The following is a 144,179-nucleotide window of genomic DNA, read 5'->3' as shown; positions in this document are numbered from 1 at the left end:
AGGTGATTATTAAAATCATGCTTATGAACATTTTAATGCTTCATGCAGATAAATAATCAAAAAAAATTGTAATTACTTTACATTTTTAGATATACATAAAACAATATAATAAATACTATTAATTTAGTTGTATAAAAGAAAAAAGACAGAAACAGAAAAAGGAAAAGTTGTATTTTTTTTTGGAAAAAAAATCAATGAAAGTAATTTCCATGCTAAGAATATTAATAGATATAAATATTCAGGTTGAATTTATTCTTATCAAATTTTTTCTAAAATAACAGATACTATTGAGAAAATGTGCGCGCAATTGAACAGCGGTAATATGTTTCTACAAAAAATCTCATAAATGTGAAAGCACATTGTCGCAAAGTAGAAAAATTTAAAAATGTTCAACCTTCTCTTCTATCAATAAATATCGAAGATGATCAAGACGATTAATTTTGCAATGCCGTTCACAAATGAATACTGCTACTTATATTTTATTAATAAAATAAAAACAATGTCTCAATATAGATATTTATGCACAAACCATTTCTTGTTTTCATTATAACATCGACTCTCTGAATCTTTAAGACGACGAGCTGTGTCTTTCTCATAGCGCATGATCGTCAATACTGTATGAATGGATAAGGAAGTGCTAATAACAGTACAAATAATTATCGGCCCGTAATTGTACAACTGATTCGCCACACCAATTAAAATAAAAATAAAGCATTTTAAAATATGTCACATATTGCAAGTATATACAAAACATGCTTTCATTTTTAATATAAAGTTGTAAGATAGGTTAATCATAATTAAATGTATTGTTAGTAGAATTATGTTAACACTGATATACACTTACTACTAAACCAACATGTAGAAGCCTCAAATCTCGGTCGAATTATGTTTTTCGGCACGCTGGGAACGAAATCCATGATGATACATATAATAGTGAGAATGAAAGGAATTCCTCAAGCAATGATGAAATATAGAAGCTTTTTCCTATTTTGTTGTTCCGGTTTTTGTATTAACGAGCGAAAATTTCTGCAATGAGCGGTTTACAATTTAGATTTAATCAGTAGTAAATGAAAAATATGGATGCAAATGTACATTAAAAAAATGAGTTAGATTAAAATCTATTTTATTCATTGACCTTGACCTTGACATATGTTGTCAAGGTTATGACAGTAACTTGAATAACGTACAAACGTTTTTAGCCATTGCTCGTGACTTATTAAAAAATATTAATAATTAGAAACATCGATGCCATCGTCTAAATTTGTTTGCATAAATTTTATCAGTTATATACGTAAATTGTATTACGTATTTAAGTAAACATAATTGAAGGCGAGGCTTTACTCTTCCCTCTGCACTCCTGAAGAAAATTGACCAAATTCAATCCATTTTTAGAGGTGAAGAATTGAAAATTCAACTTTCTCAGAATGGGTTGGATTACGTTAATTTTTCCGAGATGAGAATACAAAGGAATGGACGCAATTCCTCCCCCATCTTCGCGTTTGATTTTTTACACGTAAATAAATAAATGTATTAAAATTCGCTTTTACTTAATGTATATAATGTCAAAAAATCATGTTCTATTTTCTATTAAACTTTTTTTATTAATAATTTTTTAATAAACAACGACCTAGAAACTTTCAAGCTCGTTATTCATCGTGAGTATCATAATCTTAATAAAACTTATCGAAATCAATGTCACTAGAAGGAGTCTCCAATATCCAAATCCATATTACATTTATACACTTTTTAAACAAAAAAGTATACTTATTTATAATATCAACATACATGCAAACACACACACACACACGATACAATAAAATTTTTTTTTTTAGTACAATGCATAATATAAAAGTATGTTTTAGCTATAATAAATATCTAAAAAAATTTTTTTTTAAACAAAGTAAAGAAAGATGCTAAGTCCCGCGTAAAAAATTATGCGTTAACTGTAAAAGCCTATCTCCAAAATCGTGTTATTTTACCATAAAAATATATCTTACAAGAATTAATGATATCAAAAATTTATGCTAAGTGAAAATAAAAACTTATTAAAATATTTTAATCAAAATAGTTGTTTTAATTTATTACATTATATTCTACAAAAATTATAATATCAAAATAAAAAATTATATAAAAATTAAAAACAAATAAAATGCTAAGCAAACAATATGCTAATGAAATTACAGCGCTAAGTTTTTTAATTATTATATTTTTTTATTTGTATTAATTTTTATATAATTTTTTATTTTAATATTGTAATTTTTGTAGAATACACTGTAACAAATTGAAACAACTATTTTGGTTAAAATATTTTAATAAGTTTTTATTTTCACTTATGGCGAATGCGTCAACCGTACAAATCACACTTCGTGCGCTTGCGCATTGGAGACTTGGGCGACGACGATGACCGAGACGTTTCTAACATTTCACCGTTGCATCATAATATTGAAATTCACGATGCACATAAATAACAATAAAATAAAGACACTTTTCTTATATAATTCCGACTCAAGTTATCGATTAAGCCTATTAAAAACTCAATCCGTTAAGCGGTTATATAAAAACTGAAAATATCGAATACTCTCAACTAGCCGATTAGCGTTATAAAGCGTAGTCTGCAATGAGACTCGTGTCCTTCAATAGTACAATTGCGAAATATTTCATCATACCGATCGCCGAGAGGACAGCAAACTTGAATGCTATTGTCGCACGTCTTGTATGGAATCATGTAATTTTCATTGTCATTTTTATTATTAGAATATTTTTTGTTGTCGACCTTTGTAAAGTTTGTGGAAATCTCCCTCGGCACTTGATTATGTTTCTCATGATATTTCACGTGTCATGGGAAATTTATTCTGAATCCAATCATGATCTTTGCGACCGTTATTTCTGGAATTAATACGGAATACATCCTGACCATCTTCATAAACCATGGTGAAATTTTTGTGCATATTGTATCGATTGAAAACCCTCTTGTTGCCATTTCTCTCAGTGAAATTCGCATGAAGATCATTTTTCATCATCGTATTGTTGTCTTGCTTGTTGTCAATTGTGAAATTCCGCAGAGGCTTTGTAGATGAAGCGAAGAACAAAAGTGCACAACACCAGAATTTAAAACTTTTACCGTACATTGTTAGTAATTTGTAAAATTAATTTGGTTTCTTGATAGTAACTTTTTAATATAATATCTATTGGCTGCAATAATGAATTGCGGAAATGAGAATACGTATGTTGTTTGTCTGTGATGATTTGATTGTGACAACAATGCTGTTTTCCTGAGAGACAACGAAATCAATATTAGCGAATGTACGAAGAGAAGAATTGGTGAAAAACAGACATGTTCGCGCGATGAACAGAAAGAGACTGCTATGGTCGACGAATTGTCGACGAGGCTAAAGAAGCAATCTATCTACTAATAAATCATGTAATATGGTGCTTAAAAAAATTTTATTAATAAACTTCAACAGATAGTAAGCAAATCAATTTAGCGATATCGTAAAAGATGTTTAAAAAGTTAATGTTTCAATTAAGTTTTACAATTATTAAATTTTGGAGACCATTATTTAAAATCTTTATAGAGCAAGACATTGGATAAATAATGTAGATTTGTTTTGCTTATATTAAAGATACGATCAAACAATTCATCTTTAAAATTTATTAATAAATCTAGAATTTATTTATTATTAAAAACAATTAAAATTAAATACAAATGTAAAAAAATTTTTTTCTTTCCTTATTTCACATAAATTGTTTATTAGAATAGAAGTTGACAATAAAATATTATGTAAAAGACTGGTTTCTAATTATTTATATCGCACGTCAAAGAAACCACACTACAAGTTATTTTTAGAAAATCTTCATCAAGAATATATAGTCAAATATCGATATTCTCGATAACTATAATCTTAATTTACTCGTAAAAAAATGCAAATATAATTTCAAGATATAAATATTTGAAAAACAAAAGTATTACGTAAGAGACTTGAAGTTTTTAATTGATTTTATATAAAATATTGTATACATATATGTATATATATATATATATATATAAAATTAAATTAATGTATAAAATTTTTTTTACATTTGTATTTGATTTTAATTATTATACTTTTCTCGAAACAAATTCTTTGATTACAGATAAATTTATCAAGTACGTTTTTCATATTACACATACATTATTTATAATACTAGAACAGTTTAAGCGCGCGCCATTTATTTTGTTTATGTTTATATTGTTTTGTATGATTATATTGTGTATGTTAAAATGGAGGAAAACAGCATATCTGGAACACATCATGCGCAATCCAAAGTACGAGCTGTTACAAAAAATTATACAAGGGAAAATCGAGGGAAGAAGAAGATTGAGACGTAAAAAAATGTCTTGGCTCCGGAATATAAGACAGTGGACGGGACTGGGCACAGTGGAGGAACTGATGCACGCGGCGACGAACGATGAGATAATGCGGAATGTGATCGCAAACATCCATTAGTGGATAGGCATATGCAGAAGAAGAAGATTGTGTATGTTAAAGTTAAACGTTAAAGTTTTTTTGCGCAATGCTAATTGATTGTTAAATATTTTATTTTAATATTTACGGTTGGCTTTAAAATAGCATCCTTCTTTCTTTTTCTTTCTCTCTCTCTCTCTCTCTCTCTCTCTCTCTCTCTCTCTTTCTCTCTCTTTCTCTTTCTCTTTCTTTATTTAATATTATATCCCTTCTCCTACTCTTCCATCCATCTCTTCTTTTTTCTATTAATTACACAAATATACAATACATGCATATATAATATATGTAACTTTCTTTTGTCTCTCTTTTTCTCTTTTTCGTTTTCTTTAACTTTTCTTTAATATAATTTTTCTACAAATTGTCACACAAACTGTCAAAATTTGACAGCTGCAGACGACACGCGCGAAGCAAGTCGCAATAATGCACTTGACAATGAGACTTTGAGACAACCAATCAGCATCGCGGAAAAACGATGACAATGTCAATAACATGCCTTTTTTAGAGAGGGATAAAGTAGTTTCAAGTTACACATATATACATCAATTAATGGCAGATTTTTCTTATTTTATTTATAGATACAAATTTTAAATATCGAAATGTCGATACTACTATAGTTTCTGAATACTTTCGTACATTACATCGTATTAAATAAAAGATGTTTTTAACTAACAGACATTATTCGATATTGATTTTTTTGGTACACACTGTTATTAAAATTACTTTTTCTTGGTTGTCTTTCCGAAAATGATGCTCCGATTTAGCGCAAATTTTGTAAATAGCTTCCTTTCAAACAAAAAAATATATATTAAAAAGGTTTTTTGCAACTCAAAAGTCAAGCAATTTTTCAATATTTTTTATATTTCCTATACATACATATATACATATTAACGTACAATTGCGATGACATTTATGCTGACGTATTTTTACACAGTCTTATGACTATCAGTTATATTAACAGTGCGTGTTGTTTACATCTGCGAGTTACTCTGGGTCGCAATATTGATAAATAATATAATATAAAAAATATATAATTTGCAGTGATTCATTAATTTATAAAGAAATACATGAATATGAAAAAATGTTAAAAAGCAAATTTATATTTTTTGACATTTTGAATACGAAATACTGTTTATAATGTGCAGTTTTACATGGGTTTTAAATTTTCTACACAAAATGAGAATTTAATAATATATAATATAATCCAGTATTAGAGTTTTCGGGATAAGGTTGCAGATGCAGAAAAAAAGGCGGAGCCTCTTTCTTGCCAAAGCATTTGCTACAATGTAAATAAATCAAAATCTGATATAAGAGATGTACTAAGTATACATGAAAGTCGAATTACGTATCATTAATATAATTAGCATAATTTGTAAAATTAGATAAATTTAACGAGGACAAATATACAGGGTAGCCCAAACCTATTGCAACACCTATGCTAATAACAAATTCTATAGTATTGAAATATATTTTTTAATTAGAAAACGTTTAAAGACGACTAATGGAATTGTTGAAAATTGACGCGCCCTATCAAAATTACATTTTGTAACTAAAATACATGCTATGTTGAAAATTTATAACGTAGTCTTAATAATTTTAATAATAATTTTTACGATTTTAACAATCCGATTGTTTAAACAACATTTAAAAACTACTATAGTTGCAAATAAGGTTAAATATTAAGATTTTTGTTTCTAAATACCTTCAAAAATTTGATATTGTCAGGTAATGTGGTAGGTTTGGAACATTCTGTGTATATATATATATATATATATCATTAATATAATTGTTTTCATTGTATAAACCCTTTGTCCATCCTTTCGCTTTGCAGTAGTTGATATTCATTTACAGGATAATTGTGTTCGACATGGTGATGTACATGTTCAATTGTAATAACCCTTATGTGTAAAAATTTTAAAACCATATCGGCGATTCTGACAGAAATGCTTTAATACCAATTGCATAATTGTTCTCTTACACACGAATATCATAAAAATGCCGATATCTTTCATGATTTCTAATATACACATACCAAATGCAACGTATGTCTTTGTTAAACTAATATCCTTAAACAGCGAAAATAACAATGTTGTTATTATAATCCACTCCATGGCTATTATAACAAACAACATTACAAACAGTTTTAGATACAGATTGGCCCTGCAAATAAATATAAGAATTTCGTTTATATTTTTTAAAATTATGATGTAGGTAATTATTAAAATCACCTTTATGAGCATTCTAATGCTTCATGCAGATAAATAATTTAAAAAATTGTAATTACTTTACATTTTTAAATATACATAAAATAATATAATAAATATTAATAATTTAGTTAAATGAAAAACAGTTCATAAAATAAACTTGAAGCTAAAAAAAAAGAGAGAAACAGCAGAAGAAAAAGTTGTATCTTTTTCGGGAAAAAATATTAATAAACGTAATTTTTATACTAAGAAGATTATAAGATATAAACATTCATCTTGAATTTATCTCTTTTGTTTATCATATATTTGCGAAAATTACAGATACTACTGAGAAAATATATGCGCGATTGAACAGCGGTGATATGTTTGTACAAAAAAAATCTCATAAATGTGAAAGCACATTGCTGTAAGTAGAAAAATGTTCAATTTTCTCTTGTATCGATAAATGACAAAATTATCTAAAACGATTAATTTTATAATGCCATTCACAAATAAAGACGATAGCATACATCATTATGTACAAACCATTTCTTGTTCTCATTATAACATCGGCTCTCTGAATTATTAAGAGAACGAGCTGTGTCCTTTTCATATCCCGCGATCTTGAATGCTGTATGAATGGATAAGAAAACGCTAATAACGGTACAAATAACTTTGGGCCCGTAATCGTACAACAGATACGCCGGCGTACCAACTGAAATAAAAAGTACAGCTTCTTAAATTATATCATATAATGCAAATATACACAAAACATATTATTACTTTAAATATAAATTTTCAAATGTTAATCATAATTAAATGTCAGTAGAATTATGTTAACAGTAATATACACTTACCAGGAAACCAACATGTAGTGGCATAAAATTTCGGTCGGATCATGTTTTTCGGCACGCTGGGGACAAATATCATGATGATGCAAATGATAGTGAGAATGCAGGGAATTCCCCAAGCAATGATAGAGTATAGAAACTTTTTTCTGTCTTGTTCCACATTTTTTGTTGACAAACGAAAATCTCTGCAAAGAGCAGTTTACACTTTACATTTAACAAGTAATACATAAAAAATTTTGATGGAAATGTACTTTAAAATACATATGTTTTTTATTAATATGTTTAAAAATCTGTTTTATGTAACTATGTATATTACGGATTAGTATACAGCACACTTTTCCAATGACCTTGATGCTGACATACGTTGTCAAAGTCATTATTTTAAGCAACGTATAATGTTTTAATTGTTGCTCGTTGCTTATTGAAAAAATATTAACAATTAAAAAAATTAATGCGATTATCTAAATTTGTTCGAGCATGAAGCTTATATCAGTTACATATCCATGTATGTTGTATTGTGTATTAAGTGAACCCATGACTGAGGGTGGGATTCCCGTCCTCTGCAGATTCGAAGACAATTGAACAAATCCAATCCATTTTTCAAAGGTGAAGAAAATTTAAAGTTCAATTTCCTCAGAATAGGTTCAGTTAGCTTAATTTTTTTCGGGATGGGAATACAGAGGAAAGAGTCTTTCCCCTACACGTGCATTACGCAAATTACGATGACTTTGACATATGTTGTTGGAATTTCTTTTGTTTACAACTTTTTAATAAACAATGAGCAACGGCTAAAACCTTTTGAACGTCACAACATATGTCAAGGTCATCGTAATCGGAACTGGGTCTCCTAATCTAAAATTTTACCTTTAATTTATATTATAAATCGTTTATGAAAAACATACTTGATCATTTACCTAAATGTCCACCACATATCGAAACTCATTGCACATAACCAGAAGAAACTTGCTAAATTGCTGAAATATGCGAATATACCTGCAATCATGGACAATATTTATAATAAACAATGTTTTAGAGAGTGTACGGTAAAATAAATGATAATTAGTAAATTACACATTTCTGTATATGGAAAAAAGAACTTCAATTTTCTATTAAGAATTTATAAAAATTTCTAAAAATTTATGAAGATTAACAGAAGTATACACGAATCAGTCAAACGTATACGCAAATGCATTGACTCCATTATCACATGATTTAGCTATACTGTACCGCTTGCCATAGAGATGGAATACACCACATTTTTTTTTCCGATTAGCAGTACCAGTATTTTACTTATGTAGTAGATACATATCATACTGCTGTATCTACGCAACATGAAACTATGTATATTATGCAGCTCTGGTAATATATTGTATATCAGGGATATTATCAGCATACACAACGTAGACACTATAGTGCAAATCCAGCTGAAAATGTACATTCTATCTATTACCGGTTTAATGATTGTAATGAAATAATCCTTTTCTTTTTTGACAGCTTCTTTTAAAGTCTTCGAGCAGATAACCGCATCAACCTGATCTTGATTCGAAAAGGCTAGACAATAAGATGTTGATTCGAAGAATTGGTCAAAGTAGGGAAGAAATAAAGTACCGTTTTCGAAAAAACTGTATTTGTTTAAATCAAAACTATCGTCATTAAGACTGATACGTACAATTTCGGTATTGTTTGAGCAAAGATTTTGGACAATCAGTTGAAACATTTCGTCTATTTTTTTATGTTCAGTCTGCATATTCGTCTCGTTGCAGAAACTATACACATCTGAGAAAACATATTCAGGTCCACCAGTGGTGCAATTGTTAAATAAGTCATACCGATCACCGAGAGGACAACAAAGGTTGATGCAAGTTCTATTATCGTATGTCTTGTATGAAACGGTGTAATTATTATTGTCATTTTCATTATTTGAATAATATTTATTGTTGATTTTTGTAAAGTTCGCTCGTAGCTCCCTTGGCATTTCATTACATTTCTCATAGTACACGGGAAATTTATTCTGAATCAAATCGTCATATTTAAAGTTATTATTTCTGGAATTAATATTAAACACATTCTGAACACTTTCGTAAACCATAGTGAAATTTTTGCGCCAATTATGTTTATTGAAAATTATCTCGTTGTCATTTTTTTTCGTAGCGTGAAACACGTGTCTCACCATCAAATTGTTGTCTTGTTTGTTGTCACTTGTAAAATTCCCCAGAGACTTTGTAGATAACGAAAAAAACAAAAGTGCACAACACCAAAGTCCAAAACTTTTACTATACATCGTCAATAATTTGTGAAATTAATTTGTGTTTTTGACAGTAATTTTCTAATATAATATCTAACCACTAAATTGCGAAAATGAGAATACGCATGTTGTTTGTCTGACGATTTAATTGCGACAACGATGCTTTTTTCGCAAGAAACAACAAAATTAATGCACACTAATATATGATGAGAAAAACTGACGAAAAACACACATTCGCGCGAAGAATAAGTGAAGACTGCCGTAGTCGGTCATTTGTCCATGATAATAAGGAAACAGTCTATCTACATGTATAAAAGATGAAGAACTCATGTATAAAAGATGCAGTATCAAATTAGATATGCTAACTGAATGCCTCGGAAAAAATCAATTTTATTTATAAGCTTCTACAAATAGTAGGTAAATCAATTTAGTGATATCGTAAAATATATTTAGAAAGTTAATGTTTCAATTAAAATTTATTGTATTAGATTTTAAAAAATATTATATAAAATCTTTATAAAACATGATAACGGGTAAATAATACAGATTTTTTTACCTATATTAAAGATATGGTATGATCGAAGAATTAATTTTTTTAATTTATCTAAATATTAATTAATTTTCTAATTTATATAGAATAGATCTAAAATTTATTATAAAAAACGAAATCAAATGTATAAAAAATTTACTTTTTCCTTTATTTTGCATTGATAATATCTGTTAGGTTAAGACAGATGTTGAGTCAACAGTGAAATATTATACGCAAAACCGTATGTATTACTTGGCATCAAGAAAACTACATTTAAAATTATTATTAGAAAATTTTTCAATGAAGCTATAAATTCAAATGTCAGTATTCTCGACTTAACGAGATAAATATCTAGATACATGTATGCAGTAAAAGTCATTTGTGCATATATGTAATAATGTCTCGTATGCAATGTGTCCAATAATGTTATGTGTGCCATTGTTCTTTTGTATTTTTATTTTCTATCATGTGTGCAATAGTGCTTACAGGCAATCGGGAATGTCAGCAATTAAAACTGTCGGCAAAATATTATGTGTGAACGACTGACGATCAGAAATGTAGGTAAACGGGTATATAAAAACAACACTTATATATATATATATATATATATATATATATATATATATATGTAAAAAAAGACGATAATTTGATTACGCAGAATTGTGCTGCATTTTTCTAAATTAAAACTTATATATTCTTTTTTATTAAAAATATTTATGTTGATGATTTCTATTAAATTTCTTCTTCCTGAAATATAAAACTGTTTTTTATTTTATAACTTTCATAATGCTGTATTTAATAGCTAAAAGAAAAATATATTATTAAAATATTATAAATTATTAATAAAATTTTTATTAAATTATAAAGAAATTAACAATATACAATGCTATAAAGTTTCTTCTAATTTTCCACCTGGAAAACACTTATGTTGGAATATATTATAAATACGTAAATAATTTTGATCTTGCCTCGCTTAAAAAGTTGAAAACTCATGTGGGACTATGCAGTAACAGTCACTGTTTCATACTGAACAAAATGTGAAATAAACCTCATTTAGCATGGAAAATTAAACCCATGTGAAATTATGCACTGCTAGACCTCATTCTTTTCTGAAAATATCATCTATAAATTTAGAAATTTGCGAATCTTAACAAATATATTTTTAAACAATAAATACTTTTGCTATTTTTACAGTCTTTCTTCTTACGATTTTTTGACTTAAAAATATTTGGAATGTTGTACCAAATCACTGATCTTACTTGATTTATTTGATTTATTTTCTGCATTTGATAATTTGTCAGCTTGTACATACATCACACTTTACTTGAAAGTAAAATAATGCTTTTTAAATGTATACAATGCATACAATGTTATTCCTCATTTTTCAGTACAATTTGATTAAATTTTGATTATATTAATTGGTAATTTATTTTATGAAATAAAATTAGTCGACGTTGAATTAATTATGATAATAAAAAATTAATAATTTTATTTATATTGACAATTTAAAGTATCTTTTTCTTCATATTAATTGAATTTACATTAAAAAAGCTATTATCCTTCTAGCAATGATAACATTACTTTATTTTACATATTATTCATATTTATTATAAATGGATTAAATTATTTTAACAATAAAATAATGACTATCATTGCATAGCTACACATGGGTTTTCAATTTTCTACGCGAAACAAAATCAAAGTTATTCTCAAGTAAGCTAGAGAGTGTTTATGCACATTTTATTCAATTTTTCTATCATTTGTTATCTTACGGTTTGAAATTCTCATCTCGCCTATCAGATATTCGTCGATAATTAATATTTCATAAAAGAAAAGAATCGTGGAGTCTACCGGACGTAACAGTTGTATGGCTGTTTTTTTGAAAACAATCATGCTCCGGTTTGGTTCAAATTTTGCAAATAGATTTTTTTCAAATAAAAAAAATTAATAAAATTTACTAAAAGGATCTTGTGCATTTCAAAAGTCAAGCAACTAGTAAACATTTCTCATATTTTCTATACATATTAACGTACTGTTACGTCCAGACTCGAAAAAAAAGAAAAAAAAGAGATAATGAAAGGACAGAATTTACCCTTGTCGAAACGCGTAAAACCTTAACGCTCTCGACTCGAACAAACTGTACAAGGCCGGACCTGGTCAAAGACCTCGAGGGTCTCTTTTACTAGGTCAGTAGCCCGTTCGTTCGGTGGTCCCTTTTTGGTAAAGGAAGTTAATCCCTGTTACGCGGGACGGGACCTTGTGCGATCTGGGAGTCAGGAAATGTGTTAGAAAGGATTAATAAATTTGATTAGAATTTTTAATATTTTAAATTTTTAGTCATTTATTAAGTAAACATCAAATATATATATGTATAAGATTTAAAAAATTGGCATTTTAATTAAATTAATTAATCTTATTAATTACTTAAGTGTGTGTGTGCGTGTGTGTTTGCGGGTGTTACATTAGTTCGGAGGGACGTCAGCCAGGTAAATTGGAAATGGAAAAATAAAAACGACTTGTTACCTGACTGGTATTTATACAATAATATTTAAATTCTAAAGGAAGGGGCAGGAAAAGAATTATGCTTCCTCGAAGGTAATCGTGGAAAGAGGGAATTTCTTCCAGAGAGCCTCTATCGGAACGGCGAGGGGATATCTAAGACCAGGAAGGAACCATGGGATAACGGATCCCGGCGGATTGGTTGCAAGGATGGAGTGCAATGTTGTCAAATCAACAGGACCAGGACTGATTGTATACGAGCCTTTTGGGAGGGGATGTCGGATCCTCGGGAGATTATTTATTAGATATTGGATAGGCTCTTAAGGCGGAGGACGAGGAGGTTGTTGGTGTTTAAAATTTTCGGCGTGACTCGCGTTTTCCTTCTCGAGGTCTACGCGACCTCGGCAATGTCACGAAAGGCCTCTCAAATTTCATCCGATTCCTCTTGAGAATCAAGTGAATTGCGGGGGGAAGATGAGCGTGAATCTCCCAGGACGATGGTAGAGGCTGGTGAGGGTGGACGCGGAGGGGGTTCGGAAGTAGAGCGAGTTTTGTTAGAAGGCCCCGGTAAATCAAGAGACGATAGGGAGGGTTGCTCGTGCGAGGATGATACTACTGAATGTGAAAGGGGAGGGGGGTCGATGAGGGTGCGAGGAGAAGGGTCAGGTGAGAGGGGTGGTTGCAGCTCTCTTGAATGAGGAAGGGGGGGGGGACTCTGCGTGTGTGTGATGACTGTTCGCGGAAAATTTAACCCTTTAATTCTATCTTAAGATTAGAAATATTGTTCTTAAAATTATAATTTGCTGTCGCCTGAACCAAAACTCTTCGGGCACATCGGTTCTTAAAGCGAAACGTCTACGGTTGCGGAGACGTTTTGCTTTAACTTTTAGGCGTTTCGGATAAACGGGCTCCACTATGAACCCACGCAAATGTTTCAGAAAACTTATCGTTTATTTTCGGCAAGACAGTTCTAATTAGTACAATTTATAATGTTCTTAATATAATTTAAGTTAGGAAATTATATTATTTAAAATGCATAATGTAGAGAGGAGAGAGGAAGGAGAAGGGGAAAAAAGCGGAGAGAAAAGAAGGAAAGAAAAGAAATAAATAAAAAAAAAGGAATAGCACAAAAGGAAAGAGGTAATGAATAAATTGTAATAAATAATTAAAAGACCAGAGGAAAAATGGAATTCCGGAGAAATTTGCTTCCGTAGAGAAAATTGAAGGAATTTGCAGGTTTTGCCTAATTATATTTTGTACCAGTACACGAGATATCGGTTCCGCAAAATACACAGATACCCGCAGAGAAATAGAAAGACCTTGCAAGTTCAACCTAGTTATATTTCGTACCAGTACTCGAGATACCGGTGCCGCAAAATACACAGGTACTTGCAAGAAAATAGAGAGGCTACGTGAAAATGAAGAAGATGGGAAATAAACATAAACAACGAAAAGGGGAGTTAATTATAATGACAAAGGTAAAATGAGAAGTATCTGGTCAAACAGTAATAATAAAATGAAGAACAACAAAAATAAAGAACTGTCTCACTATAATTACTATAACTGAATTTTAAATGGAGGAAGTGAAATCAACAGAATAGGTTATTTGGTCGGTACTCACTACTTATTGCGTACGCTGTTGGTTTTAAAAAGACCTCGGCAGTGGATTTAGCGGCGTCGGGTTGAATTTCACAGGTGCCCCTAGTTAGCGATAGAATTTTTCGTGTTGAATGGCACAATCACTTACAATGTTCAACACTCTTTATTGTTTTAAACTTTTAATTCGCACGCAACCACTTACAATGTTTGACGTTTTTTAGTGTTTAAATTTTTAATTCGCACTACACAGAGAGTCTGTGTTAAATATTAGGCGAATCACTCGTCGCGGAATCGGAAGTATTAATATTCGAACTTGTTAACACCCGAAGGGTTAAACGTTGAGATCGAGGATCGATTCCGCGTCTCGAAGCCGAGGTAGAAGAAAATAGTTCGTACCGTACGAGTAATAGTGATGGAGATGATGATGAATATACTGATACTGATTCTGATACCGAAAAGAACTGAAAAAACTGATGTCGCGGCGCATTGCTTCCGCATTATATACTAGGATTCTTACCTCCTCTCCATTGGACAATTGGACGAATTAGAATTTTAATTAACGCCCCCTTATGCTTAGAGGGTGTTTCCTTCGACTTCGAGTCTCAAAAATTTCTTCTCTATTAGTTCAAGAGATTTTTCCATTTGGCCAATGAGGAGTTTGGTACCGTCAGAGTCGCTTATCGCTATTTAGAAATTTATAATAAACAGCTGTCACTTTAGATGGTCCGTCAGGCGAGCTCTCTTATCAAATGCTTCTTAGGTTTTCGCCGTTTCAAATTTATGATTGCAGTTCTAAACAACTGCCTCGAGTTACGGCGACTCTGTTTTATTTAAAATTCTTTTGAAATTATAGAGCCGTTCGAATGTTTATTCTTTATTTGATTTCTAAGACTTCTTGGGTTGTCTTATTTATAGTTAGTCTCGCCTTACGGAGGTTTGTTAAAATTTTTATTATCTACGTAACGTAATATTCGTGGAGTGCGACTAAAGTGACAGCTCTCACGGTTTGATATTTCCCGTAGAGAGTTCTTAGAATCATTATCTCTGATTGTTTATACATTCTTCTCGAAAAGAAAGAATCGTGAAGTCTACCGGACGTAACAGTACAATTGCGATAACGTTTACGCTTATTTTGAGTTTAAATTTGTACAATGTTTACAGAGATATTTTATAGTATTTTATTATAAATAAAATTAAAATTTCGAGACTGATCAATGTCAAGAACTCTAATATTAAACGCATTGTATCATTAATGTTAAAAAAATTATGTTGTTTTATATAAAAATGTCTAATTGTTTAAGATTTAAAAAAAAAATGGTGCAGAGCAGTCGACATCGCAATTCAAATTAAAATATAATTCTGTTCAATTGTTTTCAGAATAAGATCAAATAAAAGCAGACGCAAAATGCATAAGATATATATATATATATTTGCATAATATTACATGTATCAAATTAGATATGCTAACTGAATGTCTCGGAAAAAATTGGATAAACTTAACATTTACGGTACACAAGGGTAAATTCCGACTATATTTTTGTTCTTTTTAATGCTGTACATTTAAAAAAAAAATGAGTTTAGACTTTGCGCTATCTAGCAAAAATACTTAAGTGACGCATCTCAAGAGTCTGCAGGTCATAGTTAGTCTGCCGCTAGCTACCGAGTAAAACATGTTTAAACATGTGTTTTGGAGTCGGAATATACCCCATGTGTACTAACTATATCGAAATATATAAGTAGTATAAATTTTCTTAAGCTTTCTAAATGTTTAGAAATTTTTTTAAAGTTTTTAAAGTTTTTCCTAAAAGTTAAAAAATTTTCTTTTCAGGTTTTATAAATAGTTTATAAATACTTTTTCCGAAAAATTATAGTTTTTTAAACTAAAAGTATATACATTTTATAATAAAAAACAAAAATTTTAATTATCTGGAATTACTGTTCATTTGCTTCAAAACATACGCATAACAAAGTAATTCGCAAGAAAGAAAGTAACAAAAATACGTCACTTTGATTCTTCTGAATAATTCAACTTTTTGCAATGCACGAAGTTATAATAATTTTTCTCGTGTACGTAATATGAAACTTCTACTTTAAGATTATATCCGATTTTTTCCTGTTACAATAACCCTATATAAGATATACAGTATAACTCTTAATGAGAAAAATGACATTTTTTCGACATTATTCCGAATGTTTACTTCTAAGTTTTCTCACATGAAAACTATAACTCCCACACCAATGAACTTTTTATGAGCGTACTCGTTAAAGTCTAAACTTTCGATTCATGTATGATTAATGTTAAAAAAATTAATTTTAAGTTACATTAATTCTAAAGTTACAGCAGAAAAACCGATCGGGATCACAAATGACCCCTGTATCGTGTGTTGTGGAATGTACAGTGTGTACTGTAAGTATTAACAGGAGCAAGTGTGTCTCAAACTTATTCCGCACCACTTATATATTAATAACAAATTCTACAGTATTGAAACACATTATTGAATTAGAAGCATTTAAAGATGATTAATCGAATTGTTGAAAATTCGCATGCTCTAGAAAAATTACATGATGTAACTAAAATAGATGCTATTATGATACTTTATACAACGCGCGTAGCTTTAATAACTTCAATAATAATTTTAATGATTTTAACAATTTAATTGAACAGCTTTGGACATCATTCAAAGACTACTATAGTCGTGAAGTTTAGATATTAAAATTTTTGTTTCCAAATAACTTCACAAATCAGTTACTATCAGGTGATGTGATAGGTTTGGGATATTCTATATACATATATAAAATTGATTTTATTGTAAAAACTCTTTGTCCATCTTTTCGCTTTGCCATAGGTTATATTTTTCCATAGAATCATTTTTTTTAACATGGTGATGTACATGTTCAATACTGTAAAAACCTCTACGTGCAAAAATTTTGAAACTATATCGGCGGTTCCGACAGAAATGTTTCAATAGCAATTGCATAACTCTTCTCTTACACACAAATAAGATGAAAATACTGATATATTTAATGGTTTTCAATATACAAATACTAAATAAGATGTACATCGTTGTTACTATAACTTTTTTGATCAGCCAAAATTCCCACATTGTCATTAGAATCCACTCTACGGCCATTATGACAAATGACATTATAAACAGTTTTAGATACAGATTGTCCCTGCAAATAAATATAACTTTTACATATTTTTAAATTATAATATAAGTGATTACTATTAGTGGTATGCAAAAGTTCGCATGGTTTACATATAGATAGCTCTGTACGCTATTTAAATAAAGATTACGGTGTATTTCAATGCCATCATGTTATGAAAGAGCCGAGTTTAACTTTTTATTTAATTAAGAAATAACTACTAAAATTGTTGAGTCTTGTACTTTTGTTTATTGTTTTATATAAACAAATAAATAAACAATAAATTAGACTAGTAAACATTGTATTTTATTGTTTTGATAATTCAAAAATGAATATTTTACGAGATATCTTGTATTTTATATCAAAATACTGCAACTTTGAAGCCTTATAACTCGAAAAGTATTTAATGAAAAAATATTTTATTATAGTGTTTTGAAAAGCTCTCGAGATAAGCTACATGAATATGCAATAATATATAGGGTGTCCCATTTAAAAATGTTCAAGGTGACCTTCATATGACCTTCAAACGACTATTCAAGGTCCAACTGATGGTGCCATTTTAAGGCCCCCTTGAAACCATACAACTTTTGTCTGAAACATTTTCTTGTAAAATGCAAAGGAACAGAAATGTTAGGGGTGATAGATTAAAATGAGTCACCCTGTATAGTAGACTATTGAAACCGTTGCAAGAGCAATTAATGAAGAAACGGCGGCATTTTGCAACGAAATGGAACAAAGAGATTTTGTTGCACGATAATGCCAAGCCCCATGGTGCACTGACGACGCGGGAAACATTAATGAAATTGCAATGGGAAATCTTGCCACACCCAGCGTACTTTCCAGATATTGTCTCGTCGGACTTCCACCTATTCTATTAGATGCAGCACAACTTATCTAATACGTAATGTTGAGGAGTGCGAAAATTCGTCGATAATTTTATTTGCCCCGAAAATAAAAACTTTTTTTTATCATTGTCTGAAAAATGGCAAAAAGTAGTAGAACATAATGGAAATTATTTTGATTAAAGATATTTTAGTGTAAGTAAAATATTAATAAATAGAATTGTATTAAAAACCATACAAACATTTGCATACATCTAATAATATTATGCTTCCGAACATTCTAATCGCTTTATAAATAATTAAAGAAATCGTAATTACATTTTCAGATATATATAAAAACAATGTTATTAATTTAGTTAAATAAAAACGTGTTAATAAAATAATAATAAACTTTAAGCTTAAAAAAAGGAGGGAGAAACAGAATAAAAAAAAGTTGTATCTTTTAAAATAAAATTTTAAGGAAAGTTTTCATGCAAAATAGTTATATAATAGATGTAAATATTCAATTTGAATATTCAATTTTCATATTATTTATATAAATAAGTATAAATATAATTATTTCTGTCCTTTTTAGCCCTTAAATTGATACGATTACAGATTTTCTATCTTATAAAAAACCTGTGATCATGTTGATTTAAGAGCTAAAATAGATAGAAATAATAATAAGAATTTATTCAAAATTTGCTAAAGTATAGTTTAAATATAGAGGAAATATTTGGTTACATAATTTTGATCAAGTATTGACTAGTCCAAAAGATATTGAATATAATTTTCTCAATTTCGTCCTATTATCCGAAATGACATATTATTTATTGTGAAAACGTGGCAACATAGCATTCAGCTGAGCCTTCTTTTGACATTTTAAATAATCTATCTTTTCATCTGAAGAAGCCTCTATGTACAAACGTGTAAGCGAGAAGCAACTAGGCCTCATATGTCAATTTGCAATTTGACCAACCTATGAAAAATTATCATGTTGCCACATTTCTTTTTTCTCGGAGAAATGACAAATTATTAAATTTATCAAAGAAATAGTTAAAAATCTTCTATATTTTGTCATTATTCACTATTATAATTTTTATTCTGATATTTTAAATTACTCTGTACAAGTAAATTCTTTTATTTTTATAATTCAAATTTTGTGCTGTAATGTTAAAATCGAGGTACCGTCAATGATAAAAGTTTCTCATTATAATTTAAGAAACATGAAAATTCTCCGAAAAAAAGCAACAGAAGTTCGAAAATACATTTCTACACTCTAGCTATGAAATAATAAGATTTTATACAATCTTTATAATAATCATAATATTAAAATATATGAGAAAAGTATATATTCGTCAATTTCGACTAGTTTTTGTTACGATTGTAGGTGCTAAACATCTTTAAGAAAATATGCGCGCTATTGAACAGCGGTGATATATTTTTACAAAAGAATCTCATAGATACGAAAGCACATTGCCGTAGAAAAATCTCAAAATATTCAATCTTCTCCTGTATCAAAAAATCTCGTAAATGATTGAAAATAATTAATTTTGCAATGTCGTTTACAAATAATGGCATATATCTTATTAACTAGGATAGAGACATTGTATCAATGTAGAGTTGTTTACGTACGAACCATTTCTCGTTTTCATTAAAACGTCGGGCCTCAGTATCTCTAAAATAACGAGCTGTGTCCTTCATATAGCCCATGATCTTCAATGCTGTATAAATGGATAAGAAAATGCTAATAACAATACAAATAATTTTGAACCCGTAATTATACAACTGATCCGCAGCACCATCTGAAATAAAAAATAAACTTTTCAAGTTATATCAAGCTTTATGTTACGAGTACCCAAAAACATATTTTTACTTTTAATATAAATTTTCGAATGAATCATAATTTAGTGATTTATCAATATAATTATGATAACAGTAATATATACTTACAACGAAACCAACACGTAGAGTTTTGAAATCTCGGTCGGATCATGTTTCTCGGCACGCTGGGAACAAATTCCATAATGATGCAAGTGATAGTAAGAATGAAGGGACTTCCCCAAGCAATGATGGAATATATAAACTTTTTCTTCTTTTGTTGATCCACTTTTCTTGCTAACGAACGAAAATTTCTGCAAAGAGAAATTTATACTTTACAATTAGGCAGTAGTAAATAAAAAAATTGGATGCAAATGCACATTAAAAAAGAATATGTTTTTGCTTAAAGTGCTTAAAAATCTGTCTGTGTATATGAAAGGTAAATATGCATATTAGAACATCCTTTTTCATTAAACTTGACTTTGACATATGTTGTCAAGAACACTTTCAGTATATAATTTGAAGCCAAGCTATCGATTAAGCTTACAAGGTAAGGTATAGAAGTTTCCCCCTCTAATTTTAATGCGCTTTGAATATGTTGTAGTCTAGATCAAAATAGGAGACACGTATTTTTTTATACGTGCCGTTAAGGGGATGAAACACCCTTTTGAAAAAAATCGGTTTTTATATTTCTAAGCAAATACCGTCGAAACGGTAAGAGATATAAAAAAATTTCCAATAAAAGTTTTATGGTTTTCATGGGCTTTAAAACTGCATAATCAGATTTTTCTAAAATGTCATATTTTTTGAAATCTTTCCTCCACCCTTTATTTTTTGAAAAATCTGATTATGCAGTTTTAAAGTACGTTAAAAACCATAAAACTTTTATATGAATTTTAGGAACTCGATCGATTAAGTTTTTTGCAAAACTTATAATCTAAGATACTCTCAAGCTGCCTACTCGCGTAAAGATACTGTGTGCGTCTTTCTTAAAACACCCGAACTCAATACAAGACACTACCCCATGTCTTCTGATATATCACAAATAAATATTTATTCTGTCGTGCTCGATTGTATTATGTAAATCCTAATTTTATATAAAAAATTTATATTATAAATAATATATAATATTTAAAACAAAATTGATATATTTACCTAAATTTCCACCACATATCAAAACTCATTATACTTAACCAGAAGGAACTTGCTAAAGAGCTGAAATAGCTGACTAAACCTGCAATGATTGAGAATATTTAAAATAAACAACATTTATATATAGAGTGTTTTCTATAAAATTAATGATAATTGGCAAATTACATGTATGAAAAAAACTTTAATTTTTTATTAAGAATTTACAAAAATTTATGAAAAATTACAAGAGTATACACACATCAGTCAAATGTATACACTGCATTAATTGCATTATCATCAAGGTTGGGAAAGTTACTTTGTAAAAGTAACTAGTTACAGTTACAGTTTTTTCATTCAGAAACTAACTAGTTACAGTTACAAGTTAAGTACCGATTTTGAAAAAAAACTCGTTACAATTACAGTTACTCAAAAAGTATATTATTATTTTACTATATTATTTTACGTATATTAAATGATAATTTTATAAAGATAAAAGATTACATCATATGCTACCTAAATACTGATAAATTTATTATTTTATATATCGTGAATTATAAAACAATATATATATAATATTAATAATAAAATATAATAAAATATAATAAAATATAATGTGTTTAAATATCCAAATATATTTTATAATCTTATAAAAAAATTAATATTAATCTTAACTTTTAATAATCCTAAGGTACTTAATAATCATATAATCATAATAAAAAATTTAAAGTTAAGACAACGTTCGTATTGTTATTGATTTTTTTCCATTTTTCTTATATTTAAATTATTACCATAGTGTATTATTTTTTTATAATGCAAAAAATTGGTCGGTAAGTCGGTAAGTAAAAATAAGCTATATAGAACGATGCTTTTAGCGCATGCTCTCAAAAAAGTAACTATTAAAATAGTTATTAGTTACCAAAAAAATATAACTAAGTTAAGTTATAGTTACTGAAAAAAAGTAATTGTAACTTCGTTACAAGTAACTCGTTACTTCCCAACTCTGATTATCATATATAATTATATGAGACTATACTATACCGCTTGCAATGCAGATGGAATACGCCAGATTTTCCCTTTTGATTAGCATTACCGATGTGTGACTTAAGTAAAAAATAAATACCATACTGCTGTATCTACGCAACATGAAACTATGTATATTATTAAACTCTGGCAGTATATAGTATACTAGGAATATTAACAGCATACATAACATGGACACTGTACCGCAAATCAAGTCTAAAATGTACATTCTATCTTTTAAGGGTTTAATGAATGTCAAGAAATAATCCTTTTCTTTTTTCACGGCTTCTGTTAAAGTCTTCGAGCAAATAATTGCATCAACCTGACCTTGATTCGAAAAGGCTAGACAAAAGGATGTTGATTTGACGAATTGGTCAAAGTAGGAAAAATATAGAGTGCCGTTTTCGAAAAAAATGTATTCGTAGTACTCAATACTATCGTCATTAAGTCTGATGGCTACAATTTCGCTACGGTTTGGGCACGGATCTTGGACAATCAGTTGAAACATTTCGTCCACTTTCTTATATTCAGTCTGCATATTCGTTTCGTTCAAGAAGTTATATACATCTGAGAAAACATATCCGGGTTCTTCAATATTGCAAGTGCCAAAAGATTCAAAACGATCACCGAGAGGACAACAAAGGTGAATGCAAGTTCTGTTGTCACATGGAACATTCTTGTACGGAACGATGTAATTTGTGTTGTCATTTTCATTATTGGAACGTTTTTTTTTGTCGTCGACATTTGTAAAGTTTTTTTCAATCTCACTCGGGATTTGGTTACGTTCCTCGTAATATTTCACATAGTGCAAGGGGGATTCCATCTGAATCGAATCATCTTTGCGACCGTTTCTTCTGGAATTAATATGAAACACATTCTGATCATCTTTATAATCCATAGTGAAATTTTTGCGCAAATCGTATTGATTGAAAATTGTCTCGTTGCCATTCTTCTCGCTGGTATTCGCATCAAGATCATTTTTCATCATCGTATTGTTGTCTTGCTGGTTGACAATTGTGAAATTCCGCAGAGGCTTTGTAGATGAAGCGAAAAACAGAAGTGCACAACACCAAAGTCCAAAACTTTTACCGTACATCGTCAATAATTTATAAAATTAATTTATTTTTTTTAACAGTAATTTTATAATATCTAATGGTTGCAATAATGAATTGCGAATTGCGAAAATGAGAATACGCATGTCGTTTGCGATAATTTAATTGCGACAACGATGTTCTTTTTCCAAGAAACAACGAAATTAATGCACGCGAACATATGGCGAGAAGAACTGGCGAAAAACACACATGTTCACGCGATTAATAGGAAGAGACTGCCGTGGTCGACGAATCGTCGGTGATGATAAAGAAGTAATCTACCTACTAATAAGTCATGTATACAGGATGCTTAAAAAAGTGTTATTATTTAACTTCTACAAATAGTAGGCGAATCCATTAGCGATATTGTAAAAGATATTTAGAAAGTTAATATGTTAATTGATTAAATATTATGTAAAATTTTTATAGAGCAAGACAACGGTAAATAGTAAAGATTTTTTTATATCTATATTAAAGATATTTATTTCTAAAATTTATCTAAAATAGATTTAAAATCTATTTATTGTTAAAGATAAATTGCAAATCAAATGCAAATTTAAAAAAAATTTACTTCTTTCTTTATTTTGCATTGATAACATGTCTATGAAGATGGAAGTTTACAATTAATTATGATGGAAAAAAACCGGTTTGTAGTTATTTACATCACACGTCATGGGAATCACTTTCGAAATTATTATTAGAAAATCTTCAAGAAGGATATAGAGTCGATATTCTTAACTTATAATTTTAATTTACTTGTAAAAAAATGTATGCTTTTATTATATTTATAAATATGTGGAGAACAAAAATGTTACGTAAGAGATTTAAAGTTTTTAGTTGATTTTATACACAAGCAAAAAAAATGCGGATTTAAATACATGTGTGTGTATTATAATAAAACGTAAAAATAATTACATATAAATTTTATAAATCTCTGCTTCGAGATCCTCTCCAATTATAAAACTGCAAAAGATGTTCAAGACAACGTTCAAGACAATGATCGCAAACAATCAATGAAAGTTCCAACATAAAGTTAATTCCAAAGTTAAGAATAAAAATATAAATATCTTTGTTGAGAATGATAAATTACTGTACGGTATATTAATATAAAACTTGTTTACATTTGTATTTGATTTTAATTGTTTTTTGTAATACATTTTTCGATCATAGATAAATTTATCAAGTATGTTTTTCATTTTATACATTATTTATAAATTAAGCTTCATATAAGATTATAATTTATATTATACAATCAAACACGTCACAATAAAAATGCATGTACAATATGTAAACGTATGCGACCAGATTATATCTACAACTATATTTATAAACAACAACAATATGTTTATAAAGGTAAAATATACTATTATAAAATTTTGCATTTATATGCAAAAATATTTTATCATGTCATGTGTGCATGCGTGCGTGCGTGCGTGCGTGCGTGCGTACGGGCTGATCGATAATATAAAAGCAACTACTTGGTTTTTTAAAATCAATAATTTTAGTTTATAAATGTAACATATGTAATAAAATTTTGAAAAAATAATTTTCCAAATTTAATTTTTGTCAAAAATTATTTTTTGAAAATGTGACATATGTAATATTTTATAAAATTTATAAAAAGTTATAAAGAAAACATGAAAAAATATAATTAATACTTGCTAACATTAAATTAAATAATGCTTTTATTAAAAAATATATAGGTAACACTTCAGAATCTTCATAGCATTATCAAAAAGATTTTTATTCACAAATTGAAGTTGAGTAACTTACAATTACGTACAATTAAAGTGCACACAATATTTTTAATCTTATTTACTATTAATCCTTGTCTTTTTAAAATTCCAACAAGTTGTAAGTTCGAGTTTTATAACTAGAAAATTATTAATAGAAGTATACATAAAAATCTATTTAATGTAAATACTGCATTGACTACATTATTACATGATTTGGCTATACTGTACCGCTTGCAACATAGATGGAATACGACACATTTTTCTTGCATAAAATAATCATAAGTATTTTCTTAACTATGTTAAATATAAATAGCAAACTGTTGTATCTGTGCAATATAAAACTATGTATATTATTAAGCTCTGGCAATATAGAATTAACTAAAAGTTTTTTCAGCATATTATCGTTTGAAATTACTTCAAGCTCTACATCCGCTTTTTATTGCCTAATTGTGTTTTAATTTTATTATTCTTTAAATTTCGTCCCACCTGTTGTCGAACACCCTTTATGTATCAAATTGTAATAGATGTGTTAACTGATGCCTCGAAAAAAATTGAAGAAACTGAACAAGGGCGTCCCAAATATATAGGGTATCTCAAATCTACCTCAATACTTATGCTAATAACAGATTCTACAGTACTGAAATACATTTTTAATTAAAGGCGTTTAAAGATGACTAATTAAATTGTTACAAACGTTGTCGCGTACTCTATCAAAATTACATTTTATAAAATACATGCTATGTTGAGAATTTATAACGTTTTAACAATTTTTATAATGATTTTAACAATGCAATTGGTCAGTTTTAGATGTCATTCAAAGACTATAGTCGCGAACTTTAAATATTAAGATTTTTATTTCTAGGCAACTTCAAAAATCTATTATCAGATGATACGGTAAGTTGGAAACATCCTGTACATAAAATTGATCTCATTCGATAAATTCTTTGTCCACCTTTTTGCTTTCTCGATATTTTTCTATAAAATAATTGTGTTCGACAGGACTTACATTTTTAAGACTGTAAGAAGTGCTGCGTGTAACAATACTGGAAACATATCGGCGATTCTGACAGAAATGCTTTAATAGCAATTTGCATAATTGTTTTCTTACACACAAATAAGATAAAACTACCAATATCTACAATAGTTCTCAATATACAAATACTAGTTGTAATGTAAAACGGTGTTAAAGTAGCTTCCTTAACCAGCCAAAATTCCCACGTTGTCATTATAATCCATTCTATGGCTACTATGACAAATAACATTATAAACAGTTTTAGATAAAGATTGGCCCTGCAAATAAATATAAAAATTTTTTTATTTTAAAATTACGATATATGATTATTAAAATCATGCTTGTGAACATTTAATGCTTCATGAAGATAAATAATTAAAAAAATCGTAATTACTTTACATTTTTATAAATGCATAAAAACAATATAATAAATACTATTAATTTAGTTATATGAAAATGAGTTAATAAAATAAACTTTAAGTATAAAAAAAAAAGAATCAGAAAAAGTAGTATCATTTTTGTAAAAAAATTTCAATGAAAGTAATTTTCATGCTTAAAGGATTAATAGACGTAAATATTCATCTTGAATTTATTCTTATTGTTTATTATATATTTTCGAAAATAACAGATACTATTGAGAAAATATGCGCGTGATTGAACGGCGGTAAAATGTTTCTACAAAAAAATTTCATAAATGTGAAAGCACATTGTGCAAGTAGGTAAATGTCAAAAATGATAAAAAATTATCAATTTTGCGTTCACAAATAAATACAATGACATATATTTTATTAAATAGAATAAAGACTATGTAGCAATATATGTAGAGTTATTTATGTACGAACCATTTTTTGTTTTCATTATAACATCGGCTCTCTGAATCTCGAAGACGACGAGTTGTGTCCTTCTCATACCGCATGATCTTTAATGCTGTATGAATAGATAAAGAAATGCTAATAATAACACAAATAATTTTGGGTCCGTAATTATATAACTGATCGGATGAACCTACTAAAATAAAGATAAAGCATTTCAAAATATGTCACATATTGCAAGTATATACAAAATATGCTTCCATTTTTAATATAATGTTGTAAGATAGATAATCATAATTAAATTGATTAATCATAATTAAATATATTACCAATAAAATTTTATTAACAATAATATACACTTACAACGCAACCAACATGTAGGGACCTCAAATCTCGGTCGAATCATGTTTTTCGGCACGCTAGGAACGGTTTCCATGATGACACAAATGATAGTGAGAATGAAAGGACTTCCCCAAGCAATGATGGAATATATAAACTTTTTCTTCTTTTGTTGTTCCGGTCTTTTTGTTAACGAGCTAAAACTTCTGCAAAGAAGAGTTTACATTTTACATTTAGCCAATAGTAAATGAAAAATTTGGATGCAATTACACGTTAAAATAAATGTTTTTGATAAAATTACTTACAAATTTGTCTTATGTAACTATGTTCATAAAAGGTAAATATGCATATTAGAGCACTTTTTATTGACATCGATCTTGACTTATATTGTCAAAGTCATAACTCTGAGTAACGTACAAATGTTTTTAGCCATTACTCGTGGCTTATTAAAAAAAATATTAATAATTAAAAAAGTCAATGCGAACATCTGAATTTGTTCTAGCATGAATTTTCAGATCAGTTATATACATGTAAGTTGTATTGTGTATTCAAATGGACACATGGCTGGAGGTGGGGCTTTACCCTCCCTCTGCATTCTGGAAAAAAACTGACGAAATCCAACTCATCTTTCAAAGGTAAAAAAAAATAAAAATTCAACTTCCTCAGAATGGGTTTGATTACGTTAATTTTTTTGGGATGGGCGCTGTCCTTTCCTTACCAGCGCGTTTGATTTATTACACGTAAATAAATAAATGTATTAAAATTCGTTTTTATTTAATGTATATAATGTCAAAAAATCATGTTCTATTTTCTATTAATACTTTTATTGACAAAATATATCAAAGTCAATGTCATTGAAAGGAATTTTCAATATCCAAATTTCCCATGTGACATTTATGCACTAAATTTGTAAAGAAACCAAGAAGGTTTTTTCATAATCAATCCGCATGCATTCACACACACGCACACGACATAAAGTTTTTTTTCGTAATTCATAATAATATCATAAATAAATATATTATTCTACCACATTTGATCGTATAATATAAATCCTAATTTTATATAAAATGTATATAAAATAAAAAATAATATATATTTACCTAAATGTCCACCACATATCGAAACTCATTACACTTAACCAGATGGAACTTGCTAAAGAGCTGAAATAGATGACTAAACCTGTAATTATGGAGAATATTTGAAATGAACAATATTTATAGAATGTTTTCTTTAAAATATGAATGATAATTGGCAAATTACATTTCTGTGTACGAAAAAACTTTAATTTTTTATTGAGAATTTACAAAAATTTATGAAGAATAACAGAAGTATACACACATCAGTCAAATGTATACACTACATGAATTGCATTATTATATGATTATATAAGGCTATACTGTACCGCTTGCAATACAGGTGGAATACGCCAGATTTTCCTTTTTGATTATCATTACCAATATATTAGTGAAGTAAAGGATAAATACCATACTGCTGTATCTACGCAACATGAAACTATGTATATTCTGTAGCTCTGGTAGTATAGTGTAAACCAGGAATAATATCAGCATACATAGCAAAGACACTGTAGCGCAAATCAAACTCAAAATGTGTGTCCAAACTATTAACGGTTTAATGACTGTATTGAAATAATTCACTTCTTTTTCGACGGCTTCTGTTAAAGTTTTCGAGCATATAAGCGCAAGAACCTGATCTCGATTCGAAAAGGCTAGACAATAGGATGTTGATTCGATGAATTGATCAAAGTAGGGAAGATATAGAGTGCCGTTTTCGAAAAAAATGTATTTGTAGAACACAATACTATCGTCATTAAGTTTGATAGGTATAATTTCGCTACTGTTTGAACACGGATCTTGAACAATCAAGTGAAACATTTCTTCCACTTTCTTATATTCAGCCTTCATATTCGTTTCGCTCCAGAAGCTATATACATCTGAGAAAACATATTTAGGTTCTTTAGTAGTGCAATTGGAAGTAAGTAAGTCATAGCGATCGCCGAGAGAACAACAAAGACGAATGCAACTAATATTATCGCACGTCTCGTATGAATCGTAATTGATGTAATCATTTTCATTTTCATTATTCGAATGACTTATGTTGTCGATCGTAAAGTTCGCTCGAATCTCTCTCGGTATTTGATTACGTTTCTCATGATATTTCACATAACGTACAGAGAATTCATTCTGCATCAAATCATATGGAATCATATGAAACACATTTTGAGCATTTTTATAATCCATGGTGAAATTTTTGTACATATTATATCGATTGAAAACCGTCTCGTTGTCATTTTTCTCGGTGGAATTTACATAAAGTTCGTGTCTCACAATCGAATAGTTGTCCTGCTTGTTGTCAATTGTAAAATTCTGCAGAGGCTTTGTGGATGATACGAAGAACAAAAGTGCACAACACCACAATTCAAAACTTTTACCGTACATGGTCAATAATTTGTAAAATTAATTTGGTTTTTGACAGTAATTTTTTAATATAATATCTAACGGTTGCAGTAATGAATTTCGGAAATGAAAATAGGTATGTTGTTTGTCTGTGAAGATTTGATTGCGACAACGATGCTCTTTTCCCGAGAAACAACGAAATCAGTGCACGCGAATGTACGACGAGAGGAATTGGAAAACACACATATTCGCGCAATGAATAAGAAAAGACTGCCGTGGTCGATGAATTGTTGATGATTATTATGAAGAAATCTACTGTTGGTAATAAGTCATGTATACAGGATGCTTAAAAAAATTTAATTAACAAACTTCTACAAATAGTAGGCAAATTATTTTAGCGATATCGTAAAAGATGTTAGAAAGTTAATGTTTCAATTAAGATTAATATTAAATTTTGGAAAATATATAAAATCTTTATGGGGCAAGACAACAGATAAATAATGAAGACTTTTTGACTTATATTAAAGAAATACGATCAAAAAATTTATTTTTAGAATTTATCTACAATAGGCCTAGAATTTATTTATTATTAAGAACAATTAAAATCAAATATAAATGTAAAAAAATTTACTTTTTCCTATAAAGAATCTTACATTGATAATATGTCTGTTAATATAGAAGTAAAGACAATGAAATATTATGCTAAAAACCGGTTTGTAATTATTTACATTACACATCAAAGAAATTACATTACAAACTATTTTTAGAAAACCTTCATCAAGAACATAAAGTCAAATGTCGACTTATAATTTTAATTTACCTAAAATATAAATATAATTTTAATTTACGTAATAAAATGCAAATAAAATTGCAAATTATAAATATGTGAAGAATAAAAGTGTTAAGTAAAAAATTTGAAGTTTTTAATTTATTTTATATAAAAATTTATATATATATATATAAAAATTCGTCGACATTTGACTTTAGATACTAGGTATCAAGAAATTGCGGAAAAAAAGAAAATAAATCGATTCTGCAAATCGACGATGTGGCATAAAAGTTTTGCACTTTGTTGTTGTGCACTTCTATTCTTCGTTTCATGTTCAAAGTCTCTGCGGAATTTTACAATTAGAAATAAACAGGATAACAATTCAATAATAAGATACAAGCATCACGCAAATTCTACTAAAAAAATGCTACTGAAAAAATGGCGGAACGGACTTAAATCGATACATTATGCTAAAAACTGGTTTGTATATATATATACATATATGTATCGATTTAAATCCGTTTCGCCATTTTTTAGTGGAATTTACGTGATGCTTGTATCTCACTATCGAATTGTTATTCTGCTTATTTCTAATTGTGAAATTCCGCAAAGGCTTTGAAGCTGAAACAAAGAATAGAAGTGCACAACACCAAAGTGCAAAACTTTTATGTTACTCCTCGATTTGCAGAATCAATTTATATTCTTTTTTTTACTACAATTTCTTAATACCTAGTATCTAAGAGCTATAATAAGTTGCGGAAATGTAAATACGTGTATTGTTTTTCTGCGATGGTTTGATCGTGATAACGAAATTCTTTTCCCAGCAAAGAAAGAAAATTGATAATTATACAGATATTGATCGTGAACGTATAACAAGAAAAACTCGTCAACGTTTAACGTCACTGATCATGAACGCATAACGAGAAAAACTCACGAGAAACACACGTATTGTAAATTTTATTAATTAACAATAATAATCGTAACAACTGTCATAGACTTATGAACTCAAATCCCTCGAGGCCTGCTTTTATATTTAACAAGATTTTGTTTTATCTGTATTAAATATATGATAAAATTGAATTATTTACCTCTCAGAAGAATTAAAATCAAATGTTGAACAAAGGAATTTTTATTTTTTTCTATTATCTCTTACATTGCAGATAATAATGCGTATGTTAAGATAAAAATTGACAATGAAATATTATCAAATCCGGTTTGCAGTTATTTATGTACATCGCGCACATCAAAGAAATCACATTAAAATTAATTTATTTGTAAAGGATTTTTATCAAAACTAGTAATATTTAAATGGCACATTTTCGTTCTCGGTTCATAATTGTGATTTTACTCCTAAAAAAATGCACAAATAAATTCCAAAGTATAAAACAAAAAATAATAATAAAGACAAAGTTATTAAATAAGAGATTTGAAATTCACAGTTGCTATAAAAACGTTTGGTATAATTATTCAGGTATAGAGAGCTACTTCTGAATTTAATAATTTTCAGAAATGTTATCAAGATCATCTGTGAGCAATGTTGTAAAAATTTTAATCGGCACTTGTTATTTTTTAAAAAATTAATAATAAAAGAAGTATAATAAATAACATGTTATTCTGCGACATCATACATATAAATTCTATATTACATTTATATTACATTTTTCCCTGAAAGTAAGTTGCTTTTGTTTTTTGACGCCATATACATATATATACAATATATACAATATATATATATATATATATATATATATATATATATATAAAATGAATTATTACATTTCATTTTTAAAACATATTTTTTAATAACTTTAAGAGTGATGACCTTGATAACATGTCTGAAAATTATTGAAATCGGAAATGGTTTCTTATATCTGTATAATCATGTATTATCATGTTTTCTTTCACTAATTAATTCCTCACATTAGTTTGTGCATAGAAATATTAAAGCAAAATTTTTAAAAAATAAATATTTTACCAGATATCAAACAAAGAGAGAATTATGTAAAATTATGTCAAAATAAAGTATAAAATATCTCGTAAACTATTTTTGTCATAATACCCTTGTAATAATTTACGCCAAATATTGCAAGAAATTGATTTATATAAAAAAATTAAGGTGGTTCCATTTAAGAAAAAAAATAAATAAAAATGATTTTCATAACTTGAAAAAATCACGAGCAAACAAATATTTTTTTCATGCACTTTGTAGCAGACTCAAAATTTGGCAAATTTTTTTGTTAAACTTTCTTGTAAGTTCAACCAGTTGCAAGATATTTGCTTGTTAGATGTTTATAAACAGGCAATCTATATAATCAAATTTAATTATAAAATTATATAAAAATATTATTAAATGAAATTGTAAAAATTATTATATAAGATTATGTAAAATTACACATGTTATCAGATATATATATATATATATATATATATATATATATATATATGTATACAAAATTATGTATATATACGGTTGACTATATTATATCTATTTTTCCTTTGGATTTAAGTTTTTAAAAAATAACTGAAAAATTTTATTTCGACAGCTGTCTTGTGATTAAAATAAAAGATTGACGCGTTTTATCAACTTGTTTTTTGTATCGCCTGGCAATGTAATTCTGTTTCTAATTTAGATGACGAAATCTGAAGATTTAAACTCGGTCAATTAGTTAACAGAACTTTTGACGATTTAAATACGTGCAATTTTTCAGATCCAAAACAAAAATTGAAAATAATATATCTCAAAAATACAAGAGATTTTTATTTTGCTGAAAAATAAAAAAAAATGTTATTTATAAATTGCTGTAAACATTTGAGGTGCATTAATTAAATCAAATGACGCTCTTTGTTAGTCGTACTGTTCAAAGGGTACAAAAAAGTATATTTTATAGAAGATTCTGCTACTTTTACATAATGAAATTCATTTCGCAAGTCGAAACTACTAAAATATTTTTATCAAACAGTCTAATTTAATTAATTGTCTATAAGAAAAGTAGGAAATATATTATATTTTACCGTAATTTTATTAAGCTCACGGTAATTATTCATACATATAAGCAAATTACAATATTTATACTTTTGTTGTTAAAATAAGTTTAAAAATATTTATGCTGCAAAGCAATCGAATTTCAAAGTTTAAGATTAAGAAAAAAGACACATTATACGAAATAAAATGTACATAAATATATTTGCATTATTTTACATGTATCGATTGTTATCCTTATTATTTGTGTTAAGAATTAAATAGATTGATGAGATTTAGATACATTAACATATCCTGAAAAAATTGGACAAATATAACACGAGCACAAATATATGTATAAGATTAATTTTATTATATAAACTCTTTGCACAATCTTTCGCTATTTCATTGTCGATATTTTTCCATAAAAAAATTATCTCTAATATAATGATTCAAGGCTATAACAACAGCTGCGTATACAAATTTTTTAAACAGATCCGTGATTTTGACGAAATCGCTTTAATAACAGTCGTATGATTGTCTTCTTACATACAAATATGATGAAAAATCCGATTGTTCTGATAGTATTATTCAATACAGGAATACTAAACGAGACATATATCTCTATAAAATCGTCAATCTGTCAAAAATCATAGATTACCTGCTACAATCCAATTTATGGCAATTATGAGAAACAGCATTATAAATAATTTCAGATATAGATTGAATCTGCAAATTAATATATTTCTTTTATGTTATTTAAAATTGTGATATTTAATTATTATATTGAAATTATGCTATAAAAGAATATATTCTAATGGTAAGTAAAACTCACAAATGAATGCAACGGTATATATCTTATTGAGAGGATGTGGTGTGAAGGATCAAAAAAATCGATTTTTTTACATTTTCTTAAATAACAACTATTTAAAAATATTTTTCAAAATTTTGAATGCAATTCCTTGAAAAATTTCAAAATTATAACGATATGAGATATGAGCGATCTATTATAGTTCAGAAGAAGATTTTTAATAATATATACCTAGAGTCTTTTATACTTGGAGTAAAGGTTGAAAATTAGGACGAATTGTTTAAGAATTTTAAGTCAGCTCTTTGCCTTTGAAGATTACCGATTAATACAGGTTCACAGTGCTAATTCACGGTCACTTTAAACGCGTTTTCCTTGAAACGTGATTTTTCGATTTTACTGACAATGTAGAGACAAAATGGTTAAACACAATAATTTATCCGTACATTAAACCTAAGAAAGTAATAAACTTTTTAAAAATAATATATTTTTTGACAAAAATTGAAAAAAAATGATACAAATATAAACTTATTTTTTGATAATAGAATAATAATTTGATTAATACTAATTTTATAAAATCTTATTAGGTTTAATGTATGCGCTTAACATCATTAAACACAAATCAGTTTTCTTTTTCTGTATCAGATAACTTGTTTTGACTCTGGAATGTCAACCCATGAAGAAAATTTTGTATTAAAAATTACTATGGTAGGGGAACGTGGGGTAGAACGGCCAACGTAAGCATTGAGCAAGTTTTCAACATATTAAAAAAACTAAATCGATCTCTTCTTTACTAAAAATATTCTTTGGAATATCCACTATAAGAAAAAACACAAGTTTATTATAAAATAATAGTTTAAATAGACGAGATTATTGATTTAGTAAAAGCCTAGATTTTCATGATATGCTTTTCATACGGGGTATAATGGACTACCTCCAAAACTTGTTTATTTCATTAACATTGATGTCTAAAACTTCTTAAAAGTTGTATATTATAATATGATATATAGAACATAAGAATATAGATTTGTATTTTTAAATGATAACTATATTTTAATAAATAAAAACAATTCTCTTGTTATAATAAATATTTTTCTTTTTAAAACATGGAAAAATATCTTTTAATGTAATAATTTTTGGTATTAATTTTGAAAGACAGCATCTATGTATATTCTCTTTCTTTCTCTAGTATAAAACGAAAAAGTACAACATTTCGTGGGCTAATATTTCATTAAGCCTCAAAACGTATTTATTTATTTTTGATCATATAAAAAATTATAATTAATCAATATTTACATAGACACAGTATAAAATTAATAAGAAAAGATTATTTTAAAACATAAATGTATTTACGGTAATAAAAAATAGAATTTTATCATTGTTTACCTTATGTAAATATATGGAAGAATTACAACTCAGTGGCGGAGAGCACAGCAAGTGCATTAAATAATTTATAACAATCTTCAACTAAAAATATTGCAACCCTGATAATAGCACGCAGAAAGAGACACCTAATAGCAATAATTGCAACATATTTCATGACATGGTAGCATTTCTGTAAAAAGATATCGACTCTGCCCCATTGTACCCCGCGGTGCCGTCCTACCTCACGTTCTCCTATATCTTCACGGAGCGAATAAATAATAATAATTTTGTTTAATCTGTATTAAATGTACGATACAATCAAAGTATTTTCCTCGAGAAACAATTAAAATCAATTATTGAATAAAAAAAAATTATTTTTTTCTAGTATCTCTTACATTATAGATAACAATGTATCTGTTAAGACAAATGTTGACAATGAAATATTATGCGAAAAGTCCGGTTTGGAGTCATTTTTAAGGCAATTACAATAAAAATTATTCATAAAAAATCTTCATGAAATATAACGATATTCAAATGACGTCAAAATTCTTGATCTCGGTTTCTAATATTGTTTTTATTCTTAAAAACCGCACAAATAAAGTTGAAAATGTAAATATGTAATTGGTTTTATTATAAAGCATTTTTCAACAATTTTTATATTATATTATCAAGGTCACTCTAAATAATGTTATAAAGGTTTTAATCGATGCTCGTTATTTTCTAATAAGTTATTAATAAAAAATATAATGAATAATATATCATAATTTAACACTGTATATAAATTAAATCTTTTTGTATTACATTGTTTGCAGACAGTAAGTTGTTTTTGTTTCTTTGACACCACGTACATATATGCGCATATAAAAATGTATATATGTTTTGTAAAGTAAAATCCATATAGAATGCATATTAACAAAAAATGGACGAAAATGGACGGCCACCACCATCCCTAAAAGATTCTGACTTAAACCTATTTCTGATTTTAAATGAAAATTATGTTTGAGTTATGTTAAAATATGTTAGAAATGTTATGTTTGAATATATTGGTTCGGCGTGATGCAGGAAGTAGGTCTTCGCCCACTTACGCATTATCTGTTAAGTTATTATACGTTATAAATTGCTACTAGACTTTAGCTAAGGACAAATAATTACATTTTATTTTTAAAAACATTTTGTTAATAACTTTGTTAACTGATGACCTTGATAACAAAACTGAAAGTTATTTAAATCGGCAATGGTTCCTTATCTATATATAATTACTGTTTCCTTTATCTAATGATTTCTTTTCTTATTCTACGTATATAAATATTGAAACAAAATAATAAAAAAATAAATATTTTATTAAATATTTTATAGAGAGAAAGTTATGTAAAATTATGTCAAATTAAGGTATAAAATATTTCATAAATTATTGAATATTTGGTCATTATATTTTTATAATCTTTTACATCGAATATTACAAAAAATCAATTTATACAAAAAAATTATGTAGCTAAAATAAGTTTAAAAATATTTATGCTGTAAAGCAATCAAATTTCAGGTTAAGATTATGGAAAAAACACACAAAATGAGATAAGTATATTGTATATTAACATTGTGTTACATTTGTATCAATTTAGATATGCTAAGATAACTTGAAGAAATTGAATAAATGTGAAACAAGCACAAATATATTTATGTATAAAGTTAGACTTATTAAATAAACTTTTTGCACAATCTTTCACTTTTTCGTTGTCAATATTATTCTATAAAACAATTATCTCTGGCATGATGAAAAAACCGATTGTTTTCATAGTATTCAATGCAGCAATACTAAACAAGAGACACACTTTTGTAAAATCGTCAACCAGCTGAAAATTATATATTATAGTACTTGATATAATCCAATTTATGGCAATTGTGATAAACAAAATTATAAATAATTTCAGATATAGATTGAACCTGCAAATTAATATATTTTTTTTATATTATTTAAAATTTTGCATTATAATTGATTATTATATTAAAATTATACTATAAATAACATATTCGAATTGTAAGTAACATGCCATTCACAAAGGAATGCAGCGGTATATATCTTATTGAGAGGATGTGGTGTGAAGGATAAAAAAATCGATTTTTTTACATTTTCTTAAATAACAACTATTTAAAAATATTTTTCAACTTTAAATTACCATGTATTGACATTTATTTATCATATAATATCATATAATATTAGTTTTGATTTAGTAGAACAATTGCTAAAAGAATTAGGAATCAATTTTTGTTAAAGAACATAAGTATCTGGTATGTTATATAAAAGAGCATAAATATGCATAAAGGGTTACAGCTCACCAATTTTATCGCTATACAAAGGAACAGCCGAACCCGAAAATTCTGATTTTAATGAAATATTACACACAAGTAGGGAAAGCAAATAGATGAAGTTAGAAATTTTCAGTTGCTGCCCAAAACGATTCTTAAGAGACAAAAACCATATATCTTTATAAAAAATAATTTTTCAGCTTTAATTTTTGTCAAAAGTTATTTTTGTATAAGCATTTCCTAAAATTATTCTATATAAAATTAAAAATAATTTTCCGTTCGAGAGATTCTCCTGTTAGATATGTAGGAAAAGCTGTTCTGAATCATTTCCCAGAAGAATCAAGTAATAGATGACTTAAGATATTAGAAATAAAAATTTGAATCACATCGTAATAACTTGTTATTTTTAATAAAAAAAATTCTGCTTACGATTTTTCACTCGATGACTCCTTTGTATTCTCATATCAAGAAAATTTTAATCTAATCTAACCTTTTAAATTGCAACGAGAAATAAATTAATTATTCTTTTCGATGTGTTGGTGCAGAAGAAAGAAGCTCCGCACCTCCTATGTCCATACTTTTTTGATATATGATATAATTGACAATATTACATATTATATATATTATATATAATATTATTGACAATATATATAGTGTTTTTGAGAGTAGAAATATTTATTCATCAAAATAAAAAGAATGAGCAAAAAAAATAAACTACATGTGTATAAATATATTTTATTCGTAATAATTAAATAATTATTGTCAAAATAATATAAAATTACATATTGCAGATGAATTACAAAAAATTATAAATGAAATGAAATGAAATTACAAATGATCCTGGGATATTATGATGGGCGCGCAACAGTCATCAATTCGTCGTGCACGAGGATGCGTTAGAATCGGTGGATGTCACTTCAAACATTTGTCAGCTTGGCTACATTTTTTTTCTTTTAAATAATTATAGTATACAATGTAATTTTGTATCTTTTTGAAATTCTGTATTCAATTTTTACAAATAAAAGTTTTTTTTCTATCGATCAAATGTGTTTTTCTTGTAAACAATTAGTTTTAAGGAATTAAAAAAAAATATCCTTTTCTTATGGAAAGGTGTGAAAAGTCTAGAAACATAATTTAAAAAATAAAAAAGCCCACCGGTTTTGTAAGTTAAAAGATTTACAGATGGTTCCGATTCTGTCTCTCCGAGATGATACCAAAACATTTATTACACTATTTTAAAGATCTTCATTTAATAATAAAAAAGTTCTTATACATTATTAAGATCTATAAAATAATATAAAAGTTATTTAAGAAAAATAATTCTCAAATTTAAACTTTATAGACAAATACCTCGGTAGAAATGCGAGCGATTGCAATGCATTCGATTATTTTTTTTTATGATATTTCACATTATGTGCAGAAATTTCATTCTGCATTGAATAATTATCTTTCCAATTGTTACTTTTGAAATTAATATTAAAGACATACTGAGCATTTTTGTTATGCAAGGTAAAATTTTTGCGCAAATAGTGTCGATTGAAATCCGTCTGGTTGTCATTTTTTTCTAGTGGAATTGCGAAGAAAAGATGCTCGTATCTCATTATTGAATTGTTATCTCGTTTGTTTTCAATTGTGAAAATCCGCAGACACTTTGAAGATGAAGCGAAAAATAAAAGTGTATAACACCAAAGTGCAAAACTTTTACGCCACATCGTCAAATTGTAAAATTAATTTAGTCTTTTGCATCAATTTCTTAATCTCGGATCTAATCAGTTGCAATAAATTGCAAAAATAAAAACACGCATTATTTTTTTCTGAGATGATTTGATTATGATAACAAAATTTATTTTCCAGTAAAGAACGAAATCACTGTTCGCTAATGTATGACAAGAAGATCTCGCGAGAAACACATGTTTTCGTACGATTAATAAGGAGAGACTGTCGTGATTTACGAATTGCAAATAGTTATAAAGAAGCAGTAGTAGCTGCTGAAGAATCGTACATACAGAATGTTTAGAAAAATATTTTATTAATTTCTAATAAACAGTAAACGTATTAATTCAATGATATCGTAAAAGAAAATTAGTTGAAAATATTATTTAATTATGCATATTTATAATATATATACATACGTTACAAATTGTACATTTTTTTCAGGATAATATAAAATGATTGGAAATCATTTGCGAATTGTAGGATCGTTTGAATCGTAATCTGCTAGATTTTCATTTGCTATATAATGAGTGCCTTCGAATTTACAAAAGAATCGTCCTATCTCTATATTATTAATGAATTTTGGTGGGCACGTCGATATAGTTTCTAAAATAAAGAAAATGCTTTTATTAAAAAATTCGTTTTATATTGTACAAAGATAAATATTATAATAAATATATAATTAATAAGAATGCTACTAAAACACTCATATACCTTCTGACACGTAACATATTCCATTGTTTTCAGTGAGAATTATGTAGTGCGGTTGATTGACATACCCTGATTCTATATATGAACATAAATGATCAGCATAGGTATGACGTAAGTATGGAAACATAGAAGATCTTTGTAATTTCTCTAGGAACATGCGACGATTACTTTTATAATGCCATCCAATTATTACGCCATTGTGATTAATAGAATACCATGAGTGCCTTACAATATCGTTCCGATCGCAAACTTTATTTCTTTATTATTTCCTCTTAATTGTTCCCTCACGACATCAGGTTTAACCTATGCGTGTATAAAGATATAAAGTATAGAATGCAATTCCATAACTTATCAAATGATTTCTAAACTATTGTGTAATCATTTAAGTTGTAGATAATTGTAATTAATATAATCTCTTTTTATATATTATAATATAATCTTTATTAATATAATATCTCTATATACACTAGGTAGGTAAAAAAAAATTAAAAAGCCACTTTCTTCCATATGAAAAAGGCCAATTTTCAAGTAGTTGCAACTTCCATAAAAATAATCGAAATAAGATTAATAAAAAAGCGTTTTAAAGGTTAAAAATTTCTAGTTTTAGAATCTTTAAATAAATTTCAATTATTTCTATTTGTTATAAAATTACCTTGTAAAAAAGCAACGTTCGTTGATTAAACAAATTTTTCAAAAGTTTGTCCAAGAATACTGAATTAAAAAACAATTTTAGCTTTTGATTTTATTACTGGGCTGTTAAAGAGCAGAGTTTTAGCTTTAATTTACTTTTTTAACGAATGTTTTATGATTTTTTTCGCCGAGAAATTAATTATTAAAATAAAATTGAGCTATTGACTTTGAACGCTTATAACTAGTGAAAAAATAATCACACAATAATCATTAATTTAAGTTTTTAAAATGTACAAAAAAAACTTAACACTTCAACCTTTTGTACGAGTAACTGGAATGCTTTTTACTTGTAAATATTGCAGAATTAATGAAAATTTTAGCATTAACTTTTATTGATTTAAATTAAAAAAGAAAATGCAATTTTTACATGATTTTTAAGTAACAATTACGCTTTAAAAATAAATAATTGAAAAAACGATGGAAGCATTTTAAATGCTATTTTTTCTCTTTAAATTGTTTCTTTTTCTGATTATTGTACGATAATTTTTTCATTAGTTATAAATGTTCAAAGTTAGTAGCTTGATTTTGCTTTAATAGTAAATATTTCAGTGAAAAAGAAATTATGGAACATTTGTTAAAAAAAAAGAAATTAGAGCTAAAACTCTCTAATTAATGAAATTGTACTAGGATTTTTTTTTAATTTAGTATTCTTGGACAAACTTTTGAAAAATTTGCTCAATCGACGGACGTTGTTTTCTTAAAATGTAATTTTGTAACAAATAGACAGAATTGAAATTAATTTAAAGATTCTAAAACTAGAAACTTCAAGCTTTGAAGCGCTTTTTTATTGATCTTGTTCCAGTTATTTTTAAGAAGGTTACTGAAAATTGGTCTTTTTTATATAGAAGAAAGTGGCCCTTTAATTGTTTTGTGTAATGTATATAATCTTTTTATTATGATAAATAAAATATAATATAAGATGTGTAATAAACTACCTCTATTTCTGTAATCCTTCCGTATTCCATTTCAAAATTTTCAATGCCGTTTGAAGTAATTTTCGTTTCTAGTAATTTGAACAGAATTTGGAATTTGTAATCCCTACAATGACGTTTTAAGAATTTTTGATAAAACGTTCGCATCATAGATGTTATTATCTAAAAAGAAAGACAAACTTAATTTATAATTGAAACCCTAATATTTTTATTTATATTATTTAATTGTGACCAAAATCCATCAAAATTATTCATTTCATTTAGTTTCAATTAAACCATGACCTATTATTATTCCTTTTTTAGATTATTTAATAATTTAATTTTAATAATTATATAATTCCATAAATTAAATTATTTAATTTTAATTTCTATTCCTTGTACATTATTACGTATATCAATTATTATGTATATCAATATATGATATATACATACGTATATATGTAAAAAGGAAAACCAAAATCTTAAAAGGATTAAAAAGAAAATTATACTTAAAATTTTGGTTTCCATATATAACAGTTAAAAGGTATCCTCGAAAACATTCTGAAATTTATATAATATAATTATTATATTAGAAATTATATTAGAAAAAAAATTATATGAAACATTTTTAAAAGATAAAAAACCTAATTATGCTCGCATGCAGGATGTATAACAAAAAAATAAAATTATAATTTAACTTAATTTATAACAACTTACATAATTCACATATTTGTCTTCGAGATCTAATGATATATCCATAGTTGATGTAATTTATCGACTTCTAATTCAGAAAATATAAATTCTTCAAGAATATGCATAATTTGGTTTGCTTCCGTTGAATCTCAAAAATTGTTATCGATGTTGTTCTCATTCCAAAAAGAAAGTTCTTATTCAAAAGGTGTTGAGGTTATTAAATACTTTGGATATTTGTCTTTAACGCGGGATAATACTTCTTGCGCAATATCATCTAGCCATGTTTTATGGTCGTGTATCTTATGATACATGTGGTTGAAAATATTGTGCCACAATACTAAAAAGCCGTTATAAGAGCTGCTTTTCTTTTGGTATTTTTAGAAATTCAATTTTTTTGTATACAAATCGATATATTGTTGTAGATAATTAGCGATTAAGCCAAAGTAATATCTACTTGTCAGATTGGAATCAAGTTGCCTGAAAAATACTTACATATTTACTGTACAATAAATACAATTAATTTACAATGTGATAGCAATTTAATTCATTCAATCTTACCATGGTAATTGTCCAGAAATTATGCTATTCAGTTCATCCGAAACGAAATAATAAATCATAGAATCTTCAGTTATGAAACGCAGAAGACATTTTAAATCTTCTTTCTAGAATCCCATAAGTTGATATTACTGGACATGATGGATACATAATATTGTATCTTTTTGATACACTTTATACCTGCTATTATTTTTTTTTAAGATTTAAATTATTAAAATTTGTTTTCTGTTTCCCCGTGTCAAACTTTCTTTTTGCGGTAGGACATCTAAAATTAAGACAAAAAGTTTGGAAGAATTATATTAATAAACAACGGGTTAATTAAAACGATCTAACTAGCCAAAATTATTCAATTTATTCACACGACGTTTCGACCATATGGTTGTGGTCCTTTTCAAGTGTAACTATAAAGAAAATATATAACGGATCAAAAAATTATATGGATACAATTTTTACCGGATTAAACACAAACAATACAATATAATGTCGTTAAAAAACTAGTCTACTCACACGTAAATTAAGAAAGAGAAGAAAGAATCCAATGGGACATGTTTAAAAGTAGAACTTAATGATGGAATAATTAAATATGTCACTTAGTTAAAATCAATGGTTATTAAATTTGAGATGAACACAAACAACGAGACACGTCAGCATGAGTTTTTAAACGAAACTGTCAATGTTTAAAAAGAAAAACAGTTCAAACGACCTTTATAATTTTGTCATAAATATTATTTAAATTTTCGGTATCTCTTTGTAGGTTAATCGTGGAGTTAAATTTCTTAATGAAAAACATTTCAGCTATTTCTCTTTTCTTAATAAATTTTTCATCATGTAAAATAACCGACTTGTCCCACTCAAAATCATGTCCAAATTCAACTCTGTGCTTGCTAACGACTGATTGATTGGTAGGATGTAATTTTATATTGTTAAAATGTTCTTTAATATGTGTGCGTACATGTCGTTTTGTTTGGCCTATGTAGAGCGCATCGCAATCCTTACACTGTAATTTATAAACAACATCAGTTCTACTGTCAGTATGTAAGCTGTCTTTACCACGCTTAATCAATGTATTAAGTTTATTAGTTATAGTCATAACGACGTTCAAACCAGCGTCACACACAATAGACGCCAACAAAAGCTAAATTCATTAACATAAGGAATTGAAATAAAAAGGCTGTTTTTTTGTAATTCCTTCCCCCGGGGGTCAAATTCTAAATTGTCGCGATTTTTTAAAAAATTGATCCTCTTTTTGATGTGTCGTCCAATAAGGTTGTCAGGGAAACAATTATTACGCAGCGTTTCATAAACGATACCCAAATTCTCATTGTGGAACCTAGTATCAGAGAGCAGTAAAGCATGATCAACAAGACTATAAATCGTATTAATTTTATATTTCATGGGGTGATTCGAGTAAAAGTTGATATATCTTCCCGACCAAGTGGGTTTTCTATACCAATTAGTTATGAGTATATTGTCCACACGTAAAACAGTAGTATTTAAGAAGCTAATGGACTTATTTTGTTCAATCTCAAACGTAAATTTTAAATGAGGGTGAAAATTATTAAAAGTATCTAACATCTCATCAATGTGTGTGCGTGGGATTATTGTAAATATGTCGTCCACATATCTATAGTAAATTGGGACTTTAAAACTTAACAAATTAAAACAATGAGACTCTAAATCATCCATGACAATGTCCGCTAGTATCGGAGATAAAGGAGAGCCCATAGGGCTTCCGAAAATTTGCTCGTAAAACTGTCCATTAAAACTAAAACTTGTCGAATCTAAAATCAATTCCACCACATGTATAAATTGAGAAAGGCTAAAGTTAGTAGCAGAACTGATGTTATTCCATCGTTTTTCAATGGCGCTCAGAACTAATTCTTTGGGGACATTAGTAAATAACGAGCTAACATCCAATGATATCATTACTTGACCGCCCTCAATAATACCGTCCTTGATCTTTTTGGAAAAAGACCATCCGTCGTTTATATGTGAAGCTGGTTTTATAATTGACCTTTGCAGTATATCCTGTATGTAAGTAGATAAATTGTACAAAGCACTGCCAACAGTCGAAACAATGATTCTTAATGGAAAACCAGGTTTATGGATCTTGGGCAACCCATAGCAACGTGGCAAATTTCCATTTGTACAATTAAGATGTTTGTAAGTTCTTTCATCGATGAGCTCGTTGCTGAGCCAAGATTTTAATAATGAATTCATCTTGTTCATAAGTGGTTTTGTCGGATTTTTATTGATTTTCTTGTAAGTAAATTCATCACTCAATATCGACTCCATTTTTAACAGATAATCAGTCTTGTTCATTACGACTGTGGACTGTCCCTTGTCAGCTTTGGTAACTAATAAATCATTATTATCAGACAAAAACTTTCTCGAAAGTGAGAAGGCCCGCCCAATATGTCTTTCAATATAACTGACATGACGACGAGAACACAAAAATCTCTGCAGTGTATTCGCAACAGAAATTCTGGTAGTCTCTAAAAGATCAGTTGGAATCCTGCTAGAACACGCCTCAAAATTCTTAACGACGTTTAATACATAATCAACGCGATCTTTACTGCGTGACGGATTTATGGGTAGCGCAAATTTGTCACCCAAGCTTAAGAGCGTGGAGACATACTCAGGAATGGTCTTATCACTAATGTTTACAAACCATTTGGATTTATCAATATTATAAAAAGGATCCTCTTTGAAATCATTTTTTAATTTTAATTTGTCAATCTTATTAATTAAATTATTTTTTATCTTTAAACCGAATGAGAAAATCCTTTGTTTGCTAAGTTTAAAAAAGTCGAAAACTAAGTCATGTGGTAAACATTCAAAGAGTCCTTTCTCAATATCACAGATCCTTTTTCTAAAATAATTCAAACTAATGTCTTCAAGTCTTCGAATTATATTAAACAATGTCAGCAATAAATTTCGAGCAATTTCTTTAATTAAATTGTAATTAGCATAATAACATTGAATAAAAATTTATACACACGCAGACACATGCATACATTAATATTCATAACAGAAACAAACTAAAATAAATAATAATAAAAATTTTTATATTTAACAAAGAAATATATATTAATTTCCTTAATTAAATCGTAATTGGCATAATAGTACTGGATAAAAATTTATACACACACGCACGCACACATAAAAAATGTGTTTGATTCTTTGTTGCAATCTTACTATTAATTATGCCATTTTAAAACGTAATTAAATGAAAAGTAAAAGAAAATAAATGTTTACAAATATTCTTATTTTACATATGTTATTAAAATATGAATAAAAATTTAAACGAAACAGAGAAAATACTAAATCTGTACACTTTCCAAATAGATAAAATTGATTGCATATAATGCTCTATGAAATTGTAGCATTTTTAAAGCCCTAAAGAATTTAAACATGTTGTTTTAACTGGCATTATTGACATGACAAAAAATTACGCGGCCGTTGAACACGTGTCTCACAACTTTTTTTATTAATTACAAAATTATATATAATATACGTACTAATTATTTGTATTACTTAACAATTACCGTAGAATTAGATTGAAAGATATAAAATAAAACATACAATGAAATTTAGGAATTTTATCATTTTTTGTAAGCGAACTAAAAAAGTAAGAAACATACAACCTTCTTTTAAACTTCTAATTAAAAACATATCAGTTTCTTTTCTTAAATCAAACTATAGACATATACATATATATATGTATATATACTTCTTTTTAATTATACAAAATTGAAATCTAAGAACGAAAAGTATTACACAAATACAAGAATTTTTTATATTTATATTTTAATAATTAAATAATTAAATAATTTAAAACAATTTTCGTAAATAAGAACGACACATTCTTAGACATACAATAACCAAAGATAATGGTAAAAAAACTCTTATCTTTATAATTTAATAATAAAACCTAAGAGAGGGAGAAATTATAATCTACGAGTCCCACAAACAATTGTAAACTATTTTTATCGAAAGATAAAGATGTGTAGCATCTTTTCTGGAATTGATCGACGTAGCTTATTAGCATAATTTATTTTTAGATTTTGATTTTATTAAATCTTGACTTTTTTTAAAAATCGTATTAAATTGTAACATCAAGTTCAATATGTAGTAAAGAAACAAACGCAACTTAAATTAATTAAGGTTACAATACAATAAGTAACTCCAACTTTATTTCTTGATTATTAGTTTTTGCGGAAGAATTGAGTGACGATTTTAATGAAAATAATTTTACAATTTATATATTTCTACAAAAAATTAAAATTTTTAGCAATAATCTGATGTAATAAGTTTTAGATTATTGTAAAATTTATTAAACTTATTAATTGTAGAAAATCGCAACTTCTACTTACATTTATGAAAAATTTTAATTATAAACATAATAGATAATAAACATGTAAATAAAATAAATAATAACTAAATCGCGCAGTTTGATGTAAAAAATCACGTAGAAATAATCTAAAAAGTTCTAGTTATATATACATAATAAAAAAATTGTAATTGTAGCATAATTTTTGCGCGAAAAGTTGTAAAATTATTCCCACCAGGGAAAATCGATCGAGTAAAAAATTAATATAAAAAAAAATTATAAATAAAAAGGTTAGGTCTCTGATAAAATTTGTTTTTCCAAAAACTGTTGTTTTGTATCATCTAATGGAATATTTTACACGTAGAACCAAAACTCAAGATATCCTTTACACTGATACTGTCGTGTCAGAATAATAGTGAAAATTTTCCTCGGGCAAGTACGTTATCGTAGCCATTGGAAAAAAATTCACCGATGCGTAAAAGCACACCCAATAAAAATATTATTTGTTGATTTCGTATATTTGTTGATTATGTACACGAACGTGAACACATACAAAATTTACTGTAACCTCTATTGATATTGTTCCAATGCGTCTCTGCAAATGACAAGCCTTTTACATACAGCTGCATTCTTCAAACTTTCCTTCGAGTTAAAAACTTTTAAAATGTTTGTGCAATCAGGATTCGAAAAGGACCAAGATTCGTCCGCTTCTTTCTTGGTAGACAAACAATAGGCGAAAGCGCATTTTAGAAATTCGTGAAAAACTTTCTAAATAATTGTTTCTTAACCTTTTTGAGATTTATGGCTTTATGACTTTGCCTTAATGTTATTTTGTCAGTTATTAGAAACATTTAATAAATTTCAATATTTTATGACACGTAGCATAATATATTTACAAATGAAAGAAAAAAAAACAAAATATTATTTAATCATATAATCTATAATCAAAAGAAACGATAATTACAAAACGATTAAACAATAACAATTATTTATAAATATATAATGTAAAATAAAATTATATAAAATACTAACAATGTAAAATAAAAATTGCAAGCAAAACAAAAATAATTATAATTATTTATATTTCTTTTTAAATTATATGAAAGAATTATATGATTTATATGAGCCTGACAATGAGAAAAAAATATAAAAATCATATTTTTAGATGACTGACATTAAGAAAAGTCGACATTTTAAAGTTTTAAAGTCGTGCGTGTCTCTCTCTCTCTCTCTCTCTCTCTCTCTCTCTCTCTCTCTCTTTCTTTTTCATTTTTTACCTGTTTCCATTATCCTATTATGTTAGTGATTAATCATCTTGACCTGACCTTGCTAGTGCCACCCATGGTCAAACGTATACGTTCACTGAATGCGTCTTTTTTAAGCTTTATATCTTTTGTCTGAAACATTTTTCTCTAAAATGCTTTATTTTCGAGATATTCGACCATTTCCAAACTTTCTCTCTCCGTTTCCAAACTCCCTCTCTCAGGATCTCCTCAGGGTGTCCCACCTGGAAGTGGCCACAACTTTTGACTCGTGCATTAGAAATTGACGTGTCATGTTGTCATTTTTTTACGTCAACTTCTAATGCACGAGTCGAAGTTGGCCATATCGCAAGGCCGAAAATGAAATGGTAGACGTCGTCCGTGATGTTTCCAACCGGAAAATCGTATAATATGTAAAATATTTACATTAAATTATACATCGTGGTATTCGTTTCAAATAGTGCTACAACTTAGGTATATTATATCAAAATATTTACTTTTATTATATCAACTTTTATTATATCAAAATATTATATCAAAATATTATAATTAATGAAATATAAATTAATAAAGATCGGCCAATCCGTGTCAGGATAAGCGCGCGACGCGAAGAAACCTCCCAAATGTTACTCGATACTAGGCGCGCGGCGAGACAGTAGGCGGAGCACTCTACAAAGGATGTACAAAGGACGTACTGAAAGAGACACGTACAGTGCGCGCTGCGTTTATATGTCTGATACCCTGTATATGTATTTTAGATCGACGATCGATGCTATCTTCATACTCCGTTAAATAACCGAAAAAGCTATTGGGTTCAACAAAGTTGGCTTTGTTAACCTCACAAAGGCCTTTGACAATGCCAGATTTGCCAATATACTAAGGCTACTAAAGAATCAAGGACTAAACTCACGCATTGTAACAATCATCAAAGAACAGAATACTGACAACAGCATCTTCGTAAAGGCGGGGAACAGCTTAAACAAAAAGATACCTGTCCTAAAAGTAAGACAGGGAAACAGCCTGAGTCCGGTGCTGTTCAATGTCATTATGAATAAGATTATGAAAGAAATAAGACTGGCCGGCAGGGGGTACAGGCTGAACAACAGAAAGATAAAACTAATCTGTTACGCCGACGATGCCGTGAATATCCGAGCATGAGAACAATCTACAACAGACTTTTGTACCGATTTGAGCTGACAGCTAAAAAGCTCAACATGTTCATATCAGTGCCAAAAACCCGCTCATGGTAGCAAAGGAACCGAGGAGATGCAAGCTGGTAATATACGATACAAGTGTGGAGCAGAGTTTCAGATATCTTGGAGCTCACATCACTAGCAATAGGAACTTGAAAAAAGAGGTACAAGCACAAACGACCATACAGCAATGATGTCAGGTTACCAGAGAGATATAATCTGGAGAAACAAGCATGTAAAATTGTAAAGCAAGGTCAGAACCTATACAAAACCTGCGTCGGTAATGACCTACGCCATGGAAATAAGGGCAGAGACTACCGTTACCAAGCATCTCTTACAAACAACAGAAATGAAAACCTTAAGATGCATTACTGGTAACTCCCTGCTAAAAATATGTGTATATATATATATATATATATATATATATATATATATATATATATATATATATATATATATATATATACAAGGTGTCACTTAATTGGCCACTATTTATATAGCGATATTCCTCGTAGAAACCTGAGTCGAAAAGTCCTGAACCATTTTTTTCTATAATACATAATAAAGTAGTAATTATTGAGTAACGTTAATCCAATCAGCGCGGACCTTTAGCTGGGCGTACGTCTGAGATAAGCGCTATACATATAAAAAAAAATAAAAATGGTAGAACACATCGAAGAAAAGAAGGACACTGGAAGAGTTTGCGAGAATAGCCATGAAAACATATGCCACGCATAAACGTGAATACTGCGCCATTTTTTATCGCAACACTTATAACAATTAAATAATATTAACAGATAAAAAAAATATGTAACATTGACATAATAGTTAATTAATTGTTATAAGTGTTGCGATAAAAAATTACGCAGTACTCACGTGTACGCGTGGCATATATTTTCATAGCTATTTTCGCAAACTCTTCCAGTGTCCTTCTTTTCTTCGACGTGTACTGCCATTTTTATTTTTTTGACCGTTTTTACGTAGAAGGATAATTGTCTCCCACATTTTCTTTCTTTCTTCCTTTTCTTCATTTTATTAATCTGGAGTGGATAAATTAAATAGAGTATACTTTTTGCTTCTATTAACTTATTTACTTCTTCGCTCTTTACCATTCTCGGCATCTTATATTATCGAAAGCAACAATAATTGACAAGTGCGGCGGGCATCGGAGAATACATTTGTCAAACCAGTGAACTCTAGAGAACAATCAATTTTGGTAATATATATCTCTTTTTTTATCGCGAGAGAGACGCTCGAAATAAATTGTGTCAAGGCTTTTCTGTCCCTTTTTTCATTTTAACGTTAACTCATTTTAACAATCTAAAGGGAATGTCGCGATAAATTGCCACATTCCAAAGTTTGTGAAAATAATTACAAAATATTTGTAAGAACTCATCGTTAAACAAAGAGAGTAAATACTCTACAAAAAAATTCGAATTCTCTGTTGCAAACGCGAGTGTAAATCTACGAGGCACTTATATTACCTGTTCTTATGTTCGTACAAATTTTAACAAAGTGGGAATTTGCAATTTCAATATTTATAATTCTCACAAGTTAAGTGTAATGTTACAAATAACAATAAATTAATTTTTCCTTTGTACTAGTGATAATATCGGTAATAATAATGTTACGAATCGCAGAGTTGTATGATAAAAACAGATATTTAATTAAATATGGATGTAAAATTCATATTGGAAAATTAAGATGAAGAACAAATATTTACCGACACAAAAAGTGCAAGCTTAAAATATTAAAATTTTCAAAAAATCTACACAATATATACTAACAATAAGATAATTTTTATTATACAAAAATGTAATTAAACTTAATATCTTTATCTTTCATGCGGAATTATTATATTAAGAATATGTTAATCGTGAAAGAGAGAAAGAGTAAGTTCGGATAACTTTTAAAAATGCTTTTAAAGTCATTCTTATGTACTTATTGTTAGTAGAAGAGAGAAAAATTGAAAGAACTCTAATTTTTATCATGGTTTTTTAATTTTACAAATATAAAATGATAAGAAAAAAAAAGTTTTAAAATCTAATTGTAATATAAGCATAAAAACTTTTTTACGTTTTATGTCGCATAAAAAAGTACATTTTTATTCATATTTCGGATAGTATACAGCAGATACAGTACTTCACCGACATGATTGATTTTATACGACAGCTGTTCGATTATACTGAAATTTTAAACAATATTGAAGGTGAGCTTACTAACACTATAAAGAAAGTCAATTTTGAAATAAAGATTCCTCTATTTACGAAAAATCTGCTGAACGAGATAACGTAAATGTACTATGAATTTATTAAATGCGATCAATTCTTGAAACTTTATAGAAATTCTTTTATCTATTCATTATTATCTATATCTATTCTATTTATATTAATTTATACAACATAGAACACTTTTTATAGTCACGAAAACATTAATGTTGTCTAGTGCGATTATATATACATATACATATACATATATATACATATATATAATCAAAATAATAAATATTTCTAATTTAATAATTCATTTATTTTAAAAAGGTTTCAAAATTTCATAAAATGTAACAAATTATTTATATTGCACAGATGCTATTAATCAGAAATTTTCAACGTGTTTTATAACTTTTCATAAAAAATAAACAAATTATATTTTCTTGTATGACAGTAATAGACACCTGGCCTTTAATGGGGTCTCCGGGTCCTATGTTATGTATTATCAGCACATATTTGATATTCGTATTGAAGGTTGGACCAAAAATAATGGAAAAGAGACCAGCTTTTCAGCTGAAAACCGTTATGATTTTTTATAACGCGTTTCAAGTGCTCTTCAATAGCTGGTTAACATATTTGGTAAAGTTATGATTCCATATCTCTATCATTAAATGCGTGACAAATTGTAAGATTTGATACAAAATAATCTCTAAAAATTATTCGTTGATTTCAGATATTTAGTTTTATTATTGAATATAAACATTTGCTCTTTCCTTATGCATGCAATTTTCATTCATTACATGATGCAGAAGCCAAACGTGCACAATTAGAGGTAAGCATTTTCATAATTTTTAATAATTGTAAATTGGATTAAATTTTAACAATTTACAGTAAATAGTAAACACATTTTTTAACGATATTATGTATATGTTTCGACGAATAGTTATTACAAGGTGGATATTGGTATTTCTTCGCAAAAGTAATCGAACTTCTGGACACGGTAAACAAATAATTATATACAAATAAAATTAACTAATAAATTAATAATTAAGTTTAATATGTATTAATGGATTCACAAAGTTTTTGCAAAGACATTTGGAAAAACAATGTGCATGTTCTATATGAAATTTTATATGAAATAAAAAATAATAATATGAAATAAAATTTTATATGAAATAATATTTATGATTTTGAGATTAAATTACATTTTATAAATCTTTACTTTAACTAACAAATTGTTTATTAATTTTAAAAAGCTAAAAGTGTTTTGTGCAATTCATGAATCTCGAAATGTATTAAATTTATTAACGTTTGACGTAGCCAATCCGTTTAGAATGTTCAATTACATAGATAAACACATCTAAATACCTAATGAAAATTTTATTGTGCGTGTGTTAAATATTTTCAAAATTTATTTATTTATTCTCTTTATTAAATATAATTTCTTTAATCGCACGACTTTATATTAAAATCACAATAAAAATTATTGAATGTTACAAATTAAAATAACATTTAAATTAAATTATTAAATGTCAATTGAATATTGATGAAATAATATATTAAAACATAAAAAAATATAAGAAAATATTGAGACAAAATAAAAAATAATTTATAAAGAAAATAAAATTTTTAATATAATATTCTGTTTTTGAAGGTATTCTTCGTTCTGAGGAAGAAACAATACCAAGTAACTTTTTTTCATGTTTATCACCACACCATAATGGCCACTTTCTCATGGTGCTACTTGAAATTATCACCTGGCGAACAAGGTATTATTATAGGTTTCTTAAGTTCCACAGGCCACATTATATTATACAGTTATTATTTTATGGCGGCACTTGGCTTCAAGTACAAAAAATACCTCTTGTGGAACAAATATATGACCTTGATTCAACTGGTAAATATCTCTTAAAATATTGATTAAATTGTCAAAGTAATTTTAAAAATTATTCTGCATCTCATTATTATTATTTTATCAATCTGTCGATAAAATCATTACGTCTTTAATAACAATAGGATTCATAGTATTATATATTTTAGAACATTTTTTTATTTTTAAACAACGGGTTAATTAAAACGACCTGACTAGCCAAAGTCATTCAATTTATTCACACGATGTTTCGACCATATGGTTGTGGTCCTTTTCAAGTGTAAACGTAAATTAAGAAAGAAAAGAAAGAATCCAATGAGACATGTTTAAAAGTAGAATTTAATTATGGAACAATTAAATATGTCACTTAGTTAAAATCAACGATTATTAAATTTGAGGTAAACACAAACAACGAGACACGTCATGTCAGCATGAGTTTTTAAACGAAACGTCGTGTGAATAAATTGAATGATTTTGGCTAGTCAAGTCGTTTTAATTAACGCGTTGTTTATAATTAAATACTAGCGACTTTAATCTCTAACTTATAATTTTTTTATTTTATTCTTTTCTAATATTTTCTTTAATTAATATACATGCTGTTGAATCTATTATAATGTTAACATTATTAAAAGCATTACTTACGTAAATCAGAGTTAATAAATTTTCTTTTATAATTTTCAGCTACAATTTGCACTAATATTAGTCTATCTAATGCTAACATTGGCCATGAATTGCCAATCATCGAAGATTTTGACGTATTTCTTCGCGATGAACGTGATAATCTTCATTTACTTGTTTAGCAACTTTTATATAAAAGTATATAAGACGAAGGCCCAATAATAAAAGATCTCGCAGTTGGTGAAAGAATACGGACTTATATTCGAGTTTGTTTATATCTAAAATTTTACATAATAAACGCATGTTTGATGTTAAAGCATATCATGAATGACTAAATGTAATAAAATGACTGCAGCTTTTACAGTGCGGCAATTTTCTATAATTGAGTCATTTACTTCTACAATTAAAAATGATATAACTACATAGATATCCATTAATATATAATATTAACAAGAAAAAATATTTAATTGTTACTTGCAAATTTTTTTTCTTTAAGACAACTATGCGTTTTCTCTTTACACAAATAGTTTTCTCTTATTATTTTGTGCATAAACATATTGAAGCAAAATAATTGAAAAATAAATATTTTACGACATATTTCATAGTTTAATATGAGAAATTATTAAAAATTATGATCCTCAAATTAAAGTATGATATATCTCATAAATTATTCTATTGTTTACTATCATACCCTTATAACTTTTACATAGTATTGTATAAAATTAATTTATATAGAAAAATTAAGATAATTTCATTAAAAAAAAACTAGATTGACCTTCATGTAATTTTAGCATATCCAAGGTTTCAGATTACATCCAAGATTAAAATAATAGTAAAACGTTTATCTTTTTACTCCTTTAGATTAAACAATTTTTATATAAACCATTTTTATGTAAAATTAATATTTATGAAGATATCTTAGAAGGAAGTTTTTAATAACTCACTCTATATATTTAAATATACATATATACATATATGTATAGGCAATGTTTTGAAATATTAATTATATGTACATTTTATAAACATATAATGTTGTATAACTTATACATAATGTTTAAAAATGTTTCCAAAATGTTACTTAATAATATAAAACTATTATTTTGAAATATTAATTCAAATATTTTTTAAATGTTATTCTTAATATTTATGCAGTATGATTATATTTTAATATTGTTTAATGTTTATGTAACATGTTAATTATTTCTAACATTGGATGTTAATTCCTTTAATTATCCCAACAGCGTATTATCTTTTCAGTTTTTCCTTATTCAAATTTTTTGTCACCAATGATATAAAGCCAGCAAAGCGAAATTTTATAATCAAAAATCTAATAATAGGTCTCATCTATTTAAAACAATTTAAAACATTTAAACAACTATTTAAAACAAAAGCTCAATTTCCACATAAATTTAATTTAACTCAAAAACAAAACATTAACTGAAATTGTTGCTAGTTAAACTTAATTATTTAACTTGAATTATTATTTATATTATTTTTATATAATCTTTTTTTTCTTTAAGAAAAACTAAAATATTTTCATAAAATATCAAGTTGATAAAATATAATGCTTTTAATAAAAATATCATCCGTTATAGAGCATGTATTTATCATGTATTTCGAAGAAATTGTACTTAAATACGCACAATTAATGCACGTTTCGTTACATTACACAAAATGTTAAAATAAATCGAAATTAATCAATAGTACTTGCATAATAAGTAATTACTATTTATAGTATATCACATATAGCCAGATCGCGCAAAATTTCGAATTTAATTATGTATAATCATATGTAATCACATAAATCCATTTTTTCTCGGGTAATTGTTATTTCTCATTTTAATAATAGTATATAAGAGTTTTCATGTTATTTACATAACTATTTCTATTTCTCTCGCCTATCTAACAATAAAAAAACTAAAAATTTTTACTATAAACTGCTATAAAATTTGTATTCACAATATTATAAGAGCATCACTACTGATCACTAGTGTGATACAAGTAGAAAAGATTTGTTTCTCAAATATTATTGCCTAAATTATAATACAACATCTCTTTATTTTAAAATTTAAGCAAACAATATACTGCTATTCTGTTATGCCTTCTATTCTTTTATTTTTTTATGATTTTTTTTTTATTTTAAAGACGAAATACATATATAGAATAAAAATATTGTTCCTTGTTTCTCATTTTCGTTTTTGTTTTGTACGCAAAATTATATGACAATTGTGAAAGAAAACATACGATTTTCAGACTTACATATAAGTTTACAGTCCAGAAAAAAGGTAAGCAGAGTGTGAAAGCTTTTATAGTAAATGACATGCTTTTGTGTTCTTTAAAATTTACAAGCGTGTAAGACTATATATCACCGTAAATCTCGTATGCTTTCAAACAGGGAATTAATTATACGCAAATAGTTTGTCGCGATCATTTTAAATTATATTTTTTTTGCGTGTATTTTACTAAATTTATTTATTATTATTTCAAAATGACTATAATGTACTTACTTAATCAGTTAATAGCTGGCACTGTTGACTACAATGTTATCAGCGTTGTAGCGATCATTAATTTCAGATGCACGTTCAAGCAATTTTATTGGGCAACCAAATGTGACAAGTATCGTAAAAAAAATTTTATCAATTTTATATTTATTAATATAACATAATATATAATAAAAAATAATAAAATATATTTAAAAAAATATATAAAAAAATTAACATTTTGCATATTTATTTTATTAATCTAATTATTTTATTTTACTATTTTCCGTTTGTCATTTTAATAAAAAATAAAGAAGGAACTCAATAAAAGATATCTTAGAATTTAAACAAAACAAATAATTAATAGAAAATGGAAAAATAAGAATCAAGCGTAGTAAGTAATGCGCAAATTATTTTATTTAAAATAAAATCTGAAAGTTTAATTAATAAATACATATTAATATGTTTTTATTATAAGTTTTAAAAAATAACTGTTTTATCATATTATTTATAATAATTTAATAAAAAAGACAAACAGTTAAATTTGAACAAAAGCATAAACAATAATAAAATTTTTTAAAAATTAATATATGTATAATATATAAATATATATTTATATTTATTCAATAATTACTGAACAATAACTATTATCAATACGAAATATGTATACTGCTAATACGGATTCACAACAAAATACTTTTATAGTAATGCATGCGTATTCTTCGTAGCATGTAGTTATTAAACAAAATTATACTATTGCGTCAATATCATCTTATTTCGCAGTTGTGTAAGCGAATCTTTTTTATTTATTGCATTGATAATAAATCGTTATTTATTAATATTGGCTTTCAGTTAGCTCTATTTTTGTATAAAAACATATTATTTCTCTTATATGAGTAAATTACTTATTGCCATAATTGCTATATATTTAATGTATAATATATTATAAAAAATCATAATATGTAAGCTATAATATATTTCTAATAAAAATATGCTATATGTCTATATAGCTACATAAATTATATTATACATTATTATATATATATATATATTTTATATAATTATTTACTACATATATTATATATAATATATATTATTATATTTTATTATAGATAGTTGAATTGTATTATATTAATTTAATAAATAAATAAATATATATATATATATATATATATATATATATATATATATATATACACGCATATGTATGTATATTTATTTATTTATTTTTATTATATTTGATTATTAATTAATTTTTTATAAAGAACATTTTTGGAGATACTATTTTGATAACAACTTTTGTAAATTAAATATTATATTTTAAAATTTTATTGTATTATAAACGATATTTTTACTGTCAATGTCACATGTTCTTTTTATCTGTTAATATTATTTAATTGTTATAAGTGTTGCGATAAAAAATGGCGTAGTATTCACGTTTATGCGTGGCATATGTTTTCATAGCTATTCTCGCAAACTCTTCCAGTGTCCTTCTTTTCTTCGACGTGTTCTGCCATTTTTATTTTTTTGACCGTTTTCACGTAGAAAGATAATTGTCCCGCATATTTTCTTTCTTTCTTCCTTTTCTTCATTTTATTAATCTGGAGTCGATAAATTACATAGAGTATACTTTTTGCTTCTATTAATTTATTTACTTCCTCGCTCTTTATCATTCTCGACATCTTATATTATTGAAAGCAACAATAATTGATAAGTGCGGCGGGCATCGGACAGTACATTTGTCAAACCGGTGAGCTTTTTAGTGAATAATTAGTTTTGGTAATATATATCTCTTTTCTTATCGCGCGAGAGACGCTCGAAATAAATCGTCTATCAAGACTTTTCTGTCTCTCTTCTCATTTTAACGTTAACTCACTTTGACAATGAAATTTGAAAAGAAGGTCGCGATAAATTGCCATATTTTAAAGTTTGTGAAAGTAATTATAAGATATTCGTCAGAATTCATTGTTAAAAAAAAAAGTAAATACGTTGCAAAAACAATTCGAATTTTCTATTGCAAATCTACGAGACACTTATATTACCTCTTATGTTCATACAAATTTTAACAAAGTGGGAATTCGCAATTTTAATATTTATAATTCTCACAAGTTAAGTGTTATTAATAACAATAAATTAATTTTTCGGTTGTACTAGTAATAATATCGATATTAACTCTCAAACTGAACACGTTTTTTTAATACTGTAATCCTGAACGCTTGGGTAACTGCAGTCCGAGGTAATTTTTATATTCTAAAATTACTTAAAAAATTTTTAAAAAGTTTATACATCTTCTTTCAAGTTTTAATTAAAAGCTTATGTAGTAGAGGTAAAGAAAAAATATTTTCAAATACTATATTTTTATTATTTGTTAGATCAAGATTTGGAAACATAGATGTTTTATATAAAAAATAATAAAAATTTGAAAAAAATAATTTTCAATAAAAAGGCTTCCAGGAATTTTTAGTTCAAAGCTCAAAGTTTACGAAAAAAATGCTATATACCCACGGCTTTAAAAAAATATAATTATTTGAATGGTCGAAAATGGGCAATTTTCAGGTATAAAAAAATGTATTTTTTCTGAGAAAAAATTTTTTTTAATCTTCAGGTAATTTATTTGAAAGAAAAGTGAAAACAAAATGTAATTTACATTACAATCTATAGTATAAAAATTGCTTAATATATACAACCCCTGTTTGTTGCTCGTTATCATTAACAAAAGATACTTTTAGCATGAAAATAAATGAACACAATAGAAATTAAAGCAATTTGTTTCCTTCTTAGGGAGATTATCACTGTAAATTTATAACTTATTTTTATAAAAAAAACGATTAACAGCAAAAAAACATTTAAAAAAAAATTTACTTATTCACCCTTTCTTATTTAATATACATAAAGCGAATACGTGGGTCATTTGTGTCCGCTTTTGATGTAGATAGTCGTTAGCACTTTGCACTGAACAAACTTTGTTTAAATTGTCTTTTCAGTTATAAGTCCCTTTTGACACAAACTTTTTTTTGAATAAGTTTTCACCTCGAGATTTTATAAATATTTTTTTAAAACAATGGCTTAAAAATGGCACGGACACGAAAGACCCACGTGTCCAGTTTGAGAGTTAATAGTGTTATGAATGGCAGAATTTGTGTGACAGAACAGATATTTAATTAGAAATCCGACGATTAAATAATAAGATTAAATCCAAAGAAGAATTATATTATAATTATGTGACAAAAAAGGAAACATTTTATTTTATAAAAATTTAAAATCTTCTCCCAAGTCGATGTTCAATATTAGTAATAATTACTAAAATATAATTACTAAAAATAAATAAAAATAAATAATATACGTTTGCATGTCCATTATTATTATTTTTTATATTCTTTGGATATGCTGTTTAATTATTTAAAATAAGAGACAATTTGACTTTTCACTCTCTTATATTTTCCTTTTCAAAATTAAAATAATTACTGAAAAAAAAGACTTTTTGAAAATTTAAAAACAAAACAAAAATCAAGTTTTTCTGATTGAAATAAGATATTTTATAAATTGTTCCAATCTTTGATTCAGACCATGTCAATATTAAAGAGAATATTTTCTGATTATAAATTTGATTTTTGTCTCGACTATAAAATAGAATTTTTTATCCATTTCTCAAGCAAACGAATTTCAAGTTTTACTCATATCTGACATCAAAAGAGTCATATTATAAAACAATCAAAGAAAAATTATCATAACTGTGTGATGAAAAAAAACATTTTACCTTATTCAAAATCTTCTTTCAACATCGATGTTGATCAACCTTTTCAATATTAATTGTTAAACTTTTATTGCTGTCAAAAAATGACGCGTATATAATTACTAACGATAAGAAGAAATACTAAGAATGTTTACGTATTTTTTATTTTGACAATCTTTGGATATGCTATAATTATTTAAAATAATTATTTAATTATTTAAAATAAGACACATTTGACTTTTTATATTTAAATGCTCTTCCTTCCTTTAAAATTAAATTGTCCGATCCGAAGGAAAGATTTTTCAAAGTAAAAGGCAAGTTCCCTAATGAAATGAATTTTATAAATCAGTCCAATATTTGCTCGACTATGCTATTCGTTGTATCAATATTGTAAAGAATGTTTCTTGGTTATAAGATCAATTTTTTCTTCGATTAAAAGATCACGAATTAATCATCCATTATTCGAGCAAACAAGTTTCAAATCTTATCTAACGTCAAAAAAATCATATTAAAAAATATCATATAAAAAAAATCTAACAATAAGATTATTTTACGAAATTGACATTATTCGTGTACTTTTAAACACTGATTTTAGTAAAATTATATAATTTTAAAGCAATCGTTTAAAAAATAGTAAGTAATGATAGAAATGTTATTCTTGTCTAGAAATTTTCATAAAATTCAAATTTTATAAACAAGACAAGAGTATAATTTATATACGACGTATATACTTTATAAATAATTCATATAAATGTTATAAAATATATTTTATCTTTTTAAGAAGAAATTCCAATTTTTCCAAAATAGATTTTACATAATATTATCTTAGAAGTTCCTTTAATATAAAAAATAAAATCGAAGTACAATTGAAATGCATTCTTGAGAAAAAATTCTTAAAGTTTTTTAAAAATCAGTTCGGCTCTTAAAGCGTGAGTTTAATAAAATAAAATAATTTTTGACAAAAAATTAATATAATATTTGAAATTGATGTTAACCTTAATTTGTTTATAAATATTCAAAGAACATGTATAACACTGAGCAAAGTAAAGGTTCGCGAACGGCATATATAACCTTCCTATTCAACTATATCTTCAACTACATTGTTTCTTTTATAAAAAATTATATACATATATGTATTTACTTTTATTATCATTAAAAAATATGGAAATATTTTATAATCGGCTTCTTCCATCTATTCGCAATTTACAAATATAAACATTTTATAAACCAAAAACTAATCTTTTTTTAGTTTTTAACTTTTTTATTATAGTAGTGTTATAGTGGGGATTCTAAGCCATGGGGCGCCGAGGGGGGTGCGGGGGCGGGGGTATCTGGGACGCGCGAGGGGTCTGATGTTAGGGAAAGGGGGGGGGAAGGGTCCTACACACGTTCGAAAATAGATGTTTATCTTTGCGGTTGATTTTATAGCCGGGGGTATTTTAGAAGTCATAAAACTGTTTTTTTTTCTAGTTTTATGATCATTTTATGGTCATTATATCATTAGGATTTTAAGCGCCGACGTTCGGCAGCTTTGCACCCTCGCGGAAAATCTCCCATAAAACTGGAGCGAAACATCTTCCATAATTTTTAGAGAAAGAACTGCAACTGCAAGGTGTTTATCTTTGTGGTTGATTTATAGCCGGGGGACATTTTAAAAATCATAAAACTGTTTTTTTCTTTTTTTTCTAATTTTTTATGATCATTTTATAACCATTAGAATATTATGGAAAAAGAGATTTTAAGCGCCGGCGTTCGGCAGCTTCGTACCCTCGCGGAAAATTTCCCATAAAACTGGAGCGAAACATCTTCCATAATTTTTAAGGAAAGAACTGCAACTGCAAGGTGTTTATCTTTGTGGTTATTTATAGCCGGGGGACATTTTAGAAGCCATAAAAGTCGTGGGAAAACAATAGAAATTTTTGGCCAACGCTGCGACGAACATGTCGGAACGTTTTTATAGATGCAAAAGCGTTGACGTTTGGTAGGATGTGTTAAGACAGCATTAGGCGAAATATAAGAAGAATGAGAGCCCCGTCAAACCATAGTACGATTTGAAAGGGCATAGAGGAAGCTGTGGAAAAAAAAATTGAGTGGTTACTGTCAGGCATTAGAATTGTTAGTGACACAATAGTGAATAAATGGAAAATATTAATTTCGAAGCGATAATAGACGAGTCGTCAGACGAAGAGCATGCGTTGTCGGACGATAGTAATTATATTAGTGATTGCAGTAATACCGATTTTGACGACAACGTAGTAGAAAATGAACAACTCCGTGCGCAAAATCAACGTAAGATTTGCGCCATACACTTTTATTATTCAACGGGTAGTGCTCTAGCTCTCTGTGCTTCGTGTATGGACACCTTTCGAGATGACATCGGATTAATATACGAAATACGGAGACATAAAGTTACATCGCCCAATGAGGTGGATATGCGATGGTGCAGTAGCTGTCAAATTTTATTACATATAATAATGTCGCGTAATATGTGTTATGTTTGCACACAAAAATAGAGAGAAATAATGGAAAACGTGCAACAGAAAGAACGCGACTTGTTGGAGCGTTCCCACCAAGTCACCACATTGGGTGAATATTTTGGATGGCTGCAGCATTGCGAGGAGTTTATCGAAGAGCTTGAAGAACGCAACCGTGTCAAGCGTCCGCGACTCTCAATAGGAAATAGACAATCTTTGGTGACAAGAATTGCGCGACTCGAGGGTGCAAAAACTCGATTGCAGAGACAGTTTATACCCAGTGGTGGTGATTATAGTAGTGAAAATAACTCGGAGAGACTCATATGGCGAGAGATTGATACGGCGTTTGAGAGCCGCATCTTGACTGGTGCGGTTATAAATTATAATCACATCGAACCTCGTCAATTTTTGGAAGATGCGAGTGACATTGTGCTCGAGCACGTGCGAGACGTTATGCAAAAACATAACAGTGTGAAAGTGAATACAGTGTTTAACGGCGAGTTTGTGGCGGGCGATAAGCATGCCAATAAATCAATCAATACGAGAAACTGTGAACTCTTACATACATCCGATTTACGTGAGTGGTATGAGCGGCGAGTCGTCGAGCCAATCCTTGCATCGCTCGAAGAATTTCAGGAACGCGATAGCGGATGGGCATTATCGCGTATACTAAATTTGACTGTAAATATAAATAAATATAATCCTATGCGCGCCGGATGTTACGTGCAATTATCGCGAAAGATAATAATGAAACGAGCAGTGGTTAATGTGCAATCTAAAGACAATGCATGTTTTGCGTGGGCGGTAGTGGCTGCTCTGTATCCAGCTGAAAGATGCATACACCGACAATCATCGTACCCGCATTATACAACAGTACTAAATTTCCAAGATATTGAGTTTCCAGTCACTCTTAATCAAATTAAAAAATTTGAAATTTATAATGACATTTCAATTAACGTGTACAGTTTTGAAAACGAAAACATTGTCCCTATTCACCTTACGGAGCAAAAGAGAGACAAGCACGTCAACTTGCTCTACGTGCAAGATGCGCAAGATATCGGACATTTTGCATGGATCAAGAATCTATCTAGACTTGTTAGTATGCAACTCAGCAAACACAAGACTAAAAAATATATCTGCGATCGGTATGTATATTTAATAAAACTGTCTAAAAATATTTAAAACAAGGATATAAAAATTTTAACTTTTATTTTACAGATGCATGCACTATTTTCACTCGGTCGAGAAATTGCAATCACATACAGTAGACTGTGGAAAGATGAACGACTGCGCTATCCGGTTACCGAGCGATAAGGATAAGTGGCTCGCATTCACCAACTACAACAGGAAGGAGCGACTACCTTTCGTCGTGTACGCCGACCTGGAGTGCGTTTTGGTGAAAAAAAAAGAAGAAAATTTTTATCAACATCACCAAGTATTTAGTATGGCTTATTATGTACATTGCTCGTACGATAATTCGTTATCCGCGTATCATTCTCGTCGCGAAGCCAATTGCGTTGCATGGTTCACCGACGAACTTAAAAATTTGGCGCAACGTGTAGAAAATATTTTAACAACCAATGTCCCCATGGTAAATTTAACGCAAAATGAATGGAAAGAATTTCGAAGTGCGACTCAGTGTCATATATGTGAGAAACCATTCGTAGAAGATGATACGCGCGTACGCGATCATTGTCATTTGACCGGGCGGTACAGAGGTCCCGCGCATTCAAATTGCAATCTAAATTACAAAGAATCTTTTTGCATTCCAATAGTATTTCACAATTTATCTGGTTATGATTCTCACTTTATAATCGAGGAAATAGCCACAGCGTTCGAAGGGGGAATCGATTTACTTCCGATAACAAAAGAAAAATATATTTCATTTACAAAACATGTTAAAGGTACGAAAGACAAACCGGGAAATCACATTAAATTACGTTTCATAAATTCATATAAATTTCTCACAACAAGTCTCGACAAATTGGCGTCTTTTCTGAGCAAGGATAAATTCAAAATTTTACAATCGGAATATAAAAATTTATCCGCCGAAGATTTCAATTTATTAACAAGAAAAGGTGTCTTCCCGTACGAGTACATTGACTGCGTAGATAAATTGCAAGATGCGTGTTTACCATCACGAGAATCTTTTTACAGTTCCTTGACAGGTAACACAGTATCTGAGAGCGATTACGCGCACGCTGAGATTGTGTGGAAGCGATTCTCCATTCGAACGCTAGGCGAATATAGCGATCTGTATTTAAAAATCGATGTTTTGTTATTAGCAGACATTTTTGAAAATTTCCGAGAGAGTTGTATCAATAGTTATGGGCTCGACCCCGCGTATTACTATACTCTTCCCGGTTACACGTGGGGCGCCATGTTAAAGTATACGAAAATTATATTTGAATTACTCACAGACATTGACATAGTTATGTTTATCGAACGAGGTATACGCGGTGGTTTGAGTCAATGTTCCAACAGGTACGGGCGTGCTAATAACAAGTACATGCAGTCGTATGACTTATCTAAACCATCAACGTACTTGATGTATTTCGATGTTAATAATTTATACGGATGGGCAATGTGTCAACCATTGCCCTACGCCGATTTTCAGTGGGTCGATAATGTTTCCAATTTTGATGTATCATCAATCGCGCTCGATTCGTCTACAGGCTACATCCTCGAAGTCGATCTCGAGTATCCGCAGCATCTTCACGATTCGCACACTGACCTACCGTTTTGTCCGACACACGACAAACCACCCGGCAAGCGCGAGGGCAAGCTTCTCGCAACCGTATACGATAAGAAGCGTTACGTGATACACTACCGCAACCTGCAGCAATGTTCACGTCATGGTCTTCGTGTTACAAAAATTCATCGTATATTACAATTCACTCAATCTCCGTGGCTCCGTACTTATATAGAACTCAACACAAAATTTAGAACACTAGCAAAAAATGATATTGAAAAAAATTTGTACAAACTAATGAATAATGCAGTGTTTGGCAAAACGATGGAAAATGTGCGCAATCGCGTAGATGTTAAACTTTTAACAAAATGGGACGGAAGGTACGGCGCAGAGACATTGATTGCAAAACCAAATTTTCATAGCAGAAGTATTTTTTCGGAAAATCTAATCGCTGTAGAATTACGTAAACTCGAGGTGAAATTCTACAAACCAATTTACGTAGGTATGTGTATTCTCGATATATCCAAGACATGTTTGTACGAATTTCACCACGATTATATGGTACCAATGTATCGGGAGAGATGCAAAGTCATGTACACTGATACAGATAGTCTTATATATCACATTGAGTGCGACGATGTGTACGAGAATATGAAACGCGACATCAGCAGATTTGATACGAGCGACTATGCGATAGACAATGCGTACGGTATACCGCTCGTGAATAAAAAGGTACCGGGTCTAATGAAGGATGAAAACAACGGTACCATAATGACTGAATTTGTCGGGCTTAGAGCAAAAATGTATGCGTTGCGCGTGGATGGTAAGAAGGATACGAAAAAGGTAAAAGGCGTCAAGAGTAACGTTGTTGCGAGAACGATAACGTTTGACGATTACTCGCGGTGTTTGAACGAAGAGATTGAAATAACGCGTAGTCAATCGTGTATAAGATCAAAATTACACAAGGTATACACCATTCGCGAAACAAAAATTGCTCTAAGTCCGTACGACGACAAGCGGTATATCGTACCTACAACTACTGATACGTTACCGTGGAGACATTATAAGATATCTTTATAAAATATAATGTGTGTGTGTGTGTGTGTGTGTGATTTTTTTCTTGTATGTATATTTCATATTTTATATATTGTAATGACTATTGGAAAGGATGTATTAATAAAGATTTTGTATATTTCAAATATTTCATATATTTTTATATTGAATACATTGTATTTCTTATAAAATTAAATCACATGATCCTTATGTACCCAAGAATTGTGCGAGCTATCAAATCCCAGCCATTTCACGTAAACCTCGTCACCCCTCCTGCGCAGTACTTTCTCCACGAGATACACATCTGGATAATTCGCGCGATGCAACTCGTGCTCGTAAAATGCTCCAGCGATAGATTTTTTGCGATAATCCTCGAGTAGATATGTTACGGGATTAGTATGTTGCACTTTAACAATCTTAAACACCTCGGTTGTCCAATTTGGTGTGTAACCCTTTTCGAAAAGTTTTTTGTATTTGCTAACGCGTACCAGGTCACCTACTTTAAACTTTGCAGGAGCAGCAATTTTTATACTGTTGTATACCGTATTTAAAAGTCTATCAGCGATCGTGGGAGTAACATCGATAGGTCTCATATTGATAGTGCGATGTTTTCGCGCGTTATATTCTGCAACGAGTCGGGATAGCGCGTCGATCCACTTGTAAGTTCCGTTCAGCGTAAACATCTTCCACATGTCGTTCTTCAGCGTGCGATTGAATCGCTCGACGACAGACGCCTTCAATACCGAATATATGGAATAGTGATTAATGTTATGTTTCCGTATAAGCCGTTGCACATCGGTATTGTAAAATTCCTTCCCGTTATCAGTTTGTATGTTTTTCGGGCATCTCTTGCTATCTCGAATTATTTGGGCGATTGCATCAGCCGTCTCCCTTCCATCTTTACTCTTGAGTGGTACAGCCCATGCATACTTGCTCAACACATCGATGACGGTGAGTATGTAGTGGTAACTTTTGTTGAAACGAGAATACGGACGCATCTCGACGATGTCGGCTTGCCACAGATCATCGTATCCCCGCACTATGACGTGTCTTCGGGGAAAATTTTTTCTCGCCGGCGCGTGCAGTTCGTTCACCAACTGTCGTCTCTCCAAACTATGTTGATTCTTTGCTTTGTCAGTTTTTCTCGATGCCCGTTTGTTGTTCGCATTTTTTTCACTCATTTTCGTTTATCGCCTTTAATAGCTGTTCTTGACCTGTTCTGACCTGTTCTTGACCTGTTTTGACCTGTTCTTGACCTGTTCTGACCTGCTCTTGACCTGTTCTTGACCTGTTCTGACCTGTTCTTGACCTGTTTTTGCGTTGTTCACCGCCGTCCTTCATCCATTCGAAAATCGTTCTTGACCCGTTCGCAGCCTTTTTCGTAGTCGTTTTTGACTCGTTCGTAGCCGCTTCTGAACCGTTCGTAGCCTCGTTCGCAGCCCTGCTTGAGATGCTGATAGCCTCGTTCGAAGCTGTTGCAGCTGTTGCTAGGTCGTTCACTGCCACTGCCACTGCCATTCATTGTAGTTAGATAGCAGTTCGATAATTCTTCGTAGCTGTTCGATAATTGTTCGCAGCCGTTCTATAATCCTTCGTAGCTGTTCGATAAGCGTTTGATAGCCGCTCCTAACCCGTTCACTGATGCTCATTTAGGTTGATAGCTGTTTCTGAGTTAGCGTTAGCCGGGCGTTGAAGTTTGTTTAGCACAATCTGTATTGCTCGCACGTCCTTCTCAAGCGAAATCAGCTTCTCGTCTGATTCTTTCTGTTGATTCATTAATCTTTTAACGCAGGACTCCACGTACAGTTTGTTGACAGCATCGGTGTCAGCCTCTGGTTGCGCTACACGGCGAATCTTACGTGACCTTGCATCGAAGTCTGTAACGACGCGACACAAAGCGTTTTCGTGCACATAACTTTTTACCAATCTATCCCAAGAACCGTTTGTGCCGGTTGCATCATTTCTTGGATCGAATAATCCAAATTTGTTGATAGGCATTTTTTTTCTGATGCTTCGTAAAGTGTCACGCAACGCTGATCGACTGATTAGTTTTGTCGAGATACCATTTAATTTATAATAATTCCTGCTTCACGAAGTTCCTCGATGATCGACTGGATCTCGTTGTCGTGAGCGTTGTGACCAGCTTGGCGCGAAGCGTTGAGCAATCGTAGCCGATCCACTAGTTTGTTGGGATCGTCCCAGTGCACGTAATCAATCAAATTGTTGGTTAGCGTCATAGCGCGAGGCATAGATATCTCCTTTCCAGATTTTGTATTTTTCGATTCGAGCGACATCAACGGTGCAATTATATGTTTGTACTTGTACCCCCTGTTATCCTTCAAATGGCCCTGCGCATCATAATCGTGTCTATGCGCGTTCGTCACCAATAATATGCTCTTGTATTTTTTCAAATCGTCCCCTCTCGTGTAAAGTTCGTCATCGGGAATTCTCTTGAAGATCAACTCGTACAATCCTGGCGTTCCAATGTACCGCACGTCGTCTATGATAATAGAGTCATCTTTGTTGATGTTGAATTGTTTGTTGCCAAGTCACATTTCATTCTTTCTGTCGAAATAGACTCCATACACATGATCAATCTCATGATTTTTGTCGCCACTGAGCAAAGCGCCTATGTACTTTTGCCCAAGTGGCCCAAAGTACTCCCGCAACGTTTCTTGACCTTCCGGCGTTTGTAACTTGTTTCGAACAAACGATGATTCAAGCATGTTGCCCGAGGTTTCGAAAACATCTTTGTTTACGCTTGTTGGTGCGGTTAACGGCGTAGAGGCTATCGACGGTTCATACAGTAAAACGTCCGATCGTTTCCTTTTTTTCGGTGTCGCATCTTCCTCTTCCTCTTCCTCTACCTCCTCATCTTTAGCCTCTTCCTTCTCATCCTCTTTGTATCACTTGATGGGTAAGATTTTAATCTTTGCGCTACTCTCCGACTTATTTTTCACCGCGAACGAGTTGTCGACAATCTTTTGCAGCGGCTCGATAATAGGTTTAAAATGGGTCTTGACCGCGATATCGTCATCGATGTGTCATCGGTCTTCAAAGCGCGATGTTTCTTGCGGATCGATTCGCTCGTTTTCGCAATCTCTTTCGCCATCTTTTCACGCTCGCGAATATTATCGCTCCCAGCCATATCGATAGAGAGTGTTGAACGCTCGCGTTTCACCCCTCACGACAGAATGTAGGCAACGACTAATCATTTTGTGGTATCGCAAACACGTTAAATCCGTTTCTGTATCGCCCGTTTGTAAGCAAGCTATCCTTGTCTATCACGAGAAATCCATACTTTTGCTGCCAACAAGTACGACATAACTCACTAAAATCCTCGTATGACATGTCGGTATTCACGTGATCGTTGTACACGTGTTTTAAGTTGGTGCCATCCTGTTTAAACAAGATTAGCAGGTTCGCATTGTCGCGTAAAAGATGTTTCGGTATTCTCGCGTATGTCTGGCAGAGATAGAAGCAGTCGACGTTCGAGTGGCGTCCCATTGAGAAATATTCTCTTATTGTATTTTGTTTGTCGCACGCCACGTCATCGAAAACGAAAATCGAGTTTGGACGTGCTTCGCTCGGTGGAATGACGTCACTGTTATTGGAGAATGTAAAATAGCCGATTTCATCGATCGACGTTAACAAATTCTCCAAATATCGATATTTTGGCTGTTGCAGTGACTTTGAATACACGTACACATTTTCAAAGCGGACGCCGTGCGGGCTTTCTATCAAACTAATCAACACGTTAGTTTTACCGCAATTCGAGAGGCCACAAACGATTGCGCGTACAGTATTTGGCAGCATCGTACCGTGTCTACGCATCTCCGCATTGTCACCCATCGAGCGTAATCTGACGTCGTAATTTGTCACGCGTATCGCGAAAAGTTGTCGCACGAATTTCATTTTTCCACTTCCGATTCGGATCGCACGCCTGTCTATTTATAGCTGCGCGGAATTACAAAGTGTTCAGTAACGAAAAAATGTTTGTCCTGCTATCAAGTCCTTATGATATTCTCGATTTGAGTGCCGAACAGCTACAGTTTGTATCTAAAACAGTTTTATTGCGAATGTGTGGCAATCACGTTCATTACGTATGGGACAAACTTTCGGAATACATAAAGGCGGATTCGGAGGTTCAGACCTATCGTCGCTGTTTCGAACATTACAATCAACGTGGCAACAAACGCACATTGACGGTCCAGCGCCAATGATAAAAGATTGTCGTGAATGTCAACGCAAATAAGCAGAGGTCTATTAAATCGTGCAATAAACGCGCTTCCTATCGAATTACATATTCCTGGATACCAGTTTTGCGGTCCGGGCACGCGGCTAGAAAAACGATTGGCTAGAGGTGATCGAGGTATCAACCCGTTGGACGCAGCGTGTCGTGAACACGATATAGCGTACTTTCGGAGTAACGATCTTGTCGAAAGACACGCGGCGGATAGGATACTCGCCAAAAAGGCGCAAACTCGCATCACTGCGAAAGATTCGTCTCTCGGTGAGAGAGCCGCAGCCACAGCTGTCTGGATAGCGATGAAAACCAAAACGAAGTTCGGTATGGGTCTAAAGACGAAAACGAAGAAAAAGATGGTGAAAAAACGAATACTTCCGGTAGCGAAACGCGGGGGTGTATTACCGATTCTACCAGTGTTGGGCGCTCTCGGATCTCTGATTGGTGGAGCGGCTGGTGTAGCAAAGGTGGTGAACGATGGAAAAGCTACACAACGTCAGTTTCAAGAGATGCTACGTCACAATCGTGCCATGGAAGGTCGCGGATTGTATCTCGCGCCATACAAATACGGACGAGGAGTCTCAATGAGAAAGAAGAAAAAAAAAAAAACGTCAAATAGACGCTAAAAATGCCAGAGGGCGTAACTACCAACGTACAATTGCTGCAACTAGCAAAACGTATGCACATTCCATATTTTAGAGGTGTTTTTATGCGTAACTCATTACCGATCGGTGGTATATATCGAAACGAGAGCGGGATCATAAATTTGGATAACGCTAAAGGCTCGGGTACTCACTGGGTAGCGTATGCAAAGAGGGGGAATCGTGCTATATATTTTGACAGTTTTGGCAATCTTCGACCGCCAAATGAATTGGTGCGATATTTAAATGTGACAAAAATAGAATATAATCACACATCCTATCAAACTTATAATCAAAGCATCTGTGGACAATTGTGCTTGCAGTTTCTCCGAACGGTCGATGCACGCGAATTTAAAGACATACATTGCGCTATTTAATTTAGTATTCGTTAAACAGTTTGGCCAACATGTCTATGACATTCACGCTGACTGGTGTGATGCTCGTGTTGAACGGATCGAAAGACGTGAGAGACAACACAATCTTTACGACGCCAGCGACAACAACATCGACATTTGCTAATATCCAATCATCCGGCACTAAGAAAAAGAAATTGAACGCATCAAACGTTGCGTTTTTACAATCTTTGGGATTCGTGGTGCGAAACATTTAAACGATGACTGACATTCTCGACATCGCGGATGAGCCAATCTTTGACGATCGCATCGTCAAGATTGAGACTCACTCCTATAACCCATTCGCCAACACAACGTTCGGACACAGTGATGAGATAAGAATACCCATACAACAACAGGATCTGTATACATTGCCGTACGAGAGTTTCTTATACATCGAGGGAGAATTAAAGATAAAGAAGCCAGCTGGCGGATTCAATGTGGTACTGCAAAATAATTGCGTTGCATTCATGTTTGACGAGATTCGATATGAACTCGATGGTGTGGAGATTGATCGGAATAGAAACGTGGGAATAACAAGTATGCTCAAAAACTATGTAACAATATCATCCGATAGAAGCGTGATTATGAGAAATGCTGGCTGGAGTGAGCCAACTATTGTGGATGGACACTTTAATTTTTGCGTACCGCTCTACATGTTATTGGGATTTTGCGAAGATTACAGACGCATAGTAATTAACGCTCGTCACGAATTGATCTTAATACGATCGCGCAATGACAACAATTGTCTGCTTGGAGCTTCGACGCTGGAGCCTGTAATCAACATATTCAAGATACAATGGCGAATGCCACATGTGTTGTTGAGTGAAATTAAAAAGCTGTCTATGCTGCGCGCTCTGGAAAGCGGACGCTACCTCAGCATGTTTTCGCTCGTGGGATCTGTACGAGTTTCCGCTGTTGCAGTGTACAACCAAGCATTCGTGGGCCATTAAGACCGCGACTTAGCTGGAGAAACCACGATACGTTATCTTTGCTCTGCAGACAGGCCGGAAGAATGTTATGTCCGAGGATGCGAGTAAATTCGACGACTGTAAATTAACAAACGTGAAACTCTATCTGAACTCGGAATGTTATCCGTACGACGACATGAATCTGGATTTCGATAGAAACAGATGGTCGATTCTGTACGACACGTACGCGCGTTTCTGCAAAAACTATTACGGATACGAGTACCTCGAACCGAGTCTCACCGTCTCACTGTTTCTACAGTACGGTCCGTTTATGATCATCGATTGTTCTCGACAAAACGAATCAATCAAGAGTGCAACCGTGGATGTGCGATTGGAATTTGAGTGTAAGGAGAATGTGGCTAATAATACGACTGCGTACTGTCTCATTATACACGATCGCGTGATCCAGTACAACCCGTTGACCAACGTTGTGCGCAAAATTACCTAAGTGTTTGCGACAATAATTTAGAGAGAGGGGAAGCTGGATATAAATCCGAGTGTTACGAGATGGTTGTCATTCTTCTTAACTGACGAAAAGAGATCTCATCATGTCTGTACCAACGTTTGTCGATCTGCAAGGATTTGTCGTTTCGAATAAATTCATCGCAAAGGAGGTGGCTGAGAAGAGGAATTGTTCTCGCACACTACATTTTTCGGAGTCCTATACCATGGCATCTCCTTACAAAATCCGAAAAGTGTCAAGCTTCATGGTTGATGGCGAATCATCATGGACTACAATGGGAGGATGGAATCGTTGCGTACAGCATGGCGAAACGATTGATTACAACAGCTGTAGTTGAAGAAGAAGATGATAAAATGCAGTGTATCGTATACGTTAAAGGATGCCAGAAACGAGAATGGCTTGCTAATATGCTCGGCGACGATGCGAGAGAAAATTTAATCATTGAGACCTTGGATGCTGATTACGACGATATCGAATCTCTAAATAATCTAGATGTTAAAAATACTATACGATGTGAAAAACATGTTAAGAATTGCGCATTACAAAATGTATTCAAAATATTTAACTGGTGGTCGCAACGCCAGAAAGAATTGCAAGATTTGGAAAAATAAAATATTTAAACACTAATATGTTTTATTTCTTATTCCCCCTTCTCATTCCCTCCCTCCCTCACGAGTCATTTAAGAATTCTTTTTATCCGAGTATCGTCTCTCCCTTCTCCTAAAAATTTCAGAGCACTAAAGTATTCTAGAATTTCCCACCACATTTACCACTAATCTCCTCCCACTACTTTGAAAAAACGGGATGTCACGTATATTTGATTCATCATACGGTCAGTGTTGCGTTAACCGTTCGTGAAAGTGGTCCACTTTTGAAATCTGGAAATATGTACTACGTCGAAAGAAGCAGTGGCGGCCCCAGCAGAAGCGTGAATAATTACGTACCGAATCGTTATGAAACTCCATTGTTTGAGAACAAATGTGACAAGTAAGTTTTTGTTTAACTTCTTTCTATTTTTTCACAAATTGTTTTTAAACTAATTTTTTTTTATTTTATTTTTCTACAGCATTTCGTTGAAGCGTCGAGCGATTCGTATACTAAGTATTCTGGGTATACTGGGTACACCGAGTTACGTGGAAATTGTCATAGGAGATCATCAAGGAAAGGAACTGGTATTATCTCTCGAAACGTGGAAGAGACTCTACGAGCAACGTCGCAATATTCACGATTTACTGCGAAAGGACTCTAAAGATACCTATAATTTTATAAGTGTTGGACCGCTAACAGTGCGAGTTCATACAATTAACGATACTAAACTTATAAGTCTCGAATCTTTAAACGTACGCATGATGATGATTGAACCGACGTTACACCGTATGTTTGATCTCGATCAATGCATCGATGTAACCTTTGATCGATTGGTTAGAATCATCGAGACAGTCGATACTAAGTTTACACAATTCTCCAATATCGCGTCCACTATAACGGATAATAAAAAAGTGTCAAATGTAATATGCGCCAGCGACGCCTTCAATAAACATCAACTCGTCGATTGCGAACTGGTAGCTTTAGTTTTTAGTCACAATATGTAATAATAAAAAAAAAAATATAAAAGAGAAGAATAAAGTTTTTTTAAATTTAAATCATGATATAATTTATTCGCACGCATTTCCCATCCGTGCTTCCTCCCACCCGTAAACAGTCCCAATTCTCATATGTAGCTCGTTGCGGGGAATGACGTCGTGTTGGGAAGGGAGATGCGAAGCTAGGGACCGCGAAAGAATAAGCGCTAGGAAAGAAAGAAATAGCGCGAGGCGAAGGAGAGCGAGAGAGTAAACGCTAGGAAAGAAAGAGATAGCGCAAGGCGAAGGAGAGCGAGAGAGTAAACGCTAGGAAAGAAAGAGATAGCGCGAGGTGAAGGAATGCGAGAACGCAAACAGTAATTATTTTTCTTTTTTCTTTTTATAATTTTTTTCTTTTTTCTTTTTATTATTTTTTTTTTTCTTTTTATTATTTTTTTTTCCTTTTTATTATTTTTTTTCTTTTTTTTTCTTTTTATATTTTTTTTTATATTAAATATTAAGTTATTATATCTAATTATATCTAGTATATGAAGGAAGAAGGATGGGATAGATGAAGGAAGCGCAAGCAAGCAATTATATGTGTTTTAACATAATTTTTTTTTTTATTTAAAAAGTGTGTGTGTTTATTTACAAAAATCTGTGTGTGTGTGTATGTGTGTGTGTGTGTGTGTGTGAATTTAAAAATAAAAATAAAAAGAAAAAGATATAAAAAAAAAAAATATATATAAGAGATTGCACGCCGATGGTCGAGCGGTACGGCACGACGGCGACTGCTGCTGCGAGGCGCTGGAGGGGATGACCGGGCGGTCGTGGTGGCGTCCAGGTAGGGCTCCTGCATAACAGAAAAAAAAAAAAAAAATTTATTAATATTTTCATAATTTGAAAAAGAATACTTACACATCAAGGATTACTTACAATTACTGATCAGAATCAGTATCAGAATCTGGATCATTGTCGATAACATGTTGTAGATACAACATGTTATCGATATGTTGACGGATTTCCCGATGGATTTCTTGTAACTGCTCAGGACATGCTTGCCGATTTCCGCCTGGTAAACAGCAATTCTCGCAAGGCTTTCCCCTTAGTCTGTTGTTTTCATTCGTCCATATATAACTTTGTAGTTTAAAGATCACTGTTGAGGAATTTTTTATGTCAAGTTCGCGATTTTGTTGAAACTCCACCACCGCATTCAATAGTTTTTCGGTCACCATTTTTCACAGCACTTAATCCTAGTAAATGTCTACAAAAGTTTATTGCTGCGCACAAAAACGGCACACACTACATGCTATTACTTGGCACAGTGAGTGTCCACAATTATTACACGAGTTCCAACCGTGATAAATATATTGTCCTGTTTCATGTTTATACACAATTTTACCTTGTGTATATGAATCTTGAACTTCGATGAAACATCCCGAACAAAATTTTTCACTATTTTCCTCGTCGTTGTCATACTTTTTTACTTCGTAATAAAATATGATGTTACACATTTCCTGCCGTTCAGTTATAATTCGTAAATCTTCACGCACTAACGGCACTACTTGTTCATTCAAATAGTCTTCCGGATCACTCTCATAATCAGAGTCATTCACTATTTCTACTTCTTCATCGCTGTCGTCGATAATAACCACATCTTCATTGTCTTCGATGACAATCACATCTTCTATATCCATTTTAGCACTAAATCGAAAGACACTCGACGACTGTTGAATACGTTTTAACGCGGAGACAGATTCTCAAATTCGTGCAGCCGAATGTTGGTGCTGGTGCGTTGCATTCTTTCCTTAAAAATTATGGAAGATGTTTCGCTCCAGTTTTATGGGAGATTTTCCGCGAGGGTACAAAGCTGCCGAACGCCGGCGCTTAAAATCTCTTTTTCCATAATATTCTAATGGTCATAAAATGATCATAAAAAATTAGAAAAAAAAGAAAAAAACAGTTTTATGATTTTTAAAATGTCTCCCGGCTATAAATCAACCACAAAGATAAACACCTTGCAGTTGCAGTTCTTTCCCTAAAAATTATGGAAGATGTTTCGCTCCAGTTTTATGGGAGATTTTCCGCGAGGGTGCAAAGCTGCCGAACGTCGGCGCTTAAAATCCTAATGATATAATGACCATAAAATGATCATAAAACTAGAAAAAAAAACAGTTTTATGACTTCTAAAATACCCCCGGCTATAAAATCAACCGCAAAGATAAACATCTACTTTCGAACGTGTGTAGGACCCTTCCCCCCCCCCCCACCCCCTTTCCCTAACATCAGACCCCTCGCGCCTCCCAGATACCCCCGCCCCCGCACCCCCCTCGGCGCCCCATAGCTTAGAATCCCCACTATAACACTACTTATTATTTCATTAATTTTATTATTTTTTTATATTAATTTTCTAATAATCTTTTAAGATGTCTTAGCAATTTTAGGATGTCTTTTAGACGTCTTTAAGACGATATAATATTGTCTGGATAGAAACGAAAAGTTAAAATTTCTTATCCTTGAATGCTTAATTAATAAGAATTTTTAACTTTTTTGCTTCTATCTTACTAAAACAAAAATTACATAATTGATCCCCTGAAAAATTATCGCCAAATTATCAATGCGATTAATCACGGATGACAAATCGATGAATATAGGTTGTCATCAAGTTGCTGTCAAGTCTCTTGTTTGCTGACAGCAATCGATGTTACCATATTGCTATCAGTTTGCTGTTCTGAGAATTAGAAATCACGCAAGCTCAACCCGACAAGCATAATGCTGTCGCACCTTGTCCCTAGTTTTTCAAAATTAGTTGCTGCAACGGTTATCGGCAACATGATTGCAAAATCGGAACATTTGGCTATCTGAGTAGTTCTGTTCTTTGTAAAGACGAGTTGAGCGAATACAAGTCAATAAACGATTCTTTATTGAATTATTACGAGGGTATTAAGTATACCACCTTTCCATAGTCACATTTATACACAGTCAACGAAATAAATAAAATCAATAGTAAAACTTTATGGATTTATTCTCTAATATTAATTTCTTTTTTTTCTTATAGATCCTGCGTAAAATTTGATACACATATCAAAATGGGTAAGACAAACGCACAAACCAATTCAGGGCACGCACTCGATGATGAGGTTTACTCGAGAGGAACTTCGATCCACACATTCTTCGCGGAAACGATGATCCTTGTAACTGGCGCTACCGGTTTTTTAGGAAAAACTCTCCTGGAGAAGTTGCTGCGCTCATGTCCTCGTGTAGCGGCGATTTTTGTTCTAATCCGTCCAAAAAAGAGCCAGTCTATTGAAGAACGCTGCAGGAAACTACTACAAAATTCTGTTTGTATAGACATATGTTTGCTTATCACATCACAAAATTATTCGAAAAGAAAATATTTTTATGTGGTTTACATAAAACACCATATAAAAAGAAATGTCCAAATTTTGTTTCTTATTTCAAGTTTAAAAAAAATTTTTTTTTTTCCGAATCCAGCGATTTGAATGATTGCATCAGGCTACTGTAGAACGTTAATGAAATTGGACTGTCGTTTAAAAATGTACGTCATAGGAAAAAACACAAATTTAAAATTCTAAAAAATTAAATTCAAATAACCTGTCAATATAGATATATCTCATAAACATGCATGTTTATTTTATTAGTTAAAAATTATCAAAATTAAGCACTTTTGAAAAAGACACATTCTCCTTTTGGAAAATCCTACAATATCAATCATCAATCATTTCACAGAAATGGTCTCAAGTAGCAAAGTCAGAAGTCGACATAATGTCTATAGTCATTTACTACATTGGCTAATAATAAAAAGCATCATTTCTTATACCCGTCAAAAATGTCATTTCGAAGGCGTCCAAAGCCCTTTTGAAATTTGTATTAGGTTTATAGTTTATTTGTTTACTGCTATGTACTATCAGTTATCTATACTCCTATTCACAAGTTTTTGTCACGAGAAAATATAAAGCCTACGACTAATAAGACCGTAACAATTATTTCTAAGAGTTTAATATACAATTCAAGAGAGGGATACATACAAGGCATTCAAATATATTAAACTGATTTCTTAAAAATTCATACAACTAAATGTGTATAAATATTCAGTTTTGTCTATATATTACATTAATATGTCATTACATGTTAATCAAAAAAACGTCAGAAAATGACGTCTTGAGGATATAAAATATCAACGTCATTTTCAGGTTTCATGAGACCTTAAGGTATCTAATTAATCATTTTGTGAGCACAATTCACGTTATTTGATTTTATTTTGCATCAGATTGACATTTTTTAGATTGGGCACAATAACGCATATATGTATGTATACCTATATATATATATATATATATATATATATATATATATATATATATATATATATATAGGTATACATACATATATGCGTCAATATATATATATATATATATATATATATATATACACATGTTAAATTAATGCAATATTGATTCCAACTTATAACTTCCGTTATAGAAGGGACAATTTAAATATTTCACCTGCGACGTGCTTATACTTAAAGTGTGGAACACAGTCATCAATAGATATGACGAAAGATCGTAATTGTTGACCTTTCTCACTATTTGTCGTAATTATCACTTGCAAAGTTATTAATACGTCGAGGAAAATATCAGGACAGAAATACATTTTTACATTTATTATGCATATTTCTTATGAAACAGCAAGAAATGGATTTTTCCTCCGTTGCAGATTTTCGATAGAATACGATCGGAATTTCCCGGCGCCTTGAACAAGATCATTCCCGTGAAGGGCGATATAGGCATGCCGGAATTGGGACTCGAACCCGAGGATAAGAATATGTTAACACAGCAGGTTAACATTGTTTTTCACAGCGCGGCGACTGTACGTTTTAACGAACCTTTGAAGGTGGCCGTTAATCTAAACACAAGAGGCACGGATCGTATACTAGACTTGTGCAGGCACATGACGAACCTCATTAGCGTCATTCACGTTAGCACGGCCTACAGTAATGCCGATCGACGAGAAATTGGGGAATCAGTATATACGTAAGATTTCAATTATAATTAAAAATACATAATTTTTGATCGAACTATCTTGCTGTGAAAATATTCCGCATTTCATGATATCCCATCTCTTGGAACTATCACACCTAGAACCCTCAAGGCACATTCAGTCCCACTTCAATGTTAAAATGGCCTTCCATGGGTTCAATTCCACCTCTGATAAAACTACAAGCATCTCTTGAACAGGAAAAGTAACTGGGATCTATTCGATTCTAGAACTTACATACATAGAACTCTTTACCACCATACTCCCTCTGCTCGCTTACATATCTTTTTCCTGACCCCCTATAACACAAATCCTACAAAATTAAGTTTGCTTTTTGTGTGACAATAATGAAATATGTTTTCAAGAAGCACACATTTTAGAAAAAAACTCTTATAACGATACATATTGTCAATGTTACAGCACAGACATAAAGCCGTACACAGTGATCGACATGTGCGAAAATTTGGATGACGAGACGATAGGAATAATAGAGAAGAGACTAATCGGTAATCATCCAAATACATATACATTGTCCAAATGTTTGGCAGAACAGATTGTGCTGTCTAAGGGAAGCGGTCTACCGATCGCGATCGTACGACCGAGTATAGTTTGCGCTGCATATCAAGAACCATATCCAGGTTGGATAGATAATGTTTGCGGAATTACAGGTATAATATTTATAGTCAAGCAAATTTAAAATTTTAATGACGAAGCTACCTCTCGAGAAAAAGAAATAGATATAATGAGCATGTACGTAGTTAGATATAAAAATATCTGATACATATCAAGATACATGCAAGTTTATATAACAAAGCATAATATTTTACTTTGGCGCAATATGATTTTATATAATCTCATTATTTCTCGGATCGGAAAAAAATCTATATATAATCACAAATATAAATACATATGTATATATAATTATATATAATTCTGAATGTTTACTCTCTTGATAAAAATGAAAAAAAATAATTAAAAATCAATTAGGAAAATAATTTTAAAATAAATTAATACCAAATTTTAAATTTATATATGTGAGCAATTTTTTCTCATTTCTTAAAATTTTATTTTCTTTTTGAAGAGTAATGAGAAAATTATTCTTTTAATTATTATTTAATTACTCTTTTTATTACTTTCTTTAAACAGACGGACAAAAAATATATAAGAAAAAGAAAGCATATATGAATATATTATTATGTATTTATATTTTGACTATATTTATTATAATATTTATTCAAAATATGTAAAAAATTACTAGAAATATGTGAAGAAACGTACATTAATAATACATTCAGACGTTACATTAATAAGATATTTATAAGATATACAATAATAATTAATTAATCACGCTTATACCCGGTAAAAAATTTTTTATATATAATTATATATAACAATATAAAAGTATATAGAAATATATAAAATTCTGTATAAGTTATGTATAGTTATATATAGTATGCATAATTTTGTATTATCGTTAACTGACATCTAGCCAACATTAATATAAAATTATATATAATTATACATAACTTATACAAAATTTTATATATTTCTATATAATTTTATATGATCATATATCACATATGATTATACATAACAAATATTTTACCGGGTGTACGTGCCCATGACATTAACTTGTCAAGAGAATTTTATTAAAAATAAAACAAGTTATTAAAAATTAAAAATAATTTAAAATAAAGATAGTAATAAAAAATTGCATAAAAAGGACCGAGCGTTTCTAATGAATTAATTTTCTTCTGTATTAATTAATATCAAATATGTAGACGCGTACACATGTTACATTCTGCTATTTGATAGGTATAATGGCGGAAATAGGCAGAGGCACTATTAGAAGCATCATGTGTAATGCAAATTTAGTAATAGACGTTATACCTGTCGACTTTGTCGTCGATACGTTAATATGCGCATCTTGGCATAACGCTGTACAACGTAACGATACGATAAGGATTTATAATTGCACCAGCGGCACACTGCATCCGATCACGTGAGTATTTGTGATAAATATAGTAAAACATAATAAAAAAATTATTTCGTAGATCCAGATAGCGTACAATACTTATAAAATATATATGAAATATTTAATAATTATTTGAATGTTTTTTTAAATATTTATCCAAATATTTTTGTAATTTTAGAGATTGAACAAATCATAAAAATATATCATAAATATTCCTGCAAATATTTGTAGTATTATTTACAAAATATTATTATACAATTATTTATTTTTTTATTTACCATAAATATTATATAAAATATTTAATCTCTATTTTAATAATATGTTAAATACAAATAATTTTTTCTCTTTATATATAATTGAGTGTCTTTATTGTTCGACCAAACTGGTTAAATAAGCTTTATTGAGTCTTTAATCAGCTAACAATTGACGACGTTTCGACCTTTGGTTTAGGTCCTTTTCAAGTCTAAAATGATTGACAATGTGTGACGCTACATACATAGGACAGACAAAAAGACAATTAAACACACGCATTAAAAAACATACTAATAACATAAAAATGCATACTAGCAATCATTCTGTGGAATAATATTTTCTTCCTATCTATTAAATAGTTAAACTATCCCGAAAGAAAAGGGACACTAATCAAACGGAAAATTAAATCACCTCAAAAAGAAACCTCGCGATAAAATTGCACACACACTAATCTCTTAATGTCTTCTCCTGATGTGTCATAATATTTTTTTTTTTTGCTATTCAATTGTCGCGGACTTATGTCGCGCTCTCATGTATGCATACGCGCGTCGCGCATTTCGCTGCCAATCATGCATCAATCATACGTACACACCAATCACGCGTACATAAAACAAATGCATCTTCTCTTTCTCTCACACACACACACACTCTCTCTCACACTCGGCCATTCTGACCGGACACTCGCCCCGAATGTCCGCTGCCTTTATCTTCTTCTTCACTCTGGTATAGGTCTTCGCCGTCATCGCTTGTCCAAGGCTTCATGGAATCAGCGGCAGATGAGGTCTGCTTGGGTCCTTTGCCTTCTCCTATCCGGCGCACCACGTAGCGATCATTGCGCAGGACTTTGATAATCTCATATGGTCCATAAAATTTATGAGTGAACTTAGAACCAGGTCCTAGTTGCGTACGACGAATGGCAACGATATCGTTTTCACGATATTGGAAGGCTTTCTTTCTGCCTTTATTGAAATTACGCTTGTTTTCTAATTGGGTTCGTTGGATGTTCTCTTTTGCTTGACGACGCAGTTCTTCTCGCTCATTGTCAAACGTGGTGATTAGCTCGTCGTTCAAGAGCTCTTTGATTTGTGGGTCATCTGATAATCGTGCGTCTACTCCAAATATCAACCGAAAAGGTGTTGCTCCGGTGCTTCGATGCGGTGAAGTGTTGAGACATCTTTGTGCAACATCCAAATGTCGGTACCATTCATTCGGGTTGGGCGCTGAAAGCTTTGTCAATAGCGGTATTAGAGTACGATTTACCCTTTCTACCTGACCATTGGCTCTGGGTATCCCCGTAGTCGTTAAAGTGTGTTCGATGCCCTCCTCGCGGCAGTAAGTCTCGAACTCCTTGGAAGTAAACGCCGTACCTCTGTCGGAGATGATTCTTCGAGGATTGGTAAAGATATAGGACTGCTTTCGTAGCCGGTCAATAACTTCCGCTGACGTCGTCGATTTTGTTCCATACAGCCAAACAAATTTGCTGAAAGCATCTATTAAAACAAGAATGTGCGCGTAAGACTTTTTGGTAGATGGCAACGGACCCAGGTGATCAATGTGGAAAGTATCAAAGGGTACGCTGCCTTTCTCGAGAGGATTAAGAAAACCTTCTTGTTTTCCTTGTCGTCGCTCGGCCAGGATACACGGAATGCAGTTCTGAATCACCTTTTCCACTTTTGATCTTAAACCAGGTATCCAGTAGTCGTTTTGGATGAGTGTCTCCGTTTTGTTCGTTGCGAAATGGCCTCGTTCATGCATCTTTCGTATTAGCTGCAATTGCATTGACCTAGGAATCACAACACGTACCTCGTCGTCGACATCTTTATATAGTAAACCGCGTTGCATAGTGTAACCCTTGAGTCGTCCTTCTCTCGCTTTCTCGATCTTTTCTTTTAGGTCGTCGTCGTCTTTTTGTGCATTCCTGAGCCGCGCCGTTAGGTTATTCTGAACTCTCGTTGATCGTCAAACAGACAGGAAGCGGATTTCGACTTAAAGCATCGACGTGTCTCATGCTTCGTCCTGATCGGTGCTCTATGGAATATTGGAATTCCTCTAATAACAGCGCCCACCGCGCTACTCGAACGCAAAGGTCCTTTTTGCCCATCGTCATAGTAAAAGCCTTACAGTCAGTCACGATCTTGAAACGTATACCCAATAGGTATACTCGAAATCGCCGAAGAGCTCTGATGATAGCCAATACCTCGAGCTCGTAGCTTGAATATTTCTCCTCCGCCGGTGTGGTTTTACCACTCGCGAAATATACCGCATGTAGAAATCCATCGTCTTCGTCGCGTTGCAAAAGAATGGCTCCGTAGCCGTACTTTGATGCGTCAGTGTGGAGTTCCGTCTCAGCTTCCATTCGGTATAGATTAAGCACAGGTCGGCAACTAAGATGTGTCTTCAGAGACTCAAACGCCTCTCTTTCATCAGTATCAAAACTGAATTTGGCGTCGGCTCGTAAAAGGTTTGAAAGAGGTCGTGCGATTCTCGAATAGTTGGCAATAAATTTTCTGAAATAGCCCGTTAATCCCAGGAAAGCTTGCACTTGTCGAATGTTCATTGGTTCAGCAAAACGTTTGACTGCCTCAATTTTTCGTTCTGACGGCTGAACAGTATCATTTTCAATGATGTGACCCAGGAACTCAACGCGTCTCTTCAGAAAACAGCACTTCTTTCAGTTGATGTTCAGACCAGCCTTGCTTGCTATCTCAAATATTATGCTTAGCCTTTTCAATCCATCTTCATGGTTGTTAGAGAGGACAATGAGATCATCCATATAGGTTAAAACTATTCCGTCTCGAATGGCGTTTCGAAAAATTGCGTTCACGTACCGTTGGAAAACTGACGGTGAGTTGCACAGACCAAAAGGAACGCGCAAAAATTCGAACTGTCCGTCGGGGATAATAAATGCTGTATACTTTATACTTGCGGGTTCAACTGGTACGTGGAAGAAACCATTTTTTAGATCAAGGGTACTGAAGACCTTCGCGCCCTGCAGCCGGTCCAGCTGGTCTTCAATTAGTGGCAATGGGTATCGATCTCGGACAATCTTCTTGTTGAGGAGTCGGTAATCCACACATAATCGATGCGTTCCATCCTTCTTTTTAACGAGCACTACAGGGCTGGCGTATTCAGATGTTGAGGGTCGGACGATGCCTTGATTTTGCCACTCCGCGATCTGAGTGTTCACGATGCCTCTCTCGGCAGGCGCAAGACGCCTTGCTTTTTGATACACCGCTGTATCGTCTTTTAATACGAGTCTCATGGTTATGGTCGTCTCTGTCGTCTTATTAGGTTTGTAATTTTCGATCCACGCCGCAATTCGCTCTTTCGTATCTTTGTCTTCGATGTGAGAAAGATCAACCTTTTCGACATCATTTTTATCAAGCACATTAATCTGTAGAATCTCGGGTAAGTCCTCGTCGTCGGAGTCAATGTAAATCATACCCTTCCTTGCGTGAAAGTTCCTCGACCCTAGAAAATCGGCTCCAATTAATAATCTTTGGCGAGATACAGCATCTGCAACAACACGTATAAGAATTGAGAAATAATGTCCGTCTATTGTAATCTTCGTCTGAAATTCTCCCATGGCTGTGTGGGCGGGTGAGCCCATTCCTGTGAATCGCACTTCGGTCGGCTGAAGGGGAGGGGAACCTATTTTTGATAAGTTATACTCGGCAATGTGAGCCCATGCGCGGATGTTGATGCGTAAAGAAACTGCGTAAAGAAATTAATTCTTTTCACGAAAGAATTTTTAATTAATACCCAGAGCACATATTTTCTAGATTCTCATTTTTGAGACCCCTAAAAAACCCGCTCTATAACCCCCCAAAGAGATGTAGACGAGAAAAAAAAAATCGCGTTCTTCGATTTATCTATCAGGAGGTTTATATAAACAAATAGACGAGTGAAGTATCGGTGTGGGGCTGAATAGCTCAGTGGTAAGAGCAGTCGCCCGGCAAGCGAAAGACTCGGGTTCAATTCCCAATTCAGCGACTTCGCCCCGATATTTTTTCTCGTCTACATCTCTTTGGGGGGTTATAGAGCGGGTTTTTTAGGGGTCTCAAAAATGAGAATCTAGAAAATATGTGCTCTGGGTATTAATTAAAAATTCTTTCGTGAAAAGAATTAATTTCTTTACGCAGTTTCTTTACGCATCAACATCCGCGCATGGGCTCACATCGCCGAGTATAACTTATCATGTTTGTAAATATTGGAGCCGAATATAATTTCAAATCATTTGAACCTATTTTTGTGTATTCATCTTTGCACATTAGGGTCAGATCGCTTCCGGTGTCAATAAGCGCTTCGATGTTCTTGTCCAAAATCGTCACTGTTTTCGAATACTTCTTGTGCGGGATGTACGCTGCTGCGCAGACTTCCTTTATTGTCTCGTTTTTCTTTGGGCATTTCGGCGCGATGTGTCCATATTCGCCACAATTGAAACATTTCGGGCCCAATCCCTTCGAGGGACATTCCGCGCTCACGTGACCTGACAATCCGCAGTTGAAGCAGCTTTTACGATTTGTCTTCTTTCCATCGTTGACAGACTCATCCTTTTCGGCCTCCGCGCGCTTTCCACCACGCATAGACTTCGTTGACATGACACTTCGTTTTTCTTGCTGTGTTGAACTCGCCGTCGGTTGCTCCCGTAATGTTATCTTGTCGAACGCATCAATTAGTAATTCTTTAGTCGTGAAGCACTGTATACGCGCCTGATTGCATAACGCTCGGTCGGGAATTCCCTTGATTAGATAATCTAACATATCGTCTTTGTCAATCGGTACGCGATTACCCATTATAACTTTATCGTGCGCATACTCTCGAAATGTTTCGCCCCTCTTCCATACTCGGGTCTCGAATCTTTTTCGTAAATCAATCTTGTTCTGTTTTGGGCGGTACATTCGTCTTAACTCGTCCATGAGTTCATCGAAAGTCATCGATAAGTGTTCTGCTCTTGAATGCAGCCACTCAAATGCTTTTTTCTTGAGCTTCATTCCGATCAACGTCTTCGCGGCATCGTCTGCTAGTTCGTATGTGGTCTTCATAAAACTCACTTGTTTTTGCCACACGTCGAAATTGTCGGGCGTACCGTCGAATTCGCTTACCAATTCGGCGATTGTTTTTATGTTCATACCTGATAATGGACGCGACATCATCGCCGCCTCGCCTCTTTGCTCTTCGCGTGTTTCCCGCACTCGCGACCCCCTCTCTGTCATCACTGCACATTCATTTTGTCGCAGTATCGCGATCTCGCGTCGAGCGATTTCGAGTTCGCGTTGCATCAACTCTCTTTCGCGTCTACCGAACTCGACTTCGCGTTCCCGTCTAAGAAGTTCGAGCTCTCTTTCGCGGTCGGCTAGCTCTTTCTCACGCGCACTGGGTTGAACGTCTTGCTCACATCTAACGTCTTCGGCATCTCTCACGCTGTCGTAAAACTCTCCTCCACCGCTGCCGGCTTCTCGCTCTTCATTTTCGTCGTGGCTCTCTATCCTCCTGCCTGTCGGATCGTTTACCATCAATCGATTAATAAGATCGGCCTTCGTGCCGCCGATGGCTAATCCATGTGCTTTGGCTTTACTTCGTAGCTCGCTCAATGTAAAATCGGTCACCTCCGGCATGTTGAAATTTTGATCGTCTCGACTCTCTATAATTCGTCGTTATTTTCACGTCGATGGTTAACGTACTTCTCGTTTTATATATTGCACAATGCCCCGTCTAAGCGTTGTCCAACACCGTCGTTTTTGTCGAAAAGCACATAGTCTTCGTCGTCTTTCGTCACAATGCACAAGGCCCGTTTGACTCGCGATCCCGGACGAGCCCCCAAATGTGGGATAATATTTTCTTGCTATCTATTAAATAGTTAAACTATCCCGAAAGAAAAGGGACACTAATCAAACGGAAAATTAAATCACCTCAAAAAGAAACCTCGCGATAAAATTGCACACACACTAATCTCTTAATGTCTTCTCCTGATGTGTCATAATATATTTTTTTTTGCTATTCAATTGTCGCGGACTTATGTCGCGCTCTCATGTATGCATACGCGCGTCGCGCATTTCGCTGCCAATCATGCATCAATCATACGTACACACCAATCACGCGTACATAAAACAAATGCATCTTCTCTTTCTCTCACACACACACACACTCTCTCTCACAATTCGGTCGTTAGTAAGCATAGGACTGAATTTACACACGATTTCAACTGGACAACACCCACAATATTACATAACGAGAAACATAAACTAAAAAGAGAGAAATTGCGGAGATGTTTTTTATCAAGATGCACGACAATGCAATTAATTTACAAAAAGATACTGAAAATTTGAATTTCATTTACAATAATATTATTAAGAAATTTCAACGAATTTGACCTGAAACGTGTTTTTGTTTTCCGATATTTTATACACAACTTTAGTCTTTGTGCTGACGTGTAAGTGATATGTAGCATGGAAGTGCTTTAACTTTGTGAAGAGTTGCGTCATATGAGGTACATATAATTAAATTAACGCTAACATATATATGAAAACTACCATGGTGACATTATAGTAATTAACTAAAATAATGTAATATTATTTTGTCAATCATTTTAGACTTGAAAAGGACCTAAACCAAACGTCGAAACGTCAATTGTTAGTTGATTAAAGACTCAATAAAGCTTATTTAACCAGTTTGGTCGAACAATAAAGACACTCAATTAATTTCATCACTAGTGACATATAATTTTATCTCTTTATATATATATATATAAAATATTTATATAATATTTAAAAAAATAAACGGTAAAAATACTTATGAATTTATCATAAATATTATGTGTTCTGACAAAGGAATAGTCAGAAGTGTCTCTCATTGATTTTAATGAGCTCTGGATATATTGTAGAGCATAAAAAAATATTAGACCCATATTTTTTTAGCTGCATATCTCAACATTTAGGGATTGAAACAACCCTTTAAAGAATAACGAATTTTTCGTTTGTAGCGAATTCTTTAAAAATTTTGTAAGAATAAAAATTAAAGAGTATTAAAAGCCAAATTTATCCATGTATAATAATATATGGATTCTACGAGCCAATTTTGAGAAAACAAGAAAACTTAATTTTAGGAGCGCTATGTTATAAGTTATAGTTTTCGTGGAATCCATATATTATTATACGTGAATAGATTTGGATTTTGATACTCTTTAATTTTTATTCTTACAAAATTTTTAAAATTTTGCAAAATAAGGGATGGTGGTGGTAAATTATATAAAAATTTAACATTTTTGAAAAATATAATTATACTCTTGTAAAGAGTACAAAATACCATAAAACTTTTGTATAAAACATTTTTTCGTATATCTTATATTTTTAAAGATATTCGCTAAAAACGAAAAACTCATTATTCTTCGAAGGGTTGTTTCGACCCCTAAATGTTGAGATACGCAGCTAAAAAAAAAATATAAGTATAATATTTTTTTATGCACTACAATATATCCCAAACTCATTAAAATCAGTGAGAGACACTGCCAACCGTTCCCTTGTGAATAAAGAAAATATTTCTTGCAGATGGCGTGAATTCGGATATCTTACAAAAAAATACGCTATAGAGTCCCCATCGAAATACGTGATGTGGTACCCGAATTTTACGTTTAGGACAAACAAATTTATTCACTTTATCATAGTAACTATGTGTCACTTCTTACCTGCGTTTATTATAGATCTTATATTAAGGGTCAAAGGTTGTGAACCTATGTAAGTACTCTCCTTCTCTCGTTTTGACCACGTATATATCAAAAAAAAACAATTTTAAGTAAATATCTGGATTAAGTTACATCTCACAAATCATTTTCATTTATTTCACATAATAGGGAGTACGAACATAAGTAGAATATAACAACAAAATAATACAAATAAATAGAAATAAAAATCTCTATCATTTCAAATAAAAACGAAAACGATATCTGAGATTTTAAATTAATCCAAACATTTACCCAACTTTATTTATAATAATAACAAATTATCTTTTTTTTAGAATGATGAAAATCACCAAACGCTTCGAGCATACCGCTAAAAATGGAGAGTTCTTCGCGATAAACGAATGGAAATTTTGCGTTGATAACATGACGAAATTAGTGAAATTCGTAAGAGCGTCCGGAAATTGTGACGATTTCAACATAGATATCAAGAGCTTAGATTGGGATTTGTATTTACACCAATATATGTTAGGAATTAGAAAATATATTTTGAAAGACAATCCAGATACGTTGAATAATGCCCGAAGTCGTTTTTCGAAGTAAGTCTCTTAATTTCAGAATTATTTTAAATAATATACAATATTTATAATTATGTTTATTATTTATGTTTTTTAAATATTACATAAATATTTTCTCCTAATTTCATAATTACTTTAGACGGTACAAAATATTTATGATAAATATTCATAAATATTTTAATTACTTTTTTTATTATATAAATATTTTTTTATTATATAAATATTTTATACATATTTTACATATTATATTAAAAGAAAAAAAACGATAAAACCTATATTTCACATATTATTAAAATGTAGAAATATTTTACGTGATATTTATAATTAAAAAATAAATAAAATAATAAATATTTGTAATAATATTTTATAAATATTTTTAAGTATATACTGGGATGTTTATAATAAATTTTCACATGATCTATTCAATTTAAGATTACAATAGTATTTATAAAGTATTCAAATTATCATAAACATTTTATATATATTTTATAAATATTGTGTGCTGTCTTAGTAATCACATTTTTACGATTGTAAGAGAAATAAATCGATCTTTAATCTGTATTACAGATTGTACTGGATGCATAAATTAAACAAAATATGCAGTATATTCGTATTATTAGGAATGCTCAAATGCGTCGGTCGGTGATGTTATCGAAAAACCATAGAGAAGCTTTTGGGTCACAATTCCAAAAATGCTGCAAAAACACTGCGGAAAGAAATATTTTAGGAAAGGGACATATAACTTTGAAATATTAAACTGTTGCCGAGTACTAATACACTAATTAAAATCAGATACTTATATAATTCTATAATGAGAAAGAGAGGAAAGGGGAGAGGATAGGAAAAATAGTAATTCTAAAAATAATATAATTTCTGGGAAATGTAAATGCAGGAATTACTGTAAATACTGTAAAACTACTTTTCTTTGAAACATTTTCTCACACTTTCTCTCTCACGTTTTCCATGATAATTACATACTAATTTAACTTCGTAAAGCTGTGTCAACCTCCTAATCTACGATTGACACGTACAAAAAAAATGTATCTCTTATTTTGAGCTATTCTATCAAGACATAGGGCGGCCAAAGATCAAAGATAGAAATTTTCTTGTATTATATATAAATCCACGTCGATTTCTTTTATCAGTAATTATCATGTTGTTACAACATCGTAGAAAAGTTATGTGTACATTATTTTCAAACAATACAATAGATACAAAATTATTGACCGATACTTCAAGAAAATCAATCAAATTATAATTTCCACAGTAATCGCTATATATTTTGTATCTTATTCAAATTTTTGTGATTGCAAACTTTTTCTCGCTGAGAATGTGAAATCATATATCAGATGACCAATTATATTATTGCGTACATTGTTTCGGAAACGATATACGTAAACGAAACTTTTACATATGGTATAATATATGAAGATATGAATAACCGGAATTTTTTAATATGCGATATTATTCTCAAAGACTGACTTTAATTATTACATTTTAAAAATAATTAAAAACAAAAATCACACACAGACACACATATAATACGTATATAAGAGGGACCTATACTGTATTGCCTTATTGATTATCAATATCAAAATGAAATTATTTTTGCTAATTCAAACACTTTTATAGATCATCGTATGATTAAAATTCTATCTCATATCACGCTCGCAGAAACAAGTAAATTTATTTGTAAAAAATTTTAAACAAAATAACTCATGATTGATTAATTCCTATGAAAAACAATACTAAAACTGAAAGGGATTATAGGCGGCTGTGACATAAAACAATCACGTGCAAGAGCTTAAAATTTACGCGCGCGTATTAATTATATTAACAAAATGTTCCATATACAAAAATAAATTTAAATTTGGAAAATTCTATGTATATCTCTGTAATATGGTGAATGACATAATATATTTATTTATATATATATGCAATTTTATTTAAATATCTTGAGAGTATCATGTACAAACTATTTTAAAATATAATCCTCGATCTCAAATTTACTCATAATTTTTTGGTCCACACTTGTAATTCTTAAATTTTGATTTAGCATTTATAACAGAAATGACTATAAATGAAAAATCAAAAAAGAATATTTTATCCACTCAATTATTTATAAAATATGACAGCTTAGAAGTAATGTTACAATTTTTATTATTCTCAAGATAAAAAATACGAGCACTTAAATCGTATTAAACCTGTTCCTGAGCGTAAGTCTTTTTAAACATCTAAATTGCTTTTTTTCACGCATAACAAATATGTACTAAATATACATATACTATAAATATACATACACTATTTGTTCCTCTTGAAACAAAAAAACTAAAAAAATACGATTCTATTTCTGGTGAAAACAAAATGTTATAAATTCCTAAAAAATTTTAGGAATTTTTCATAATTTAAATTTATGAAAAAAAAGATTTATTCAAGGTTTTTAAATATTTTTTAGAAAATTATAGAATAAAAAATCAGAATATTTTTCTCTGTTTTTGACTGCATTTTATTTAGCTATACAAATTAATACAAGCGTTATTCTATTTTCTATTTTCCACTGGATATCGAACAAAAATAAAATAAACCATGTGTTGATTTTCGTTAATACGTCATGCTACCTTTGTTCAATATTCAATGAAAGATAAAGGTACAATAGCAGAATGACGCTTGCGTTCTTGTAATTTATTAAATGTGAAATACGTTTAAAAAAAAAGACAAAAAAATAAAAACTAATTCTAAATATCTAAATATTCTAAATTCTAAATATCTTAGATTGTGAAAATATTTTAAATGTTTTTTGATATAATAATCTAAAGAAATATAAGAAATAATGTAAATTTATAATAAATAATATATTATTATAAATCTCATAAACTTTTAGATTTTTTTTTAAACATTTCTAAAAAGTGCCAATTTGTATAGAAAATCTGAAAATTTTCTGAGAAGAAAGTTTTAGAAATTTTATAGAAAATCTGAAAACTGTTATGTGTGAGAAATTCTGAGAACATTTTTTTATCATAGACTTTAAGAGTTTAAATGTTCTGACTTGACTGACTCGATCAAATTAGATTAGGAAAATTATTCTTCAAAAATCGGACATTATCGCCGCGTAAACGACTAGTTTTTATTTTTGTGTGTCTAATCTCTCTTGTAATGTTGTATTGTTATTACTATTGTGTGTAATTATGTTCACATATTTCGTTATATTTTTTGTGTTTCCTTTGATGGCTTGTATAAGTCTTCCTATGTCCTTTCCTTATTATTATTATTATTAAAATAATAATAATAATAATTAAAATACAAACAAATAACAATATTATATAAATTATTATTATATACATTATTATTATTACTTACTGTATTTACTTATCGTATTTCTTATTTTATAACACGGGGGGGTGGCTCCCTATTACTGTATAATTACCAAACTTTCGTCATGTTTTGTGTCCTATAGAAAAGTACATTTTTATTCATATTTTAGGTACTGTATAGCAGATACAATACATCACCGACATGGTTGATTTTATACGACAGCTGTTCAATTATACTGAAATTTTAAACAATATTGAAGGTGAGGTTCCCAGGTAGCACTGTTCGTTTTATAAACGCTTTCTAAACCTAACCTAAACGTATCTAATACGAAAAGATACGTTTAGAAAACGTTTATAAAACGAACATGTACTACCTGGGTTACTGACACTATAAAGAAAGTCAATTTTGAAATAAAGATTCCTTTATTTGTTCACGAAAAATCTTCTGAACAAGATAAAATAAATGTACTATGAATTTATTAAATGCGATCAATTCTTGAAACTTTATAGAAATTCTTTTATCTATTCATTATTATATCTATTCTATTTATATTAATTTATATTAACATAAAACACTTTTTATATAGCAAATTCGATCATGCGCACTACACCGCACTAATGCATACTAAAGGCTGCTATACATGAAGATAAATAAATAGGAATCACATAAACATTTTAAGTAATTAAAATTTAATCATGATATATTTCTTCGTCATTTTTTTAATAGAACATACATTATTCAGCATCAAAGTGTTTATATATTACGTCATTATACTTTATATACATATAGCAGCCTTTAATATGCACTAGTGGTGTAGTGCGGATGACCGAATTTGTTAATAGTCATGAAAACATTAATGTTGCCCAGTGCAATTCTGTTAGAGGAGGGTCAATAAGGCTCGATTTTAGCTCACTCACGATTTCGTTGTAAATCATCAGAACTACTTCTTAATACATAAGAAACTAAATTTAGTTGATTTTAGCCTAAACGGACATGTTTAATATATAAATAACGTACTCTTTATCTTGTTTAAAGACAGAAATTCGTATTTATGGATATTATGTTTAATACTACACAACTCGCCTGAAAATTGTAAATATTATATTGGACATCAATAATATCATAATTTAAAATTATTTTTATACGTAAAATTGATAACGTCCGTTCAGACTAAATCGGGCCTTATGGACCCTCCTCCTTTCTTTTATGTGATAAGTGTTATAGTTTCTTGTTTAATAATTAATTGTATTAATTGTAATCAATCTTTTTTGATACTTGTAAAGAACAAAAAAATTTTTACAAAATAAAGAATTTTTAAAAATATCGATACAACTTGAACAATTTTAATACTATTAATAACATTTGTGCAATATAAATTATTTGTTATTTTGAAAGAAAATTGTGACAACTAACGAATAAATACATATGATCGAAAGACACTTGTTTGTAAGACAAATTTCGGTCGGAAAGCTGGTGACGAAGGACCTACAACACTCGGTCGAAACGGAGTACGCTCCACCGCTCACATCTGGATGCTTTACAGGTTCTGGATATCTCTCTTGCGACTTCAACTCTCAGAGCAAACTAGAAGCGAAAAGAGATATCCAGAACGCTGTGAGCTGTTTTAACAGCCGTTATTTGAGCGTTTAAAAAGGGCGCTAAGCGCCTCCGTCCTTGCCCGGCGGATGTTCTCTGGGCGGCGGACTTCCAGCGGATCGACGGCCGGGTAACAAGGGGTAGCTCGTTATAGTTGTATAACTTATACATAATGTTTAAAAATGTTTCCAAAATGTTACCTAATAATATAAAACTATCTATTATTTTAAAATATTTAAGAAATATTAATTCAAATATTTTTTAAATGTTATTCTTAATATTTATGCAGTATGATTATATTTTAATATTGTTTAATGTTTATGTAACATGTTAATAATTTCTAACATTAGATGTTAATTCCTTTAATTATCCCAACGGCGTATTATCTTTTAAGGTTCTTTTTGTTTAAATTTTTTGTCACCAACGATATAAAGCCTGCAAAGCGAAATTTTACAAAAAAAAATCTAATAATAGTTATCATCTATTTGAAACAATTTAAAACATTTAAACAACTATTTAAAACAAAAGCCCAATTTCCACATAAATTTAATTTAACTGAAAATTTTGCGTAATAAACGCATGTTTGATGTTAAAGCATATTATGAATAACGAAATGTAATAAAATGACTGCAGCCTTTACAGTGCAGCAATTTTCTATAATTGTGTCATTTACTTCTACAATTAAAAATGATATAACTACATAGATATGCATTAATATATAATATTAACAAGAAAAAATATTTAATTGTTACTTGCAAATTTTTTCTTTAAGACAACTATGCGTTTTCTCTTCACACAAATAGTTTTCTCTTATTATTTTGTGCATAAACATATTGAAGCAAAATAATTGAAAAATAAATATTTTACGACATATTTCATAGTTTAATATGGGAAATTATTAAAAATTATAATCCTCAAATTAAAGTATGATATATCTCGTAAATTATTCAATTGTTTACTATCATACCCTTACAACTTTTACATAGTTTTGTAAAAAATTAATTTATATAAAAAATTAAGATAATTTCATTAACAAAGAAATAGATTGACCTTTATGTAATTTTAGCATATCCAAGGTTTAAGATTACATCCAAGATTAAAATAATAGTAAAACGTTTATCTTTTTACTCCTTTAGGTTAAACAATTTTTATATAAACCATTTTTATGTAAAATTAATATTTATGAAGATATCTTAGAAGTTTTTGATAACTCACTCTATATATTTAAATATACATATATACATATATGTATAGGCAATGTTTTGAAATATTAATTATATGTACATTTTATAAACATATTTAATTATCCCAACAGCGTATTATCTTTTCAGTTTTTTCTTATTCAAATTTTTTGTAACCAACGATATAAAGCCAGCAAAGCGAATTTTTATAATCAAAAATCTAATAATAGTTCTCATCTATTTAAAACAATTTAAAACATTTAAACAACAGTAGATATAATAAGAGAGTTCTAATACAGGGATCTGAGGGGGGGTAAGGTAAGCGGGGGGGACAAGGCGAGGTACCTCGCTCCCCGTACTGACCGGGGGGGGGGGGCCAAATGTCACCCCCAGACTGAGGGGGAAGGGGGAGGTACCAAATGTCCCCCCAGATTAAGGAGGAAGGGTGGTACCAACCCCCCCCCTGATTGAGAGGGAGGGGAGGGGGGAGGCATACATATGGTTCCGCACGTGGAGGGAGTGTCCTCTCCGACTGACTGCGGAGGTCTGATGGTGAGAGAGAGGAATGTCAACTGTTATAGATAAAATAATCACCCCACTCTGTTTATCCATAATGTATATTTGCAATAAATAATTACGTTCGCAACGCGGTAGAGGGAGAAGATGCTATAGGCGTTCGCAACGCGTTAGAGGAGGACGGTGCGATAGACGTTCGCAACGTGGTAGAGGGAGAAGATGCTATAGGCGTTCGCAACGCGTTAGAGGGAGACGGTGCGATAGACGTTCGCAACGTGGTAGAGGGAGACGGTGATATAGGCGTTCGCAACGCGTTAGAGGGAGACGGTGCTATAGGCGTTCTATATAGCGTAGGACAAGAAGATGGTAGGAAAAGGAGATATGGGTGCGAGAGAAAAGAATAGAGAGAAAGGAGGATAGTGGAGGCGCGATAAGACGGAGGCTAAGGCGTACGCGAGAAAAAAGATAATTTTTGTATGTTAAGTTTTTTTATAATATTAAATGTTATCTTATTATCTAATTATATTTAATACAGAGGAAGAAGGATGGGATAGATGATGAAGGTGGAAATAAGTAATATATATATATATATATATATATATATTTAACATAAATTTTTATTTAAAAAGTGTGTATGTGTACACATATAAAGTGTGTGTGTGTATGTTTTAAAATTAAAAATTTAAAAAGATATAAAAATTTGCCAAATTAGCCGGTCATTACCGCTGGCAGATACAATTCCGTGATGAACGATTTGTACGCGCCGACATCTAGGCTTAAATTACGCAGCGAGGTCGATAGACAAAAGATCCTTTGAGTCTTTATCAGTTTTTTCAACACATATGTGTATGTGTGTGTGTGTACGTGTATTAAATGAGTTATGTACAAGTCGCTTTCTTCTTTCTTCTAAAAAATCTTTTCTTCTTATTCTTTTTATCAGTAGCAGCCACTTTTTGAAGATGCCTTATTTCCGGAACATCTTTAAATCGCATATGTTCTATATCGATATTTTCATCGATCACATCACATAAAAAATTTATATTGTCACGGATCTTGAAAAACAGTTTTAGCGATCTTGTATAAGTCCTTGGTAAACCAATTTCACGATTTTGTAAAAATTGCACTATAGAATTCATGGCACTACCGAAGGCGTTGTAGTTTATGCGATACTAAACTATTCAAAAGTTATAGCACCGTGTGTGCGACTGTCGTATGATGAAATCGATTCAAATATTCAGTTACAAATGTATACGACAAAGCGAGAGATAATATTTTGGCTAAATGATAACATAAACAGAACGCCGACAGTACGGATGTTTGCACTAAAGAATAACGTTTTGCATAGCGGGTAGACATTATCATGTATATTTAATTTGATTATAAATGTAATCAGGCGTTCTATAGTATGATGTGGTGTATGTGTAGGACAAGGAGTGTATGATAATGATGATAAGAAAAGGAGAGCATGATGGTAGGAAAAGGAGAAATGGGTGCGAGAGAAAGAATAGAGAGGAAGGAGGATAGCAGGAAGGAGAGCGCGCATGGTGAGAAAAGAACAGCACTATAGGTGTAGGACAAGGAGAGTATGATGTGTAAGGAAAGGAGAGAGCAAAGGAGAAGGCGGCAGTAAAAGAAATATAAATGTATAAAAATTCCAAATTTATTTAAAAATAAAAAAAATTTAATTACAGAATATAGAAAATAATACTTGAAGTATAGTTTTAATGTAAATATGGGTTGATTGAACCTTCATGATGATGATTCGACCACCAATTGAATATTTTAAATACATTTTGTAAAGCGCAATTTCGTACATGTCTATCGCAACGCAGAGTAGCATCTAATTTATCTAAAGCAGGAACGTCATCATAGTGGTTATCCAATGTCTCGATAATAAGACCGATTCTCGCATCGTCTTCCAGTAAATTTGCCAACCATTCTCGTTTTTCATGCCCCTTAACATACACTCGAGAAGCTGCATTTTTCAACGTCACAGCCTCAGTGATTAAACGTTTGACCATGTAGTATGGAATGTTTCCATCTTCCCATTGCAGATTGTGATGTTTTCCTATCAACCATGAGCAACTTGAGATCTCTCAGATCTCGTGAGCAAACGGAATGGTGTAAGACTCGTAAAAATATAATGAGACAGTACAGATCCTTGAGTCAGAATCGCAATTTCTTTCACGATAAATTTTTCTTCGATAATAAATCCTTGAAGATCCACAAACGTTGGCACAACCATAATGAAAAGATATTGGCGAGAACTACGACGAACGACTGATGTTAATCATCGAGTATCGCAAGTTTTATGTTTTAAGATTGGAGGGGATAATTATTTATAGAAGATTTGACCGTTGGTTGATAAAACGAGCGTTCCTGCTCGGTTTAAAAGCGCCTTATAACTTCATATAATATTCGGCGTACAATTTTGGTTGTAGGATAGATTTTTCTTGTATCGCAAGTTTTAACATTGGAGGGGATAATTGCTGATTCATGTAATTTTACGTACTACGTTTGTTAGAGGATTGTCACATTAAAGAATAGGCGAAGAAAGAAATAATAAAAATCAGTAATAAAAAAGACAACTGTCGCTCCACACAGCATTCATACAGATAATTATAATAAAACGATTATTGAATCAACACAATCAAATAAACATTAAACAAACATGTATCGAACATTGATCAACATCGATTGAAACATCGATTCAACCATGTTTGAACCACTATCATACATCAAACGAACGTCGATCAACATCAAATAAACCTCGGTCAACATTAAAAACGAACCATGATCGGTTCGTAATCAACTGTCATTGATCGACTACTTGTTTAAAGATGTTAAATATTCCACGTCTATTGTCTGCTGAAAATGCAAACTAACAGAAAAATGCATCACGTACTGTAATATATTATTCACCACACAGATGTATACAATGATAAGATATATAATACTTGCTATAAGGAGAGGATAGAAAAAAAGATAATAACGCATATGTATTTTGACAATAGTTTATTATAAATATGGATTGATCAAACCTTTATAATAATGCTTCGACCACCAATTGAATATTTTGAATACATTTTGTAAAGCACAATTTTTATATGTTTATTGCAATGCATAGTAGATTCGATTTTATTTTCAATCGCGTCCAATTTAAATAATATTCTATTTAACTTTCCTAAGATTAGTTCCTTAAATTCTGAAATAAATTAATATTATTTAGTTTATAGAATATGAATATAATTTCTGTGTTTTCTATATTATACGTTATGCAACAATTATATTTTTGCATACTACTTTATTTATAGAAAATATATAAAAGTATTAGTATTTTTTAAACTTACCATGAGAACATAGATTTTCATTTTCTATACGTAAAGCAGAATTTTTTTTATAAAAGATGTACTATCTGTAACAATTTTGTTGTTATTATTAATATCTGAAAAGAAACTAAGTATTAGTATTTTTTTACAAATATCATATAACGTTAATAAATTGTAGCTAATGCTCACCGTTTTTTACGTTACATTAAACAATATGTTTTCGTCTAATATATTTCTTCCAATATGTTTAGATGTACTCTGTAGCTCTTTGTCATACGACACAAAATTTTGTTTCTGTGGAAGAGCGGGCAGAATTTTTCCTTGCGTAACACTATTTTTCTTTAAAGAAATCTACATCTTTTTTCAGAAGAGAAAGATAAATATTTTTTTTGGTTCTTATACGTCTTCTTTTTTTCTCGTTCTTGTAATTCATTTGAAGATAGACCTGTATCATTATTTGATGTATCTTCTACCAAAATTAATTTTTGTATACCTTCTTCGTAAGTATCTGAATAATTTTAAATAAAAGTGTAAAAGAAGTTATAAAAATTATTAATAATATATGCAATATTACATGTAACTAATAATACATACAAATTTATGTTTGATATTATTCACTTACTTGCAATGCCAAAAATTTTTACTGGTAACTCCTTCCAATCTGACTTTTCTCATAATATCTCTCTTGCAGTTATAGCTTTATTAATACGAAGCATTGTTTGTTGTAAAGTGACTAGGCCAAATACATGTAAACGTATCTGCGGTGTACCATGTAGCAGGTATTAGCTGCAGACCATCATTAAATTCCGCAATGATATATTTTTCGTCATCCATTTCTGTGTTGCGCAAAATGAACGAAGATCATGTAGAAATTATGTATACATATTTTATTATAAAAATATGTATATTATGTTACGCACAAAATTATATTTCATGACATGGTGATTTATATAAATCTTTTACATATTTCAATTTTGTACCAATAACACAAATTTCTTTATTTTTTTGTGTAACATTTATAATCAGAATATATTTACCGTTTCATAATAAGCAGCAATTATTAGAAGAATTTTTACAATTAATAGTAAATTTTCCGTTTGATATTCTGAGATACTACGATTCAACATCAACATTATCAAGTATTGGACCATTCTTGTGTAAATTTGTACATGAATATATCTTATTATTATTATTATTATTATCATGTTCTACAAATAAGAAAATACAATTTTCAATTTCATTATACCTTTTAATCAACTGTTGCAATGGCTTTTCATTTTTCCGTAACTGTCTTTGATTCTACTATTTACATATTTGCCCTTGATTAAACAATTATTAAACCCGGTATGACCTTTTATAGATAATGTAAAAGATTTGACAGGTGCATCGCATTATTAAAGCAAATAATGAGACTTTATTGTCAAATCTTTTACATAGTTGTTCAAACATGGTTGAATCGATGTTTCAATCGATGTTGATCAATGTTCGATACATGTTTGTTTAATGTTTATTTGATTGTGTCGTGATTCAATAATCGTTTTATTATAATTATCTGTATGAATGCTGTGTGGAGAGGCAGTTGTCTTTTTCATTACTGATTTTTATTATTTCTTTCTTCGCCTATTCTTTAATGTGACAATCCTCTAACGAACGTAGTACGTAAACATACATGAATCAGCAATTATCCCCTCCAATGTTAAAACTTGCGATACAAGAAAAATCTATCCTACAACCAAAATTGTACGCCGAATATTATATGAAGTTATAAGGCGCTAGGAACGCTCGTTTTATCAACCAACGGTCAAATCTTCTGTAAATAATTATCCCCTCCAATGTTAAAACATAAAACTTGCGATACTCGATGATTAACATCAGTCGTTCGTCGTAGTTCTCGCCAATATGTTTTCATTAAGGTTGGGTCAACGTTTGTGGATCTTCAAAGATTTATTATCGATAAAAAAATTTATCGTGAAAGAAATTGCGATTCTGACTCAAGGATCTGTACTGTCTCATTATATTTTTACGAGTCTTACACCATTCCGTTTGCTCACGAGGTCTGAGAGATCTCAAGTTGCATGGTTGATTGGAAAACATCACAATCTGCAATGGGAAGATGGAAACATTCCATACTACATGGCCAAACGTTTAATCACTGAGGCTGTGACGTTGAAAAATGCAGCTTCTCGAGTGTATGTTAAGGGGCATGAAAAACGAGAATGGTTGGCAAATTTATTGGAAGACGATGCGAGAATCGGTCTTATTATCGAGACATTGGATAACCACTATGATGATGTTTCCTGCTTTAGATAAATTAGATGCTATTCTGCGTTGCGATAGACATGTACGAAATTGCGCTTTACAAAATGTATTTAAAATATTCAATTGGTGGTCGAATCATCATCATGAAGGTTCAATCAACCCATATTTACATTAAAACTATACTTCAAGTATCATTTTCTATATTCTGTAATTAAATTTTTTTTATTTTTAAATAAATTTGAAATTTTTATACATTTATATTTCTTTTACTGCCGCCTTCTCCTTTGCTCTCTCCTTTCCTTACACATCATACTCTCCTTGTCCTACACCTATAGTGCTGTCCTTTTCTCACCATGCGCGCTCTCCTTCCCGCTATCCTCCTTCCTCTCTATTCTTTCTCTCGCACCCATATCTCCTTTTCCTACCATCATGCTCTCCTTTTCTTATCATCATTATCATACACTCCTTGTCCTACACATACACCACATCATACTATAGAACGCCTGATTACATTTATAATCAAATTAAATATACATGATAATGCCTACCCGCTATGCAAAACGTTATTCTTTAGTGCAAACATCCGTACTGTCGGCGTTCTGTTTATGTTATCATTTAGCCAAAATATTATCTCTCGCTTTGTCGTATACATTTGTAACCGAATATTTGAATCGATTTCATCATACGACAGCCGCACACACGGTGCTATAACTTTTGAATAGTTTAGTATCGCATAAACTACAACGCCTTCGGTAGTGCCATGAATTCTATAGTGCAATTTTTACAAAATCATGAAATTGGTTTACCAAGGACTTATACAAGATCGCTAAAACTGTTTTTCAAGATCCGTGAAAATATAGATTTTTTATGTGGTGTGATCGATGAATATATCGATATAGAACATATGCGATTTAAAGACGTTCCGGAAATAAGGCATCTTCAAAAAGTGAGGCTGCTACTGATAAAAAAAATAAGAAGAAAAGACCTTTTAGAAGAAAGAAGAAAGCGACTTGTACATAACTCATTTAATACACACACACACACACATGTGTTGAAAAAACTGATAAAGACTCAAAGGATCTTTTGTCTATCGATCTCGCTGCGTAATTTAAGCCTAGATACCGACGCGTATAAATCATTCATCACGGAATTGCATCTGCCAGCGGTAATGACCGGCTAATTTGGCAAATTTTTTATCTTTTTAAATTTTTAATTTTAAAACATACACACGCGCACACACACACACACACACACTTTATATGTATACACATACACACTTTTTAAATAAAAATTTATGTTAAACTTATATATATATATATATATATATATATACAGGGTTTCCCAGAACAACCTTCCGTCCGTAAAATGACATATTCCTGACACAATTCTAAGACAATTTTTCCTTTACCAAAATTTGATTTGAAGCATAGTTTTTGAATTATAAGCAAAAATAGTTAGCAAATCACACGTCGAGTATAGAAGGCAGGCAGGAGCGGCGCGGCGCACCGCGAGCGCGGGCGCAGCTGACCGTGCGACGAGTGATTACCACTGCATGAGTCGCTAATTATTTTATCTTATAACATAAAATTATGTTTTAAATAAAATTTTGATAAAGAAAAAAATGTCTTATAATTACGTCAGGAATAAATGTTCCTTAAAATAACGTCGGACGCTGCAATCAGCTGATTGCTACACGCGATGTGTCTCTCAGCTGAGCCGAAAAATCAATATATCGATCGGTCTGAAGTCGTCAACGACAATGTCGATGACAATCGAAGGAGCGTCGCCGTCGCGGAGACGGTTATTTTTCTCTCTCTTTCTCTCACTTACTCTGTCCCTTTCGTTTACGCACGCACTCAGACACACACACATCGCGTGTAGCAATCAGCTGATCGCAGCGTCCGACGGCCGGCGATCCGGAACAACTTTTGGTCATTAAAAAAACGTTATTTTAAGGAACACTTATGACGTAATTATAAGACATTTTCTTTCTTACCAAAATTTTATTTAAAGCATAATTTTATGCTATAAGATAAAATAGTTAGCGACTCATGCGGCGGTAATCACCCGTCGGACAGTCAGCTGCGTCCGCGCTCGCGGTGCGCCGCGCCGCTCCTGCCTGCCTTCTATACTCGACGCGTGATTTGCTAACTATTTTTGTTTATAACACAAAAACTACGCTTCAAATCAAATTTTGGTAAAGGAAAAATTGTCTTAAAATTGTGTCAGGAATACGTTATTTTACGGACGGAAGATTATTCTGGGACACCCTGTATATATATATATATATATATATATATATATATATATATATATATATATATTACTTATTTCCACCTTCATTGTCTATCCCATCCTTCTTTCTCTGTATTAGATATAATTAGATAATAAGATAACATTTAATATTATAAAAAAACTTAACATACAAAAATTATCTTTTTTCTCGCGTACGCCTTAGCCTCCGTCTTATCGCGCCTCCACTATCCTCCTTCCTCTCTATTCTTTCTCTCGCACCCCATAACACGTTCTCCTTCTCGCTATCCTTCTTCCTCTCTATTCTTTTCTCTCGCATCCATATCTCCTTTTCCTACCATCTCCTTGTCCTACGCTATATAGAACGCCTATAGCACCGTCTCCCTCTAACGCGTTGCGAACGCCTATAGCATCTTCTCCCTCTACCGCGTTGCGAACGTAATTATTTATTGCAAATATACATTATGGATAAACAGAGTGGGGTGATTATTTTATCTATAACAGTTGACATTCCTCTCTCTCACCATCAGACTTCCGCAGTCAGTCGGAGAGGACACTCCCTCCACGTGCGGAACCATATGTATACCTCCCCCCTCCCCCCTTTCAATCAGGGTGAGATTTTGGTACCACCCTTCCTCCTCAATTTGGGGGGACATTTGGTACCTCCCCCTTCCCTGTCAGCCGGGGTGGGACATTTGATCCCCCCTCTACGGTCAGTACGGGGGGCGAGGTACCTCGCCCCGCGTACCTTATCCCCCCTCAGATCCAAGTATTAGAACTTTCTTATTATATCTACTAACAAATATTTAAAACAAAACTCAATTTCCACATAAATTTAATTTAACTCAAAAACAAAAAACTAGCTGAAATTCTTGCTAGTTAAACTTAATTATTTAACTTGAATTATTATTTATTGTATTTTTATATAACCTTTTTTTTTTTAAGAAAAACTAAAATATTTTCATAAAATATCAAGTTGATAAAATATGATGCTTTTGATAAAAATGTCATCCGTTATAGAGCATGTATTTATCATGTATTTCAAAGAAACTGTACTTAAATACGCACAATTAATGTACGTTTCGTTACATTACACAAAATGTTAAAATAAATCGAAATTAATCAATAGTACTTGCTTAATAGGTAATTACTATTTATAGTATATCACATATAGCCAGATCGCGCAAAATTTCGATTTTAATTATATATAATCATATGTAATCACAAAAATCCATTTTTTCTCATTTTAATTATAGTATGTAAGAGTTTTCATGTTATTTACATAACTATTTCCATTTCTCTCGACTATCTAACAATAACTAAAAATTTTTACTATAAACTGCTATAAAATATGTATTCACAATATTATAAGATCATCACTACTGATCACTAGTGTGATACAAGTAGAAAAGATTTGTTTCTCAAACATTATTGCCTAAGTTATAATACAATATCTCTTTATTTTATTTAAACAAACCATATACTGCTATTCTTCTATTCTTTTATTTTTTTATTATTTTTTTTATTTTAAAGACGAAATACATATTTAGAATGAAAATATTGTTCTTTGTTTCTCATTTTCGTTTTTGTTTTGTACGTAAAATTATGTGACAATTGTGAGAGAAAACATACAATTTCCAGACTTACAAGTGTACAGTCCAGAAGAAAGGTGAGCAGTATGTAAGCTTTTGTAGTAGATGACATGCTTTTGTGCTCTTTAAAATTGACAAGATTATATATCACAGTAAATCTTGTATGCTTTTAAACAGAGAATTAATTATACGCAAATAATTTGTCGCGATCATTTTAAATTATATTTTTTTTGAGTGTATTTTACTAAATTTATTTCAAAATGACTGTAATGTACTTACTTAATCAGGTAATAGCTGGCACTGTTGACTACAATGTTATCAGCGTTGTAGCGATCGTTAATTTCAGATGCACGTGCAAGCAATTTTATTGGGCAACCAAATGTGACAAGTATCGTAAAAAAAATTTTATCAATTTTATATTTATTAATATAACATAATATATAATAAAAAATAATAAAATATATATAAAAAAATTAACATTTTGCATGTTTATTTTATTAATCTAATTATTTTATTTTACTATTTTCCGTTTGTCATTTTAATAAAAAATAAAGAAGGAACTCAATAAAAGATATCTTAGAATTTAAACAAAACAAATAATTAATAGAAAATGGAAAAATAAGAATCAAGCGTAGTAAGTAATGCGCAAATTATTTTATTTAAAATAAAATCTGAAAGTTTAATTAATAAATACATATTAATATGTTTTTATTATAAGTTTTAAAAAATAACTGTTTTATCATATTATTTATAATAATTTAATAAAAAAGGCAAACAGTTAAATTTGAACGAAAGCATAAACAATAATAAAATTTTTTAAAAATTAATATATGTATAATATATAAATATATATTTATATTTATTCAATAATTACTGAACAATAACTATTATCAATACGAAATATGTATACTGCTAATACGGATTCACAACAAAATACTTTTATAGTAATGCATGCGTATTCTTCGTAGCATGTAGTTATTAAACAAAATTATACTATTGCGTCAATATCATCTTATTTCGCAGTTGTGTAAGCGGATCTTTCTTATTTATTGCATTGATAATAAATCGTTATTTATTAATATTGGCTTTCAGTTAGCTCTATTTTTGTATAAAAACATATTATTTTTCTTATATGAGTAAATTACTTATTGCCATAATTGCTATATATTTAATGTATAATATATTGTAAAAAATCGTAATATTTAAACTATAATATATTTTTTATAAAAATATGCTATATGTCTATATAGCTACACAAATTATATTATATAAATACATTATATATATATATATATATATATATATATATTATATAATTATTTACTACATATATTATATATAATATATATTATTATATTTTATTATAGATAGTTAAATTTGTATTATATTAATTTAATAAATAAATAAATATATATATATATATATTTACACACATATGTATGTATATTTATTTATTTATTTTTATTATATTTAATTATTAGTTAATTTTTTATAAAGAACATTTTTGGAGATACTATTTTGATGACAACTTTTTGTAAATTAAATATTATATTTTAAAATTTTATTATATTATAAACGATATTTTTACTATTAAGTCAATGTCACATATTCTTTTTATCTGTTAATATTATTTAATTGTTATAAGTGTTGCGATAAAAAATGACGCAGTACTCATGTGTATGCATGGCATATGTTTTCATGGCTATTCTCGCAACTCTTCCAGTGTCCCTTCTTTTCTTCGACGTGTACTGCCATTTTTATTTTTTTGACCGTTTTTACGTAGAAGGATAATTGTCCCCCATATTTTCTTTCTTTCTTCCTTTTCTTCATTTTATTAATCTGGAGTGGATAAATTAAATAGAGTATACTTTTTGCTTCTATTAACTTATTTACTTCTTCGCTCTTTATCATTCTCGGCATCTTATATTATCGAAAGCAACAATAATTGACAAGTGCGGCGGGCATCGGAGAATACATTTGTCAAACCAGTGAACTCTAGTGAACAATCAGTTTTGGTAATATATATCTCTTTTCTTATCGCGAGAGAGACGCTCGAAATAAATCGTGTCAAGGCTTTTCTGTCCTTTTTTCATTTTAACGTTAACTCATTTTAACAATCTAAAGGGAAGGTCGTGATAAATTGCCATATTCCAAAGTTTGTGAAAATAATTACAAGATATTTGTAAGAATTCATCGTTAAAGAAACAGTAAATACACTGCAAAAAGAAATTCGAATTCTCTGTTGCAAACGCGAATGCAAATCTACAAGACACTTATATTACCTGTTCTTATGTTCATACAAATTTTAACAGCGTGGGAATTTGCAATTTCAATATTTATAATTCTCACAAGTTAAGTGTAACGTTACAAATAACAATAAATTAATTTTTCGTTTGTATTAGTGATAATATCGGTATTAATAGTGTTACGAATCGCAGAGTTTGTGTGACAAAACAAATATTTAATTAAATATGGATGCGAAATTCACATTGGAAAATTAAGAAGAACAAATATTTACCGACACAAAAAGTGCAAGCTTAAAATATTAAAATTTTCAAAAAATCTACACAGTATATACTAACAATAACCCAGCCAGCAAAAGTAGTTATTTTGACGTCAAAATAACTATTTTTGCTACCTGGGAAAATAATTTTTATTACAAAAATGTAATTAAACTTAATATCTTTATCTTTCATGTGGAATTATTATATTAAGAAGAGAAAAAGATAAAGTTCGGATAACTTTTAAAAATGCTTTTAAAGTCATTCTTATTTACTTATTGCTAGTAGAAGAAAGAAAAATTGAAAGAACTCTAATAATTTTTATCATGGTTTTTTAATTTTACAAATATAAAATGATAAGAAAAAAAAAGTCTTAAAACCTAATTGTAATATAAGCATAAAAACTTTTTTACGTTTTATGTCGCATAAAAAAGTACATTTTTATTCATATTTCAGGTACTATACAGCAGATACAGTACATCACCAACATGATTGATTTTATACGACAGCTATTCAATTATACTGAAATTTTAAACAATATTGAAGGTGAGCTTACTAACACTATAAAGAAAGTCAATTTTGAAATATAGATTCCTCTATTCACGAGAAATATGCTGAACGAGATAACATAAATGTACTATGAATTTATTAAATGCGATCAATTCTTGCAACTTTATAAAAGTTCTTTTATCTATTCATTATTGTCTATATCTATTCTATTTATATTAATTTATACAACATAAAACACTTTTTATAGTCACGAAAACATTAATGTTGTCCAGTGCGATTCTGTCAAATTTCTTTTGTGTGATAAGAGTTATAATTTCTTGTTTAATAATTAATTGTATTAATTGTAATCAATCTCTTTTGACACTTGCAAAGAATAAAAAAAAAACTTTACAAAATAAAGAATTTTTAAAAATGTCGATACAACTGGGACAATTTTAATACTATTAATAACATTTGTGCAGAGTTGGGAATGTTACTAAGAAAGTAACGATTCGTTATTTTTTTGCCGTTATTAAAGATATTCACTGCCAGTATTGAAAATCTATACGTTACATACACACTAGGTCCACTTACTCGTTAATTGTGGAATGAGAAAAAGACCACAAAGAAATAGAAGAAAAACTTATTTCCTGGACTCGCGCATCTCAGAGTTAACAAATTAGACCAGTGCTATAAAATTTCAGCAGTAAATAACAGAATAAGCAAATTAATGGTTCTCTGCACATTGGATGCAATAAGCGATATTCAACAAAAGCTCTGTTTTTCTAGGTATTACATTTAAAAGCAGAGCTCTCATTGGATATTACTCATTCTGCAGTTTAATATTTAAGAAAAATCTAGTATGTCAGAACCATAAGATGTGAACACAAATTATAAGGGAACGTCGGGTACAACCGCGGGGTACAGTGGTACAGAGTCGATCAATAAACTTGTGTTTTTTCTTATAGTGGATATTCCAAAGAATATTTTTTTAATAAAAAAAACATGGATTTATTTTTTTTTAATATGTTGAAAACTTGCTCAATGCTTACATTGGCCGTTCTTACATTGACCCCACGGTCCCCTATATATATATATATATATATATATATATATATATATACATATCAATATTGACATTAATCTTCTTGTGAAATAAAATAAATAAACCTTGCACTTTTAATTGTATGTGATACCTTTAACGCCCTAAAGCGCGCGATTTATTGAACAAAGATAACTAAAGTAACGATAAAAGTAACGTTAAATTCGTTACCGTTACTATAAAAAAGTAACGACATTACACATAGAAAAAAGTAACGATCGTTACCAAAAATAAGTGACAGTAACGCGTTACTTTCCAATCCTGCATTTGTACCATATAACTTATTTGTTATTTTGAAAGAAAATTGTGACAACTAAGGAATAAATATATATAATCGAAAAATACTTGTTTGTAAGACAAATTTCATAAATAATGGGAAAATACAACAAGAATCCTTTTATTTTATGTATATAATATTATCTATATAACGTTAAATTATTAAATGAGTGTAAAAAATATAACTGCAATAGTAAATATTGCATTAAGAATTTAAAAAATATATATATGTATATATGTATAAGGTTAAACTCTAACAAGGAAAGATAATGTCCCCCTCCGATTTTAATGCGCTTTAAATATGTGGTAATTTATTTTTACTACCTGGACGTAAAAATGGGTTAATTCTAACGGGCATATACATATATATATATATATATATATATATATATAATCAAAATAATAAATATTTCTAATTTAATAATTCATTTGTTTTAAAAAGGTTTCAAAATTTATTCATAAAATGTAACAAGTTATTTATATTGCACAGGCGCTATTAATCAGAAATTTTCGACGTGTTTTATAACTTTTCATAAAAATAGACAAATTATATTTTCTTGTATGACAGTAATAGACACCTGGCCTTTAATGGGGTCTCCGGGTCCTATGTTATGTATTATCAGCACATATTTGATATTCGTATTGAAGGTTGGACCAAAAATGATGGAAAAGAAACCACCTTTTCAGCTGAAAACCGTTATAATCTTATATAACGCGTTTCAAGTGCTCTTCAATACTTGGTTAACATATTTGGTAAAGTTATGATTTCATATCTCTATCATTAAATGCGTGACAAATTGTAAGATTTGATGCAAAATAATCTCTAAAAATTATTCGTCCATTTCAGATATTTAGTTTCATTATTAAATATAAACATTTGTACTTTCCTTATGGATGCAATTTTTATTCATTACATGATGCAGAAGCCAAACGTACACAATTAGTGGTAAGCATTTTGTTCATAATTTTTAATAATTGTAAATTGGATTAAATTTTAACAATTTACAGTAAACACATTTTTTAACGATATTATGTATATGTTTCGACGAATAGTTATTACAAGGTGGATATTGGTATTTCTTCGCAAAAGTAATCGAACTTCTAGACACGGTAAGCAAATAATTATATACAAATAAAATTAACTAATAAATTAATAATTAAGTTTAATATGCATTAATGGATTCACAAAGTTTTTGCTAAGACATTTGGAAAAACAATTTGCATTTGTAATTTCTTGCTACCGTTATCTTTCAAAAGTTACACCATTCTTTCGTCATTTAACAAAAGCAATTATATTGCCTTATAGAATTAAAATTTTTATTTTCATTTTTGTGTACAGTTGCTATAAAATTTTTATGGTGCAATCACTTTAAAAAGGATAGTTCTATATGAAATAATATTTATGATTTTGAGATTAAATTACATTCTATAAATCTTTACTTTAACTAACAAATTGTTTATTAATTTTAAAAAACTAAAAGTGCTTTCTGCAATTCATGAATCTCGAAATGTATTAAATTTATTAACGTTTGACATAGCCAATCTGTTTAGAATGTTCAATTTCATAGATAAATACATCTAAATACCTAATGAAAATTTTATTGTGCGTGTGTTAAATATTTTCTAAATTTATTTATTTATTCTTTTTATTAAATATAATTTCTTTAATCGCACAATTTTATATTAAAATCACAATAAAAATTATTGAATGTTACAAATTAAAATAACATTTAAATTAAATTATTAAATGTCAATTAAATATTGATGAAATAATATATTAAAACATAAAAAATATAAGAAAATATTAAGACAAAATAAAAAATAATTTATAAAGAAAATAAAATTTTTAATATAATATTCTGCTTTTCAAGGTATTCTTTGTTCTGAGGAAGAAACAATACCAAGTGACTTTTCTTCATGTTTATCACCACACCTTAATGGCCACTTTCTCATGGTGCTGCTTGAAATTATTACTTGGTGAACAGGCTATTGTTGTAGGTTTCTTGAATTCCATAGTTCACGTTATTTTGTACATTTATTATTTTATCGCGGCACTTGGCTCCAAGTACAGAAAATACCTGTGGTGGAAAAAATATATGACCTTGATTCAACTGGTAAATATCTCTTAAAATATTGATTAAATTGTCAAAGTAATTTTAAAAATTATTCAACATCTCATTATTATTATTTTATGTTGATAAAATCATGAAACATTTTTAATAACAATAGGATTCGAAGTATTATATATTTTAGAACATTTTTTTATTTTATTCTTTTCGATTATTTTCTTTTATTAATATACATACTGCTGAATCTATTATAATGTTAACATTATTAAAAGCATTATTTACGTAAATCAGAGTTAATAAATTTTCTTTTATAATTTTCAGCTACAATTTGCACTAATGTTAGTCTACCTAATGCTAACATTGGCCATGAATTGCCAATCATCGAAGATTTTGACCTATTTCGTCGCGATGAACGTGATAATTTTCATTTACTTGTTCAGCAACTTTTATCGAAAAGCATATAAGACGAAGGCCCAATGATAAAAGATCTCGCAGTTGGTGAAAGAATACGGACTTATATTCGAGTTTGTTTATATCTAAAAATTTATATAATAAACGCATGTTTGATGCTAAAGCATATTATGAATGACTAAATGTAATAAAATAACTGCAGCTTTTACAGTGCGGCAATTTTCTATAATTGAGTCATTTACTTCTACAATTAAAAATGATATAACTACATAGATATCCATTAATATATAATATTAACAAGAAAAAATATTTAATTGTTTCTTGCAAATTTTTTTTCTTTAAGACAACTATGCCTTTTCTTTACACAAATAGTTTTCTCTTATTATTTTGTGCATAAAAATATTGAAGCAAAATAATTGAAAAATAAATATTTTACGACATATTTCATAGTTTAATATGAGAAATTATTAAAAATTATGATCCTCAAATTAAAGTATGATATATCTCATAAATTATTCTATTGTTTACTATCATACCCTTATAACTTTTACATAGTATTGTATAAAATTAATTTATATAGAAAAATTAAGATAATTTCATTAAAAAAAAACTAGATTGACCTTCATGTAATTTTAGCATATCCAAGGTTTAAGATTACATCCAAGATTAAAATAATAGTAAAACGTTTATCTTTTTACTCCTTTAGATTAAACAATTTTTATATAAACCATTTTTATGTAAAATTAATATTTATGAAGATATCTTAGAAGGAAGTTTTTAATAACTCACTCTATATATTTAAATATACATATATACATATATGTATAGGCAATGTTTTGAAATATTAATTATATGTACATTTTATAAACATATAATGTTGTATAACTTATACATAATGTTTAAAAATGTTTCCAAAATATTTCCTAATGATATAAAACTATCTATTATTTTGAAATATTAATTCAAATATTTTTTAAATGTTATTCTTAATGTTTATGCAGTATGATTATATTTTAATATTGTTTAACGTTTATGTAACATGTTAATTATTTCTAACATTGGATGATAATTCCTTTAATTATCCCAACAGAGTATTATCTTTTCAGTTTTTCCTTATTCAAATTTTTTGTCACCAATGATATAAAGCCAGCAGAGCGAAATTTTATAATCAAAAATCTAATAATAGTTCTCATCTATTTAAAACAATTTAAAAAAGTAGATACGAAAGAGGCAATAGGAGCGAGGAGATGTGAATATAAAATTATAAGTTTTTTATATATAGATGATGTGTCGCAATTGTATTGACATTAAGTACATTAGTAACATTCTATAGAATGACGGAAATAAAAAAGCCGTACAATAAAAGAGCCGAACAAGTTGGATTTTATATATATGTAATTTATACAACTAACTAATGCGATAAATATGTACAGCGGTTCTGAGGCAGTGATCCTTTTAATCATGCGAATACGATCACAGATTTTATGTTCACACATGTCTTATGCCTTTATTATGCGATGTTTTATCATTAATTTCGTTTTTATTTATAATTCATTTATTTAATTTATATATTATGCTGAAGAGGATTCAAAACATGAATCGAAACGTTCAAATATTTATTATAATTTCTTCGTCATTCTATAGAATGTTACTAATGTACTTAATGTCAATACAATTGCGACATATCATCTATATATAAAAAACTTATAATTTTATATTCACATCTCCTCGCTCCTATTGCCTCTTTCGTATTTACTTATTTAATAATCGGAGCTCTTTATATAATTTTAGGGTTTAATAAATATGAATATTATTTTAAAAAAGAAATATACTTATTATTGCTAAAAAAACAATATATGTTTTAATATAAATTCAATTAATGTGAAGAAGAAATGTAATAAATCTTTAGAAAAGTCTTAATTATTGTAATATAGAAATATATTTTAACTTGCACTTTGTAGCAATAAAAATTTTATAATAAATACTGATTGTAATAATTATAATTTGATAAAAATTTTAAGGCGACAAACTTTTGATTAACTTTTATAGTAATAAAATACTTAGAATTATTAATATAAATAGAATTATTAATTTTTTATTTTAAAAAATTGAATTACGTCAACTACTTTTATTTCATAAAAATAATTATCGATTAATATAATCAAAATTTAATCAAAGTAATTTTTGTACTCGGAAAATGAGATCATCAAATTAATATCAAAATTTTTACACACACATGGAAATGCATATACACATCACATATTTTTAAAAATATTTATAAGATATTTCAAGTTATACATACAAGTTAATGACAGATTTTTCTCATTTTATTTGTAGATAAAAATTCTAAATATCGAAATGTCGATGCTATTATAGTTTCTGAATAATTTAGTACATTACATTGTATTAAAGAAAAGATATTTTTGCTCCATTTTAAAGAAAATCGCAAAAAAAGAAACAAAATAAATTTTCGTTTTTTTACTTTTTTATTTACATTTTATTCATGTTATCATCTATTTAATGCAGATATTGTTCAAAATGCTGCCCTCTTGCAACAATGCAAGCCTTACATCTAGCATTAACTGCAACGAGTAAATCTGTAAAGGATTTTTTATCTTAGTTTTTCGGTCCTCTACACGCTCCCGAAGTTTTATGGGTAAATTTGTATATTAGGGGACCCCTCGCCGATGACCTCGATCTTGACAACATGTGTCAAGGTCATGGTCATCGTCGAGGGGTCCCCTATAATATACATATTTACCAAAATATTAATTATATAAAAATATTATAGTGCATAGACGTATTTTAATATTAAAATTTTTTTCTATAATATTAATTATTATAGAGATTATTAGAGATTTTAAAATTCAAAAAGATATTAAGATTGTATTACGAATAATAAAATATCTTTAGAATATAGAATTATGGCGAAACCATAAAACGGTAAATTTTAAAATCTCTAATAATCTCTATAATAACTAATGTTATAGTAAAAAATTTTAATATTAAAATACATCTATGCACTATAGTATTTTTATATCATTAATATTTTTATTACAACTTGTACATTTTATGATAATATTAATTAGTATTGGAAAGTATGTTGAGAATTGCAAGACCATCTTCTGGATAATCTTCTGCCAGACTTTCATTTGGTACGTAATGAGTGCCTTTAAATCTAGAAAAATATCGTCCTATCTCTACATTATCAATCCGCTGTGGTGGACATATCGATATGTCATCTAACATAAAAAAAATATGTTTTATATTGTACGAATCAAAAATAATAGAATATATATAATACATAAGAATGCTACTAATATTCGTACCCTGTTGCACGTAACATATTTTATTTCCATTGATGAGAATTATGTAATGGACTTGATTAAAGTGTCTACATTTATACATTCGTAAACAAGTGGACTCACAGAGCGACATTAGAAAGTTTTTATAGCATTCGAAGAAATGTGGAGCTATAGAACTCAATGATTCTTCCACAAATTCACCTTTACACTTAAAATGCCAACCTATTATCACGCCAATATGAGTTTTTACAACCCTTCCACGCCAGGGCCTTATATCATCATGTTTTACGATCATACCAATCGCAAATTTGATTTTTTTACTTCTTATTTTTGGTATCCTTCTTACCATGTCGGCTCTAACCTGCGTACATATGCGTGTGTATATGCGTGCGTATGCGTGTATGGGTGCATGTATGTGGAAAATGTAATAGCAGAATATAATTGATATATTTTGTTGAGGTGTTTCTAAACTAATTAATGTAATGACTCAAGTTATATACTCCGCCAATAAAGGAGCAGTATACTAGAAAAATTTAAAAAAAGTTATGAAATTTCAAATGCTTATAACACAGTTAATAATTATTGTAACAAGGTAATTAAAATCAAGGTAAACATCTGTATTTTAAAAAAACTTTTAATACCGATTGCATGAGATGATTATTAACTATGTTATAAACATTTGAAGTTTTATAAATTTTTCTTATTTTTCTAGTGAATCGCTTTTTTTAGCAAAGTGTAGATAATTATAATTTGCATAATTATTTTACATATTATTATATTATTACGGTTTACATTATGTGATGTGCGATAAATTACCTTTATTGGTGCTAAAATATCAACATCTTCATTATTTATTATTTTTCTTATAATTTCTAATTCCCATAAGTAATTTTCGAAAACAAGCATTTGTTCACTAATATAACTTTTTATCGTCCAGTTTATTATCTAGAAAAACATATGTTTATTACTTATTGTTTATAAAATGTATTGACTCACTTGGTGAAAATAATTTTACAACAATTCACGTATTTTTATAAAAAATTTTTATCAACAAATTATAAATTGTAAAAATTAGGAATTCATGGTTGAATGAAATTGTAATAAGTTTCAAAAAATATTTACAAAATTTTTACACGTTTCTACAACTTTTCACGAATATTTTTATGAGTATTATAATAAGTAAAAGTAAATTCGTAAAAATTCTAATATTTATAATTTTCTACATTAATTTATAAGAAATTACAAACATAGTTCAAATCGCGACATAAAAATTATACATAGAAATAATTTAAACATTATAGTTACATAAAAAAAATTAAAAATTGTAGTTTCTTCATAATTTTTGCATGACAAATTCTAAAATTATTTCCTTTAGTCATGGACTTAAAATATCATTTAGATTAACATTTATAATTAATTGTTATTTTTGTTAATTAAAGTTTAAGGCTATATATAAAAATTACAATGTATAAAAAATTACCAACCTTTTCATAACTAAATAGAGTCCTAAATAGACAATTATGTAAAGAGTTATACCTCCCTTCGATAAATTTATAAAAATCAAAATCATTGACTATCACAAAACACTCTGCGTTATTTAAATTTTCTGTATTACTGAAAATAATAAAAAATTATACGTATGTATATGTAAGATTAAAAATGCATTACATTTACTGTATTCCTCAGAGCATTGTTGTTAGAAGATAAGTTTTATGTGCGCGCTTACTGTTGCGACGTTCTAGGCGATAGCGGCTAGATCATATGGTGCGAGTATCTAGCATTGTTTATAACAGATAAAATATTGAGAAAGTACGATGAATCACACACACACAGGACAGTCTGTATCCAGCCGTCATTCTGTGCCTACACCATTATACTATATCCTCAATAAATCCTTCTCTTAGTTAATAACATCTTTCTCTCCATTATATCTCACATATATATACGTACATACATATATAAAATGTCCGATTATTTCAGTTTTAGTCAATTTTTATAAATAATTCAAACTGTGTATTGATATTATTTATAAAAATTTATTTATTATTGATATTAAATATTTGTGTAATAATTAATAATTCGAACAGTTTTTTTATATAGTAAATTTTTACATGTCCTGTTAACCGCGTCATGTAATTTACGTAATTTTAATACTCTTCATATTTTATCTAAATTCAGAACATCTGACGTAATTCTTGCAATTGTTTTTCCTGAAAGAACTTTCTAAACCTAAATTCATCGTTGAGAAAAATTAATTGTGTCTTATAGTTGGCGGCCATAAATCCTCTTTTCAACGGGGATGTCAAAAATGTTGTAAAAATAAATTTATGTCTTCTTAGAAATAGAATCATAGAAACAATTGCGAGAATTACGCAAGATGTTCTGGATCAAATGTATAAATTGAAATTTCCGTTATGACATATGTCATTAGTGGAAAACATATCAAAATTTACTAAATAGATAATAAAACTCTTTGAGTTTGTTGATTATTAGTAAAACAATTTGTACCAATATTTTGGAAAGATTAAAAAATTTTTTACTTAAAGTTATACTTACTATTTTGGTTTCCATACAATTATATTACCTATCTTATTTGTTATTTCAACTGAATCTACTAGTAGAACGCATCGTATGCCAAGCCTTCTGGCTACACTGTGATATATAAAAAGTAGTAGATTCTCTCCAAAATTTGTTAAAAGCTGTATCAATATATAAATTATGTTAATAAAGTTTTATTGAACTTATTTTTTTGTAAGATATAAAACACAGTTATGTTCTCACAGCGCAACAACTATAACCATAATTTAACATAATTTAAAATAACTTACCCAAAATATTTTCGATTCATTTAGATATTCTGTTCTCAATAGTTGCTTTAATTTATCATGATTCAATTCAGAAAAAAATTTCTGAAGAATATTTATAATTTGCCTTGCTTCTGTCTCATCCCAGAAATTGTCGTTGATATTATTGTTTTTCCAATCAGATAATTGATCAGAAGATGTCGAGAATATTGAATGCGCAGGATATTTCGCTTTAAGGAGAAATAATACTTCTTTTGTAATACTATCTAAACACGTTTTTATAAGGAAAGATATTTGTGGTGTAACATATTGTACTGTAAGAGTAAGTAGCCGTTTTAAAACCTGCTGTTTTTCTGGCATATTTATAAATTTGTTTCGCTTATGTCTTAATCGATATTGTTTTAGACATCGAATAATTATGCCAAAGTTAAATGCACTTGTTAAATTGCAACCGGGTTCTCTAAAATATATTTACACATTCAGAATGTACAATTGCATTAATATTCATAATACTAATATTTAATTTATTGATTTTTACCGTAACGATTGTGTAGAAACGATTCTATTTAACTTATCTACAACAAAATAGTAAATCAGAGATTTCGGATTTTCGGCTATGGAACGCAGAAGACATTCCAATTCTTCTTTCTCATCAAGCCATAAGCCATTTTCTACCATTAAAGACACATAATGCTGTATTTTTTTGCTATATTTTAAACCTGCTTTAATTTGTTGTTTAAAATCTAAATTGTCAAAAAGTTTCTTCTGTTTCTCTGTATTATACTTATATTTCACAGAAGGACACCTAACATTTAAATAAAAAAATTTCAAATATTATTCAATATCACATTATCAGCAATAAACTATAAACAATATACTTTCTATAAACCACAAATATGAATTTTTTAATTATATTAATATTTGTGACAAATTAAAAACATTATAAATATAACATTATTTTTTTATTAAATAAAGATAAAGATTAACCAAATTGTAAATAATCACAATAGTAATAGATAGTAACACACACATATTAAAAAATGTATTGCTAAAGTAAAATATTACTTATACAATGTATTATTAAAATATTATTAATGTAAATTAAGCTTTTAAAATTATTTATACAACTTAATTAAAATTAATATTAAACTTGAATCAAAATCAGTATTTATTTTATTTAAAATTAACTTAACGTCTCAAAATGTTTAATAAATTACACTTAATTATTATTGACATAAAGTAGACGTCATGAATCTTATTTGTTGAAAATATTAACATAATATATTTGTTATGTAAAATTAAAAGAGTAATAAAAATTTATTTCTTTTTATACCTAACCTTATTGATACATTTTTCTCTACCAACTTATTTTCAATTTTTAATAAGTTAATGTTACTATATAATGCTTAAATAAACAGAATAAATATAATTTTAAGAAATATGTTTGAAAAAGGTACAATAACTGGTGTGTGACGCTGGCATCTTCGTGGAAATTTTTTAATTGTTGAGAGTTCTGGCTTTATTTTTAATAATTTTAAGCTTATGGCACACGATGCTTTTTCGTGCTGGATCGCATTCCAAGCATCGATAATTTGACAATTTTTTTAACCGAAATTATTATTGGTCAATTATAATGCAAATCAGAAATCATGTGCAGCAAGCTTTACAGTTTTTTATAGATTAAACTAAAATAGTACTGACCATTAAATAAAAAAAAGCTTAAAACCAACCAAGTTATTGCGCCTCACTTTGTTCTCTGACGATTTTTTAAATTTTTCTTATTAAATTTTAAAAGTTTAAGAGTTCTACAATAGTTTTACAAAAAGTTCTGTGTAATAAATTAATAAAATATTTATTTAAAAAATTAGATCGCCCGAGATATTTTGATAATAATCTATTGATAATAATTTTTATGTATAGGATTCTTTTGTATAATTAATCGCAAATAATACAAAATTTTATTTTAAAATTTATAAAATTATCAAAATATGATCAACTCACTTCTGTACTTATGTTGTCTCGAGCGATCTAATTTATTTAATAAATATTCTAAAAATTTTCACGCATTAAAACTCTCTTTGTAAATTAAAAACGATCTATTGAATAAAACATCAACTAAATGTAAAATTAATATTAATATAAAATATATTAATATTATATATAATTTTATATATATTTTATAAATATAATATTATATATAATAAAATAAAAAATATTATTATAAAAAATTTTAAATAAAAAGACATACCCCTGATAAAATTTCTTTTCCCAAAACTTCTTTGTCAGTATCTTCTGGAATCTTTTACATGTGGAACTAAAACTTAAAGCATCCTCAATGCTAACGTTTTCATCTTCTAGAATGAGTTTAATCACTTGTCGGGCAAGCGTGTTATCGCCATTGAAAAAAAATTTAACAAAACACAACGTAGTTTATTTATTGATTTTTATCTAATTTTATATCACTAATTTCGTTATATAACTTATACGTGAGCTCAAATAGTTTATTGTAGCTTACAGAGTGTACTAACACTGTTGCAACGGTTCTGCAGTAACTTTCATAGCCCTTCCACAATATCAAGTAACAGGCAATAGGAACAGGGAATAATACAAACAAGAAAGAGAAAGATAATCTTTTTCTTTTTTTCTTGCCTCTGTTATCCTTGTTCCTATTGTCTGTATCTAGCATTGTGCATAAGTCTGTATCTTCTTTTACAATTGTTCCAGACTGGATGTATTTCCTTTTTAGTCAGAAATGCTTCTAAGGATTTGACTAATCAATTAGAAGAAAGAATAAAGATTCCTTTATTGTGATTGGTCATATATATATATATGTATACAGGGTGTTCCATTTTAATTCCTCCAGTGAAATATCTCGAAAAATATGGAAAATTCGAAAAAATGTTTCAGACAAAAGTTGTATGGTTTCTAGGGGGACATAAGATGGTGGATAACATTTTAACTTTTTCACTTAACCAGTAATAAAATACTTAATATTTTTAATATAAAAAGAATTGAATTTTTATTATTGTAAACAATTGAATTACGTCAACTAATTTTATTACGTACAATTAATCACCGATTAATATAATCAAAATTTAATCAAAGTAATTTTTGTACTCGCAAAATGAGATCATCAAATTAATATCAAAATTTAAGAAAACCTTTTTAAATAAAAAAATATCAATAATTAATACACGTGAAATACATACACACACCACACATTTTTTTGAATATTAATAAGTAGTTTCAAGTTACATACATATATACATCAATTTATGGCAGATTTTTCTTATTTTATTTATAGATAAAAATTTTATATATCGAAATGTCGATGCTACCATAGTTTCTGAATACTTTGATACATTACATTGTATTAAAAAAAGATGTTTTAAAAAACAGACATTATTCGACATTTTTTTGTACACACTGTTATTAGAATTACTTTTTCTTGGTTGTCTTTCCGAAAATGATGCTTCGATTTAACGCAAATTTTGTAAATAGCTTCCTTTCAATCAAAAAATATATATTAAAAAGCTTATTTGCAACTCAAAAGTCAAGCAATTTTTCAATATTTTTTATATTTCCTATACATACATATATACATATTAACGTACAATTGCGATGACATTTATGCTGACGTATTTTTACACAGTCTTATGACTATCAGTTATATTAACAGTGCGTGTTGTTTACATCTGCGAGTTACTCTGGGTCGCAATATTAATAAATAATATAATATAAAAAATACATAGTTTGCAAAGTGATTCATTAATTTATAAAGAAATACATAAATATGAAAAAATGTTAAAAAGCAAGCAAATTTATATTTTTTGACATTTTGAATACGAAATACTGTTTATAATGTGCAGTTTTACATGGATTTTAAATTTTCTACACAAAACGAGAATTTAATAATATATAATATAATCCAGTATTAGAATTTTCGGGATAAGGTTGCAGATGCAGAGAAAAAGGCGGAGCCTCTTTCTTGCCAAAGCATTTGCTACAATGTAAATAAATCAAAATCTGATATAAGAGATGTACTAAATATACATGAAAGTCGAATTACGTATCATTAATATAATTTAATGATTAAACGAACTTACCTGTAAGTGAAGTTCTATCATAATTGTATGAAGCGCCTCTTCCGAAAGATAACAAGTAGTACTCCTCAATTCCATGCCGAGGGCGCCACAATATTTAAAGCTAGAATAAAAAATACTTCTCCATCTAGGCGTTATCCTCATTCCATCGGGCCCAATACGTCATTCCTTTGAAAGATCCATAGTCGTAGCCTAATAAGTTCTACGGGGTTTGAATTAATCAAACATGGGTTTAGGGAGGGACTCATCTTTCGGAAGAGGCGCTTCATACAATTATGATAGAACTTCACTTACAGGTAAGTTCGTTTAATCATTAAATTGTATTTCGCGCCTCTTCCTCAAGATAACAAGTAGATGTTTAAAGTTGGCTACGGCTATAAAATTATATAAAAATAAAGTTAAAATTATATTATACAATTATTTATTGTAAAATTAAATGCAGTTATAAGTGCGGAAAGGAAAATTAATCAAATTAAAACGTTCTTAATTTCCGCTCTAACTTTTCTTACATATCTAATATTGCTTGCCCAGAAGTTCTCAAATCTTGGACGATGGGTCTATCGTAAAATCTTGTGAAGGTCGTTGAATTTTTTGTCCAACCTGCCGACTTCCTAATTATGTCGAAATTAATGCCTTTGCGTTTTGCAGCAGATGTCGACGTATGTCTGGTGCTATGCGCGGAAAAAATATCAGTGTCAACACCACTTTCATACAAAATATCTTTAACCCATCGACTAAGAGTTTGTTTTGAAGCTACCTTAAAAAGTTTTTTAAACGAAATAAACAAGACAGTTATGTTATTCCTAAAATCTTTGGTCCTTTCTATATAACTTAAAAGTGTATTTGCTGGACAAATATTCGAATTTTCTTTGTAAAAGGGCAAATTTAACACTGGTTGAGTTTTACCTGGTCTAGAGGTTTTGATCCTCTCAGGAATTTTAATCTCTATTAACCTTTCCTTGATCACTATATTCTCGATATTAATCAAGGACAAGGTTTGAATTCTTTGCCCAGTAACTAAAGCCAATAATGTTATTAGTTTCTTACTTAAAATTTCTAACGCTAAGTCCTTATTCTTAAAATTTTTTAAATAATCTAGAATTCCAAGTAGATTCATATTTCGGTTTTGGAGGTTTCAATCTAAATAGCCCTTTAAAAAATCTCTTTATTAACTCATTTTGCCCTACTTCTGGACCTAAAATGAGTGAAATGGCTGATCTCATATTATTGAGAGATCCGTAAGACGCTCCTTTATTGAATTCTTCAGTAAGGAACTTTATAATATCCGTAATTTCTGTTTCATAAAAGTATTTATTCTTTTCCTTGCAATATCTCCACCATTTCTTCAAGGAGCAATCGTATTGCTTTAAGGAAGATTCGCTAAGGAGGACATAGTGATTTTCACGGATTTCTCGGGAATACCTTTTAGCAAGAAGGTTTTCCTGATAATAGCCCGGCCACCAGGGTAAGCGACTTCCAAAGAGGATGTGGTTCCCTATCAGGTGAAAGCAAGGTGTTACTGTCGGGTTTAAAAATCAAAATATCTGATTTTTGCATCGAGAAATATAACGGAAACCATGGTTGAGCTGGCCAATGTGATACTACCACTATACCTTCCGCTTCTTCCGCTTTAATCTTTTGTAAAACTTTAGCAATTAAGATAAATGGTGGAAAAGCATAAAAGAAAAAATTTTTCCAATTTAAGGTAAATGCATCTACTGCTATAGAGCCTGGGTCTTTCGTCCAAGATACATAATCTTTACATTTATTATTTATTCTTGATGCAAACAAATCTATGTCAGGATTACCTAATCTTTTAACGATCTTCCGAAAAGCTACATCAGATATTTCGAACTCTGTTTCTTTATCCAATCTTCTGGATTCAAAATCCGCTACTGCATTATCTTTTGATGAAATATAAGACGCAAAAATGAATAGTTCACGTTCTTCACACCATTTCCAAATGGTTTTAGCAAGATCGCTAAGCTTTTTAAATCTTACACCACCCATACGATTTATATAAGCAATTGCAGTGGTGTTGTCAATTCTTAATAGAATGTCACAATTCCTAAGATCTTTGGCAAAACATTTGAGTCCAAAAAATGCCGACAAAAGTTCTAAATAATTGATATGGTGTAACCTTTCGGATTCATTCCACAATCCATGTGTTCTATTAGTACCACATGAAATCCCCCAACCAGTGAGGGAGGCGTCTAAGAAAATTTCGAACCTAAAACTTCGACTAGCCAAGCTTGAATTTCTATGCAAAACGTTTAATTCCCACCAAGCAAAATCACTTTGTAAATCTCGAGCTAAATGCATTACTGCTTCATAATTGCCCTTTGTTCTCAAAAGCTCCAAGTATTTTTCTCTCTCGAGATTCTTTACGTGTGCCCAACTGTATTTGATAGCAGGGCAACAAGACACTAAGGATCCTATCAGTTGTGCAAATTCTCTAATTTTACATTTATCTAATTTTTTGAAAATTTTAATTTGATTCTGGAGCTTTTGTCTTTTTTCTTGTGATAACTCCAATGTCATATTTCGTGAATTTAGAATAAATCCCAGAAAAGTACAAGTTTGTGATGGAATTTTACAACTTTTTTCTTCATTTATAATAAAACCAATCTTTTCTAAAAACTCTACAGATGCCTTAATATTTCTTAAACAATCTGAATATGTATTACTTAAAAGTAATAAATCATCAAGATAAATGACTAATAGAAACCCTAAATTTCTTAAATAACTTATCACCGGTTTCATAATTTTTGTGAAAACATATGGCGCTGTGTTGAGACCAAAAGGCAAGCAATTAAACTCATAGAGGCTGTTATCAAATGAAAATCTTAAATATTTTCTAAATTCTTCATCAATAGGAATCATGTAATAAGCATCCTAGAGATCCAATTTTCCCATAAACCAGTTTGGGCTTATCAATTTACAAGCTACTTTATAGTCTTCTAATTTAAAGTGATCCGTTTTGATAAATTCGTTTAATCTTTTAAGATTGAGAATCAACCTACTTGAATCATCTGATTTAGGTATTAAAAATATACCAGATAAAAACTGATCTTTCTGTGCGTGACACTTACTAACAGCCCCTTTTGAGATTAACTTCTCGATGTGATTTTTCACTAGCGTTTTTTCTTTTAAGGATCATGCCGGTTCTCTAGGAGTCGAATTTTGAACCACAGTTTTAGCGAAAGGAATTTTGTATCCTATTATCCAGTCTAAAATCCTGACATCAGAAGTTAGTTTTTTCCATTCCTCTAAGTACAGTTTCAACCTGCCAGCCGGACTACTTACATAATTTAAGTTTTCTTCTGCGTTAACGTCTATGACTGGGAGTTGTTGCGGTCTCCCCCGCTCTGATTTCCCCAGTCTTTCTTGTTGAACTGGTTTCTGTAATTCTTGTTCCGGTACCCGCCTGACATTCTGGCTTTGAAAGGCTGACGTCGAGGCGGAACTTTCGAATTTTTTGGCCTCTTTGTGTTCTTCAGTTTTGCCTTCAATTCCTTACCGGATCGTTCGATTGATTTTGCTGCTTTTAGTCTTTCTCCCAACTTCTGGCCAAAGAGCCACTCATCGGTTTTTGCTTCCTCTAGAGTATCTTTTTGAGAGCTACTAATTGCAGCTAAAATTAGACTCCTACGAGTCAGGGTTTCATCCCTCTGTAAATCCGCCAATAATCGTGCAGCCTCACTAAGTTTTTTTACTAGAGTAATTTGTGAGAGCGATAATTTCTCATCTTGCTTGTTATTAATGACATCCACAATAACACCACCCAGCAAGGCTAGGTACGCCGTGATCTTCTTTTGTTTGATCATGATACGATCGTCACGCTTTGTTGATGTTTCACCTATTGAGACCTTAATCTCCTCGTTTAATTTTGGAGGATCAATCAAGACACAATTCTTTGGCGGTACATGCTCCTTGAGCAACTTCTCTCTCTCCTCTTTTGGTAATCCTTTCTTTAAAATATCCTCCAGTCGAACAGCAATGCTTTTTGGGATGGCTGGAGCTAGTACTCTATCTTCCGCAACCCGTTTGCCAATTGCCTCTAAGATCTCCAGATTCAGGTCTTCAACGATGGTCCCTTCTTCCTGACTCGGGATATCAGTTTTCTGGATCTCAGAGGGTGCCTCCACACCTGATACTATTGGCTGATTTCTTATGGTGTTTTCCGCCGATGTTGCGATAGTGTTATTAGGAGGATCCTGGGAATGATTTGAAGTCAAACCCTCGCCTTCTGTCAGTTCCTGACTGAACTCGCCGTATATTGAAGGTGATGTATCTCGTAAGGATCTAGGTGGAGATCTAGAAGGGCTCTGTGACAGATCTTCTAAGTTCGTTTCCTTGAACGACCTCAATCGTTTCCGACCAACCTCTTTTGATTCCATCTCACGGCTACCTAATAACCATAACCTTATTTTTAGAATCATTTTCAGTTTATACGAAAATTCAAGATTATTTTTACATTAGGTTGGTGATCCACCTTCATTAAATGATAAGACCGTATGTCTTACGAGATATGCCAAGAAAATGTATTTAGTATACCTCTTATCTTGGAATAAAGTCTCTCACAGGTTAGAGCCTGTGAGTCGACAAGATTAAATTTAGACATGACTAATTTATGTATAAAAACACTGCCCTTTATTATCTAATAATTAGATGTGTGTCTTTCGTCTCTGAGACAAGGCTCGCTCACAGGTTAGAGCCTGTGGCCCGTCAATAGGCTGGGCCTATGACGCGACGAATGTTTATTTAACCAGTGAAAATAATGCAATGTTTATTCATCACTCTTTTCGAGCGTGAATATTTTTCGTCTTGAGATAAATCTCGTCCCCAGGTTAGAGCCTGTGGCTCGTCAATAGGTTAGGCCTATGACGCGACGAATGTTTATCAAAACTGTGAAAAAACAATGCAACGTTTCTTCATCACTCTTTTCGAGTGTGAATACTTTTCGTCTCAGAGATAAATCTCGCCAACAGGTTAGAGCCTGTGGTTCGTCAATAGGTTAGACCTATGACGCGACGAAAAAGTATTATATTTTAATATCCTATTCTTTCCTAACGGATATACATATGTATACCCCCCCCTTTTCTTCAAGGGGTCTAAATTTATTACCGCTTGTTCGTCTGACCTGATACTTACTTGAGCGTTTTCTCTGTAACCGATCTTTATGTCTTTTAAAATCCTTTAACAGTCGTTTCATCTTCTTTACTAATCTATTTTCCTTGAATTCATCCTCCGAATCCGCTCTGTACTTTCTCTTTCTCATTATCAATCTATCGATGTGATCACCTCGGCACAAAAACAAAGAATGACGTATTGGACCCGATGGAATGGGGATAACGCCTAGATGGAGAAGTATTTTTTATTCTAGCTTTAAATATTGTGGCGCCCTCGGCATGGAATTGAGGAGTACTACTTGTTATCTTGAGGAAGAGGCGCGAAATACAATTGGTTAAATTTAGCAACAAGCTGTCGGAATAACCACTGAAATATTTGATAGCACCTTCTATTTTTTGATTCAGACTGTATTTTTTTAGAAATAGTACATAATTTGTTGTTTCATTACCATTCTTTTTGCATATATGACCGCGTGCTTCGCATCGCTTATGTTTGCCAAAAACATGGCTAGGAATGTTCAATATATCTTTTTGTAATTCCATAGTCTTATGATGTTGAGGTGTTTGTTCCTCTTTTCTCAGTAGCTCGGCGGCCTTTTCTATTTCTTTACGCATATTTAAAATGTTGTGCTCTACAACATTTTGCAATTTTACAAAACCACGCTGTCTCTGCATGGTTTTTGGCTGAGTCGTCTCTACCACAGCTTTCAGTTTTTTATATAAATTGTGAAGCAAATGATGAATACATTCTATTTTACTATCACATTATGTTCACTGTATGGTCTGTTATCAACAATGGCCTGATATACACTACTGTCACCATCGGCAACAATAGTTTTGTAAATCAGTCCATGCATTTCGGGGCTACATTTGAAACCTTCCACGCTCGCATCGCTTTCTATACTTCTAGAGCTTGCGTTGCGATCAAAGTTTTTGTGAGCTCTTGGTTCAATACCTTTACGCTCTGCCACATCACATAATGTGCAGTACTTATTACGGATTCTGACGAAGAGAATCTTTCCCGTGCGGTAACCAATTATGGCTCCAATACCGGAAAGAGAGTCGTAGGCGTTGTCGTACGATCTCTTCATTCAACTACCATCTGTTACTACTGTTATATACGGAATACCATTTATAACTTCGTTTTTTTCTAGAGCGAGCTGTTTTTCAACTTCGGCAGCCATTTTAATATTTTCAATGGCTGTCTTTTGAAAATCGTCAACTACATTCTCTCTGTATTTGACATAAGTTGTTTCGGATATGCATGGAATATTTACGGCTGCACACAGCTCTTCAAGCTGGGCATAACTAATTCCCATTGTAATAGTGCCTGTAATACAGCAGCTGTATTAATGTCTGTTACGTCCAAACTCGGGAAGGATGAGTTAAAAGGAAGGGCGTAACAGCCAGCTCTCGAAACCGTGCGGGATGTAGGTTTCGAGTCGAACAAATTATCAGGTCCAAAAATAAGTCAATGATAATGAATATCGCTATTACTCGTTATTTTGGACATTCGTTGAAAGGTCCTTTTTGGTAAAGGAAATTAATCCTTATTACGCGGGATAGGACTAAGTGCAATCTTTCGACTGCTTGAGGGGTTAGAAGTCACTGAGAGAATATTAATATTACATAAATTTATTCATAGTTTTAAAAGTATATTACATAAAATCATTGTCAAGTTTGGTTATAAATATGTGTATAATATATATATGTGTTGTGACCGTATATATTTTCGGTGAATTACCGTGTATGCTCCTTTATACAATTTGGCCGGTGGACTGGCCTACGGCACACCTTCGGCGCGAGCGCTTAATTAGTCGGAAATTCTTTCTACAATGACGGTAATTTTTGGGCGCCAGGCGCGAAAATCCGCACCGTCTCCAATTAACACGATATTCATATGTTCCGCGAAAAATTCTAAAGTAATTACGACCGTGACGGTAGCTACAACGGCTAGCCAGCACACGATACTTACGATAATATGAATTTTAAGATTTCTGCAGTACTGATACCGAAGTTTAAATTAGACTGGGTGGAAAAGACGGATGACCAAAAGGAACTTACAGAGATGTTAAAGTCATGTCCAATCTTTTTGCAATGTTTCTGAAGATAAAGAGTCATCTTGCTGATACAGTTGATGATTTTTTTTCATTCAAAAAAAAGAAAACAATTACACAGTTGAGCAATTCGGTATCCTTGATGGTCGAAAATTATCTATTTAGTAATAACTATGATAATATACAACAGTATCCAATACCATTAAAACGTGCGTTCATAAAGTATAACACAACAGTGCCATCCTCAACGCATGTTGAATTTCTGTTTAGCGCAGGTGGCTTACTTTATGATGATTTAAGAGGAAAAATTACAGACCGAAATTTTGAAATGATACTTTTACTAAAATTTAATAAGCATTTATAATTATATAATTTTATATATATATATATATATATATATATATATATATATATACACATAACCTTATATATAAATATTGTAAATGATAAAATGTAATCGATTATCCAGGGATATCATTTAGTTTCATCAGTCAGTAACGAGAAGGGAAAAGGAAGGGCAAAAAGGATTCTACATTTGTCAATGCACTTTTTGTAAAAGTTAAGTTAAACATTTTGTTCATAACGGAGCAGATCGCAAAGTAAATATATTACGAATATTCCGTGCAATAACATGGATAGCTTTAATCGAGTCCTTGATTACACAATTTTGTAATAGGAATTCCTCTGAGCTACAACTCTTGTCAAATTAATTCAGAATCGCCGCGCTAACCAATTCGCCCACATTGTGGGAGTTTATCTCCCCTAATCGCAAGTTGACAACGCGAACCAAGTCAAACGCAGTTTATGGCAAACGGTCGCTCGAAGGAGGGAAAACAAAAAACAATCTGAAAAATACTGGAACAAAAGATGACTTTGATTATCTCGATATCGGACACGCTAGAAAATTTTCGAATATTCTACAAGTTTGAGCATATAAAACCTCCTCTGAGTGATCGGCTCGGCGCACGTGATCCCGAACCTCCGAGAGATAGTGTGTTACTCTTTCCGTCAAACTTTTGCGAATAAGAAGAACGTGCTCTCTTCTAACGTCTGTAGCTAGCGGACCGCGATTCGAATTCTAAGTTCGAGAAGCCGACTACTCCGATTTAACCGTGGATCAATTGCTCAGCGAGCTCAACTCGTCGCACTCTTCGCCTTGTAAACGCAGCTCGTAATTGTGTCGCGACCGATTTGTAAAATTGTGTATGTAGACTTTTCTTCTTTACCGCTTTTCGGCGTTCAAGCCCATCTCTACGGGAAGATTACTCGCACTTGCAACAACCTTCACCAAGCCGACGCCGCTAAAATAACTCGAGGCCTCGTCAAAGCCTGCCTGCAGAGCCTGAAACGTAAATGGAGCAAATTCGATAAGATGAACTCTTTCCTCGCCGAGACGCTCTGGCCGATTATGAATATTTTCGGCAGGACTTACCCTTCATTGCCGAGGAAGCCTACCTGCAACAGAAGGGATTACTCCTGGAGAAGCTTCAAGCCTTCCAAGACAAGGAAGCGAAGCAAAGTACAAGCGCCGATTCATCGTCTGCCCTTTTACGCACCACGCTGCCTCGCATTCAATTGCCACACTTCTCGGGGAAGTATAAAGATTGGCCGATCTTTCGCAACCTCTTCGTCTCTATAGTAGAGAAGGATCACGTTATAAGTCAGGTAGAAAAACTTCATTACTTAAAAACATACTTGAAAGGCGAAGCGGAATTTTTGATCCGCAATCTAGCCACGACTTCAGAGAACTACAATCGCGCATGGAGCACACTTAGTGCTTATTATGAAAATAAAGAACTGGTGTGTGCTTATTTTGCTAATTTTCTCGCGCTTACTAAAATGACAAACGAGCCGGTAACGGAATTATGAAAAGTATTTTCACGGCGTCGAGTCTACGGTCAGCTTACTCGAAAACATAAATAGGCCGATATCGACCAGCGAAGACCTCTTCGTATACCTCGTCGTCGAGTTACTCGATACTCGGTCGCGTCGGAAGTGGGAACAGACAACCAGTGGTACAATTAACCCTCTCTCGTACAAGACGCTTGAACAATTCCTAGATCGACGGTTGCTCACGCTTGAATCGATGGTCCAGTTAAGATCAACAGTGTGGCAGCTAAATCCGAGACAACGTCGATATGAAGCTTTCATACTCGTACGCAGGAGACCAAATCAGAAGTATCGCTTGGTCGTTGCTCGCTGTGTCAGAAAGATCATTTTGTGATGTTGTGCGACGCTTACAAGAAAAGGACCGCCGTCGACCGTAAGCAGCACATCGAGAGCAACAACAGGTGCGTCAATTGTCTCGGACGTCATAAGGTCGGTGACTGCGCCTCCAAGAAAAATTGCACTGCTTGTGGTAGCCGGCATCGCACGTTCTTACATAACGCGTTCCGCGCAGTCGAGGCCACTACTTCATTCAACATAGCTCAATGACCTTCAGAGGGTAAAACGGTCGTCCTTCTGGCGACCGCTCGCGTTCGCCTTGCTGATCGAAACGGCACTTGGCATTTCGTACGCGCACTGCTCGATCAAGGATCCGAATCGTCGATCATTACTAACCATCTCGCGACAAGATTGAAATTATTTCGCTTACCGGTGGCTGTCACCGTGTACGGAGTCGAAGGCCATAAGACAGGAACTTCCTGGTGCCAAGTCACTTCACGCTATTTTCCCGCGGTGAAGGCTCGTCAATCGCATTGTCAGCTCTCGTACTACCCTAAACTTACCGCTTATTCCGGAGTAAACACGCTTGGGTCCAAGACTGGGCTCACCTACAGAGAGTGCAGCTAACTGATGTGGACTGCTACACTGTGGATCGCGTTGACCTCATCCTTGGAGCTGACGTTTACGCCGAGATTCTCCTTCCGGGTCTTTGGAAGGGTATTTGTCACGAACCTGTGGCTTAGGAAACAATATTAGGGTGGATACTCTCCAACTTGATTGACGGTAACAACGGAAATACGCTCTCGTTAGTGTCGCGTCACCGACGACCTTCCGAGAGTTGTTCAACGCCTCTGGAAGAAAGAAGAGTCCCTAGAATCCCTAGCTCGATTCCAGTTATCTCCAAGGTCGAGATGGAATACGAAGAGCATTAAGCTTGTACGCACTTCCGGAAACCCGACGGCCGCTATATAGTGAGGCTACCGGTCTCTTCACCACTACCGGACTTCTCCGGGACTCGTAGCATTGCCTTGCGCTCCTTGAAGGGGATGGAGAACCGATTCTTCAAAGACGATTCATTTTATTCCTTGTACCTGGAGTTCAATATGCAAAACTCGGGCACATGACCCCGATCATTAATTCCGCTGGAAGTAAGATCTTCGTACTTGTTACCTACCTCATCACGGAGTTCTGCGAGAATTCAGCGCCACGATGAAGCTGCGTGGTCTTTAACAAATCAGCGACTGTGATAACGGATTCCTCACTTAACTACCATCTCCACAGCGGACCCAACCTGCTACCGGCACTAGCGGACATCCTTCTCCATTGGCGTCGACATCGCTTCGTGGTCGCCACGGATATCGAGAAGATGTACCGCCAGATTTAGAAACGCGGGGGTAGCCTGTAAGGACGTGTGAAATGCATCTCCATGACCAGAACCTGCAACGAATATTGTGGCAAACGAAACCAGATGAGGCAATACAGGAGTACCATCTCAATGCCGTTACTTACGGATTAGTCTGTGCCCCCTTTCTGGCGCATCCTGCATCAGCTTGCCGATAACGAGATGCTGAACTATTCTCTGGGCGTCGCGGTTTTCCGCACGGAAGTTTATATGGACGACATCCTTACCAATTCTGCTACATTAGTAGAGGCCAAAGAGTTGCAGTAACAATTAGTGCGCATCTGCAAGGCGGGCGGCTTCCCTCTGAAGAATTGGTCGGCGAACTACGCTGCTCTACTCGAAGACGTTTCGGTCGCTGCGCATCTCTAGAGGACGAGAACACCAAGCGTCGAAGGCCTTGATGGTAATCTTCGTCTGTTTAAGTTAATGCGCCATCCACCTGGACATCGCTTCCGACTACTCCGCCAAAGCGTTCCTGGCCGCCTTGCGTCGATTCATCGGTCATTGCAATTTATGCCAGGTGTTCTACAGCAACTGCGGCACGAACTTTGTAGGAGCCGACTCAAAGCTGTGCGCTCTCTTCTCCACCAGCAACAAGGACAGACATCGCATCACCTTCTATCTGGCTGAAGAGAGAATAGAGTAGCGATTTAATCTCTCACCAGCGCCTAACTTCGGCGGCTTATGAAAAGCAGCTGTTAAATCTGTGAAACACCATCTTCGCCGCGTTATCGCGGACGCCAAGCCTACCTTCGAGGAAATGGCCACGCTCCTCTCTCAGATCAAGTCCTGTCTCAACTCTCGGCCGCTTCAAGCCTTGTCGGATGACTCAGAAGACTTCGAAGCTTTAATTCCGGGCCATTTCCTTATAGCGCTGCTCTCAACTCCATTCCGACGTCGCCATCTAACAAAAAACAAAGGATACCACTCACCCAATGGCAGCTGCTGCAGCAGATGCAGGAAAGCTTTTGGACTCGAGGATCCCGGGAGTATCTCCTTGGCTCACGAGCCCAAATGGGTCAAGGCGAACAAGGAGATCTGCGGCGGCTGACTGTGCCTCCTCAAAAACGAACTGTCACCGCCTAATAAATAGCCAGAATCGAGCGGCTACATCCGGGCAAGAACGATCACACCCGCGTAGTCAGCGTTCGCACTGCTTCTTCCAGCTTCACGCGGCCAGTGAACAAGTTCCTTTCCACGAGCCCCGACGTCAAGACGGATCTGGACCCTGAGCGCCAGGCTTAAACCGAACGGTTCCGTTCACTGATTATTACCGCCAATCACCTTATATGTTGTTAATTACTCACCTTATTATACATTAACGGCGACATTTTCTATACGCCCGAAGCAGCAAAACTTCAAGGCAATCGCCGTCTCAAAACTCTTAGGGAGCCCGTTATCCGGACACCACTGGCCGTCTACTTACCTGTTCGCCTACCAGAGAAGTTTCCCTACAGACACCGCGATAGCTGCCGTCTTCACCTAAAAATTTCACACTGCAGGCCGCTAGGAGCTTCACTGCACTGCTAGACACTGCACTGTACTCCCAAAATTTATACATAAAAAGGTGAGGATATTGCCGCACACTGTCATCAGGACTAGTACGGTATCCACCAAAAGGCCAGCTGATCGCGCTACGCATTGCTATACGTGCTTGTAGGGTGTACTAAATTCCTTTATTTACGCGCGCGCTGCGTGGCCCCACGACCGTGTCTGGTGGGCAGGTTTAGAGCTGTCAAGGACGTCTCCGTCCTATGGTCCCTCATACTAGGCGGGCGGAATGTTCACAATAGAGCAGACCGTGAAGTAAATATATTACGAATATTTTGTACAATATGGATAGCTTTAATCGAGTCCTTGATAATACAATCTTGTAATAGGTATCTCTCTGAGCTACAACTCTTGTAAAATTAATTCAGAATTGCCGCGGCGCCGTGCCTTTAGCCGCGCTAACCAATCCGCCCACATTGCGGGAGTCTATCTCCCCCAATCGCAAATCGACAACGCGAACCAAGTCAAACGCGATTTATCGCAAACGGTCGCTCGAAGGAAGGAAAGCAAAATCAATCTGAAAAATATTCGAACAAAAGATGCCTTTGATTATCTCAATATCGGACACGCTAAAAAATTTTCGAATATTCTAGAAGTTCGAGCATATAAAACCTCCTCCGAGTGATCGGCTTGGCGCACGTGATCCCGAACCTCCGAGAAATAGTGTGTTACTCTTTCCATCAAACTTTTGCGAATAAGAAAAACGTACTTTCTTCTAGTGTCCGCAACTAGCGGATTACGATTCAAATTTTAAGTTCAAGAAACCGACTACTCTATCTAACTGTAGATCAATTGTTCAGCGAGCTCAACTCGTCGCACTCTTTGCCTTGTAAACACAGTTCGTAATTGCGTCGGTGCGATTTTATTCGTTGCGACCAATTTGTAAAATTGTGTATATAGACTTTTCTTTTTTACTGCTCTTGTAAATAAACTGTATATATCAATCATAAAATTAATTAGTAATATAAAGGCTCTATAAATTATAAAATAATTAAGAAATATTTGGCATTAGAACAATAGTATGAAATTGTATAAAAATAACTTATAACCAGATCGAATCTTGTAAAAAAATGTCATATCTATTTGTAAAATTAAACATTAATAAAATTTAGAGATGTACAAAGTGTTTACAAATTAGTCGAACGTTTAGATCAAATTTTTCTGATCCTCTTCAGCGCATAAAAGTTAATAAATTAAATAAGCTATGCTAAATCATTTACAATATGTTTCTTGCATAGTGTTGTACAAAAAAATTTGTTCTTGACTTGCGTATAGATAGAACGTGTGAAGATTTATTTCCATTGTCAATAATGTATTGGTGCATTAGTGACTTCCCCCGGCTTGCTGACAATCATAAAAGTGTACTGACACCGTCAAAACCATGATGGAAAGAATACAAGGTGCATCATTCCGGTGAATGCGCAGTCGTCTAAAAAGTAGAAGGGAGCAATCAACCAATCAAGGAGTGCTCTAAAGCATAATTCTATATGGCTAATAACACTGATTTTTTTTTATCTGTGGGATTGATTAAAAATTTAGACTCCGTCCATGATATGCGCAATGATTTACCTTGTATTCTTTCCATCATGGTCAAAACTTTCTTCCGGTACTTGATTCTTTCTCGCATATATTTTTTTTTAATTTTTTTCGTTGAAAAATTTTATTTTATATGTAGATTCAAAGAGAGGTATGAAATTTCATACTTATATTGCAATGAGGTCAGATTAGTACCATGGCTATCATGAACGTGTTAACGCCACTGATCAATTCGACAACTAATTGTGAATCGTTGAACCGACTAGTCGTATATATATTGTATATATATAGCTGAAAAATGATAAGGATAGCCCCTCCCCCCCCCCACACACACACTGAACCGTGAGAGCAATGCAACAGAAAAAGGGAGAATTATATACATATATAGATATAGTGTGTGTATGTATATGTTGGTCCCTTATCACTTTACCAGTTTTTACTGATCTAATTCTATGAAGAAAAATAGATCTTCGATTTTGCCGAGTCTAAAGAATTATGTAGTTCTATCCTTTCCTCTTATTTCTATTATAAAGTAATGTAACGATACAATTCTTAAGCATTCGCGAAAGAAACATGTTTAAAAAATTTACATGCTGTTTATATATTGAATTATGAGGACGGATTTATAAGCAGCGTAACCTAATGAAAAAGACGTCTGATTACTACGATGCATGTTGCTGGTTCGATTCTTACTATTTGAATTTTTTTTTGTTTAATCTGCATTGAAGCGAATTATTGTACTATTTTTTATTATTTTGACAGAATTATATAATTATAATAATATATAATTATAAATTATAAATTATAACAATTAATTATAAATAATATAATTTTTCTGTTAAAGTAATAAAATACATAGTGCAATAATTTGCTTCATGCAATGTAGATTAAGATATGGCCAATTTATTTAATCTTGTGCTTTCATCCTCAGATAATGAAAATCTTGATGATTATCAAGAACAACGTCAAAGAAGAATATGTAAATAACGTATAAATTATTTTGATGAATTAGATGATATAGAATTTAAAATGCGATTTCGATTAAATAAACATTCTGTATTGTTAATATTAGAAGAAATAAGAGAAGAATTGGAATTTGCTAACCGGTAAGTTAAAATTATACTGTACAATTAAATTACTATATAATTAAATTTTTAAATATTAAGAAAAAGATGAGTAAATACAAAATTTTTTTAGGAATAATGCCATATCTTCTATGCAACAATTATTGTTAACACTTCGAATTTATACAACCGGCATTTCATTTTTGATAATAATGGGTGATTTTTCTGGGGTAAGCACATCTGCGCATTATATAGTTCATCGAGACGTTCATCTGTTAACTTATTTATTTATAACTTTATTTTCAATATATCTTTTCAGATATAAAATTGGTATTCGGTATTCTATTTATAGCAAGCTGCAAAAGATAAATATATTATATACAACATTGAATAATTTAACATACATTATAATTATGTTAATATACAAATATTAGCGAGTTTTTTAATTCATTGATTGATCAATCGATGAATTAAAAAACTCGTTACAGCAACACACACACGCACACACATGCGCGCGCGCACGTACGCACACACATGCACGCACGTACACACACACACACACGCGCGCGCGCGTAATCTATCAGATATCAAAACGTTACTTTTATACAAAAATTTATGCTAACATACTTGGCAAAGTAGTTATGAATTATTTCTGTTTGAGTTGCTGCACCGTTAATTTCGTCGTTATTAATTCTGTTGTTAATGTTGATATTACATTCTCCTAACAGTTCATTCCATGGTAGGGGTACATGCAATTCTGGATCGAGATCTGGCACCGCATCACCAAAAGACATAAATGTGTATGTGAACAGAGGTTTAAATAAAAAGTTACAAAATACATTATGTAATTTGTATGTTATAAAATATATATTTATTATTTAACAGAATATATAATTAATATTATTTTAATATCACAAAACAGGAACATTTTCTTCAAAACTATTTATTAAACTAAAATATATAGTTATTGCAATAACGGAAATATATTTATTTTTCTTAAAATAATTATAAATATTGGCAAAATATGTTTATAAAAATTCAGTCTTTTATAGAAAAAACTAATAATTAATATTTTTAAACAATCTTATTGTGTTGTTCTAACAAAATAAATTAAATATTGTTGATAAAAAAATTTGTTATAGCCCGAGACTATAACTAATTAATATTATATATATATATATATATATATATATATATATATATATATACATTAACATTTATAAGAATTGGTACAGAGAACGATTGCGGAATCGATATTCGCATACCGCGATTAGAGCGTTGACCGCGCGTACCGCTGACATAGCGAGCCGCGCGCGAAACCCGAGACGAAGCCGGAACACCGCGGCGAAGATTGCGAAAGAGTGCAAGCAAGGAAGTCCGACTCTTGGACCCGTTGCGGTTGCACTCAGTGCGAGTTGAGTAACCCAACCGAATTTTAGCACGGTCACTTAACGATATAAAAAACTCACCCGGGCGGGCAGTCATAAAATCGAGTTAAGAGTAATCGTAACTGCAACGGGCAGTTGCGAATCAAGCATTACCGCGCCGGGCAAGCCTCTCAAGAAGGACCAGGATCTGACAACGTCGCAACCAACCGAGAATGCAACCATCGACTTTGTCATAGGACGTAAGATAACATTGTAACACCCCCCACATTGGGAAAAATACAAATATATTTCACAACTATCTACAACGGTGAAGTTAATAAAAAGAAAAACGCTCCCCTGCGCCCTGGCTTCTGCCATCCCAAACTCAGTGCCGTCCCGCGGCACAACAGTTTTATAAAATGTTATATGGCTGTCAGCTTCGTTATGATTGCTGTTTTTTAGGTATAAAAAAATCAAATTCTAATTCAAGTGAAGCTGTTGTCAATGAAAGTAAAAGTAGTTGAATGAATTTTTCGACAGCTTGTGTTCAGTATAGAGTGTGTTAAATAGATACATGCGTTTGCAGAACAAAATCTTATTAAAAATAACGCTGATACTTATCATAGTAATTACATTAACATTTAATAACTAAATATAAAGTGTATATAATTACACGCATAATTTTAATAATATATTTGAAGTCGCCAAAGATGCTCCCAATTGAAACATTCTCCATCGTGAACTTATTCATTGTACGCAAACAAGAGAATAATTTTTGTTGCGGGTCACTTGAACACTGTTTTAATCATCCATATTGTCACTGTATATATTTGATTACCGTTTACAGGATAAACCTAAATGATCTAGTAACGTAATAATAAAGTAGAATCAGAGTACCTCAAACAGATGCTGATTTGGAAAGTATCGTCCTTTGTCCATCACTTGGATCGTAAATTTTTAAATTTAGTCCATGTAAATATTAGCGTGACCAATGTTACCAAAAGTTGTCTAGCGACGTAAAAGTTGACTATTTAAATTGATTGCTGGATACGTTGATCATATTTTACTTGGTGGGTATTCTGTTGAATGCAGTCGCAGAGATCTCGGCAGGACACAACGTCGAAAATGCTGCCAAAAACATAGTCAGAGATTATTTCCAAATTAATCTAAATTAATCACTTTGATGCTAAAGCAGACAAAGACAGCAATAAAAATCTTCTATCTTGTGTCTACATTGGCAATGCAGTGATACACGGTACAGTATAGTCTATTCCAGATTTGCAGGAAGAGTTTCGACGATGTGATTCAAAGTTTAAATGGAAAATTTCTCATCAATCTCTGTAATGATGCCGTCTGCTAAGACAAACAGAGGTTGTTCTTGGAGCCAATTATGTTTTCAATAGCCACACGAGTCTACGTAAGCTCGCATTGCAACAGCTTGTGCAGAGACGATCCTTAAAAGGTGTGATTTACAGAATTGTCTTTGTTAAATAAATAATTCGTGCATCTAAAAATGTCCACTGATCTGTTAATTACATAATTCTTTCATATAGATGTTAAACTAATTTTTTGCCGGTTTTTTGTTGCTTAAAAAATGCATTTATTTTAATAAAAAAATTAATTAATATATCAGTCAAAATATTTTTTATCGTTTTCTATTACTTTTTCGCATCTTTCTGATAAAAGTTGGATTTTGCAATGATAGAGTGGTTTTTTTGAAGCAAGCCATTCATCCACAGTAGATAGATAAAGAAAGTTCTAATCCAGGGATCTGAGGAGGGGGGGAGGTACCAAATACCCCCTGATAGAGGGGGGGTGGACCAAATGTCGCCCCCAGATTCTTGGGGGGGGGGCATACATATGGTTTCGCACGTGGAGGGAGTGTCCTCTCCGACTGACTGCGGAGGTCTGATGGTGAGAGAGAGGAATGTCAACTGTTATAGATAAAATATTCACCCCACTATTTATCCATAATGTATATTTGCAATAAATAATTACGTTCGCAACGTGGTAGAGGGAGAAGGTGCTATAGGCGTTTGCAACGCGGTAGAGGGAGAAGGTGCTATAGGCGTTCGCAACGCGGTAGAGGGAGAAGGTGCTATAGGCGTTCGCAACGCGGTAGAGGGAGACGGTGCTATAGGCGTTCTATATAGTGTAGGACAAGGAGAGTATGATGTCGTGTGAGAAGGAAGGCGCTGTATGTGTATGACAAGGGAGTACATAATGATAGGAAAAAGGAGAGCATGATGGTAGAAAAAGAAGATATGTGTGCGAGATAAAGAATAGAGAGAAAGGAGGATAGCGAGAAGGAGAGCGTGTTATGGGGTGCGAGAGAAAGAATAGAGAGGAAGGAGGATAGCGAGAAGGAGAGCGTGTTATGGGGTGTGAGAGAAAGAATAGAGAGGAAGGAGGATAACAAAGGAGAAGTAAGACGGAGGCTAAAGCGTATGCGAGAAGAAGATAATTTTGTATGTTAATTTTTATAATATTAAATGTTATCTTATTATATATCTTATTATCTAATATAAAGCAAGAAGGATGGAATAGATGAAGAAGGCGCAAATAAGTAATATATATATACATTTTTTTATTTAAAAAGTGTATATGTGTATACATATAAAGAGTGTGTGTGCGTGTGTATGTTTTAAAATTAAAAATATAAAATATAAAAAGAATTAAAATTATAATACAAAATTTATAAACTAAAAATCCGTTGGAGCAAGGCGCCAAGGGAACTCGTCATAGCTGCGTCTGTAACAGAAATGAACATTTTTTATCAGTACTTTAAAAAATATTTAAAATTTGCGCATACTTACATTACGAAGGACTCCTCTCCGAATAGCCTGCGGAGGTAGAATATATCCGCAAACGCATGCGGAAACCGCGCTTCGAAATCTCAGGTCCCGGAACATCATCACGTACCCATGCGTAACAACAATAGTTTTTGTTGTTTTCACACATAAGTCCTCGGTGTATGTGCGACACTTTATACAATAATAGTTTTTGTTGTATTCACACACAAGTCTTAAATCATACAAATCAGACACATATTACAAGGTAATATTTGATATAACGGATTTCGACACTTGCTACAAAATAGTCCGAGAATTAATAAGTAAATATTAATTGAGTGTTCCCACACAGCACGAATCTCATCAAAAAGGTACGCCATTCTTATAAAACATGATGCGCAGAAGTAAGTATCATCTGTAGTTGCATAACAAAAATATATGCAGCACATCCTTTTTAGTTCATTATACGAATTAATTTCCGGTAAGTCTATATCACGATAGATTCTTTCCTCGAAAACACTTTCGTCACTCTCATAGTAACTGTCCTCTAAGGGTTGTACTTCAATGTTCAATCCCTCTTCGTCAGAATTGTCTATATTATTTTCAATATCATCTAAACCGATATTCCCAATATTATCATTATTTTCATCATCATCACTAGATAGTTCTAAGAGTGGCACTTCATTATCCGATTCCTCTTCGTCAGAAATGATCATTAAATAATTATCTCCATTATTTTCATCCATATTTGGAAGACACAAGCACAATGTACAGATTTACTCGCGACACGAGCACAGTGTATAGACTTACTCGCGACAGGAGCACGTAATAAACTTCTTCTTAGAGCGTAGAGAAAAAACTAACCATGCGCCACGCGCATTTATCTCAAATATATATAACACAAGATCCCATATCTCATCTCTTTCTAAATAGAGTATCTCTTTCTAAATATACTGTGCATATGATCCTATGAAAGGTAAACGTCTTAGTTTGACTGAGACTAAGATAGCGCGAGGAGGAGGAGGAGGAGGAAGAGTCGTAGAATAAAATAGT

At 31.0% G+C, this 144,179-nt stretch overlaps 11 protein-coding genes and 2 long non-coding RNA genes across 22 annotated transcripts in view; 5 read left to right on the top strand and 8 right to left on the bottom strand.

Moving 5' to 3' along the window:
• The window catches only part of LOC140671047 (probable G-protein coupled receptor Mth-like 10), an 18,859-nt gene extending 9,097 nt beyond the window's left edge, over positions 1-9,762 (bottom strand). Inside the window, exon 1 of the mRNA XM_072902071.1 lies at positions 9,707-9,762. The gene's annotated coding sequence lies outside the window, so the exon portion shown is untranslated. The remainder of the gene's footprint in view (positions 1-9,706) is intronic.
• LOC140671045 (probable G-protein coupled receptor Mth-like 10) lies at positions 5,638-9,817 on the bottom strand. 2 transcript variants are annotated; one of them, XM_072902066.1, is made up of 5 exons: positions 8,764-9,817; positions 8,451-8,529; positions 7,543-7,721; positions 7,232-7,400; positions 5,638-6,662 (listed from the first exon to the last, which is right to left on the bottom strand). In XM_072902066.1, exons 1-5 carry the CDS (start codon positions 9,815-9,817, stop codon positions 6,386-6,388), a joined length of 1,758 nt encoding a protein of 585 aa, XP_072758167.1. In that variant the 3' UTR covers positions 5,638-6,385. The 2 variants fall into 2 exon arrangements, with proteins under 2 accessions (XP_072758167.1, XP_072758168.1); XM_072902067.1 differs by lacking the exon at positions 8,764-9,817 and having other exon boundaries at positions 8,439-8,584.
• Positions 9,818-15,639: 5,822 nt separating this feature from the next.
• LOC140671181 (G-protein coupled receptor Mth-like) lies at positions 15,640-23,817 on the bottom strand. Of its 2 annotated transcripts, XM_072902346.1 has the most exons (5): positions 22,367-23,803; positions 21,353-21,431; positions 20,330-20,511; positions 20,016-20,181; positions 15,851-17,582 (listed from the first exon to the last, which is right to left on the bottom strand). In XM_072902346.1, the coding sequence occupies exons 1-5, from the start codon at positions 23,442-23,444 to the stop codon at positions 17,213-17,215; spliced, it is 1,875 nt and encodes a 624-aa protein (XP_072758447.1). In that variant the 5' UTR covers positions 23,445-23,803; the 3' UTR covers positions 15,851-17,212. The 2 variants fall into 2 exon arrangements, with proteins under 2 accessions (XP_072758448.1, XP_072758447.1); XM_072902347.1 differs by lacking the exons at positions 20,016-20,181; positions 20,330-20,511 and having other exon boundaries at positions 15,640-17,582; positions 22,367-23,817.
• A 1,360-nt stretch (positions 23,818-25,177) lies between these two features.
• LOC140671198 (probable G-protein coupled receptor Mth-like 2) lies at positions 25,178-30,046 on the bottom strand. 4 transcript variants are annotated; one of them, XM_072902379.1, is made up of 5 exons: positions 28,741-30,045; positions 28,439-28,517; positions 27,363-27,544; positions 27,030-27,114; positions 25,178-26,465 (listed from the first exon to the last, which is right to left on the bottom strand). In XM_072902379.1, the coding sequence occupies exons 1-5, from the start codon at positions 29,792-29,794 to the stop codon at positions 26,186-26,188; spliced, it is 1,680 nt and encodes a 559-aa protein (XP_072758480.1). In that variant the 5' UTR covers positions 29,795-30,045; the 3' UTR covers positions 25,178-26,185. The 4 variants fall into 4 exon arrangements, with proteins under 4 accessions (XP_072758480.1, XP_072758479.1, XP_072758482.1 ...); XM_072902378.1 differs by having other exon boundaries at positions 25,186-26,465; positions 27,030-27,195; positions 28,741-30,040; XM_072902381.1 differs by having other exon boundaries at positions 26,229-26,421; positions 28,741-30,046.
• Positions 30,047-40,095: 10,049 nt separating this feature from the next.
• On the bottom strand, positions 40,096-42,159 carry LOC140671048 (uncharacterized). The gene is made up of 3 exons (XR_012047668.1): positions 42,007-42,159; positions 40,385-40,684; positions 40,096-40,276 (listed from the first exon to the last, which is right to left on the bottom strand). It is a non-coding gene; the product is annotated as an uncharacterized lncRNA (long non-coding RNA).
• Positions 42,160-42,705: 546 nt separating this feature from the next.
• LOC140671049 (uncharacterized) lies at positions 42,706-50,390 on the bottom strand. 2 transcript variants are annotated; one of them, XR_012047670.1, is made up of 4 exons: positions 48,841-50,390; positions 43,411-43,495; positions 43,234-43,337; positions 42,706-43,152 (listed from the first exon to the last, which is right to left on the bottom strand). It is a non-coding gene; the product is annotated as an uncharacterized lncRNA (long non-coding RNA). The 2 variants fall into 2 exon arrangements; XR_012047669.1 differs by having other exon boundaries at positions 43,234-43,495.
• A 561-nt stretch (positions 50,391-50,951) lies between these two features.
• LOC140671142 (very long chain fatty acid elongase 7-like) lies at positions 50,952-55,098 on the top strand. 2 transcript variants are annotated; one of them, XM_072902275.1, is made up of 7 exons: positions 50,952-51,234; positions 52,138-52,227; positions 52,683-52,867; positions 52,962-53,060; positions 53,172-53,228; positions 53,883-54,125; positions 54,780-55,098. In XM_072902275.1, exons 2-7 carry the CDS (start codon positions 52,170-52,172, stop codon positions 54,936-54,938), a joined length of 801 nt encoding a protein of 266 aa, XP_072758376.1. In that variant the 5' UTR covers positions 50,952-51,234; positions 52,138-52,169; the 3' UTR covers positions 54,939-55,098. The 2 variants fall into 2 exon arrangements, with proteins under 2 accessions (XP_072758376.1, XP_072758377.1); XM_072902276.1 differs by lacking the exon at positions 50,952-51,234 and having other exon boundaries at positions 52,763-52,867.
• Positions 55,099-58,683: 3,585 nt separating this feature from the next.
• LOC140671220 (putative fatty acyl-CoA reductase CG5065) lies at positions 58,684-91,789 on the top strand. Its single transcript, XM_072902418.1, has 8 exons — positions 58,684-58,946; positions 78,482-78,764; positions 80,161-80,477; positions 80,902-81,149; positions 82,297-82,483; positions 90,256-90,441; positions 90,722-90,982; positions 91,529-91,789. The coding sequence occupies exons 2-8, from the start codon at positions 78,513-78,515 to the stop codon at positions 91,605-91,607; spliced, it is 1,530 nt and encodes a 509-aa protein (XP_072758519.1). The 5' UTR covers positions 58,684-58,946; positions 78,482-78,512; the 3' UTR covers positions 91,608-91,789.
• Positions 62,737-64,782, top strand: LOC140671379 (uncharacterized). The gene has a single exon (XM_072902625.1). The coding sequence runs from the start codon at positions 63,452-63,454 to the stop codon at positions 64,583-64,585; it is 1,134 nt and encodes a 377-aa protein (XP_072758726.1). The 5' UTR covers positions 62,737-63,451; the 3' UTR covers positions 64,586-64,782.
• Positions 73,773-75,748, top strand: LOC140671153 (uncharacterized). The gene is made up of 2 exons (XM_072902294.1): positions 73,773-74,848; positions 74,928-75,748. Exons 1-2 carry the CDS (start codon positions 74,748-74,750, stop codon positions 75,451-75,453), a joined length of 627 nt encoding a protein of 208 aa, XP_072758395.1. The 5' UTR covers positions 73,773-74,747; the 3' UTR covers positions 75,454-75,748.
• A 2,601-nt stretch (positions 91,790-94,390) lies between the features above and the next one.
• Positions 94,391-114,105, top strand: LOC140671141 (very long chain fatty acid elongase 7-like). 3 transcript variants are annotated; one of them, XM_072902272.1, is made up of 7 exons: positions 108,694-109,014; positions 109,957-110,046; positions 111,936-112,120; positions 112,215-112,313; positions 112,421-112,477; positions 113,239-113,481; positions 113,758-114,092. In XM_072902272.1, exons 2-7 carry the CDS (start codon positions 109,989-109,991, stop codon positions 113,914-113,916), a joined length of 801 nt encoding a protein of 266 aa, XP_072758373.1. In that variant the 5' UTR covers positions 108,694-109,014; positions 109,957-109,988; the 3' UTR covers positions 113,917-114,092. The 3 variants fall into 3 exon arrangements, with proteins under 3 accessions (XP_072758375.1, XP_072758373.1, XP_072758372.1); XM_072902271.1 differs by lacking the exon at positions 108,694-109,014 and adding an exon at positions 109,032-109,350 and having other exon boundaries at positions 113,758-114,105; XM_072902274.1 differs by lacking the exons at positions 108,694-109,014; positions 109,957-110,046 and adding an exon at positions 94,391-94,532 and having other exon boundaries at positions 113,758-114,105.
• A 2,823-nt stretch (positions 114,106-116,928) lies between these two features.
• On the bottom strand, positions 116,929-120,316 carry LOC140670846 (uncharacterized). Its single transcript, XM_072901631.1, has 6 exons — positions 119,981-120,316; positions 119,709-119,851; positions 118,637-118,766; positions 117,969-118,097; positions 117,177-117,513; positions 116,929-117,089 (listed from the first exon to the last, which is right to left on the bottom strand). Exons 1-6 carry the CDS (start codon positions 120,314-120,316, stop codon positions 116,929-116,931), a joined length of 1,236 nt encoding a protein of 411 aa, XP_072757732.1.
• A 4,819-nt stretch (positions 120,317-125,135) lies between these two features.
• Positions 125,136-126,946, bottom strand: LOC140670845 (uncharacterized). Its single transcript, XM_072901630.1, has 2 exons — positions 125,868-126,946; positions 125,136-125,554 (listed from the first exon to the last, which is right to left on the bottom strand). Exons 1-2 carry the CDS (start codon positions 126,940-126,942, stop codon positions 125,136-125,138), a joined length of 1,494 nt encoding a protein of 497 aa, XP_072757731.1. The 5' UTR covers positions 126,943-126,946.
• Positions 126,947-144,179: the final 17,233 nt, after the last annotated feature.

The sequence above is a fragment of the Anoplolepis gracilipes genome, chromosome 11 (assembly GCF_047496725.1).
Source record: "Anoplolepis gracilipes chromosome 11, ASM4749672v1, whole genome shotgun sequence".
Taxonomy (NCBI): Eukaryota; Metazoa; Arthropoda; class Insecta; order Hymenoptera; family Formicidae; genus Anoplolepis; species Anoplolepis gracilipes.
This window is presented reverse-complemented; position numbering and strand designations above follow the sequence as displayed.

Excerpts from the sequence above, each read along its gene's own strand:
- LOC140671045 (XM_072902066.1), bottom strand. The coding sequence starts at position 9,817 with ATGTATAGTAAAAGTTTTGGACTTTGGTGTTGTGCACTTTTGTTTTTT. Across the intron at positions 7,722-8,450 it reads GATATGTGGTGGACATTTAG|AGATTTTCGTTTGTCAACAA; the intron begins GTAAATGATCAA and ends TGCTCTTTGCAG. Across the intron at positions 7,401-7,542 it reads CACTACATGTTGGTTTCCTG|TTGGTACGCCGGCGTATCTG; the intron begins GTAAGTGTATAT and ends TTTTTATTTCAG.
- LOC140671153 (XM_072902294.1), top strand. The coding sequence starts at position 74,748 with ATGTACTACGTCGAAAGAAGCAGTGGCGGCCCCAGCAGAAGCGTGAAT. Across the intron at positions 74,849-74,927 it reads TTTGAGAACAAATGTGACAA|CATTTCGTTGAAGCGTCGAG; the intron begins GTAAGTTTTTGT and ends ATTTTTCTACAG.
- LOC140670846 (XM_072901631.1), bottom strand. The coding sequence starts at position 120,316 with ATGCCAGAAAAACAGCAGGTTTTAAAACGGCTACTTACTCTTACAGTA. Across the intron at positions 118,767-119,708 it reads ATTGTATGGAAACCAAAATA|TAATACAGAAAATTTAAATA; the intron begins GTAAGTATAACT and ends TATTATTTTCAG. Across the intron at positions 117,514-117,968 it reads ATATTTTAGCACCAATAAAG|GTTAGAGCCGACATGGTAAG; the intron begins GTAATTTATCGC and ends ATATGTACGCAG.
- LOC140670845 (XM_072901630.1), bottom strand. The coding sequence starts at position 126,942 with ATGATTCCTATTGATGAAGAATTTAGAAAATATTTAAGATTTTCATTT. Across the intron at positions 125,555-125,867 it reads GAAGATCGTTAAAAGATTAG|GGAACCACATCCTCTTTGGA; the intron begins GTAATCCTGACA and ends TTCACCTGATAG.
- LOC140671141 (XM_072902271.1), top strand. The coding sequence starts at position 109,254 with ATGCAAATCTACAAGACACTTATATTACCTGTTCTTATGTTCATACAA. Across the intron at positions 112,314-112,420 it reads CCAAACGTACACAATTAGTG|TTATTACAAGGTGGATATTG; the intron begins GTAAGCATTTTG and ends TTCGACGAATAG. Across the intron at positions 113,482-113,757 it reads ATATGACCTTGATTCAACTG|CTACAATTTGCACTAATGTT; the intron begins GTAAATATCTCT and ends TATAATTTTCAG.
- LOC140671142 (XM_072902275.1), top strand. The coding sequence starts at position 52,170 with ATGATTGATTTTATACGACAGCTGTTCGATTATACTGAAATTTTAAAC. Across the intron at positions 52,868-52,961 it reads ATAGCTGGTTAACATATTTG|ATATTTAGTTTTATTATTGA; the intron begins GTAAAGTTATGA and ends CGTTGATTTCAG. Across the intron at positions 54,126-54,779 it reads ATATGACCTTGATTCAACTG|CTACAATTTGCACTAATATT; the intron begins GTAAATATCTCT and ends TATAATTTTCAG.
- LOC140671181 (XM_072902346.1), bottom strand. The coding sequence starts at position 23,444 with ATGTACGGTAAAAGTTTTGGACTTTGGTGTTGTGCACTTCTGTTTTTC. Across the intron at positions 21,432-22,366 it reads TTCCATCTGCATTGCAAGCG|GTTTAGTCAGCTATTTCAGC; the intron begins GTATAGTATAGT and ends CAATCATTGCAG. Across the intron at positions 17,583-20,015 it reads TTTAATGAAAACGAGAAATG|GGACAATCTGTATCTAAAAC; the intron begins GTTCGTACGTAA and ends ATTTATTTGCAG.
- LOC140671379 (XM_072902625.1), top strand. The coding sequence starts at position 63,452 with ATGGAAAACGTGCAACAGAAAGAACGCGACTTGTTGGAGCGTTCCCAC.
- LOC140671220 (XM_072902418.1), top strand. The coding sequence starts at position 78,513 with ATGGGTAAGACAAACGCACAAACCAATTCAGGGCACGCACTCGATGAT. Across the intron at positions 81,150-82,296 it reads TAATGTTTGCGGAATTACAG|GTATAATGGCGGAAATAGGC; the intron begins GTATAATATTTA and ends GCTATTTGATAG. Across the intron at positions 90,442-90,721 it reads GTCAAAGGTTGTGAACCTAT|AATGATGAAAATCACCAAAC; the intron begins GTAAGTACTCTC and ends TCTTTTTTTTAG.
- LOC140671198 (XM_072902378.1), bottom strand. The coding sequence starts at position 29,794 with ATGTACGGTAAAAGTTTTGAATTGTGGTGTTGTGCACTTTTGTTCTTC. Across the intron at positions 28,518-28,740 it reads TTCCACCTGTATTGCAAGCG|GTTTAGTCATCTATTTCAGC; the intron begins GTACAGTATAGC and ends CCATAATTACAG. Across the intron at positions 27,545-28,438 it reads GATATGTGGTGGACATTTAG|AAGTTTTAGCTCGTTAACAA; the intron begins GTAAATATATAT and ends TCTTCTTTGCAG.